This window comes from Equus przewalskii, chromosome 17, assembly GCF_037783145.1.
Source record: "Equus przewalskii isolate Varuska chromosome 17, EquPr2, whole genome shotgun sequence".
NCBI lineage: Eukaryota > Metazoa > Chordata > Mammalia > Perissodactyla > Equidae > Equus > Equus przewalskii.
The window spans coordinates 81,395,383-81,539,561 of NC_091847.1; the positions used below are offsets into that span (position 1 = coordinate 81,395,383).

Genomic DNA, 144,179 nt, shown 5'->3' on the forward strand with positions numbered 1-144,179 from the left:
GGACAAAACTTCCCCTGGTCAGAACCACTGCTGGGACGCACAGCAAATGATTCTCAAGCTTGGGGAAGGGGCACAAACAAAGAAATGAAAAGAAAAACTGGCTGGAAAAGTGTTTCTGGTTTCGTGAGGCCTAAGGAACATGGGAAACAAATTGTAATGATGCTGTTGCACAAGGAGAACAGAGGATGAGAGGTGCCACACTGATGGAGTATCTGGACCGTGGACGGATGGCTCAGTGTCTGTGTCCTCACCTACAATAGGGACGAGGAGATGCCATCTCACAGGTAATGTGAAGATGAGTTAACTCTGTGGAGAGTACCTGGAATGTGATACAGAGCTCAATAAATGCTGTCTGTCTGTATTATTACTATTGCCATTATCTTCTCGCTTGAGTAGGGTGGCACACCCCTTAATAATTTTCAATAATTTTAGCAAACTGAAGACTTTAGATAATGGAACTTTCGAGAGTTCTATTTTGAAAAGGAGCATTAAAAAATCCCTTAAATCTTCGACAGAATAAGTGGAAAGTGAACTTCACTTGGTGATTTTGCAGGTGTGTGCCTGTGTGTGTTGTGTAATTCAGATCTCGCTTCTTCCACGAGGCACTGAGACGGTTTACACACACGTACACAGTATCAACAATGCGATTACAATGGAGACGTGAGGGAACCTTTACAAATCTCAGCTCTTCACCGGCAGGAGCAGCTGAGGGAATAGTGCTCCTCCGCGGGAGCCATTCCCTCCCGGCTGCGTCAGACCCGGGAGACGGGACCTTCTTCAGCCCATGTCTGTGAGGCAAGGTCTCCGGCATCTTGTTGACTGTGCCTCCAGGAAAAATAAAGGAAGAGAGTTGTCCCAAACGAAGGTGTTTATACAAATAACCCCAAATCGTTAAAGTATATTGGTTGTCTTTTTTTTAGTGCCTGGATCCCAAACTCACAAAACGATACAAAGAAATTTTGACCCAGGGATTTCTGCTGAATCTCACACCCGCGCGCGCACACCCGCGCGCGCACACCCGCGCGCGCACACCCGCGCGCACACACCCGCGCGCACACACCCGCGCGCACACGCGCAGTGTGTTACCCTGGTCAGGAGGAAGCCGTCCGAGGACGCAGGGCTGCAGGGCCGTCCGGCACGCGGCCGCAGAAGCCTCTCCCCGCTGTCCGGCGCCCCCGCGGGGGTGGCCAGTGCGCGTCCGCCCGGGAGGGAACTTTCAGACACTCGTGCGGACCGGGCGCCCGGAGAAGGGGCTGGACCAGGACCGCGCGGGGAGGGGAAACGGGCAGCCGGGATCCGGCGGGACCGACGGACTCCGGGGCGGAGCCGGGGCGCGCGGGGCCCAGTCGCAGGCAGCGCCTGCGGGAGCCCGGACCGGGCCGCTGCCCGCGCATCCCCGCCGGCGCATCCCTGCACGGCCGCCCCAACCGCGACCCCCGCGCGGGCCAAGCTGAGCGCGGAGCGTCTCCGCTCCTGGAGGGAGGTCCGGAGGTCCCGGCATGGCCGCGCCGGGGGCGTCGCCCGGCGCCTGGGGGTGGCTGCTGCTCGGCGGGTGCGTCCTCGCCGGAGCGCAGGTAAGAGCCTCCCGCACCTGCCGCCGGGGCCGAGCCCCGCCGGACTCACTCGGTCAGGGAGCCCGGACCGGCGCGGGCGCCCACGTGAACACGCACACGCGGTAACACACTCACGAATGAACACAGGCACGCGCGGATACACACTAACACAGACATACTGACACACAGCACACACAATACTAACACATGCACACACCAGCACACTAACACGCGCTAATATGTACACACTAACAAACATATGCGAATACACTAACACAGACGCACACTAACACGCAGACACAGACACACACTAACATGCACACACACCACTGCATGCACACATACTAACAGACACAGATACACTAACACGCAGACATACACACTAACAGAAAAACACACGCTAACAGACACATACTAACATGCACACACCAACACACTAACACATGCACAGTAACACACAGACGCATACTCACACACGAACACACACAAACACAGACACACGGATGTGCACACACACTAACACATGCATGAACACATATTGACACACTAACACACCGCACTGACACTCACACAGACGCCCACCGGGCAGGGTTTCACAGGCGTTTGGAGGAGCTGCGCACAGTCGCCGGTGAGGGATGCCCGGGGGTGGCGCCGCGAAGACCGGCGTCCTGGCCTCTGCAAAGCGGGGCGTCTGCCGCCAGCGGCCCTGGGTCAGCGGGGCGAGGCCGGGGGTGGAGGAACTTTTCTTAGACTCCTTGGTCGCTGTTTAATTAATCCAAATTATTTTTGTCTGCTGGCAATTTACCGAACTTCTGAGAAACTTAAACTTCTAGGTTGGGCTGTGGCCACCGTCTGAAAGGATGACGGGGTCTCCCTGACACAGAATCACGTGTCGTTAAAGAGAGGAGGCGACAGAGAAAGTACAGCGTGTTCGGGCTCAGGTGTTAACGCTGGAACAAGTGTCATTTCGTGCTGCCAACGTCCTTTAGAGATTTTCTGGGCGATCTCTCACATGGAGCCTCTCTAATGTGCAAGTCACAATTCACGCGCACACCTTTTTGAGTCGAATAAAATGCAGGATTTACGCCCAGCTTTTCACAGGAGCTGGAAGGAGACGCGAGTGTGGTGGTTGTGAAGTCGTTAGGAGCTAGAATCGCGAATTTGAACTGAGTCAATGTCATTACCTCTTCTGGTCGGTAGGAGGCGCACCTTGACCGTCAGATAAAGCCCCAAGTTGTGTTTTTGTTTTTAAAAATTCTTTCACCGTGAGGAAATTAAGGCGTTGATTTATGTACTGATACTATCTAAACTTAATACTATATTCTTGGCCTTCAGATCACCGGTTTAAATTTCAGTTATTGTAAAAATGCAATTTTTTTTGGCCAAACCACATAAATTAAAGGAAATGGGTGCCCTGCTGAACACTGGGCTCTGCTTAGCATCACCACCACCCTTAGTACGAACTTACTCTGTTAAGAAATCAGATGAGGAGTGTGTCGTACACTGACTGACAAGATCGGCTTAGAAGTAGGGAGAGAACGTCACCAGGGTGACGGAGGGCGAACGAGTGGCTGGAAGAAAGAAGCTCCCAGGGCCTGGAGACAGTCACAGACCCTGGCGGTCTGACGGGCTTCCTGCATCTCCATCTCACGTGGCATTTGGAAGGTGTTCTTAAAAACACTGCTCCCTTGTATAAGGGCAATGAACTCTGTTTTAGTCAGTGTTCCAACTTCTTTTCTAAGGAAACGGACAGGTATTGTTGAGTACAACAAAGAAAAAATCTCTCTGGGATTATGGGCAGAATGTGTCCTTTACTTCATCTTTCAATAAAACAATCAGGACATTGACACTTTTCCCATAATTTTAAACCAAGGATTCCCAACCTCTGCACTATGACGCTTAAGGCTGGACAGTTCTTTGTTGTGGGGCCGTCTTGTACATTGTAGGATATTTTGCAGCATCCCTGTCCTCTTTCCACTGGATGCCAGCAGCACCTTGCCTCTCCCACTAGTGTGACCACCAGATGCAGCGAGATGTCCCCTAGGAGGCAAAGCTGCCCCTGGCTGAGACCCGTTGCTTTAAAACCACTTCCATTTATGTTTATAGATGAAGAAGTGTATGAAATGACGGTTTGTGATAATATATGACATTTTTGGCACTTTAAACAAAATCCGAAGTTTAAATTAATTTACATTGACATTGACACTCTCTCTGATCTTCAGTTTCTTTATCTTTATTCCCAGCAAATCATATATTTAAAATTTTTTTAATGTATCGATAGAACAAAGAAGGGAAGTCATCCAAGGAGAATTAGCTTGTGTAGAGTAAATGTTCAATATTCGGTGAACACTGATGAGGTCACAAAGCAGATAGATTAGTCCTTATCACTTGTTCTAAAAGTCTCTGGTTTTGGTGGAAGATGCCGCCTTTGCCTCCGTGCACAGCTCAGACCCTGGGATTGGCGCATAGTGTCATTGCAGAGCCTGGCGGTGCGTTTCCTAAAGTCGGGTTATCATGTGGTAATAGGACCACTGGACAAATATGTGTAGTGTTTTCTTTACTGTGTCAGTGGGTCTTCTTGGAAACAGACTCTGGGATGGAGTTAGGAGTCCAGTAGGGTTACTGGGGGGGGGGGGCCCCTGTAAAACATAGAAGGGTGAGGAAGCAGGATTCCACGAGGAGAGCCTCAGACAGGATGCAAATCTGACGAAGTCTGGCCAACCCCGTGGAGAGCTCTGGGGTAGAGGAGCACCACGTGGTGGTAGAACGTCCAGGTCCTAGCCCGCCCTCTGTGCTCAGTCATGCGATGGGGTTGTTCACAAGGTGGTGGCCTTGGCTCCAAAGCTGAGACGATGCAAGCTCTGTAGCTGGAGCTGTCCCCGGCCACACTGAGTGCAGACAAGTGGCTGGATCTGTCTGGAAGGACTGTCTCGGTGGTGCACCTCCCCGGCTGCTACCTCACAAAATGATCGAGGACCAAGATGGGCTTTCCGGGCTTGAGAACGGGCTGACCCCGCGTGATTCGGTCGCCTTCCCCAGCCTCCAGGGTGCAGGTCTGCGTGGCTCTCAGACAGTGTGTGCGCAGGGACAGCACGGAGGTCCACAGAGTGCCAGCTGTGGGCGGGTCCCCACGCGCGGGTTTGATTCCTACTTATTACTCGTTTTTGCCCGAGTGGAATCCCGGCGCTGCCTCGGGCCCTCGTGCAGAGAAGGGAGCGGAAGCTGCGCTCAGATTCCTCCTCGGACAACTCCTCCCCGGGCCTGACACCTGGTCTGGCCGCTCTTTCTCTGGGCCTTGAGGAGGATGAGCTCCACTGACCTCCCAGGGTAGGAGTCGGAGTCCGCCAGGAGGTCAGAGATCTTACTGGATGGGAAACAGTGAGAATCAGCGATGACGTTTATCTACTTACCCCGTGCCGAACAGTCCATCGTTCTCTCCTTCAGTGCTCAGGGTAACCTCCCGGCACAGGCTCTGTGCTCGTTCACACCTTATACGTGAGAAAATGGGGCTCAGGGACGTCGGACAGATCCCTCAAGTCACACAGCTAACAAGCCGGGAGCCGTGGCTCTCACCGGCTTCCCCTCGGGGACCGCCCCTCAGATGGGTGCCCTGGTTCTGGGGTCCGCGGGGCCGCTCAGCCAGGTGATGTGGACGCGCACCCTCTGCCTCGGCACTACCCCTGGCACGTGCCCAAGGCGGTTCTCACGCAGCTCCGCAGTGGTCAGTGCGGTCACTCTGTGCTGTTAGAGGGTTGGGACAATCCGGTTGTTCACGGTGGGTGTTACGATCAATGAGGAGCCGTGGATTCCGTGCACACGAAGCAGCGTGAGATCCGATCCTTAGGACGGGGTAAGACGCGGCACAGAGACAATGAGACTGCGGTATAATGCCATTTCCTTACACTGAAGCGCACACACACGTGGACACACTCAGATAGGGGACACGTGTGTGCGCTCCACGTAAACGGAAGGTAGGGACCTAGGAGCGGGCACGGAGGCAGGCGGGCGCACAGTCAGCACCCGAAGGAGGCAAACCCGCTCTCGGGCCGGTCTGTGCTGACCCGACGTGCCGGTGCAGCGGAGCAATTCCCGTTTCTGGCGGATTTGAGGAGGACCTGCCGGGGACCCATCAGCTTCTCCGGGTGGGAAGTGAGCGCACTTCCCTTCGCAGGCGGAGCTGGCCCTGCCGGCTGCCCCGCGCTGTGTCCGCCGCCCTGCGGTGCTCGCGGTCCACGCGGGCGCTCTCCCTCCGCCTGCGGCCGCCGGGCTGTCCCGTCCGTCCGTCCTTCCTCCTCGGGAGGCTCCGAGGCCCCGCGGGGAGCCGCTCGGTGGCCGCGCTAGTGGTGGGCATCTCTTCTGCTGATGGGAGGGAGCCAGACGGGGCTGCTTCCTGGCAATGCAGAGAGGAGGTCTCGTTTCCGCAGAACTTCCTCCACTCCTTGAGAAGAAAAACGGAACGTTTTCAACTCACATTCATCCGTCCCGCTGATTTTGCCGTTTTGAGCTCCAGGTGGTTTTGTCGCCTGCTGGCACCCTCTCCTTTCCCGCGCCTCTGCTCAGGCGTTGCCTTCGCTCTGCCTTATTCTCTGAATCTTTCTTAGCAGGGTGACTGGGCGGCTCGTTCCACCTCCGAGTCTCCGTTTCGTCCGCTCTAAAACGGGGCGACAACGGCATTCACCTCATAGAATGAGGGAGTATTGCGTTTAAAAGTGTGCAAACAAACAAAAGCCTTAAGTGTCTGATAAAGAAAATGTCGGCTCTTTTCTTCTATTTGCCTATTAGCAAAGGGCCTTTTAATGGAATGGTCATTATATTGAGGTTCTTTCTAAACCTGATTGGGAGGCACTGAAGGCCTTTAAGTGGAGTGAGTGTGTGTGTGTGTGTGTGTGTGTGTGTGTGTGTGAAGGTAGCGAGGCTGTTCTCTCTGCCTGCAACGCTCTTCCTTCTGCTCCTTACAGTTTCTCATTCAGAGCCCGACCCCCTATCCAATTGATAGGAATTGCACACTTTATTCACAGTACTGTAGAAGTTATAACTTTTCGTTTATTAGTATGAGTACTTGATCAAAATCTGTCTCTCCCTTTGAAGAAGTCATTCTGAGACAGAGAAACTAACCAGAAGGAGTTGCAGCCGTTCTGACAGTCCCCGATGGAAGTGGAGATGCGAGGAGGCCGATGGAATCAGGAGAAAGGTAGAAGGCACATTCAGCTGAAGGAGAAGTGGGTGGAGCAGGAAGGATGAGTTAAAAGGTCAGATTTCAGGCTGAGGGAGGAGTCTGTGGGATATTTAGGAGGTGGTTGGATATTGGATGATGGAGCTTAGAAAAAGCTCTGGATTTGGCATCGGCACCTTGTAGGAGTTCCTGAAACCACAGTGTGAGTAACATTCTCAATGTGAGTGTAATGGATTAGAAGGGCTGGATAACTTGTCTGAAAAAGAGCATGCAGATGGCTTTCTATGAATTTGTGGGGGCAGAGGCTGAGAAGCAGTCTGGAACGGTTAGTGTGCTGTGACAGCTAGTGTGGTGCCTTTGGGTGGTAGGTTCTCCGTAGATGTTTGAATAGCTAATCTCTTTTCTTTCATTCCAAGAAAATTCATCCTTTGTGATCCCACTTGGAACTCAAGTGTCTAATCATTTACCCCAGTTTTAATTTTAAAAAGGTCATTCTGTTCTAAGGGGCAGAGGTGGCTGCCCTGGGCACAAATGATGCATGGAAGCTGCATCTGATCCCGAAGATGGAGAGAACACTGCTGGCAGAGCTTGTCTCTAGGGGAGTTCCAGTTTCCAGAGCACTCTGGTCTTAGTGACTGACAAACAGCAGGCTGGGTGTTGGTCCTGGCAGGTGTTCCATTGGCTGATGGAATTTTATAGACTGTCAAAGAAAGGGAATCATAATTTTCTGGGGGGGGGGTGAGGGAACTATACAAAATGGTTAAGATTATGGACTTTGTTATCAGAACTGAATTTGGGATCTATGTTTTCTACTCTCTAGTTGTTACTTGACATCTGAAAAACTAGTCTTCTAATTTAAAAAATGGGGGTGACAAATTCATTGCGTTGGTGTGTGAATTGCATGAAAAGCTAAGGAGAAGCATTTAATGTGGCACCTGTCACAGATTAGCCATCATTGTTGTCATTGTCATCACTATCATTGTTATTACAATTTCTATTACATTTTCTAATTAGTTATTGCTGGTATAGAGAATCTCTATTATTTTTGTTTGTTGAGTCATAACTACCAAGTATATTCCTGAGCAGTAACAATTTTCTCCAATATTTACATCTGTTATTTCTTTCTATCTTTCGTCTTTTCATATTACATTAGCTAGATCTCCCAGTAAAATGTTGGATAGTGGTCATTATTGTGGGCATCTTATCTTGTTTATTAGTTCAATGGGACTGCTTCCAAAGGTTTATCATTAAGTATGACATTTGCTCTAGGTTTTTAATAGATATAACATCATTGCTAATTATGCTAAGTTGTTAAACGTGAGGCTAGTATAGAAGTCTTGAATGACAACATGCATGATTTCTATTTTAAAGTCATAAATTATATATATATATATATATTTTTTTTTTTTTTTTGGTGAGAAAGACTGTCCTTGAGCTAACATCTGTTGCCAATCTTCCTCTTTTTGCTGGAAGAAGACTGTCCCTGAGCTAACATCTGTGCGATTCTTCCCCTATTTTGTATGTGGGACGCTGCCACAGCATGGCTTGATGCGTGGTGTGTAGGTCCACGCTGGGATCCAAACCCACGAACCCCAGGCCGCAGAAGCAGAACTCAACTGCTGTGCCACCAGGCCAGCCCTGATATGTTATTTATTTATTTATTTTAATGTCATAATAGTTGTGTTGAGCTTCTGCCACAGATGTTGGGCTACTTGAGACCAAGAACCTATTCTTAGCCCTTACCTATTGGACGTCTCCCCACTAGAGTTCCAGCTACACTAGACGAATGAGTTCTATACCTCTGCTGCACAAGGTGTTGCCGATCGTCGGCAGTACGGTAGCGTGCACTCAAAGTTTAAGAGGGAGGGTAGATCTCATGTTAACTGTTCTCACCACAGAAAACAAACAGAAGGGTTCTGAGGACACTTTGGGAGATGCTGGGCACATTGATTGTCTTGACTGTGATGGTTTCATGAGTGTTTCCCTATGTCCAAAACTATAAAATCATACAAATTACATATGTGCACGCAGTTCTTTGTATATCGGTTATACCTCAATAAACCCGTTTTTAAAAATAGAGTACCTTATCTAACTTAAAAAAAAACCCAAACAAAAATACCCATAACCTTCAATTCATGGCAATTCAATTCAGCAAATACTTTGAGGGCTTCTCACGTGCCAGACACTGTGATAATCACCGGAAATATAGATACAGTGAAATACAAGTGGATCATGTTCAGCATTTTTGGAAATGTTTTAAAATTTGAATTGATGTTTAAAACAACCTTTGGGTGATGATGGTTCCGTTGGGAGAGGAAATCAATCTGAGAAGATACCTTATTATTGAGTTGCTGCCTTGTGTTTCTCTTCCTCATCTGTCTAAAAGTTTGTGTCCCAGATACACTGATCTCCCACAATCTTCTCAAATATAGCCCCACCCCAGTTTTTGCCCTCACTGGGTTATGTTCTTTTGGTTTGCACCTTGGGAGTTTCCCAGGAGAAATGTGAAACTGGCCCCGTTCATGGAGGGCAGAGAGAGACCGAAGAAAGAGGCACACCCCAGGCTGGTGGGTGGCAGGTGTGATAAGCAAGGGAACTTATGTATGAGCCTTGTCTTGGGGGCCATGGGACAAGCAGATCTCCACCCCCAGCTGCCAGAATCTTAAGATTTATATGGAGGCCTTAACGGGGGTCAGGCACGTATACCATCCAGATGGTCCCAATGCCTTGCTCTCTCAAGGCTGCGTCCTTGAAACAGCTCCCTCTGTGGACAGTGGGCAGAGCGCACATTCCAAGACAGGGAAAGGGTGGGAGCCTCCAATTGCCCAGGTCCACTCCAGGGTCAATCAGTGGTCACATCCTCTGAGTGATCCCTTCCAACAGTTTCCCTTTACCTCCAGTAAGACCATGTAGACTCTCACTTCTTACTCGTTTAGAACCCATCGATTATTCCCAGGTCTGTTGACTAAATTGCTCAGTACATCTTACCCTTCCCACTTTGTTTTTCCCTATTAGCCCCTCAGCTATCTAAGAACAGCTATGCCTTGGCCTCCTCTCTTTCATCAAAAAGCTAGCTCTTGTCTCACGGATGGCCGTACTGGTATATTAAAAACTAGAAAACCCAAAGTTGAGTTCCAGTATCCACTCCTTTTTGAGAGGCCATAGGACATTGTTTAATTTTACAAGTTCTCATAGTAATTTTCCTTTATTCTCTTAACATACGTGCATAATTGTTATAGCTAATGGGTGCACAGTTTCTACTATGTGAAACTTTACCTTAGAGTTTGTTGACCTTGTTATCAGTGGTGATTTTACCTCATTGCTTTTGCTCAAAATTAGCCCCCTCATTGCTGATGGATGTCAACCATGCTATTTTTCCAAGCCACTACCTGACAGATGTGATGCCTGGGGTGGTGACACTAGTTCCAAATGGATACAATGTTGCCCTCTGCAATTTGGCCTGATTTTCTGTAATCTCAAATTCTGGTTCCGGCTACCTGAAGGAAATGATCTTGATGATTTGTACTGTTCCCATGCAGGTCAACACTGTCTTTTTGGGATGAGGAGGAGTGGTTTATTTATTTTTTATTTTATTTTTTTAGGTTGTACAATGTGATTTTTAAAGATGTGTACAATGTGGTGATTTAATATATAAATACATCATGAAATGATTGCCATTATCTAGTTAATTCACACATCCATCACCTCACATAGTTACCTTTTTTTTCTAGTGAGAGCACTTAAGATCTACTCTTTTAGCAAATTTCAGGTACACAAAACAGTGTTGTTAAGTATAGTCACTGTGTGTACATTAGATCCCCAGAACTCATTCCTCCTACAACTGGGAGTTTGTACATTTGACTGGCTTCTCCCCATTTCCCCACCCCCAGCCCTGGCAACCACGGTTCTAGTCTCTGGTTCTATAGGTTCGACTCTTTCAGGCTCCACATCTAAGTGAGATGATACGATATTTGTCTCTCTGTAGACACGTTTTTGATAATGCTAATCCCTGTCTGCCTTCCTCTCCATGTGAGGCAAGGTCCGTCATACAGCAGCACATCAGTAGAAAATCTGAACAGACCAATTACCAGTAAGGAGGTTGAATCAGTAATCAGAAACCTTTCAAAAATGGAAGTCCAGAACCAGATGGCTTCACTGGTGAATTCCACCAAATATTTAAAGAGGAATTAATACCAATCCTTCTCAAATTCTTCCAAAAACTGGAAGAGGAGGGAACACTTTCAAACTCATTTTACGAGATTGTTCTATTGTTCTGTTTCTTTCTGATTCAGTCTTGATAGGTTCTATGTTTCTGGGAATTTATCCATTTCTTCTAGGTTGTCTAATTTGTTGGCATATAATTGTCGATCATTTAGTGTGATATCAGTCAATACACTAACAGAATTTTTTTTCCTAATTTGACTAAAATTTAATCTGTAGTAATAAACAAGGAAAAATTGCATCATTAGGTGGCCATTGGTCAACTAGCTAATAAAGCTTACGTATCGCAGAAATAAAGTACAAACGTCAGAAAACACGTGATTCTGCAGATCAAGGGGTCTAACTGTGGCCTGGGAAAAATTAATAAGTAAGCCAATACAATTTCTTGTAAAACTATTGACTAAGTGTGCAAAACTGTAAATACCCCAGAGAGAATAAAAAAGTCTCTTATAAAAGGGGAAAAACCCTTTATCCCAGTCTTAGTCTTCTGTTTTCTCATCCTAAAATGGTTGAAGGCAAAGGAGAAAGACCTTTAGAGTTTTCAGGCAAACACATTATGACTAAATAGTTCCATAAGCAATAATGTGTGAAGGCAACAGAAAGGGAGAATCATTAAATAAAAGGATTAAAAAATGGCAATGAAACTATTTAAACATAAATCTAAAAGTTTCGATAGAAACTAAAAATAGAAAGTAAAAGAACTACTCTTGAAAGATAAGTAAAAGAATGTAAAGTTGTGAGTTTATAAATAATAAACTGAAGTGCACATTTGTATAAGCTCGGAAAAGTTGTGAACAGGTATGCACAGGAAAGCTAGCTCAGAAGATCTGATAGAGATAAAACTGGAGAGGAGTGTACTAATTTCCTCATTTTCAGAAAGGTTAGGGTCAAAGGGTTAAGTAAGTATGTACCCTGGGAACTTAATCAGAAAGGAAGTAAATGTTACAATTATATAGTGGTAAGTCCAAGATTAAAGAATACCAGAGAAAGGCATAATCTACAACAAATAAACAACTGACATACAATTTTATGTGACCAGCACATAGTGCTAATATGTAAAGACAAGAAAAAGGCACATCCAATTAAAATATTGGCAAAGACTTGATCACTTTACAACAGATGATAGTAAGAGTGGCCATTAAACACACAAAATATAAATTAAGCCACAATAGGTTAGCATTCATACCCTCTGGAATGGCTATAATCAGAAAGTCCGACGACCTCAAATACTGGAGAAAATGAAGAGTCATTTGAAGTCTCATACATTCCTAGTGACAATGTAAAAAACCGTGAAAACTTAAACTGAAGACCTAAGAATTTTATTATTAATTAATTAATGTTATTTATATGTCAGTAAAAGATTTAAAAGGCAGCTACAAGTTACTGAGAATTGTTTATACATATTTCATAGTCACTATCTCATTCATTTAATCCATAAAACAAGATTTTGAACAATTATTTTCCCAATTTTGCAAATGAGATAACTCCAGAGACATGAACAAATTCTCCCAAAGTTCACAACTAACAAGAATTCATACCCAGGTCTGCTGATATCAAAGCACATGCTCTTTGTTACGATGCCATTCTGTTTCCCCAAATCTGGAGAAGCGAATCTGCCAGCCTCCCCCACGGAACCCCGGGCTGGGCTGAAGAAGACGGACGGCTTTGCTTCAGCTTCCTTCTAGATCCCCTGAGGAAAAGATAGGATGCCTCTCACCATCTTGGTCCAGTCCTCGTCAGTCATGCGGGAACCTCGTGTACAAGGCGGGAGGGAAGTTGCCACGCCAGCCTCCTCTCTGATTTCAGCAACATTTGAAAGCCTGTACTTCCCCAGAACTGCAGGGCCCTATTCAAAGCAAATTCTCGGCTATTCTGAGTTGACAGAAAATTTCTCACATTCTTAGTGCGGGTGGTTTGGAAAGCCAGTTCAGATGTACTAGCTAATTAGGTGTTTAAAGCAGTTTTTTTTTTTTTTAAAGATTTTATTTTTTCCTTTTTCTCCCCAAAGCCTCCCAGTACATAGTAGTATATTCTTCGTTGTGGGTCCTTCTAGTTGTGGCATGTGGGACGCTGCCTCAGCGTGGTTTGATGAGCAGTGCCATGTCTGCGCCCAGGATTCGAACCAACGAAACACTGGGCCGCCTGCAGCGGAGCGCACGAACTTAACCACTCGGCCACGGGGCCAGCCCCAAAGCAGTTTTTTTTTTAATAACTAAAAATCTCAGGTCAACTTTGCTGAGACACGAAAAGGGAGCTTTTGACCTGAGGACTGACAATTGGACAAATCTGTTTGATGCTGTGTGTATAATTCTTAACTTGGCTAATTTTGGATTTGTGTTTTAATGGCAACTTTGTGTAAAATAAGTAAATTACTTTTGAGGAAGATCCAGTTACCTCATTTAACTGCCAAGGGAGTTATTTTAAATTAACTGATGATTAATAGAGCTTGCTTAGGAGGTCTCATAATAGGTGGGAATTTAAAGGTTCTCAGTTCTAGTTGGTTTTCCTGCTTTTTGAGAATATAGGGGATTTTTCACATTTATAGAAGCCTATAAATTTACGGGGAGCTACCTAGTACATGATTTCTTTTGCACTCAAATTCTTTGCCAAATAGTCAATATATTTGAGCTGAATTGAGATCAGATTAATAGAGTATATTGTACTTAATTTATGCTTAATTTAAAATTTACTTGGTCTTTCTCTCTCAGGGTTATAGTCATTAAACCAGACAATTCACTAAAAACTCTTTATTATCTGAATGAAAAAAATCTTGATTTTGAGAAAATGATAGATTCACCTGCAGTGTAAGAAATAATACAGAGAAACTGTACATCTTTCACCCAGTTTCATCTTTCGTAACCACAGGACAGTATCCCAAGCAGGAAGCTGATATTCCGATAGTCTCCCCACTTTGTTCAGATCTCACTGGCTTCCCTGTGCTCATTGTGTGTGTGTGTGTGTGTGCACGCGCATTTAGTTTTTTGCAGTTTTACCGCACATGTTGATGCATGTGGCCACCACAGTCAAGACACAGAACATTTCAGCACAGGAGTCCCTCCCGCTGCCCTTTCATATCCATGACCACTTCCTCCTCCTTCTGTCTGAGCCACGTCCTAGACGGAGAGACATTTTATTCTTAAACTGTTTTCAGTTTGCTTCCTCTAAGAACAGGGTCATGGGAAGTTTTATAGTTTACAGCCAGATTTAAAATGCAAAAAGGAATGGTCTTCAGATTTAGCTCTGAGTTAGAGGTCAGTTTGTGAAAGGGTTATAAACCTTGAGAAGTATGGATGTGTGTGTGTGTGTGTGTGTGTGTGTGTACATCTGTTTGTGTATGTTTATACTGTGTGTTTTTGTTATGTGTATGTATGCCGTGTATTTTTATTGTGTGTATATGCGTGTTTGTGTGTCTATGTGTTCATGTGTGGTTATGCTGTGTATTTTGTCCGTATCACTTGTTTTACTTTCAATTAAAAAAGAAGGACAAAGGGGAAAACACTCTCATAGTTGCTGATTTAATTAAAGGTGGGTGGTTCCATAATATTTTCCCCAAAGCTATCAGATTATTATAGCAGTTTCCTTTTTTCTATTTTAACCCAATATTACAGACAGTAAATTCTAAATATGTTAAAGAAACTTCACTTTATGAAGGAGATATTTTTGCAAAATTATAAAATAAGCATATTTTGACAATTCTTATTTACCTTTGGTTTTTACAACCACTTTATGGCAAACCTTCATTTACTAGAATGAGGTAATATTTTTATATATTGTGTTCTTTTAAGTTAAGACAGAATATTTCTTTTTTTAAAAAAAATTAGGCTATTGAGTTAATTGTAGATTCACATGCAGAGAATACAGAGAGAACCTGTGTGTCCTTTACCCCGTTCCCTTCAGGGGTAATGTCTTACAAGCTGTAGACAGTGTCCCAGCCAGCACGTTACCATGGACGCAGTGGAGATGCAGCACATGCATCCCCCAAAGACCCCTCCTCTTGCCTTTGTAGCCACGCTCTCTTCCTTCCACTCCCCCTCCTCAGCCCTGCCAGCTGCTAATCTGTTCTCCATTTCCATAATTTAATTTGCATTTTCTCTCTTTTTTCCTTTGTGCGCTTGTCAGAAGTTTGTCAATTATATTGTCTTTTCAAAGAACCAGCTCTTTGTTTCATTGATATTCTCTGTTGTTTTCTGTTTAAATTTCATTGATTTCTCTTACTTTCTTTATTATGTCCTTCCTTCTTCTTGCTTTGCTTTATTTTTCTCTTCTTTTTCTAGGTTCTGAGCTGGGAGATTATGTTACTGACATGAGCCTTTCCTTCTTTTCTAGTGTAGGTATTTCATGCTATAAATCTCCCTCGGCATTGCTTTTAGCGTGTCCTACACATTTTGATATGTTGTATCTTCATTTTCATTCAGTTCAAAGTAGTTTTTTGACTTTCCCTGAGACTTCCTTTTTGACCCGTGGATTATTTAAAAGTGTGTCGTGTACTTTCTAAGTGTTTGGAGATTTTCCTCTTATCTTTCTGTTGTTGATTTCTAGTTTGATTCCATGTGGTCTGAGAACATCCTCTGTATGATTTCAGTTCTTCTAAACTTGTTGAGATCTGTTTTATAGCCAGGTATGGTCTGCCTTGGTCTATATTCTGTGAGGGCTCGCACGGAATGTCTTCTGTGTTGTTGAGGGAAGTGTTCTATAAACGTCCATTAAATCCTCTTTGTTGATGGCGTGGTTGAGTTCTTCTATTTCTTTGTTGATTTATTGCCTAGTCGTTCTATCGATTGAGAGAGGAGTATTGAAGTTTCCGACTGTAATTGTGGGTTTGTCTATTTCTTCTTTAAGTTCTATCAGTTTTTGCTTCACACATTTTGCAGCTGTTTTTGATGTGTACACATTCATGATGGCTATGCCTTCCTGGTGGCATGGCACTTTTATCATCATGTACCGTCTCTGTTGGTCTCTGGTAATTTTGTTTGCTCTGAAGTCCACTTTGTCTGGTATTAATGTGGCTGGGGAAATGGGGGTGTCACTTGTTACTGCTCAGTGGAGATACAAGGTAGTTCCTCAGGCAGCTGCTGTTGAAACCAAGGTGGGGGACTCCTTGTTGCTGATGGAGTGGGTGTGAGTTCTGCTCCCCATGTGGTCTCCACCGACCCACTGTGGGGTGGCCTGTTTGTTGCTAGGCTGACTCTCCACAAGGTCTTCTCTGACATCGCTCCAGAGGGAGATGGAGGGACACCAGGTAACTGCCCAGTCAGGGAGGAAGTCCCAGCTCCCACATGGTCTCCACTGACAGCCAGTGGGGGGAGCAAGAGGGGCCTTGTCATAGACTAGTAGGGAAGGAAGTCCCGGCTCTCTGCTGTGATGGGAAACCACCCTGGGGAGGGTGTGGGGGCGCCTCCTTACCGCCTGGCAAGGCTGCAGGTCTGGGCTCTCCACCTGGCCTTTGCTGGTGTGGACTGGGGTAGGGTGGCAGTGTTTTCTGTGGCGTTTGCCTGGGGTCGAGCTGTTATTGTCTTAAACTTTTCTGTCTTGTCAGGCTGTCCCTTTCCTTCCTTTCTGTTGAAGCAGAGTTTTCTCGAGGCTTTTATCGTCAGCATCTATTGGTGTTTCAGAATTGCCAGCTTCTCCAACTGCAAGCCAGGAATATATGAGGCAAAAAGAAAACCAGGAGAACTCACCCTGTGTTGTTCTTCCGAATCTGAGGTCCCAAACTGGTCGCTTTCTGCTCTCTGCCTTTCAGAATTGTTTCACGTTCATTTTGTAGACAGCGTCCAGAGTTTTCAGTTGTACTTGCTGGAGGTAGAGTAAGTGTGTTTGCTCCATCATGCCGGAAGCGGATGTTCTGGAGTGCTTCTTTTTAATACATCTGACTGATAGGTTCACATTTGCTGGAAAGTGGAATAAATGTGGATATTGTAATGATGGAGATTTGCATATTCTTACATCAGCAATTAATATCTATAATGGCAACTTTAGGGACTTTCAATAAAATGCGCATTATCAAATGAGGCCTTCTCTCAGCCATCACATGTGTGACAGATTGAAAGTAAATGTTTTGTTTCAAATTGTAAAGGACCGCTTGCACAGAAAAGTTACTAACGTCTGTTTTGCTGAATGTGCCACTTCATTTTGGATGTAATTGTTGCTTTTGGAGGGATAGACACCGAGGGTGGAAACCGCTCTTTGGCCTTAAGTATGTACACTACACGCGTCCATGTAAAACCATGTGGTGAGGGCCCGAGGCTTCTTCCCGTCAGCCGCTGCGGGACTGAGCCCCTGACACTAGCCACGTCTTGGAAGTGGACCCTCTAGGCCCAGTTGAGTCTTTAGGTGACAGCTTCTTTGGCCGAAGCCGTGACTGCAACCTCATAAGGAACCCTGAGCCAGAACCACACAGCTAGCCCTCTCCCAAGCTGTGAGATAATTATGTTTGTTGTTTTAAGCCACAGAGTTTTGGGTTAATCTCTTACACGGCTATACATGAACCCCTCTTGGCACCAAATGCAGCGGGCCATATTAGATGGGAGCATGACTTTGTTACTGAAGCTTTTGCAGATTAAGTGGGTTGAAAGAGGTGTGTGTGAGAGCCGAGTTGACCGAGGTGGATTCCAGGGCCTTGTGACGGGTCAGTTTGGCTTGCTCAGCTGGTTCCTCGGAGCCCCCTTCCCTTCATGCTTCTGGTTGGGGTGAGCTGCAGAGACAGTGTTTCTGGAGTGTTGGAGGCAGAGGTGGAGCAGCAGCCGTTTTGGTTTTTAGACTTGGAAGGTGGGGGCAGGCACTTTAGTGTCTCTCACTGGAGAGGGCGGCAGCCGGGCCTGCAGCTGCTCCCCTCTCTCTGGGTCCTCCTTTAACGTCTCTGATTCCTGGGCCCAGTCCATGGGTCCATGATGGAGGGTGCCAGTTTCTCCTGCTGTGTACTCACATCATCAAGGTTGGACGCACCGAGAAGTAACGTGGCTCCAGCGTGTCCTTGTGGTTTCCAGCTCGTGTCCGTGGTTGCGGCTTGTTATTTCTCTCCCTCTCTTTACACTCCTCTTCTTTATCTGACTGCCTCACCTGCAGATTTCCAGCTCCAGCACCAGACAAGAAATAATAGCCTTCCCAGGATTGTTTAACCAGCTCCCACGTTGTTTATGTTCACGTACCTGTAACACATACTTCATTCTGCCTCCATTTCCACCTCTCTCTCTTTCTTTATAATCTATCCTAGTCTCTCAGTAGTTCTGCTTCTCTGATTGGACCTTGACTAAGAGAATGATCTTCACTATTATCTCGTACCTTCAAATATGTTGGTTCTCAAACCCATTAAAGTAAGTGCAAGAATCACCAGGGGTTCCTATGAAACATGAGGATCATCAGTCTCACGTCCAGAAATAAATTCTGATTCACTGGGTGTGATGTGCAGGCTAAGAATCTGCATTTTCCATGGGCATCAGCTTCAGGTGGTCCAAGCTCCATGCTGTCAACAAACACTTATGAATATTTTATCATGTTTAAAATAGATTTTATTGAAATTAAAGTCTTCCAATAATGGAATTTCCTTTCCATTAGTGATTGTGTTAAAGCCAAATCTCATGAATTCATCCAACAAGTATTTATTATTCACTTGTTGTATGTTAGAAACATGCTCCAGGGTGGGAATGGGTATCAGGATACCTACTGAAAGATGTCCAGTAGGAAGAAACATTTGTGTGGGAGTCCTATAAGACGCTGCTGGACATCTTTATATTCCTATTAATGGTGGCTTTCTGGCAATGCTTTGAGAATCCCTGTGGTTTTTCAGAGCAGGCCCGGTAAAAGGAAGATTCAAATTAGTGAGACAGCGTGATTCCCCATTCACATTCTCCTAGGCTTCAGTTGGGGAAGTTCTGCTATTATATACATATTTTTAGTAGTTGGAATTTTCTCATGAAGTGTTTTATTTGAAGAAAATGTGCTACAGAAAAATACTAGAAAATGAAAGTCTTTGCTATAATATCAAAGATTATTTTTCATATCAAAAGTATTTAACAAATAGTGATTGAATGGATAATGGATATGTTGGTGCATATCTTACCATGAAAGTGTCACAGTATTAAAACAAAAAGGGCAGACCCACAGCTAACATTGTACTCAATGACGAAAGTTGAAAGCTTTTCCATAACATCAGGAACAAGATAAGAGTGCCCACTCTCACCACCCCTATTCAGCACTGGCATTCCTAGCCAGAGCAGTTAGGCAAGAAAAAGAGATAAGCACCATCCAAATCAGAAAGGAAGGAGTAAAATTGTCTCTATTTGCAGATGCTATGATCTTATATATAGAAAACCATAAAGATTCTACCAAAAAAACTGTTAGAATTAATAAATGAATTCAGTAAAGTTTCAGAATACAAAATCAACATATAAAAATCAGTTGTGTTTCTATGCACTGGCAAAGAACTATCTGAAATAGAAATAAGAAAACAATTCCATTTATAATAGTGTCAAAAATAATAAAACACTCAGTAATAAATTTAACCAAGGAGGTGAAAGACTTGTACACTGAAAACGACAAGACATTGATGAAAGAAATGGAAGAAGACACAAATAAATGGAAAGATGTACCATGTTAATGGAACAGAAGAATTAGTATTGTTAAAATGTCCACGCCACTCAAAGAAATCTAGCTTCAGTGCAATCCCTATCAAAATTCCAATGGCATTTTTTCACAGAAAGAGAAAAAAAAGTCCTAAAATGCGTGTGGAATCACAAAAGATCCCAAATAGCCAAAGCAATCCTGAGAAAGAACAAACTTGGAGGCATCACACTTCCTGATTTCAAACTATCTTACAAAGCTATAGTAATCCAAACAGTTGGCACTGGCATAAAAATGGACATACAGACTAATGGGACAGAATCCAGCACCCAGAAATAAACCCATACGTGCATAGTCAACTAATACTTGACAAGGGAGCCAAGAATACTCGCTGGGGAAAAGACAGTCTTTTCAATAAATGGTGTCAGGAAAACTGGATATTCACATACAAAACAATGAAATTGGACCCCTATCTTATACCACTCACAAAAGTTAGCTCAAAATGGATCGAAGACTTAAATACAAGACTCAAAGCTGTAAGACTACTAGGAGAAAACATAGAGAAAAAGCTCCTGACATTGATCTTGGCAGTGATTTTTTGGATATGACACCAAAAATGCAAGGAACAAAAGCAAAAATAAACAAGTGGGACCACATCAAGCTAAAAGACTTCTGCACAGAAAAAGAAATTATCAACAAAATGAAAAGGCAACCTATTGAATGGGAGAAAATACTTGCAAATCATATATCTGATAAGAGGTTAATATCCAAAACATATAAGGAACCCATAAAACTCAATAGCAAAAAACCCAAACATTCTGATTAAAAAATGGGAAAGGACTTGAATAGACATTTTTCCAAAGAAGACATACAAATGGCTGATAGATATGTGAAAAGATGCTCAACACCACTAATCAACAGGGAAATGCAAATCAAAGCCACGAGATATCACATCCCACCTGTTAGAATGGCCATCATCAAAAAGACAAGAGATAACAAGAGTTGACAAGGATGTGGAGAAAAGGGAAACCCTTGTGCACTGTTGGTGGGGATGCAAATTGGTGCAGCTACTATGGAAAACAGTATGGAGGTTCCTCAAAAAATTAAAAATAGAACTACCGTATGATCCAGCAATTCCACTGCTGGGCATATATCTGAAGGACATTAAATTACTAACTGGAAGAGACATCTGCACCTCCATGTTCATTGCAGCATTATTTACATAAGCCAAACATGGAAAAAAACCTAAGCATCTATTGATGGATGAATGGATAAAGAAAGATGGTATACATATACAATGGAATATTATTCAGCCATAGAAAGAAGGAAATTCTACCCTTTGCAACAACATGGATAGAACTTGAGGGAATTATGCTAAGTGAAATGTCAGACAGACAAAGACAAGTACTGTATGTTCTCACTTTATATGGAATCTAAAAAAGCTGAATTCATAGAAATAGAGAGTAGAATGGTGTTTGTCAGAGGTTAGGGTGGGTGACATGGGGAGATGTTGGTCAAAGGGCAAGGACTTCCTGCTATAAGATGAATAAGTTCCGGAGATCTAATGAACAGCCTGGCGACTGTAATTAGCAATACTATATTATATACTTGAGAGTTGTTAAGAGAGAACATCTTAAATGTTATCACCACACACAAAGAATGATAATTATGTGAGGGAATGGAGGTGTTAACTAACCTTATTGTGGTGGTCATTTCACAGCATATACATGTATCAGGGCATCACATTGTACACCCTAAACATATGTATATTACACATCAATAATATCTCAATAAAGCTGGAAAAAGGAGCAAAGATGTAAGTAGAGACCATTTGGAGTATCCCGTTTATTTCCTAGGTGAGTAAATCAAAGCCCATAGACATTGAGTGACTTGCCCAAGGTTTCACTGGTGATTTCTCAGGAGTGCTAAATTTAGTCTTCTAGGCCATTCTCTTTCTATTTGCCATAATTGACATATTGCAAGACAATTAATAAAATATTGTCTTCATAACATTCTAGGAAATTTTTAATCTTTGTCATTTTTCCAATTATCTTATATCTGATATAATTACCTAATTATTAAAAAATTCTGGTATGAGATGTTTTTCTTTAGGCAAATCAGGTAAAAGTAAGATTACTCTAAAATCTTATACAGTGATGGATTTTGAATTTTGATTCAGATAAAGGACTATTTCAGATAGCTTGATATAGAAACTTTTATTTTCAACTATGTTAGAAGGTAAAATAATGAAAATTTGTATCACGGCTTAAAAACAACATAATGGGGACGTTTGTCTCTGTCTGTGTTGTGTTCGATTCTCAGCTGAATTCTGACGGCACCGTCACCATAGAGGAGCAGATCGTCCTTGTGCTGAGAGCTAAGGTGCAGTGTGAACTCAACATCACCGCTCAGCTCCAGGAAGGAGGTAAAGACGCCGAGAAGCCTGTCTACCCGCCCCCCAGCTCCCCGCAAAGCCTGCAGCTTTCCCCCGTATGCGGCATTAGGGAGCTCTCCCCAGTCTCTGCCCCTCCATGGGGAGGGGGCGGAACAAGGCCCCTCAGCTCTCTAACCCGCCGGCCCCTCCCTCCCTGTGGAGAGGACTTGCCTGGCTGAGTTTGGGGGCAGCGGCCCGGCCTGTGCACAGGAGCCGTCCTCAGGCCTCTCCTGGGACTGCCTGCCCGCGGAGAGCACGCACACGGGTGCACGCCGGCCTTCCCGCGAGCTCTGCCCCTGTGGGCACTGCCGGCACTTTCAGGTCGTGCGTAAAGTTCAGAGGAGCAACAAGCAAGCCCACTCTTACATGCCTGAGCCATGCTCTCCAAAACTGTATTCCTGATAAAATGAGCATTTTATCTCCTCTACCTGACTCCTTATGTAGTTTATCAATTAGTTCCAGATTTAAGTGGGAAACTACACAAACAAACCCACAAAACTACAGGCGAGCTTGTGGAGGGGGTGGGGTGCTCCGGGTGCCTCCACCCTGCAGCTGCACAGGGGCCTGTGGCCATTGCGGTTCTCATGGAGACACCTTTTTTTTCTTTTAAAAAGAAAATCTGCTTTATTTTTTTAGATTTAATTTTTATTTATTTATTTGTTTTTAAAGATGTGATTTTTGGTGAGGAAGATTGGCCCTGAGCTAACATCTGTTGCCAATCTTCCTCTTTTTTTTTTTTCTCCCGGAAGCCCCAGTGCACAGCTGTCTATCCTAGTTGTGGGTCATTCTAGTTCTTCTGTGTGGGATGACGCCACAGCATGGCTTGATGAGTGGTAGGTAGGACTGTCCCCAGGATCTGAACCTGTGAACCTCGGGCCACCAAAGCCGAGCGCAGGAGCTTAAGCACTCAGCCATGGGGCTGGCCCCTCATTGAGTCTCTTGAGTAAAGCTATTTATTGGATTTCTTTGGCGTAGTGGGGAAAGTAAAATGTTTTATATAAGAAAATACTTTGCCTTGATAGTTTTGAATATATTCAAGGAAATTTTTTAAAAAATGTGCTATTTACTAAGCTCCCTAAATTCCCAACAGTCGGAATGCAGCAGATAATGTCCTTAAAACTATGCCACATAATAAAGTATGTAGTTTGTTGTCTGCGTCATTCTTGTCTCCAAATATTAAAAAAAAAATTTCAAGATTGATTTCTCACTTGGTTATGATCAGAGAATGTGGTCTGTGTGATACTAATTTTTAAAAATGTATTGAGACCAATGGCTTATATTGTGGTCAATTTTGACAAAGGTCCCCTGTGGTCTTCAAAGGAACGTGTGTTCTCCACTTTCTAGGTACCGTGTTTTATAGTGTCCACTAGATTAAGCTTATTGACTGTGTGGTTCATGTGCTCTGTATCCATGATTTCCCATCTTCTTGACCTATTCTTTCCTCAAGTATGTACCTTGAAATCTCCCATCAAGATGATGAGTAATGGCAATTATGGCGAATTTTTTGCTTCATATATTTTGAAAATACGTTACTGAGTATATACAAATTTAGAAATGTTATATTTCCTGGTGAATTAAACCTTTTATTGATATGAAGCAGCCCTCTCTATCTCTAGTATATTTTTGTTTATTAAATAATAAAGAATATATGTAATATAAAATTATATTAAAATAACAGTATTTAATAAACATTAGTTTCTTTCTCCCTTGGTTGGTGTTTGCCTTGCATATCTTTCCTATCCTTTAAAATTCTTTTCAATTGTGGTAAAATACACATAACATTAAATTTACCATCTTAAACATTTTTAAGTGTATGACTCAGTGATGTTCTTATTCACATTGTTGTGCAAACAATTGCCAGAAATTTTTCTTCTTGCAACATTGACACCCTAGGTCCATCAAACAGCTGCTTATCTTTTCCCATTCTTTCATTAAACGTTTCTGTACGCCTATGTTCTGTGAGTTATCATTTGTAAACAAGACATGTGACTTTTCCTTGTTATCCGTTCTGATAATCTTTGTCTATTAATGAGAGAGTTTAGCTCAATTACATTAATTGTGGTTATTAATGCACAATATTTGAATGTGATTCTGTTATCTTATGTGAGCTTCTCTTTCACCAGATCTTCCTATGTCCCTTCCACTCTCACCACTACCTTCTTTTGGCTTCTTTTAAATTGATTTAAACTTTTTTCCTTATTTCATCCTCGTTCCTCCTACTAGTTTGGGAGATACATATTATATTTACTTCTTTTAGTGCTAATCTAGAACATTTTTCATATATAATTTTAAAAAGCTTAAACTTAATAACTTCCCCCTCACAAATAATATATACAGTTTGAAATACTTTAATTGCCTCTAAATTATATGCTAATGTCATATGGGATTTTAGTTTTACCTTAATTTTATGTTATAATTTTTCTTCTTCCAAAAATGTCTTTTTTAAAGGATTTATTTACTGCTAAGAGGGAATGGTCTCCGTTTTTGTTTGTCTGAAATGGTCTTTAATTCAGTCTCAATCTTGAAAGATACTTTTTCTGGATGTGTGATCCTTGGTTGAGAATTATTTGCTTTCAGCCTCTGAAGATATTATTTTATTTCTCCCCCCAGCTTCCATTGTTATTGCTGACAAATCAGTTCTCGGTCTGTTGGTGATTAGTTTTTTCTCTCTGGCTCCTTTTAAGAACTTCTCTTTGACTTTGATGTTCTGCGGTTTCGCTGTGTCTAGGTTTGGGTTCATTTGATTTCTGGAGTCTGAGAATCTGTGTCTTTATTCAACGGTGGGAATGTTTTGCTATTTTGTCTTTGAAAACTTGTTCTCCCCTATCCTCCTACTCTCTCCTTTTGGAACTTTAAATCTGCCAGTGTGGGACCTTCTCACACCACCCTTTGTGTCTTCATATCTTATATATTTCCCTTTTCTTTGTTTCTCCACTGATGTTTTAGTTAACTTCTTCAAATGTGTTTTCCAAAATGCTGATTTTTTGTTCAGCTTTGTCTAATGGCTGTTTAATCCATCCATTAAGTTAATTTTGATTATTCTATTTTTCATTTCCTGAAATCTTCATATTCAATTTTGATACTCTTGTATCTTCAATATCCTTTCAATCTCTTATTTTTTTTCTTAAACATATTTTATGTTCTGCAATTTATAATTCTAATATCCATGGGCTTTGCTTGTCAATGCTGACTGCCTCACATGGTGGCTTATTTCTTGTGTGCCTCATGAGTTATGATAAAGAACTCATGAGGTTCTCAAAGTGCATTCCTCCAGAGAAAATTTGTGTTTACTTCTGCAAGGTGCCTGGAGGAACTGGTGACCTAAGTCCACTTTAGACTAAATCTGGACCACACAGGAATGTCAGCTTGTGGTTAGAAATTTGCAGAGAAGAAGTTTTTTCTTCACTGTTCCTGCTCCAACTCTAAATGGAGCCAAGAGTAGAACAAGCCAGCCTCTTTCTAAAGGATGTTTTTGTTTCTTGTTTGCTCACTAAGAGAGTCATCTTCTGGATGTCCTGACCTTATACGGAGGTTTCAGTCCAATTTCCCAACAGCATCAGGCCTCAGGCTCATCTTTTGTTACCTGCACACCGTCAAAACCCAAGCTCTAAGCCAGCAGGTCAGCAGACGCCTCCATGTGGGCCCCAAATTCAGTGCTTGCTGACCCTATGGAATAATTTCTGGCCTCAGATTTGTTCCTTTAATTTATAGCCAGCTAAGCCATGTTTTAAGAGAGATAGTTTTTATATTAATCCAGCCCTTGTAGGCCACTTGTACTAGGAAGCAGTTCTCTGAATGGCTAGATCAATAGTGTCAGAAAAGAGAATCATCCATGCTACCTCTAAAGAACACTGAAGGAGCAACAATGCCATAAAGGAATTTATAAGGATTATTGTCTATGAGGGCTGAATGAACTGTTTTCTGTGAAGTCTCGTGAAATTTTGAGCTGGAAGATATCTCAGAGATGACCTAGTCCAACATTGTCATCTTCAGTGTCCCTTTGACAGTTCAACAAATATTCTGTGCACATGGTGTGTTTCTTCTGTAATAGACACTGGAAAAAATGAATCAGATTCTGCCCTTGCCCCTTGGAGATGATGATATGGTGAGGCAGGGAGACATCTTCCAGAGGGTGTGTAAGTTTAACGACAGAGGAATCACAACTGTGGAACCACTGAACAAGCGTCTTAATTCATCAGGGAAGGACTAGAGGAGACTCCCTGGAGGAATAATGATCTCAGCCTAAAATTAAAGAGATAGGAAGTAGATGTGTAGAGGAGGAAGAAGGAAGACCTTCCAGGCAGAGGGAGCAGGAAGGGCGTAGGTGAGCCTGTGTGAACCAGTCACACGGCACATGAGCTGCGCGGAAAAGGAGTAATCGATCTGAGTGTAAACTTGTGGAACATCACAGGAGGGTGTGAATCAGGGGGACCATGTGGATGAAACATATTCAAAGAGAAAAGACACTTTCTTTGAGATCTTTCTCCATACAAATAGGATAGAATTAAATCTGGTCAAACTTTGGTCTATCTTTCAATGAAAATGTCTAATTATATGTAAATTGACTAAAAATGTCTTCATTTTATGAGTGTAAAAAACTGAAATGATGTTTTTAATTCACTAGCTAATTAAAGACCTTTTTATTTTCAAATTCTTCTAAAATTGAGAAATGCATATCAAAATATTTAGGAGTGAGCTGTTATCCTGCTCGCAATTTACTTTAAAATACTGCAGCAAAAATATATTAGTTGAAATAAATATGGTACAATATTAACAGCTGTCAGTTTTTGATAATGGATATATAATATTCTATGTTTATTTCTGAAAAAAATTTATAATAGAAAGAAAATAAAATTTTTCCTAATGACTATGAAAGAAAGAACAGGAAATGTGAATGCAAATGTCTGGCTATAGAACTATTCAAATGTTTAAAACAAAAACCAAAATATTATTGGTCCCAGCTCCACTTCACAAATGTGTGGTCACGTTGTGTTATGGGCAGCTGTAGAACTGAAAAGAGACAGAGTTTGAGTCTCCAAATTGTAGATTGTCCTATGAGCATCACATCCTGACAAGCTCACTAATGATTAGGTTGCCCTGGCTCACACAGAAGGTTACAGGGAATGCAATTAGTGGGGTTAATTTATAAAGGGAGATTGGTGAGTCATTTGGCAATTAATTAGTTTCTTGCTGTATAATGCAAGTAATTACTCACATAGGTTGAGAGATGATGATCAAAGACAAGATGTTAATTAAGATCTCTCTACTATCTGTGGAGAGCATGGCTTGCCCAGTCTTTTCAACATTTTGTGAATATTTATCATTATCTTTGTCAAAGAACCACTGGAGAGATGATTGTGATATACAGAAACATCATTTTGGGGGAGTATTGATCTTCTGAGTTTTGGGGGTATGCCTGTGTGTGTAGGTGTATGGGATGGTATCTTGCAGAGAACTAGAAAGCTGTCCCTTTTAGAGCATGAGGAAAAAATCAGCAAACTTTTTGATATAGCAGTTTAAAAACTACATAATTATAGAATAAACTGGTCGCTGGATTTCAGACTTGTATGAAGACCTTATTCCATCACATGACTAACTCTTGCCAGAAAATCTCACATGATGTTGCAGCATACGTTTCAGAGGGACAACTAGTTACAGGAACACAGGAACGTGTGCTGAGGTCCAGTTTGTGTAGCTGGTACAATTGATACCTGGCCAAGGATTGGACAGTCCAGATGAATAGGTGTGTGTGACTGTTAGAGACGAGGTGAATGGGTGGGAAGCCACGTGGAATGGTACCAAGATGCAGAGGAGTGTTGAGGGAAAACTGATGAGAGGCAGACTCCTTACACTCTGTGTGAACAAGAAGGACCACAAACAGACAGAGAGCAGGTAATGGTGGGAAGAGGCCGGTGAGGCTGTGCACCAGGAGCAGGAGCTGGTGCCATGAGTTCCTGGGTTGCTTGTGATGCATAACGTGCAGGCTTTTACGAGCAAAGTGAGGCTGTTTCCAAGAAAACGTTTTCTTCTCTGAGGACAGCGTGGGCGACGAGAGACCTTTTCCTTTCCTATTCCTTCAGCAATGCACAAAGCAAATCAAGTACTCGCTCCATGTGGTGTGCTGGACACTAGGAAGTTAATTTCAGGTTCTGGCTGAATTCTTTTCTGTAGAGAGCGGTCTTTGTGTGTGCTTCTGTTATGCTGACTATTCAAAACTGAACAGACAATTTGAAATCATGAACATTATTAGCTAGAACAGCAATCCTCTGCTACAGTTAGTGCAATTGGTACCTAAAAATTGAGAGAGCTATACTGGATGGTACTTGTGATGGCAGAGTAATGACCCCCCGAAGATGTCTGTGCCCTAATATCTGGTGTTATCCTGTGTATGTTACATTACATGGCAAAGGGCATTGCAGCTGGTATTAAGTTTATGGACTTTACAATAGGGTGAATTATCCTGGATTATCTGGATGAGCCCAATGTAATCACGTGGCCCCCTTAAAAGTGGAAGAGGAAGACAGAAGAGTGAGTCTGAGAAACGGAGAGTGAAAGAGACTCCAAACGTGAGAAGACTCGACTGCCTTGCTGACTTTGAAGGTGGAGGAAGGGGGCCATGAGCCGAGGAATGCAAGTGGCTTCTATAAGTTGGGAACAGCCCTCAGCTGACAGCCAGCAAGGAAATGGGGGCCTCAGTCCTACAACTGCAAGAAACTGAATTCTGTCAATAACTTGAATGAGTAAGGAAACCGATTCTACCTCGGATCCTCAGGAAGCAGTGCAGCCTGCCCAGCCCTTGATTTCCACTTTGTGAGTCCATGAGCAGAGATCCCGCTGAGCTCATTGGACTTCTGATCTACAGAAATAATGAGAAAATAAAGTTGGGTTATTTGAAGCCACTAAATTTGTGGTAATTTTTCTGGTAACAGTAGAAAATGAATACAGCACTCATTAAAAGTCTCTTTTTGGGAATTTGGGGCATGACATGGCCGAGACGCTCTCTTCTTGGAAGTTCAGTGCACAGCTCGTGGGGAGGAGTCCTGGAGAGCCCAGTGTGGACGTTGACTGAATGTTTGTTAAGCCCCCGTCAGGCGTCAGGTGCTGTTCCAGGAATGTGGCTAATGCATGAAACAAAACAGACAAAACTCCCCACTCTCAGGGTCCTTAAACCCTGTGATTTAGGAAAATGATAATAGAACAACACAATACTGGAAAGTGATGAGAGCTCAGGTGAAAACTACTGCAGGAAACAGATAGGGAGTGTTTGGGGTGCAGTTTTAAATGAGGACATTTTACTCAGAAGCTGATGTTTAGTAGAAATCTGTAGGAGATAAGGGAGTAAGCCTTGGGGCTCTCTAGGGGATGGCCTTGAATTCAAGGAGGAGCAGGAAGGATCTTGGCAGGAGCTGAGGTCGGGGATAAGCCGGGAGAGAGAGCAGATCCTGCAGGGCCTTCGGACACTGTGTAGATTTGGCCTTTGCTCAGAGTGCGATGGGAAGTCTTGGGAGGATTGAGGGCTATTGTGTGAAGAACAGGAGAAAAGCGAGCAAGGATGGCGTCGGGGAGCGGGGCTGGAGCCTGTGGCAGTGCGGCTGGAGATGGGGCCTGGACGGTGGTGGTCCAGCGCAGGTGTGGGAAGGGGTGGGTCTGGATGGGTCTCAGCAGAGTAGAGCTTATGAGAATTTTCTCTGAGACAAGTGTCAGACCCAAAGAAATTACTAAAATTATTGGTAAAAAGGTAAACGCCAATCTTGGAGCTTACCCGTGAAGCTCAATTTGTTTCATGCATCATATTTTTTAACAGCTATTTAAAAAAATCTGGGGTAAAAATGTAGCTACAACTATGATAGTTGGAAGAACTTTCCTACAGAAGTTGTTCACAGCGCATTTCAATTTTCTTCTGTATTAATTGCTCTAACTGCTATAACTCATATATATTAGAATCACGAAAATATTTTTAATTTGCACAAATCAAATGTACCTGTTAGTGGGCCTTTGATGATGCTAGGAAGATGAATTTGGGGATGTTTGCATCATGTTTACCCCATTCTACTTTCCCAAACTACCAATTTGCTTTACATTTTGCCACCTGCAGTGACCTGACTTTTTGTATTTTGAATGCATTTACTTTCTGGTTCCAGCTGCACTTTTGTTTATTGTGTTTTACTTTTTTTCCTTGTCAGATGGAAATTGTTTCCCAGAGTGGGATGGACTCATTTGTTGGCCCAGAGGAACAGTGGGGAAAATCTCGGCCGTCCCATGCCCTCCTTATATTTATGACTTCAATCACAACGGTATTGAATTTTTCTTGAGATGATTAATTTGGAACTTTCATTTTGTAATGGACTCTGAGGCACCTGAGCAGTCTCAGTGGTTTTCTTCATGTCTTTGCAGGAGTTGCTGTCCGACACTGTAATGTGAATGGAACATGGGATTTTATGCACAGTTTAAATAAAACATGGGCTAATTATTCAGACTGCCTTCGCTTTCTGCAGCCAGACACCAGCCTCGGAAAGGTAATGGTATTTTTGTATCTGTGAACCCCTGAGGGAAAGCAGAATAATGTTTTTATGTGATTCTTTTTTCCTTTTTCTTTTTTGAGGAAGATTAGCTCTGAGCTAACATCCACTGCCAATCCTCCTCTTTTTGCTGAGGAAGACTGGCCCTGAGCTAACATCTGTCCCATCTTCCTCTACTTTGTATGTTGGATGCTGCCTCAGAAAGGCTTGCCAATCGGTGCATAGATCCGTGTCTGTGATCCAAACCGGAGAACCCTGGGCCACCGAGGTGGAATGTGTGAACTTAACCACTGTGCCACCCGGGTGGCCCCCCGGAGCTTCCTTTCTTAACTTTCTTCTTTTCTAACACAAGGCACTCCCACTTTGATGAGCTCGTTAGTAAGTGCTGACAGTCCTTCGGTTGTGGGTTTTGTCGCTGACAAGCTTCTTGGATAAAATCGGTCCATGTGAGGAGACTGATGGGTGCTCTGCAATGGAACTAGGCCCACAATGTGCTAATTAAAGTGCTTCAAGATAATTTAGATTTCATTGACAGAAATAAACATTCACAGCATTTACTGTACTCTGCGATCAATTTTTTGTACATTAAATGATGGCAAATGCAAGTCTTTTGCAACCTTTAAATGGCCATTAAATACAATCATAGTTTTATTTACACTGAACTCCAATATCTTATAGTGGTTCTTTATGATTACTGTGTGGTCCAAGAATCAAAATAACTAAGGATGGTAATATTCCCAAGATCTGTACTATTTATTATAAAAATGGCTTAAAAGTTAACTGAAAAATTTGAAGGGTTTTGTTAGCGTAAATAATTTTATCTACCTAACTAAAAATATAGAGTGTTTTCTATTTTTTACAACTTTCAAGCAATAATTTGAGGAAACTTAAGAAAACTAAATATCCTTTAGTTAGAAAACTGGATATCTCCTGAAGTTTCGATAGACTGTAGTGCAAAATGATATTACTTATTTATGAGGTATTAATTATTAATGGTCATAATCAGAGTATTTGTATAAGGAACAAAAAGTGAAAACAAAATGTGCCTTTACAATAAATGCCACATCTTTATTGGGGAAATAGACTAACTAAGATTTTTTTAAACATATATTATTTTGTTCTTAAATAATTTTCGTATCATTGGCCTGACAAAATGAGATAATTACTTTTAATAAAAAGAAGGACAGGGACTCATATGATGGGCCACGAGGTTATTAAATTCTTCAGGTAGTGTATTTAAACAGTAGCATGGTGTAGAAATTACCATATAATATATCTCATATGTAAAAACTATATGAATTTTTGGAAAGCAATTTAGCAATACATCTTAAGAAACACTTCAGAGGGGTCATATCCTTCAATCTTATAATTTTCCTTCTAAGATTCAAGCATAAGGATTTGGAATGGGGGAAACTGAATGGAAAAAATGTTCATTGAAATGTTAATTACTATAGTGAATAGTCCAAATAATTTAAATTTCCAATGAAAAGCTCATATATATGTATATTTTGTAAAGGGTTTGTGGCCTTGTGAAATTCTCTTGGTTTACAGTTAACTGAAAAAAAATCAGGTAATAAACTTGTATATAAATTTGGAATACAGTGCTCAAAACAATAGGAAATGATGCCTGAATAGAATGAAAAGAAATATGTGATGTATTTATAGTGTTTCTTTTTGTTTAATAGGAATTCAGGAAATTTTTTTTCTCCTCCATTTTTTATTTTACACATTATCCAAAAACAGGTGGGAAAGTCTGCAGAGGAATGAAAACTTAAAGGAAAAGAACCATACTTACACACATCACAGTCAAATGGCTGTAAATCAAGGCATAAAGAGAATCTTCAAAGCAGTGAGAGGAAAGGGCAGGTTATATTCAGGGAACAATCATAAAAAAGATGCCGACTTTTACTTGGAAACAATAGAGGCCAGAATACAACGGAGTGACATCTTTAAAGTGATCATCTAGATTAAGATAAAAGCAGAATAATGATATTCTTCAGACAGAAAAAGTCTGAGAGAATTCATCTTCATCAGTACTGCAGCATAAGAAATGCTCAAGAAAATTCCCTAGACAGGAGAGAAGCGTGCCAGCTGGAAGCACAGACTGGCAGGAAGGAATGGGCAGCACCAGGATAGGTACACCTGTGGATAAAAATGACAGACTGAAGAACAAACAAAACCGTGTGTCTGTATTTATTGCTATAATTATATCTATCTTTATATCTATAATTTAATTGATTTAAAAGTTTATTGACTGCTTAAAGCAAACATAATAGCCTCTTATTAGGGTTTATAAATTGTGTAAAAGAAAATCTAAATGGGACAAAGGCTGGGGGAGCAAAATTGGGTACATGATTGTAAAGTTTGTGAAATAGTTCAATATTATTTAAATACAGGCTCTGATAAGTTCAGGATGCATAATCAAGTCTGTATAGTTAACTGCTAAGAAATAGCACAAGTGAAATATTAAGAAATACTTGATAGATCCTCTCTCCCAATAAAAGGTAACAAAGTAAGTACAGAAGAACATAGAAAAGATAGGACACATAGAATGTAAATATCAATGTGTTAGATTTAAACCTGCTGATAGCAATGATTGTGTTCGATGTAAATGGACTAAACATTTCACTTAAAAGGCAGAGATTGTCAGAATTGGTAATAAAAGTATGACTCAATTACATGCTATCTTCAAGAAATGTACTGTAAATATAAAGATACAGATAAATGTAAAAATAAAAGGTATGTTGATATAAAAGGGTGGGAAAAGATATATGATGTGCATACTTTAAGTGTAAGAAAGTTGGTGTGCCTAAGTAGACTTCAAGACAAAGAGTATTACCAAAGATGGAGAGACATTTCAAAATAAAAAAAGAATCAATTTACCAAGATGAAATAACAATCCTAGATATGCATGCATTTAAGAGATTCAAAGTACACACAGCAAAAGTTGTCAGAGGTAAAAGGAGATAAAGTCAAATCTCATCACAGTGGAACTTTTAAAATGCCATTCTTCAATAATTGAAAGAACAAGTAGACAAACCTTCCAGAGGATATCTGTCAAACAATTAGATTAAAATGATGTCTGTAGAATACTATACCCAATAACCACAAATTCACGTTCTTTTGAAGTACACTCTGAATGTTCGTCAAGATGGAACACGTGCTGGGCTGTGAAACAAGTCTCAATAAATCTTAGGATTAAAATCACGCAGAGTATATTCTCTGATCACAAAAGAATTAATTGAAAATCAATTAAAATAAAATATGTAGACAATACACAAGTAGTTGGAAATTTGTATGATCCATGGCAAAAATCTGAAGTGAATAAATATGAAAACTCAGTATGTAAAAAATTGTGGAAAACAGCTAAGGCAAAGCTTAAAGGAAGATTTGTAGCCTTCCATGCTTCCAGAAAAGAAGAAAGGTGAAAATTCAATGATGAAAGTTTCCACATTAAGTTACGTAATGAAATACCTAGAGAAACCACCAAGAGCACTATGCAGAAAGATACATCAAAATGAAATTCTACAAAAGGTTGAAGTAATTCACAGGATGGCAGGAAAAACAAAACAGAGAAATGAAAAATAGAACAACAGAAAATAAAAAATAAAATGATAGACAACATATCAATATTATATTAAAAACAAATGGTCCAAATATACAAATTAACAGAGATTGAAAGAATCTATTAAAACTCATGACCTATCTACATCTACATGTGTGCTATCTACAGGTTTGAAACTCATTTCAAATATGATGATGTATACAGATTATATCCATACCATGGAATACTATTCAGAGACGAAAAAGAAAAAATTTAATATGTACAACTCAAATGGACATTGAGGTCATTGCTCTGAGTGAAAAAAGCAGATCTCAAAAGGTCATATCCTGTATGATTCCATTTATATAACATTTATGAAGTAACGAAATTATAGAGATAGAAAACAGAGTAGTGGTTACCAGGTGTTAGAATGCTGGGGAGGAGGAGGGTGGGTGTGACGGTGAAGGGAGAGGTCAGGGGAGATCTTTGTGGTGATGGAATAGCCCCGATTCTTGACTGCAGTGATGTTTACAAAAATTTACATATGTGACAAAATGACATGGAGCTATGAACACCGAAACTGCACCAATGTCAAATGCCTGGCTTTGGTATTTTAGTATAATTGCCTAAGATGCAACCAATGGAGGGAATGGGTGAAGGGGGCATGGGATCGTTCTTACTATTTTTTCCACTTCTTGTGAATCTATAATTATGTTAAAATAAAAAAATATTAAAGAGGAATGAACTACTGATTCATGCAGCAATATCAGTGAATATCAAAAACAGTATTTTGACCAAAAGGGTGTATACTGTGTAATTCTGAGAAGTCTAAGAACAGTCAAGAATTGTGTGAAGCGTGCGAGCAGGTGCAGCTGCTCCGTGGTGACAGATGGGAGCAGCAGCTGCCTGGGGGTGGGTGTGGGGAGTTGTTTTCGACCAGCCAGCATCACAACAAACTCAGTTTGTTAAAACCCATCACACTGCTCACTTAAAACCTGTCATTTTATTTCATGTAAACTACAGCTCAATAAAAAAGCTAAAGAAAACTAGAAATATTCCAAAAATGACATATGCTTTTTACCAGTTTCCTTTTAAAATAGTCCTGTAAAGTGTTTTATTTACTCCAAATATCACGCTAGATATACAATTCCGGTTAGTTAAAATGAGCAGTACAAAAATACATGAAGTAAATGTTGCAGCATTTAATTTGGCCTCACACAGCAGGAGGTGCCACAGATTGTTGTTACAGCTTTAACCTTGACTGGAAGTCAAGGATGCGTGATAACACATCGCCTATCGCTAAACAGGTGAAAGCATGATGTTTAAGTTTATCTATAATAAGATTACTAGTTCAAACTGCCTTTTTTTTGGTGAGAACGATTGTCCCTGAGCTAACATAGGGGCAATCTTCCTCCATTTTGCATGTGGGACCCCACCACAGCACGGCTTGATGAGCAGTGTGTAGGTCTGAGCCCAGGATCTGAACCTGTGAACCTGGGCCACTGAAGAGGAGCTTGCAAACTTAACCACTACACCACCAGGCTGGCCCCTCAAACTGCTTTTCTTGACTCTGTCCCCTTCAGCGGGAGTTCTTTGAGCGCCTCTCCATCCTGTACACGGTTGGGTACTCTGTCTCCTTTGGCTCCCTGGTGGTGGCTGTGCTCGTCATTGGCTGCTTCAGGTGAGTGGGTCCACGCGCTTCCTCCAGAAGGGACAGGGCTGTTTCTGATCCACTGAAGACACAGAGGTCTCACCGTCTGTGCCCCGGAAGACTTCTCCCAAATACAAGTTTCTGAATTTGGTCCAGTGTTATTACATTATTTGACTTTGACAATTTGTTTTTCATGAGAAATTCAAGGATTTTTTGTTGCTGTTTAAAAACTTAAAGCATTGAAGCAGTATGAAACCATGAAGCCAAGGGATCTGCATGGCAGTGTGTTTTGTTTGCAGTGATGCAGAGCTGAATTGAATGAGTTGCAAAGATTTTCATTCATGAAGTAAAGATTTATTTCATTTTTCCCAATGATTTTGGTGCCATTAGACAGAAATTCTTTTTAAATAATCTCCCAAATTATCTGATATCATATATAAAGAAGTAGTATTTATTGCTTTTGTTGTGGTTTATGTTTTATCCACTTAAATGTTGTCCAGTTCAATTCAACTTACTCTAAATCAACACAAAATTTTGCACACCAGTATGGAGATAAAGCAGTGAACGACGTGTGTAGCACGTTTACTAATGCTCATGATGGCTGCAGCTGGTGTGTGGTCCAAAGAGCTGAGAAACCGGTTCAGTGTGAGAAGTGCTGTGATTCGGGCGGGGTGTCCTGATTTGGGAGGACAGCGGAGGGAGAGGCAGGAAGACCTCCCCAATGGAGCGAAATCTCAAATGGCGCATGAGTCCAAATAAGATTTAACCAAAAGAGGAGGCTGGGGGAGAGGTCAAACCTAAGTTCAGGTCAAGAGAAAGCGTGGAATACTTAGAATTCAGGATTTTGGTGTGGGTGAGACTGGAACGGTAAGCAGGGTGCGGAATGTCTTGAGGCCTGTGGATTATAAGGCATCTGAGGAGCCGTGAAGGATTTTCGGCAGAGGAGTGATGTGAATGTCACTTGCATCGTAAGGTGGAGTGAGAGCTGGTGGGAAGCAGACAGGAGCCCCTCAGCAGAGGCTGCGTAACCCTGGACGAGGGGTGTGGCCTGGCTTCAGGCAGTGGCACTGGGGCTTGGGGTAGAAATGGAAGATTTTGAGATATATTAATTAAGCTGATAATTTTAAGAGTTTAGTGCTAAATTATGTGTGGGAAAAGAGGGGTGAAGGTAGATGACATATTCAGAAAACTAAAATAGAGGATTTAGAAGCTAACAGAAACTGCAACTAAAAAAAGTTTTATATTTTGTTTCCTATTATCTTATAACCCCCTCTTCCTTGAAACTTCTCATACCTATTTCCTGGTTTTTCTCCTTCAACTGATCACTCTTTAATATACTGTCTGGTGTTCACACATTTGTGTTTTTATTTATTTATTTATTTTTTGTGAGGAAGATTGGCCCTGAGCTAACATCTGTTGCCAATCTTCCTCTTTTTGCTTGAGGAAGATTGTCGCTGAGCTAAGACCTGTGATGGTCTTCCTCTACTTTGTATGTGGGATGCTGCCACAGCACAGCATGGCTTGATGAGCAGTGTGTAGGTCTGCGCCTGGGGTCCAAACCCATGAACTCTGAGCCTCCAAAGTGGAGCGCACAAACTCAACCACTAGACCTCCGGGCCAGCACCCTGAGCATTTCAGCTTTAATGATGTTTATCCCTCTTCAAGGTGGTTCTCCATTAGCTATTACTTTAGTATCTAGCGTAATATAACGCTATAGTATAAAGTAGCATAATCTAACACTGTGAAATCTGGATAAACATGGTAGCAGATCAGGATAAATTTGAAATTATTTCTCGAAAAGTTACATTTTAGTTTTTGATCCCAGTTGTTTCTCTTGGAAATATATGATAATGGGTTTCTATCTTTGTTAAAGTTTACTATGTTTTCCTCTTTTTTTGGGAGAAGCTTGGACTCATTTTTGTATTTTCTCTCCCCATTTCTACTTTTATCCAAATCTAAGTACTGAGTATTTTCTCCCCGTAGACGATTGCATTGTACCAGGAACTACATCCATGTGCACTTGTTCGTATCTTTCATGCTGAGAGCTGCCAGCATCTTTGTCAAGGACAGCGTGGTCCATGCTCGCCTGGGAGCAGAGGAGCTGCAGGCCCTGATAATGCGGGACGGCCCACGGAGTTCCATGGAAGCACCTTCTGTGGACAAATCACAATACGTAAGTGTTTTCACCATTTTCTCTCATTATAGATTTGAATAAAATTACAAATAAGTAAAATTTTACAGTCCACTAAATGTGTTAATTTGTTTTATATTATCTTTGAACTAACTGGAGTAGGTGACCAATTTGTACGCTGATATTTAGTACCTCAGCTCTGTCCTCCACTCTCACGCATAATCACTCATCATCTTAGATTGTTAAAAGTACTTGGGCTCTTTCCTCAAGGACATTCTGGGATGGGAACTTCAAAAAGCACGTGAATGGAATGGCATTTGATGTGTGGCCTGTGACAGCTGTCACATCTCACCACTTGCAGAAGTAAAAAGTCCACTTGCAAAATCAGAAGGTTGGGATTTGAAGGCCCGTGACATTTAGTTCTTTTATTGTGGACTCAAAGACTTGTTCCATTGTGAGATCCCATGCCGCTTGATTCTCCTGTTAAATGTCCCTATGTTATTTACTAAATAGGATCACCCAACAATTCCGTCAATTAGAAGCATTATCACCTTTGAAGCAACATATCTGGAAGTTAGGTATTGTAGATGGATTGTCGTGATGGTATGAATTAATGCCCCGGCTGCATCTGTGCCCTTTGGCCTGTGACTTTGGAGTCCCTGCTGATTCTGATTCTGGACTGGCTTTGTGACTTATTTTATCCAAGAAGTAGAAGCGGAAGTGACAGTGTGCCAGTCGAGGGTAGACTTCTGTGAGTGAGCCTCGCCAAGATCAGCTGATCCGGCCCAGATCAGCCGAGTCACCCAGCCAGTCGATAGCAATCATAGATGTATTAAATCTTTATTGTTTTAAGCCATTAACTTTTGGGGCACAAAAAAGACCAGAATAAAATAAATTCATGGTAGAATGATGGATAATATTTCTTCTTCATGCTTTTCTGTACTTTCCTAATTTTCTCTGATGATCATGTATTATTTTTATAAGCAAGGAAAATTAAGGAAAAGTTATTTTTTATAACTTCTAAAGGAAAAATATTTTAAAAATACAATCAAACCCATAGTCTTAAAAATGCTATGTTAAAATAACTTTGTTCTGGTCTCTTTCAGCAGTTGAGGGCTTCCTGTGTACCAGAGATTTATTAGAGTATAGAAAATAAATGAAGAACTGCTTTTCAGTGGTCTGATGTTGGCATCTAGGCCCATCAGCAGCTCTAAAATGATGCGATTCCGGTTTATTTGTAACAGGTTGGGTGCAAGATTGCCGTTGTGATGTTTATTTACTTCTTGGCTACAAACTACTTTTGGATCTTGGTGGAAGGTCTCTACCTGCATAGTCTCATCTTCGTGGCGTTCTTTTCAGACACCAAATACCTGTGGGGCTTCGCCTTGATGGGCTGGGGTAAGGCCTCCCTGTCGCTTTCCTTAAACCACGTCAAGCGTTTGAGGGCTTTCTGTGGTGCCTGTCATCGCGTTCTTTCCGCCATTTTCCTGGTATAACTCTTCTCCATCTTTATCCCTCCTTCTCTCTCCTTCCTTGTTTATTGGGGAAATTGTTAAGGTCGAGTCTGTAATCCTCCTGTTGGTAACAAACTTTCCACGTTTAACTCACAGTTAGTGTTCTTGGGCCAGATTCTTGAGAGGTTCCTTGGCGGAAATATAAGAGAACACATTGTTAGTTACACACATTTAGAACAGCTATGCTTCTGTTTTATGATGTCAGTGTCCTGATTTAGCAATAATTTCATCCTAAAAATTTTGATTTTTGAATTTCTAAGATAAAATGACACATCTTTGATTTGTATTTCTAGGTTGTGTAATGAGAATGCCAGAAAGGAATTTATGACTATCTTGGCTACATTTAACAACACAAATTACAAACTAATTATGTAGACTTACCATTATCTTCTGGAAGGAAATAATTGAAATTACTTTGGCACAAGAAATTTAAGAAAAAGGATATTCAGCTCACATTCCAAAAATGTCTTATCAGTGCCAGAAGGATTACTGGACTAGACACTAACTCAGCAGGATGGGGAGAAAAGGACATGGTTTGCTTGTTAAAATTTAAGAGAAATTGGGGCTGGCCTCATGGCTGAGTGGTTAGAGCTCGGCGTGCTCCACTTTGGTGGTCTGGGTTCATGAGTTTCGATCCCGGGTGTGGACCTACTCCACTCACCAGCCATGCTGTGGCAGCGTCCCACATACAAAGTAGAGGAAGACTGGCACAGATGTTAGGTCAGGGCTAATCTTCCTCAAGTAAAAGGGGGAAGATTGGCAACAGATGTTCACTCAGGGCCAATATTCCTCATCAGAAAAAAAAGAAAAAAGCCTAAGAGAAGCAAAAACTCATATATGGTTAAAATGAAGTCTTGAGATTAACAACTGCAGATCTTAATTGCTATTTTAATATCCAAATTATGAGGTGCTCCGCACAGGAAAAAAAAATAACTAAGTGGCTCAAGATTAAATTTGAGAGGTTTTCCTCCAAAATAATGATGTTTCTTTGCTTGTTTTGCCTTAATATTGTTTTAACACTTGAAAATGTAAAGTAAGGAGTTTTGAATTTCCTGCTGATTAAATAATATCCTTTAAGGAGACAAAGGGTCAATTTACTGTAACATTTCATTTGTTGTGAAATAACGATTGTTATGAATGAAGTTTTGCTTCTGAAGGCAGGTTGTCTATTTTAAGGGTCTCCCTTATCTTTGACTAGCAGTTACTAAAAATAAAAAAGACATATTTTAGTTTTTAGGGTACTTTGGAAATTTTCTCAACAGTTTTTGGTAGTTTGCCTTCTAATCGAAGTTGTATCTGAGTACTCATGTAGTTCCTAGAAGTTGGTAAAGGTGTTGATAGAAAATTCAGTAATGAAAGTAGACGTATGTCTGAGTTACAGTTTAGTTTTTGGATTTCCACACCTCTAGTCACCACCAATCAAAAAGAATAAATTCTTTTTCTTTTTTTTACCTACTGGTTTGATAGCTAACTCCCCATCAACTCTTATTTGGGCTGAGTCACTCAGTCTGTCCATCTTTAAAGTCAGGAGTTTGTCCCACTGAAACCCAGGAAAAACTGGTTTTCAAATTTTTCCCTGAAAAAGACAAAAAGTAGCCAAGGTTCCAGTGAGCTTCTTTGCAAATATGAGTTTCTCACCTTCCTTTACAACTTCTATTAATTTGTCTACAAGCATTTTGGCATAGAAATGACAAGCACGGTAGACGACCATCATTACTTGAAATCTTCATTTCATCAGATGCTTTAGGAATACACATGAAAGCAAGTAAGGTTTGCATGAGGCTCACTTTGAAAAAAGCATTTTACCTGCGATGTCACACTCTCTTAATTAACTGCAATCAAAAACAGTCATAATCAACATTTATGGAGTTGTGTTTCTATAGTTGATCTATTTCAGACTCTGTCTCTCTTTGCAACTCCATTTTTGTAGGAAATAAATTATCTGGTCTAGGGCATATATAATTAAAAGAATAGTGAATATTCTTTTAAGACTACCCCTCTGCTCCTGAAACACAGCTACCATTTAAAGAAATAAATATCCAAGTCTATTTGACTAATGGACTATTTTTCTCTTATCTCAGTATTGAGCGTCTGATTTTAAAATATCATTTTTCCAAATCTCTATAAGAAAAATAATGATCAAAAACCTTATAGCTGCTTTGCAGGATGCTTTGCTAGCTGAGTTCATAGTGAATGCAGTTTCTTACTTTCTTCCAACTATGTGGCTGCCTGGCTTCCCTGGAGAAAGGAGCTCACTTAGACTCCTTTTTACCCATTTGGATCTTCAGCTGGGTGAATGCTCAGAACCTTATTACTCACATGGTGGTGATGTTGGAGTTACATTGTTTACGTTGATTTTGCTGATTCTTAACAATAAATTGGAAGGGAAGGAGATTACAATATAAAGAGGAACAGATGTCATATCTAACCTTTACTAAATTGAAGGCAAATATTTAAAATGACTCTTTTTACACATTTTTATCACAAAATGAGATGTATAGAGGAGTAAAAGCAAATACTAACGATAACTATATTTCCCTTCTTTCAGCCAACCACATTCTTAATTTTCCCCATCCTTGCCTCAATTTTCTCATAAGTAAGGCACTTTATTCTTGATTCCACTTTATTCTTTCAGCTACACATTTTCCTATATATTTAATTCTATATTTAAAAGGTGTCAGTCTTGGGCCAGCCCTGGTGGCTTTGGCTTAGTGATTGAGTTTGGTGTTCTCCACTCCAGTGGCCTGGGTTTGGTTCCTGTGTGTGGACCTACACCACTCGTCAGTGGCCAAGCTGTGGCGGCAACTCACATACAAAAAGAGGATGATTGGCAACAGATGTTAGCTCAGGGTCAATCTTCCTCAGTGAAAAAAAAAAAAGGTGTCAGTCTTGTTTCTTTATTCTTATTGAATGTGGCAATTTACCTCTGTGTTAGCAGCTGCTCTTACTTTTAAACCATCAGATGAGATGCTGGTATGTACATATTGTCATAGAAAAGACCTGTCCTGGTTATACTCCATTGCTGAGCTTTCATGTAGAATATTTTCATATTCTGTACTCTTTGAAAATACTCAAGAGAAGGCACTACACTTTCAGTTTTATTTTCTCGTGTAAAATGATCTCAATACAGCAGACATTTTTTGATGGTCCTTTGGTAGTAAATAGAACCGCAGTGCAGAGACATGCATTACTGGCCCGCCTGCGAGAAGCAGGCTGCAGGACCCTTTAGTTACTTTGTTTTCTGTTTGCTGTTCTTGTCATACTGTTACATTCAACATATTAAATTTACAAAGTCTGTCCTTCATGAAATTATTTGATAGTCAATATAACACCTTTACACAATTAAAAATCTTCATTGTTTGCTACAAGCAAAATATAAAATCTAGAAAAACCATTTCTCCCTTTTCCTATGATTTTTTTTTCTTTTTGCTGAGGAAGACTGGCCCTGAGCTAACATCCACGTCCATCTTCCTTTACTTTATACATGGGACACTTACCACAGCATGGCTTTTGCCAAGTGGTGCCATGTCCGCACCTGGGATCCGGACTGGTGAACCCCAGGTCGCTGAGAAGTAGAATGTGTGCATTTAACTGCTGCGCCACCAGGCCTCCCCTCGTATGATTTTTTAAATGCCATTATTAATTCTATTGAAGGTTGTCTTAAAGTCAAAATTATATTTAACCATTAGAGTTAATAAAAGATCTATATTTTGACCCTACTTTATGAAAGATAGGGAACTTGGTTCTCTCTGCTTGTCATTTTTCCAGACTTTCACAATGTAATTTGGAGTTTTACTTCCAGTCATTTAAAATTGTATGGATTACTACCTCTCTCAAAGAAAATAAACTATTGTCAACTTTAGATTCAAATCTGTAATGATCATGTAGATTTTCTCTGTGGGTTCACCTAGTTTCAAGATTCCGCCTTCTCTCCATCAATTTGATTTCCTATGGTTTCTGCCCACTGGTGATATTAATTCAATAAGCATATTTTCTTTTCCGCTGTGGCTCTTCTGTTCCAGACTGGTCCTTTTTCACAATGCCTTTCTCTATTCTTCTAGAGCATTTTTTTGGACTATGAATTAGATATAATTTTAAAATATTGCTTGTGTCTCCTGTAGTAATTCCATCTCAGGAGGAGGCAGTTCTTCTAGAGTTTCACAAACAGACATTCTCCTTTGTCAGATGGAAGACTTTTGAAGGCTCAGCTGTTTTCCTGACCGAGACATGTGCTAATTCAGTATTGGCTTTAGAGTCCTGTGAGAATAGAGAACAATTTTGCCAAAATTATATGGAGGGACTTCCAGGTTCCTTAAAGGATGACTCAGCAGGGATGGGTAGTGAGTTCCAGCATGCGGCAATGAGTCCAGACTGGCCTGGAGCTTCACGTTTGAGCAGTCAGCACAGATTGGATTTCCAGGGAAGTCAAGGTTTCTGGTTAGTAAGACGTCATATGTCTGTGGCAGGCCTGGGAATCCGCATGTCATGATGGGTCTCTAATTTTTAGCACTGACTCTACACTTTATGATCAAGCCATGACCACAATGCTTCAGTAGCATCGCAGGAGGAGGGTGAGGCTGTGGCTGCGTTCTGCCAAGCCTCTGAAGTGTGCAAAACAAGATAAAATTACACAGACTCTATCACCCCACTTTGGCTTCAAGGCATCTCTGCTTTATGCAGTGGGATGCTGTATAAGCTTTGGTTTGAAGAAAATTTAATTGCTAAAAGTTTTTGACTGCTATTAGTTAGTCCAAACCTTCATTTTATTTTATTTTATTTTATTTGTGAGGAAGAGTGAGCTAACATCTGTGCCAGTCTTCCTCTGTTTTGTGTGTGGGATGCCACCACAGGGTGGTCTGACGAGTGGTGTGTAGGTCTGTGCCCAGGATCTGAACCCATGAACTCAGGCCACTGAAGTGGAGCACGCAAACTTAACCACTGCGCCACGGTGCCGGCCTCCAAACTTCATTTTGAAGGAGAGCAGTAATGGAGCCACAGCAGAACCCAAGTCTACGTTTCTTAGAGCAGACTTGCCTCTGTCTCAGAGTCACTTACTGATACTGACACATTTTATGGCAATAACTCAGCTCTTAAGGTAAATGCATAAATTGAGTAGCATTCAAATTTACATGAAATTTATTTAAATTAATATTTAAATTTAAAATAACGTCTAAGCTTCATCTTTTTCTATATGTATGTGATCTCAGTTATGTAATAATGTGATACTAAGATCCTTAAAGATTCTCAAAGCGGTTTCTGTTCTTCACTCCTCCGTGATTGTCTCTATGCTGGTCTTGTGAATGAGGGTCTCCCAAGAGGACAAGAAAGCAATTTCATTAAGACAAGATGCTCGATATAAAATACTTGTTATAATTACTGTCTAAAATGTAGTTCCAGCGCAGCACCATTAATCACCGTGTAGAGAACATCATTCAGCAAGCTGCCTGATGAGCAGACTGTGAAGCAGAAGAGAAAGACCTGCAAATAAGAGAATGTGAAAACCGCATCACAGTCAGACAGATGCTTTTTAAAGATCGCCAGGGCAGCAGAACAGCAACGGGACCCATGTCAGGCCTTTTGAACCTTCCTGTCAGAAGGAGCCATGCTCTCCATTGCATAGGATCATTCTTGTTTCTTCTTCATAGCACTAATTGATAACTGAAGATGTGTTATTAATTTTGCCTCTACCACGAGAATATGTTTCAGGAAAACAGGGTTATTGTTTATCTGTTCATTGTTTTATCTTCTGAGACTAGAACACTCCTTGGCGCTTAAGTGGGCACTTCATAAATGCTTACTGGATGGGTGAACGGATAGTAGATGGATGGATAGATAGAACACGTAAGCTGAACCTAAGAAATTACTGAAACTGGGAATATCTATTTTGACAAAAACCATTTCCTGGAACATAGAATTCAAGCATATTTTTTTAAAAAAGGAGTTATATACAAACAATAAACAAAATTGGAGTAAAGAATCATAAACTTAACCACGCAGACAGCTTGAGGCTAAATTCAATCAGATGATCACTGAGGAGACCAAAGAAATTCTCTATTGAGGGCATCATCTTCTTTTCATTTTTTAATGAAATTTTCCTTCATCTGAATCTATTTCTTTGTTCACTTCTTTGCTAAGAAGATCTGAAAAATTAAAAATATATATTTAAAAGTAAAGAATTTAATATTGTGTTTAGTAAAAAATGTTTTAAGTTAGATGAGAACGTTTTCTCTCTCCTTCTAAGGTAAGCTTCCCAGCTTCCTTAGTGTTTTCATCATGGTCTCCCTTTCCTTTTTTTAACCCTCTTTCATAAAGCCTGCAGAACTAACAGTTACCCATTAAAGCCTGTGGTCCTGTGTTGCGGTGTTCCATAGTCCTGGTTTGTGATTGTTCTGTGATGTCAGAGTCTATCAGCTACAGTGTGAACTCCACAATCGACCTTTCCTGGGTCACAGGACTCGTGGAAAGTCAGTGGAACAGATCTGACGTTGCAGCTCACAAGGCGTCTATCTTTATGAAGGACAAATGTCTTCAGCTCACATCCTCAGACTGACACAGCGACTGCCCTTTGCTAAGCTATTCATGCTGCAAATGCTTCTGTCTTGAGCCAACATGGACAAAAAAAGGAAGAGGCTGAACTGACCACAAACGTTCTATTTCATGACTTGCAGCATAGCCTCTCTATGCCTTCACTTTTAGAATGAAAAAGTTCTAACGTTTCAAAACAACAGCCTCTCTGCAGCTCCTGTGAGTCCCTCGTGTTGCCTCTCTCCTCCTGGAAAGCGCGTGCTGTCAGTGTGGCAAGAGTCAACGTCGAGTGCGCCGACGCTGCCTACTGTGGCCCCAGGATATTCATCCCCCACAAAGTGGCTCGACCTTCTGTCCCTCAAGTGGAAGCTGGGCCAACCTTCATCTCAGACTTTGAGGAACAGATTACTCAGTGCGCCCCACTCATTTCTCAAAAGGACAAGAGGAATATTAAGTGGACTTTTCCTGTTCACGCATCAACATTTTTCATGTCTGTTTTTCTCTCTCAACTTTTAATAGTATACTTTTGTGTTTGGGGGAATATAAGGGAAAAAAAAATCCCTTAATCTTAAGAGAAATATGGTCTCTGAATCCTTTTCTGATTTGCAGGGTTCCCGGCGGTGTTTGTTGCAGCCTGGGCTGTGGCACGGGCGACTCTGGCTGATGCAAGGTGAGTAGAAAGAAGAGGGAGGGTGAGCCTTGGAGTTTCATAAGACTCCAACTTCCTGCTTGGAGTTCACACTTGCAGTGGTTCTTGGCAGCATCACCCTTTAGGGGTGTCATATGGGAGATTACCCTGATGTGATGGTACATTAGCAGCAAGCTGTCCATCCCTGAGGTCACAGAACAGAAAGACATACAGACCAGATTAGGATGCTCGAACTCCACGCTTATGAAATCAATTTAAAATACCTTGAGAGAAGCAAGGGAGAAGAGATGGGTAAGTTAACACTTAGGATCTGGTGTGAGCAGGTGGAAGGACCACATGACCCAAGTCCTGGTATAGGCAGTACTCACATCTCTTCTTTCTCTGCCACACCAGCCTTCCCCCTTGACGGTGTGGTCATGAGGATCAGAGATGAGGTTGCAGCACGGGGACCCTGACGGAAGATGGCCAGGGCCAGGGGCACACACCTGCTGCCTCAGAGATGCAGGTGCAGGTACGCCTGCCTGGCTACAGCTGTAGCTTGCCAGTAGCCTGGGGAGCAGCTCTGGGTTTTATTTGTGCTTCTGGGGCAAAGGATATGGGGATGGGTTTCACCAGTCAGTGGCTGAATTAAGACGTCAGGAGGAGTGAGCACTTACTGTGCATCAGGGATATTTCATGCCCAGGTGCCTCATTTATATTTAGTACCTGCATTTAACATGCATGCTCTACTGACTAACTGCTTATCTGTATTTAATGCAAACTCTGGGGTTCATCCATCCCATTTGCTTTCTTGTCTTCTAAGCGTAATTAAATGTTTTTCAACAGCAAAACAGACTCACCTTAGAAGTGGAATCCGTCCCAGTGAATCCCTAGCCCCCAGTTGTCTTCGTGCCTCTTTAGGGTTACGTGATGAATAGGTGCAGAAACATTCATTTCTTCATATTATTTCTAGTTTTAGTAATGAAGAGTCAAAGAGAAAAAGGAGCAAGTGGGAAAGCTCTCGGGTGCCTGCCCTTTGCTTTCATGGTCCAACTTACTGCTGTGGACTGAATTGCGTCCCCAAATTCAAATGCAGAAGCCCAAGCCCAGTGTGGCTGTATGTGGAGACAGGGCCCATAGGAGGTTACTAGGGTTAAATGAGGTCATGAGGGTGGGGCTATGGCAGGACAGGATTAGTGTCCTATGAGAAGAGACCCCAGAGAGCTCACAAAGTGAAGGACTTACGCACACAGCAGGGTGAGGGGAAGAGAGGCCTCACCAGAAACGGACCTCCAGACTGAGAAATTAAATGTCTCTTGTTTAAGTCGCCTGGTCTATGGCATATTGTCCTGGCAGCCCCGGCCGACTGAGACACAGCTTTGACTCATGCGTGTGGTCATGTGGAGCATCCTCTGTGTTAACAGAACAGGATTCAGGATCCACAGACTGCGCACATTGCACGACAGCAGCTCCTTTCTGTCGCTCCTGGGAATCCCTCTTTAATTTGAGCTGACACGTTTGTTTGAGGTATGAGGTGTTTTCTTCAGGAATCACTTTGTCTGTGTGAGTGCCACGCTCCGTGAGCACCTAACTCTGTAGAGAACCTGCCACGGCTCCCAAAATTCTGACCTCCACCACCCTTCTCCTCAGGTGCAGCCTCCCGGCTCCACGCCCTACAGCTCCCCACCCGTCAGCCTCCTCCTTCTGGGACTCACTGGCTTTGCACTTTCACTTGCTTTTCTCTCCTCATGCTGCTTGGATTTTTAACAATTGAGGGCTCCCGTTACGCACAGTGTTGCCGTTATTGCTGTATTTACACAGCAGTGTTGGAAGTCTCAACCAAACCCTGCAGCACCTGCTGTTTGACTTCTCAGAAGAGGGAGGGGGGTTGAGTCGGTAAAGAGGTGCTAAATAACATGAAACCATTTACCCTGAGATGTGTAACCGTCTAACTCAGATTCGGACTTTCAGAGAAGGCAGGGCCAAAGGCATATTTTGGTTGGACCCTCTCATGTGAGATGTGAATAAAATGAGACCAGAGACGTCAGGTCACCTCTCAAGGCCCGCAGCCAGCCTGGAGCAGCTCTGACTCATTCATCTATCAGCGGATGTTGCAGGCCCTGACAGCAGAAGGAGTGCAAATGTAGTCACAATGCATTTCATATTAAATTAGATAGTTAGTTTTCTTAGTTATCTTGCATTCTTTCTTAAAAATCAAACTAAATCATAAACCAGTAATAATCATGGCTTTTCGCTGAAAAAAAAAAAAAGAAATCCAGGTTTACTATTTTTGAGGCAAAAATATTTGAGGTACAAAATATTTTGAAAAATATAGCAGATACTAAATATTGCTCTAAAACAGTTGAATTAATGTAGAAAAATTAAATATAAGTTTGATTATGTGACTCTGTGGAAAATATTTATTCCCACCTTACTCGGAATAAATGAATTCTATACTTACTGCCCTTATCTGAGAGTCATAATTGGGTTACGGGGTCATTCTACATTTATTTTGTGTATAAAACCAAACTGCATTACCACATACATGGCATGATTTCAAAATTGCCTGACTTGATTTCTCATGAAATTCAGCTTGTCTATAGATAGCAAATCTGTGGGTTTTCTTGAGCGTGGTCTGACCTCTGTGTGCTGGGTCACAAGTTCGGTGGAGAGAGCAGACTCGCAGAATCCACAAAGGACTGATGGGTCCCTGTGCTGTCTCTGAGGTTGGAGATTCATCTCTTTCTGATCTGGCCTATCAAAGCCAGAACTCTGCTTTTTTGTGCATCTTGACCATTTAGAGAGAAGCAGATTAGACCTAGTTTGAGAAGGTGCCCTAAATTCTATTGAATATTCAAAGGAAGTCTCTTCCAGTTCTAAAATTCTATCAAAAGTGTGATCTGACTAAGAGATAATTGAGTGTTTAGATTGGAGAAATGAACTTAAAAAGTGAGTGATTTTGTTTCTTTTTGTTTTACTTACAAAAGCAAAAACATCTCACAAGATACCTTGTTACCTCCTCCCTCCTCACTCGGAGGAGATGAGATGCCCCCAGGAGACGTGGGGCTGAGGTGGGAAGGACCCAGGAAAGAAGCCGGTCGCTCCTGGGAGACCCGCGTGGCTCTCAGGCTTCTGCCCTCGCTCTGCTGGCGTCAGGCTGTGAGCTGTGGAGACAGTGTGGATCCGGTCAGGCCGAGTCCCTGGTCCTCTCTGGCAGAACCGTGGGCCTCCTGCTTCCAGTCCCGGCTGCAGCAGGGCCTCCTGTCCAGCGAGACCGCTGTGCCTCACGCTGCATTTTCCCTGACATCCCTTCCTGCATTTCCTGGAGTGTTAAAATTTATTTTAAAAAATCTGAACAGAGGGTAGTTCCTGGGCCATGTTAACAAATACAGTATGAGCTGAGACACTGAAGAATTAGTGAAAAAACAAGATTAATAGCATTTTCTTAAAAAAAAATCTGAAATCTTGGTTGCCTTTCATATCAAAAGGCAAAGTTGAAACTTTGAGTTGAAAATGATCAAAGTCAAGTTTTTCCTGTTTTTAGAAGTAGCTGGTTTGACCTACTTCCAAATACAATCATTTTATAGAGCTAAAATTGTGCAAATGAATTCCAGTGTGCTAGGAGACACGAAGATGAAGTGTCATTGAGGCAGAAAGAGAAGATTGTGAAGATATTACCATATGTCAAAACTGAAAAGAAATTTATGGAATCCAAGAGTTTAGTAGCTGGTGAATCAATGCTCAATTCACATTCGTACGCCGTCTGCCCCTTTCCTTACAGCCTTTTCATGGAAGAGAGATAGACTCTGCACAAGTCAGCAACACTGTCTTTTATCTTTCTTGTCTGGTTGAAGAATGTGAAAAGTAGGTGCATGCAAATAATGCTGGGAGATGCTCGATGATGTGCAAACCCGTCCTTGCTTTCCATTGTTGTTCAGACTTCGCATCTCAGGGTGGCCGGACCAGAATCACCCTGTGTTCTAGGGTCTGGTTGTTCTAATTGAAAACATCCTCTCAGGGGTGCTATGCTCCCAAGCTCTCTTGGTGCTGATATGGAAAGAAATAAAACATATACTGTCAAAAGGAAAGAGCAAGTTGCAGAATAGGGTATACATTGCAGTTCTTTTCTAAGATAGGGGAAAATAAGATTATAGTATTTACGTGTTGACGAAAATAATCCATAGTCAATCTAAAAATAAAGATGAGGAGAGTTTGTTATGAGCCAAGTTTGAGGACTACAGCCTGGGGCCTTCCTTCCCCAGAAGGGCACCAAAAACGTGGGGTGTGCAGAGTGGTTATACACCGTCTTGGAACAAAGAGCATACATCACATATGACAGGAATGTCTCTTTTACAACAGTCATGAGATGCTTAGCTGTCACAGTAGGTCAGTGGTCACCAGGTGAGCACAGCAGGTCGGCAATTAATCCTTAGTTTCCAGGAAGAGATGCTCATCCTTAAGGAAATGCCAATATGGGGGGCAGCTACATGCCTATCTTTAAGGGCATCATTCTTGTCCTTGGGACACAGTAAATGTTTAAAGCAGATGTACAATGTCTGCTCAACAGGCTACATCAGGCCCTTTTGGAAAAACAAGGTGAGGCCAAGTTAGTTTTACAGCAAATGGCTTCCTCATATGCTCCAATATCCTATTGCTTGTCATTTATCATATGTGTAAGGGAACACTGGAAGCATATACAGTAAAGAAATAAAAGATGTTACCCAAGGAGCAGGCAGAGGCAGAGGTGGACAGGAACATGGGAGGACGGAGATGTCTCAGCTGTCTGTCTTTTATATAGTTTGATTTTTGAAATGAGAATGTATTGCCCATATAAAAATTTAAATTTAAAAAATATGTAGTTATTACTTGTGTACTGAAAATGTTTTACCCTCGAGGAATGGTTGAAATAGATTTTATTATCCATGACTTGTTCATTAATTTAAAAGTAACTTTTTGATAAGTTTATCATCTAGATTTAAAAAATTACCATGTTCCTAAAATTTCTCTATAAGATTTCATTCACTGTTGCCACAGTCACTGCTAGGTTTTGTCTAAGGAGAAAGAAGCTGAAGGCTTTTGTTTATGTCTCTTTAAAGAAACTGTTTAAAGTGCTGCATGAAAGTTTCAAGTGGAACTGGTTTTCCTCAACCTGTGCTGTTGGTTCTGGTGTAAGAGCTTTACCCTGAACCAGATCCCGTGAGGTTAGTCAGACTTCTCCTGAAGTCAGTTCACGATGACACTTACTGGTACCCACTGCTGTGTCCCGTTCTGAGCGCTCATAATCCATCAGAGAGCAAGAGCAGCAGTGGTCCCTGCCCACCTAGAACGTGGATCCTGGCGGGTGGGAGGGGCAGAAAATGTGTGTCACAAATAGGTAAATTATATGGTGTGTTTATTAAGTACTGTTAAAAACTAACTTTTAAAAATTAAAGATAAAATAATGGATCTTATGCAAATATACAATGAGCACCTGCCGAAGATTTTTTACTCACTGGTTAATGAGGGAACCAGTAAGATGTTACAAACAGTTCACAGGAGAAATAAAAGAATCATGTGCTTATATTTAATGAAGTGAACACTGACATAAATTTGCAAATTAATGCAAAACCTGGTCAATATCCACAGGGCACTAACCAGTCACATTCCATGGAACACAGCTTTTGTCATTTCTATGGTCAAAAGTCATGTTCCTCGTTCTCTATTCCTTTCCCATCAATGAGAGTCATTTCATTATTGTCAGTTTTCTATTGCATTTCTGTGGATAAGAATGGTTTCATCATTGTCAGAGTCCAACAACTTATGGAGTTATAAAATAGAACTGCTGTGACTTCTGAAAGTGAGAGCCTTTATCATTCCAGTGACATAAAAATGAAGTATCGGTTGTATCACGTTTTCTTGTGACTCTGGAAATGTGGTTTTGACTCTTATTACTATAAAAATAATTCACTAATATCTGTGATACTCTAGAGCTAGGAGTATGGAAACCAGGACCCATTACACTTTTTTTTTTCACTGGTTGGGTGTTTTACGAGAAGAGTTTTTTGTCTATTTGTTTCTTAATCAAAAGTTTGGGGCTGGAGTTTTTGGTAAAACTTAAAATGCTGCTTAATTCTCACTGCCTATTTGTTCTGCCAACTTATTCATGAAAGTTCCTTTCCATGTCTCAGGTGCTGGGAACTCAGTGCTGGAGACATCAAGTGGATTTATCAGGCCCCAATCTTAGCAGCTATTGGGGTAAGTTTAAGAGCCTCTATAGTAAAAAAAAAAACAAAAAAAAAAACCAAAAAAAACCCCAAAAAGAAACACCAAGATGCATGATTAAACTGCTGCGGAAACCCAGAGAAAGTCTGCCATTTTGTCCCACAAGGTTTAGGGGACTCCCACGTGACAGCAGCAGCTGTTGGGGGAGGTGGGCTGGGATCAGACCCTTATTGCTGTGACACGGACCCACGCAGAGAGCTCATCCCCTCCCTTTAGTCAGCCAGCACACGGCACAGCTCCAGACTTCAGACGCTCATGGACGCTCCAGACAGGACCTGGTGCCCTGCGAGGGTGTCCTGTGTGCCAGGGAGCAGGGGACACTCGAGCTGGAGAGCACGTCGCCGACCTTGTCTGCTGTAACATTTCCGCTGTGTGTTACATCAGTGCCGTGAAAGAGAACAAAACTCACCAGATGCTTACTCTTGACCTTCCTCGAAGACCTTATCACATTGGCTTCCCTGTGATTTGGTGAAGAAATTATACGACCTTGTGCTTTCCTAGTTTTTGTGTATAAATACAAGATAATAAATATTTTAAAGAGGGGACTGATGTCCCAATGTTAAATCAGTTGAAAGTAGTTTAGCGACCTGATTTTTAGCTGATTTTTGGTCATCTTCATTCTTCAGTTTTGCACTTTTATCGTTTTTTCTCGTTCGGACAACCTGTCACCTGGTTTGTTAGCATGTTGGCCTGCTGCGTACGGAAGGACAGCTATCAATGTGGCCGAGGTTTTGTAGGATCTATCCAGAGAGTCAGATGGAAGCTTATTTACCTCATGGGAAAAGGACAGACAAGAGAAGTGAAGAGATCACGAAGGAATCTTCATTTCAGAAGCCTGTCGATGTGAGCGTTTAGAGGGGGAAATAAGATACAGCACACGTTCTGGGAAGCCGGTTTGCATCCTGGCTGGAATGGCCCACCATCAGGTTAGATCCGATTCTGTGTCCAGGAGAAGCTCAAAAACGGGTTGTGGATAAATGAATGGATGACTTAAATTTATGAACTTGCCCCTTAACTTTAGGGAAGTGCTGCTATGTTAGTGCAGTGACGAGCTGTCGGCTGCCACCTGCTTGAGAGAGCGCCACGATCTTAGAGATGAAAGTTACCTTCAGAAAGCAGGGCCTGGGGCTCACCCCTGCCTCCCATCACCCTGAGGCTCGTCCTGCCCACCCACCCCTGGTGTTCCTTTCTCCTTGCTGTTCCTCTCTCTCTTCCTATCATCTTTTTAAGGCGATAACCCACGTCTTAATACTTTTTGTGTCTTCAGCACCTTGTACTGGAATTGATAGATAGAAGATAATTAAATTTTATATAAAAATTTAGGCAAATTTAAGAACCTTAAGTCTGAGTTTGCATTTGATAAAAAGGAACGGCCTATTATAGTCCAGGGGATCAGTGCAGAGTTCTTAGGAACTGAGCAAAGGACAGTGGAGAAAAGTAAGCCGTAGGACGTTTTCCATTGAAACAGCTGATTTTATCCAGACCTTTGTTGTTTGCTCACAGACCTTAGTTACTCATGTCATCAACATGGCTGAGAAGTTTACTTGTTTATTTGCTGAAGTTTCCACATGGCAAAGTGAAGCAGTGGACTTAGATGATCGTCCAGATTCTGAAAACTTCACCATCGGTGAAGAACTGGAAATGATGGTACACGCAACTTTGGTACAATGAATTTCGAAGAAAACTTGGGTGGAAGGCAATTTTCATCTTCTTGAACTAAAATTATGACAGCTCCAGAGCAAGAATTCTTAAATATTTTTCCCATATTACAATGTCCATTAAATCTCAAAAGCCAGAGAAGAGATTCAAGAGCAACTCACTGCTCCCTGGGTGGCCCTCTGTCTCATTATTACAAGTCAGAGTGGTCAGTGTCCCTTCCAGTTCCCTCGTTTTACTGTAGAACCAGTCACTGAGGGAGAGAAAGCCCAGAACCCATCTCAGCGCCCCAAGTGTGGGGCTCCTGTCTTGGAGCTGCTCTGTGTCCTAAGACAGGAAGGATGATGCAAATAAGGACAACAGACTCTGCAGTGTTTACCACGCCCTGGGCACTGTTTTACACACTTTATTTACATGGATTTATCTAATCCTCCTGGTAACTTTGAAGAGGAAACTGCCCAAGGGCACACCGCTAATGGGCGGTGGAGCTGGGACTCTAACTTCAGCATCCAGGTCCGACCCAAAGAACTCCCTGCACTTATGGTAAAATCTGACCTCCCACTGGTCCAGGGGAGACCCGTCCCTCGTTCCTGCCCCGCCTCAGCCACGTGGTCGGCCCTCAGTTCCTTCAGCCAGTCCACTGTGTCCCTCGGCTGGCCCACATTCCTCACTGCACCCTGAAGGCTGCCGTCTGCTTCCTTCTGCTCCTCACTTGGACGCACGGTCTCACTGTGGCTCCTTGATGCCCCCAATCCCAACTAGTCACCGGTCCTGACCCTCAGAGCACAGTGAGGTTTTCCTTCTCGAGACCGTCACAATGGGTGATGCTCCGATTGTTGACTGTCCATCTCGCCCACTAAGTTGCAGGGTTTACGTGAACATGCACCATATTTTTTCCAAACCTTTGTACTCCTAGTGCCTAGCAAGGTTCCTGGCACATAGTGGCCACTCAATAGTAAGTACTTGTTGGAAAAATAAGACCTGCATACAAAATCGGTGTCCTGGGGAACCAGTGAGTGGGGAGAGGTGAAACAAGAGCGCGAGGCGGCTGTAACTGCAGAGCTTCTGGCCGTTTCATGCAGACTCTTCACCTTCTAGAGATGGCAACTGAAGCCCCGCAGATACAGGGCACACGGCCAGTGTGACAAAACAGAGACCATAACCTGCATTTTGGACCACGTTCTTTTCAATTGCATTCCAAAACATGTCAAGATTGTTTCTTGAATTTATGGGAGAAAGACCTTTCCATTTTTATGGCAATATTTATAGTTTTTAAAACATATTCACTTTAGGGTAAAACGGTTGTTGGTTTTTTTGTCTTGCGTTACATGTAGCACCATTTTATGTAAATAGATATGTTCCATATAGGCTAAGTTTATTTGCCAAGAATTTTAAATATAAGTTGGATTCCTCACTTAATTCTGGCTTTGGATATTATAATGGTGTAGATTTTATTAATTGGATTTTTGTGTGTCTAGGAGCAAAATCTGATAAAACATGGTCGGATTCTAGGCAATATATGAAGCAAACTGAATTTAAGAGAATAAAGGAATTTGTAAAGGATGAACATTCATGGGTTCTGATTTGAAGTCATATCAAGAGAATCAGGTTTTAGAGAGAATCACAGACTTCAGCGCAAATTGGGAAGGAACCATTTGATTTTGGAATCATAGAATCTAAAATTGTAGCCTGCTGTTTTCGTCACGTGTGTGAAAATAATGTTTAAGAGAACTAGAGTCATTAGGAAACATTAATTTTTGTTCTGAAAATAAATGTTTTCAAATATAGCAACATATTATTCACCTGCAACATCTTGATGCTGATTTGAGGATGATTTTTAAATCCTTCTGTATAACGTCAAAATGTGAGAGGGATATTTCCTAATCGGCAACAGAACACACAGCCCTTTTTGGTCTCGGGCCTTCCAGAGCCACCTAAGGAATAGGACGCTTGGCCTGAAGAGCAGGAGGGGCTGCAGGCAGGGCAGCACGGTCTAGGAGGAGCTCGCAGATGTGATGAGTCCTGACCGAGCGGGCACTGCCCTCGGGACGCAGGGCCGGCACTTGCACTGGTGTCAGCCAAGAGAGGCCAGGACAGCTGAGAAGAGACAAACCCACAGATGTAAGAACACAGGCTGGGAAACTGAGGACCTCCTCGTGAGCATGCATGAGACGGCCTCCAAGATGGCAGTAACATGGGGTGGAGAGAGGCAGAAATCTGAAATCTTGAATTGATGGGTTAGGGAGAAGAAAAAGAGGAACTCTGTGGTATGGATCTTCACTTACTTGTTTCCTCTGTCCTGTTAGTCTTCTCTGTCCACCCATCCTTCCATCCGTCATCCACTGATAATCGATCAAACTGTCTCTCCAGCCCCTGCTTGGTCTCATCTTTACCAAAAAGTCTTTTTTTTTGTCCCTTGACAGATCCATCTTTTGATGAATAAGTATTTTTGAGTGCCTTTTTGCTTCAGGAGTGTCTCAGAACGCTTTTTACATTAACCCTCAAACAACCTTGAGATGGGTGTTTTCATTACTCTCGGTTCCAGTCCAAGAAAGGTTATCTAACTTGCCTACTGTTACACATTCAGAAAGTGCTGTCCTGGAGTCAAGCCCAGGCAGTGGCTTCAGATGGCACAGTTTCCACTGTTGGTGGTGATAGGAGTTAAGCTAGGTCAGTGTTTCCCAAGGTGGGGCATGTGTGCTGGCGCATGAGAGCATTTAGGTGATGCGTGCAAGGTTGTTAAGTCACATGAGCCTTATTTGAGAACATTGATCCCTTTCTGACCCCTCTGAACACATCAAGGAGAGGGTCTCATTTTGGTTCTGGTCTTTAACACGAACCTAACGTGAGTGGTGTCTTTTTTTCTGGGGGTAGGAGAGTGTCGGCAACCCAATCTAGATAAAATTTCATATGATTTCTTTTCGTTGTGTTTATTTTTACATTTGCTTCTTGTTTATAGCAGCTTCTACTGGTTTTCCACTTATGGTAATAATACAGATTTTACATTTTAATAATTTGATAGAAGTAGATTGTTGAAGAAAGGTATTAAGAAAGTAATAGCAGGTGAATATTGCCGTGGCAAAATTGTGGAGGTTGCGTCCTGAGGCGTTCGAGAACACTGAACTAGGCACATCCCTTCAACAGTGAAGTTGGAGTCACTGCAGGAGGCCTGACCAGGGCGACCACTGAGAGTCCACGTGGCTGTGGGGGGCTAGTTATGTTTCCTGTGATCTGACTTTAAAGGTAGGAATGCTTTCTGTGGCTGGAACCATGGGTGGAAAACGCAGGAGATAAGACCGGAAAGTTGAATGGCAGTTGTGTCATGATTGGACTCGTATTCTGTGCTTAAGGACATTGGAATTTTCCTTAAAATTTTGGTGAGACACTGAAGTACTTTTATCAGTGTAGCGATCTGATTAGACTGGGTTTTGAAAAGGAAACTCTGGAGGCGCCCAGGGGATGCACTGGTTTGGATGCGTGGATATCTGTCTAAGAGAGAGTAATGATTCACTTTTAAGTACGTAGTCCTATCCAATTGACTCTGATATGGATCACGATATTCTGAAGGTCCCCAGATTTCTAACGGAGACGCCGTACTCTTGGCGCAGGCTCCCAAAGAAAGATATCGGTGTTAAAGAGCTGTGCTGAAAGTGGAACCAGCATGAGCAATGCTGGTGCTGAGCTGAGGCACAAACGGACGCCAGTGTGGCAGCATCCCGTGGCCGGGGGCAACGTGACAGCAAGCCATGGCTCTTTCCTGTTTTGATGAGAGTCACTCCCACATATTCCATTCGTATAAATCCACTCCTTGGAGACGCCGTAAAGCCTCAAAATCTCTCCCTGTGCAATGTGTTGCTTTATCTTAGCTGAACTGACGTGTGAATGTGCCATAAGGAGAATTTTCTGTAAAAAGACCCAAGGAAGGGTAAAAGGCGGCAATAAAAAAGTGAATGTATAACCAATTTAATGACATATCATTTATGTTGGAAGGATAGAAATTTCTTTCCGACTCCCTTTTCTCACAGTACCTCCATCTAAGCAGTGTTTATGCCAAGGGAGTGATGGCATAGTCCAAACTCAGTCTCAAAGCAGCCCAGACCTTCCACCGCGGCAGGGGCTGGGAGTCGGGCCGCCGCCCCCAGGCGCTGGAATTTGTGGACTTCTTGTTCTCCGACCGCGGTTCATCTTCTGGTAACTCCTCAAAAATAAGCCGCAGAATCAAAGAACTTTCAAGTTGGGAGGCATGGGGGTCTCTGGCCGACGTTAGTCTGAGGACACCATCGCAGAGTTGGGGCCGCTCACGAACCTGCAGGGACCTGATGGAACGGGAGGGGCTTGTGGTCTGCGCTACAGACGTGGAGGGATTTCAGGAAAACACGGGCAGGAGCGGTCCTCCTTCTTTTTTGGTCACTTTTACTGGGCTATTTACTTGCTTTAGATGTTTCTCGTGGCTCCAGCGCCACTGTGTATTCAAGCTAGGAACCGATGGCTGCCTCTACCCGCAGCCTGTGGTGTTTGCGGTGGGCTTGCTCCCCGAGAATCACGCTCTGATTTGCATGACTAACCGAGCGGTGGCTCCTGAGGAGCTGCCTGGGGCGTCGAGCACAGTGAATGGAGAGCTGCAGGTTTTCTGTGTTTTCCGTTGTAAGTGTTTTGTTCCACATACCTGTCAAAGGACATCCCAGGGCATTCTGGGAGAAGGAACGAGACTGCACTTCTAATAAAGGCTTCAAGAAAAATTTTAAGTGGTGCGTTTTAAAAATATCATATCTGCTGTCCTTGATAAAATGTGAAGAGAAGGGAATAAACCAGGACACGATTTCAGCTGCTGCTGAGCTGTGACTCATTTTCCCCTGGTTGGAGTTAAGGAGGCTCCATCACCAAAATCAGGGGGCCTGGAAAGGGACGAATTTTAAGTAAAATGGATGAAATTTAATCTCTAATCTTTGACAGAATTGCAAATACCACATTGATTTTTCCCCAGAAGAAAATCTGCACTCCAGAATTCTTTTCCTCTTCTAAATGAGTCAGAAATAGAACTTCAAGTAAAGTTAAAGTTCTGCCCTTTACCGGAGATGCTGTCCCTAAGTTGTAAATCGAATTCTAAGTGACAAAAAGTGACCTGCATATTTTGTCTTCATACCTATAATACAGATAATCAAATTATAATAGTTGTAGATTAACAAGTTTATTAGCTATCGTTTAAATGCTGAATATTTGGTATCAATATACATATAAGCAAAGAAAAATATTTCCTATGTTCATGATGTTGAAAAACAGCCAGTGTATGGGAGAGGTGTGTGTACTCAGAGTGTCTGGGGAATGAATACGTCCCTCTTTGACGTCCTGCTGTGCTGCTCAGATTCCAAAGAGCCGACCTGTGAAACAAAGGAAGAGAGAGCTGGGCTGGGGGCTGTGGTCTTGGGTCTACCAGCACAGGGGGTCTGCTGAGAGCCCCACAATTAGGCAGGATCTGCCCACACAGCACAGGTTGCAAGGGGCGGGCTCCCAACCCCAGAGATGCCTCAGAGAAAGTGCTCGCTGCAAGCGCCCAGGACAGGGGAGGATGGGCTGAGTCACACAAACTCAGTAAATACTTCAGTCCTCCTTCAGGGACGCACAGGGTGTGGGAGGTGGGAGGACAGAAGGGCATGTCCTTTGAGCTGCCTCCTGGACGGAAAAATCACCCCAGGACCAGGGAGAAGGCACCCCTCCCCAGCACGTATCCAAAGGCACAGATGAAAATTGTGCGGTAAATAGAGTGGACTTTCCTGTACATACGTTCTGACTTCTCTCTCTGATGGTGTCTTTGTGATAGATGCCTAGAAGTGAAGACTCTACACCGAGGCGGGTATGGTGATTTACCAGAATGTTAGTGGGGTTCAGAGTGCACGTCCCCTTCAATCACTTGTTCACAACTCTCGACTAAACACCAGGATGGCTGCAGGTGCCCAGGAGGCAGGGTGGTTGGTGAGGAGGCTGACACCAGCTTCTCCTCAAGCGTCAGCATGCTGGTGAGGCAGACGTTCAGATGTGACCACGTGGGCTGTCGGCAACAGCTTCTGGGAAAGGGTGGCCCTCAGCCTGAGTGTGAGGATGAGCTGCCCAAGCGGGGAGAGCAGAGGGCAGGGGAACCATCCCGCAGGGCGGACTCTGGGCACGTCCGGGAGCACTGAGGAGCCAGGCTTCAGGGCGGGAATTTCATCCTTTGTTCCACTTCACCTGTGGTTCATTTTGAAGAAGCTTCATCTCAGCATTGTTCTTCATTCCATTTGCCCAGGACATAGTCATTTTTTCTTCTTCTGATTCACATCTTTCTTTAGAGCAGGAATTTTTTTCTTTTTTGTCTTTCTTGATTTGTTCTTCTTTTTTGCTGAGGAAGATTTGTCCTGAGCTAACATCCATTGTCCATCTTCCTCTTTTTGCTGAGGAAGAGTCACCCTGAGCTAACACCTGTGCCAATCTTCCTCTGTTTTGTACGTGGGATGCCACCACAGCATGGCCACTGACGAGTGGTGTAGGTCTGCACCTGGAAACCAAACCGAGGCCACCGAGGCAGAGCACGCCACACCTAACCACTAGGCCACCCTTATCCTTATCTTTTCTTCAGAGAGATGATCTGCCTGATGACTCTGCATTCCATGCCCTCCACATAAGCATGTCCCCCTCATCACCAAGTCTTTGTTCTTTATCCCTGCATTTGGGAAGGTTCTTCAAGTATCTTCTAAACTGCTAAATCTATTTTCCTGCTCTGTTAGATCTACTATTTGCTGTTTCTAATATTGATTTTAAAGCTTGGTTGTATTTTAGATTTTTCACAATCTTTTCCTAATCCACCCTGCTCTTTAAAAACTTTCTGTCTCGATTTCAAGCTGCTGTTAACTCGACTCTATTTTATGGGCAGGATAGCACAGTGGTTAAGGGTCCGCATTGAGCATTCAGGCTGCGTGGGCCTCAGAGGGCTCCGCCACTCACTGACCACGGGTAATCTGTGTTTGCTGCCAGTCCGAGTCCTCATCTCTACAATGGGGACAGTAACATGCCCATCTTGTAGAGCTGCTGTGATGACCAAGAGTCAATCCATGCAGAACACTTAGAAGAGTAAGTAGTCAGTAACTTAGTTTCTAATTAACCTATATTCTATCCTTTCCTAAATTGCTCTGAATAATTATTTGGAATTTTGCCTGACTATTTTTGTGTGTATCCGTATGGGGGTGTGTGTTATTTTGTTTACTATCTTTTAAGGCAGCAAATTCTATTCTATCTTAGCTTTTCTTAATTCTTAATTCTTTCTGTAAATTCACTTCGTTGTCCTTAAATGTATCACTTCAGTTATCAAACTCATGGATTGATTGGTGTGTGTCCCCTTTGGTCAAATTTCTGGGTTTTTGCAGTATTTATTCAGTGTGGTCGACTCGAGGACAGAGTCTCTGATCATGGGATTTTAATATGGATGGAGCTTAAGGTTGGCCCATCTGAGGCCGTCTCTAATTCTTCCATTTCCAAGAATAGGGAATGACAAGTGACAAGCCCCAGCTGGCATGGCTTCCACGGCTCTGCCAGCCTCAGCTCCTGCCACTTCGTCCTTCACACAGTAGTTAGGCAGCATCGCTTCCACTATTTTACTCCCGGCTGCATCATACTGCCGGCGCTGTAGTCTTAGGGAGAGAGGAACTAACGGGGCATGAAATAATTTTGGCCGTTCTAAAAGTAGCACTCATGTGATGGATGAGCAGCTTCTCGCCTTCTTATTGAAGAATGTTCTGTGTCTCTGAGTCAGGTGTTGTAGTGGGTGAGGAGGAATGGAAACCCGCAGTCACATGTTTTGCATCTTTTAAAGATTTTATTTTTTTTTCCTTTTTCTCCCCAAAGCCCCCCGGTACATAGTTGTATATTCTTCGTTGTGGGTCCTTTCTAGTTGTGGCATGTGGGACGCTGCCTCAGCGTGGTTTGATGAGCAGTGCCATGTCTGTGCCCAGGATTTGAACCAACGAAACACTGGGCCGCCTGCAGCAGAGTGCGCGAACTTAACCACTCGGCCACCGGGCCAGCCCCATGTTTTGCATCTTTTTATCCTGAAGATAAGGTATAAGATAGTGGTTAGGAATTCATGATACAGACTCACATAGACCTGGCACAAATTCCGGCTGATAGCTTGGAAGCTTAGGTCAAATCAGTTAATCTTTTTGAGCTGGAGTTTCTTCATCCATAATAAATGGACATAATAAAAATGCCTGTCCCATATTCATGGGAACATTTAAGCTAGAGGGTGCTCAATAAATGGCAGCTCTTAGCCTGAAAACGTCTTTCTTCCACCAGCTCACAGCACACCTCCATCCTTCCTCTAGGGTGTGGGACTCTAGAAAGCTGAGAAATTGGGCTCTAGAAAGCTGAGAAATTGGTGAGAGGTGCCTACAGGGTAGTCAGTGGTAGGATGGCAAAGAAGGTGGTGGAGGTTAAGGGCTGATGCAGATGGTCACCTAGACTGGGGAGTGGGGCACATGAATCACTCAGCAAACAAAATTCTCCAAATTCCAGAAATGACTGAAGACCCTGCAAGACAAGTTACCCCCAGAACGCAGATTTGGTGGGTCCTCTCTTTTGACCGTTGCTCTGGCCTGGACACAAGCCTGCTCTTGGCAATCCACATTTCCATTACTCCTGGCACTTTCTGGACTGAGACATCTCCCTGGATGAAGGGACCCAAGGGGTTCAGGCTGCCACCTCCTTATGACCCCAGACCTGGAGACCTTTCCCTCTTCATTGTTTTGGATCTCTTTGCTGATCCTTGGGGTCCTCAGGCATGAAGGGCTTGTCCTCCAACACCTTCCCCCCTTTTTAAAGCCAGAACTTGATTGTCTCTGGTGGTGCCCACACCTGTAACATCTCAAATTTAACTTAATTGCCTACAGTGGAGGCCTCTTCTTGTACAGGATCTTACTTGCCTTTTTAAATAAGTCTTTTCACTTCCCCCAGTGCTTATCACATGTCATAAGAGAATCAACATCCCCAAAACAATTCTACTATTTCTCTCCCTAAAATAGAGACAGAAGGTGGGAATTCATGTCAAAAAGGGCAGTTGGTTATATTTATGCAGTAACTGTGTCCTTTATCTGGCCAGTCTGGCGCAGAGCTCCATCTGAACTTTGGTTGGAAATCCCCAGGGATTCTGGCAGAGCGTCCTCTGGGTTAGAGTTTCTGCTGCTGTTGAAATGTTTTATTTCTTTGTGTTTTCATGTGGACACATGGAGAATCATGAGCTTTCCAATATCTTGTCTCAGATTCCCTCATTCATATTTATGGAATGGATGCTTTTCAGTCTTTGAATATAAAGAAGGTCAATTTACGTAAATTTTTATAAACATCTTGCAGACTAATCTAATAATTCTTTGTAATGTTACTTTCTCTTTCAGCTGAATTTTATTCTGTTTCTGAATACAGTTAGAGTTCTGGCCACCAAAATCTGGGAGACCAATGCCGTCGGGCATGACACGAGAAAGCAGTACAGGTAATCCCTCACGGGCATCCGTCAGAGGAAATATTCTGGCTACCGTTTAGAGCAAACAGATATTGATTGGTCTGAAACATCTCTCAGAGATAAATTTATGCATGTGTATTTTTTTTTGGTTCAGTTGTGTGATTTGCTAGAAAAGTATATATATTTTAGGAAAATATAAATAACCCAAAGTCTTCCCAATATACTTAAATTCTATTTTTTTATCTGTTCTTAGTATATTGGGATTTTCCCGTAAACTATGTGACCTCCCAGAAAATCTCTTGTTGATGATCTTGGCAGATGATTTTATCTGTGTTCTTAAAATATGTCATAACTGAAAAAATGAAGTAAGAGGATTTGCTGTGTTTCCAATATTTCCATCAAACTGGCACTTACCAAATATACATTTTTAAGAACTTTCCAATGTGCTGCTTGAGGAAGGGCCATTGTTCAGTCTTCCCTGAAGAAAAGGGCAAATTGAGTGTTTATGATCATTGTCAGATTATCTTAAGAGTGTGTCCATTTCTCCCAATAATTATTTTAGAAATTTTGAATAACAGGGCCTCTGTCCAATGGACACATACATCCCGTGATCAGGCAGAGGTGGATTAGTCTGTAATCCCTGAAAGGTAACTATTTCTTTCTTCCCTGGCTCGCAATGAAATGCTGTCTCGGACACAGGAAGGGAGAAATCGTGGTCAGTGTTTCGGTCTCTCTCTCACGCGTTTTCTCTACATGCTTTGCTGAATCATTCCCTCCGCCGTTTAGGCAGCATTTATTGTTGGGCAGGAAAGACTGCAGGTGTGGACTGGAGTCTAGAGCGGGCTGCACGGTGTGAACACCAGCAGCTGCCGGTTCCGGTTACTTTCAGTGTCTTTAGGAGGTGTTATTCTCATATGAACCATGCACAGGAGCTTACAGCAAAGGGCCCGTGCTGCCCCGTACAGCTTGTCTCGTGTCCTGTCCCTGGTGAAGACAAAGGCCAAAGGATGGAAGAACAGTGGAAAAGGTCAATAGCCTTTCATCTTCATAAGGAGAAAAAGTGCAGTGGTGTTCGAAAGCTGCTTCTCTCTCTAGTTCTGACTAAAAGCGAATTATTTCTACAGTTCTGAGTGACGTCCACTTGCACTTTCAGTAAAAAGTTGCCCAAGAGATTTGAGAAACTCTGGAGAGAACAAAGGGTGGATTATCTTAAAAAATAGAATAGACAGTATTTTGAGTTCATTCATGGGGGATTATTTCTCAGAATAATTGAAGAGAACCATTTATCCAGGATTGAAATCGTTGCTATTCAGAATTCAGAATAAATTTTAAATAATCTGGTACCCAAGAGTTTTTTAAGTTTAAAGTGATTAATTGGAACAGGGTCTAGACTAATCATACTCAGGGGAAGTATTTTCAGCCAAATACATTTTTTGTGTAGCTGGAACATATTTAATATTTTTAATAACACCCACAGTGAAGCTACAGATAAAAATGTGGTAGAAAATGACTCAGTATTTCTTTTTAGAGAGAAAAATGGGGAACCCACTTGGTGGTGATTTTGGGAATTCAGTTCAGTGTTCAGTTTCTGAGGCCTTAGATTATTAAGCTTAAATAGCCTCTCACTTTTTAAATAAAGAGACTTAGAAGAATGTAATCTGTGTCTCTGACCCAGTGATGTTTCTCTCTTAGGCTTAATTGAGTATTTAAATTTACACCCACTTATTTTTGTACCTAAACTTGTATTTCATTTGGTTGTTACCTTTGTCAAACAAATGTCCAAATATTCTTGCTAAAATAAAACAATGAAAAAATAGATATATTTCCAAATGGTGGCATCTCAAACAGGGTTTGAACACCTTTCTGTGCATCCCGCTCTCTGAGAGACTGAACACGCATCTCAGGGCTGAGGTAACCTCCCCGGGAGAGCGTGTGCACACACAGAAAGACTTCTAAATGTGCACAATAGCCTCAGTTGATAAAGTGGTTTAAAATTGAAATAAACTAACACAATCAGTGAATGAAACACACTTAAGATAGAACTTTCAAATCGAGCAGATGGTGGTAACTCAAGGTCTCATGTTGAAGACTGCGAACAGCGTGGAGAAAGTGCAGAGGCTCCCAGGTAAACCGCGGGCATGAGGCGGTGCAGATGGCCCTGAGCAGGAGGAGCAGCGGCCTGGGCACTAGCGGAAGCTGAAAGAGGCAGAGGGATGAGGGGGGCGGACGAGCAGCTCCCGATCCTGCGTTTCAACATGATTCCGTGGGGCGCCCCGCTCCTGGAGGAGCTGAAAGGGGGTTATGACAGGGCAGTGGGCGTATGTGGAAAAAATCCCGGCAAAGCCTCAGATCGTCACAGCTCCCATGGACCTCTGAGCTCCATGCCCTCACTTCAGAGATAAGAAAAGGAATCAAGATCGCACAGGTAGAACCTGAATCCTGTTCTCTTTAGTCTGAGTCCAGTCTGACCTCTACTCACCTACACAGCCTATTTCTAAGAAGAAAAGTAAGTCTGTAAATAAATAAAAATAGCTGGAGGAAAGAGGGTTACAATTGTTTGAGGTTACCAGGACATAAATGATTTGTAGAGCAAGAGGAATATTTGAGAAATAAGAAAGAAGAAGCCATATTTGGCCTTTCTTGGATAAGAAGTACAAAAAACAAAACAGAAAGTGATGTGCTTGGGTGTACCAGCTGTCTATTGCTGCAAAATGAATTACTACAAACTTAGTGGCTGAAAACAGCACACTTGCTATTTCACAATTTCTGCAGGTCAGGAACCTGGGCCCAGCCTTGTGGGTCCTCAGCTTCAGGGTCTCTCATCAGGCTGCAGCTGAGATTCTGTCAGGGCTGCTGTCTCATCCTAAGGTTGGACTGGGGAAGAATCCAGGTCTGAGCTCACGAGATCATTGACAGGATTCAGCTTCTTGCTGGCTGTTGGCCAGACATCCCTCTCCTTGACACCTGGGCCTCTTGGTAGGGCAGCTCACAAAATGGCACCTTGCCTCATTGAGCCAAACAAGGGAGAAACTGCTGGTAAGAGGAAAGTTACAGTCTTATGAAACAGTCAGAGTGACATCCCATCATCTTGGCTGTAATTTGTTGGCTTGAAGCAAGTCCCAGGTCTTGCCTCACTCAGGGGACAGAATTAACAAGAACATAAGTACCAAGAGGTGGGGTCACTGGGGGCTTGGTTGAGTCAACCTATCTATTGGAAAACCTGCGATTCCTCCAAATACACAAGAAAATGCATGTGAAGAGGCAGTTAAGGGAAATAAAGCCAAATTGCTTAGCTTGCAAAAAAGCCCACACAAAACCTAAAGCTACAGACAATTTGAGATAGAATGTTTGACAGAGACGATTTAGAGAAGGCCAGGGGCACTGGCCACATGTAGCTCTTAAAGTATAAAATGATAGATGGAGACCCAGATATAAGGGACAGGGAGGGAGTAGTTGACAGGCCAGAAACCTGCGTGTGCGGGTCAAGGCAGTTGACGTGGGTGGAGGTGATGCTCTTCAAGCCCCAAATGTGGGTGCCAAGGAAGACTTAAGACAGAAAAAAAAGGCATTTCCCAACTTTATGAAATGGTATCCTTTAAGCAAAAAGAGTAGAAATCAGATTAGAGAGTCTTAGGGGTGGGAAGTGAGAAGAAACAACTGGATTTAGTGTTAAAGTGACGGGAAGCCGAGGGAGGAAGAACAGCAGGTGATGGCGGGATCCAGGGGGACGGGGTACGCCGGCCCTGGGGGTCTGCTGAGCTCGCTTCCTTCCAGCCGCCTCTTCTGAAAGGCCCTCTGAGTTGACTGACAGCACTCGCCATCCTCTTCCAGGAAACTCGCCAAGTCGACGCTGGTCCTGGTGCTGGTCTTCGGGGTACACTACATCGTGTTTGTGTGCCTGCCCCACTCCTTCGCAGGGCGCGGCTGGGAGGTGCGGATGCACTGTGAGCTCTTCTTCAACTCCTTTCAGGTAGAGGGCACCTTTTCCCATGTGGCTGTTTGTTTGTGTTTTATCCATCTGTCTTTCTTCTGAAGGTCAGCCCCAGGGGTGCGGGAACCTCGTCTGCCTCGTCTTTTCTTGTGTCGTTTATCCCTGTCATGCTGAGCAGCTAGCACTGTGATCGCTCAATAAATATTTTTGAATGAATGGAAAAAGTTTCTCTGTATTTTTACCATATAATACTCTATGTCTATAGTTTCTGGCATTTCACAGTGGATAAATGTCTGTTACCAACTAGGAAATATTCCATGATTCTTCAGTGGCAACATAAATGAGACCAATAGAATAGAAATCTGTGAATCTTGCAGCGTTTTATTCAGTTACTTGTTTGGTCCAGCTGACACCAAGAAAAGACCTCAAATCTTTCAACTTAAGAATTTGAGAACATTAGAAGAGAATAATTTGCATAATTTTCTCAAGGGATTTTTTTTTTTAAAGATTTTATTTTTTCCTTTTTCTCCCCAAAGCTCCCCAGTACATAGTTGTATATTCTTCGTTGTGGGTCCCTCTAGTTGTGGCCTTTGGGACGCTGCCTCAGCGTGGTTTGATGAGCAGTGCCGACCGCACCCAGGATTCGAACAACGAAACACTGGGCCTCCTGCAGCGGAATGCTCGAACTTAACCACTTGGCCATGGGGCCAGCCCCTCAAGGAATTTTTTTAAAAACCCAGTTTTTCAATTTGTGCATCACTGACCCCAGACATGTTTGTGGGGGCATCTTCATGAACTGTCAGCGTGCTAACACCTCTTTTGTTCTCCAGGGCTTCTTTGTGTCCATCATCTACTGCTACTGCAATGGAGAGGTAGGTTTGAAGGCACCTGGACAGCCCCCAAGTCCAGCTCCGAGGAAGCTTCTAAATGGTCATCACCATGTGACCTGAATCTCTTCAGGATCCCCAGCAGTCAGAGGGCAGGATGGGCAGGGAGAAGGGAGGTATTTCAATCATAAGTTATTTTGAGAAGCAATAATTAATGTGCATAAGCTCAGGTCTTCCTCTTCCAGCACTTTTAAATGTCAATTCAGTTGCAAACCTTAATACCAGAAAACAACTTGTTGGGACGCAAATTGATGCTTGGAAGGACAGTGAATTTCATATTCCAGTTGGTGCTTAAACTTATATTGGATTTCAAGTTCTATAAGAGACTCAAATACAGGCTTCCCTGGGACAAATCCTTTAGAACGTTTTGACATTTTTTAAACTACAGGATGGTGACGGGACAATTTCAGTTAATTTAGGAGTTGGCTCGGGAGAAGTAACCTACTGTTCTGTTAAGTGACATCAGCTTACCAGGGACCTGTCCTGGAACTTCCAGATAAGCTGTCTTCTGGAAGGTGCAATAGCAGTAGAATCGAATGGTCCCAAGAATGGAGATGAGCCCCACACTCTCAAGGACACAGCTGCAGTGCCTGCTTTTCAGTGTGCAATCTTCCCATCGTCTCCTTCGGTACACTCTGCAGAGTGACGGTGCCAGTACCTTTCCAGTGAACACCGTCCACTCCATTCCTCAGCCATGGCTGGCACATTTATCTCTCTTTCTCCTCTAACCCAGAGTCAAGCCAGACATTTCTATTGGCTGCATTTCACCTTCCATCAAAATTCTAATCTCAGACAAGTCCTTTTCCCTCTCTCTAAGCCTCAGGTTGCTCATCTCCAGTGATAACACCTATCTCAATGACTTTTTGAGGTTGAGGGAGAATACATATGTCAAATCCCCAGCACACAGAGGAACCTCAGTTATTATTACCGTCACTGGAGGGCAGACACCCGCCACACAAGGCTGCAGGGTCTCCCTAGTGGTTTCTGATGCACAATGTGGTTCTTGCGGTTTAGGTTCAGTCCGAGGTGAAGAAGTTGTGGAGTCGGTGGAATCTCTCTCTGGCCTGGAAAAGGACGCCTGCCTGCAGCGGCCACAGGTGCGGCTCCCTGCTAACCACCGTGACTCCCAGCACCAGCAGCCAGTCGCAGATGGGGGCCAGCGCCCGCATGGTGCTCCTCTCGGGCAGAGTGACCAAGGCGGTCTGTACACAGCCTGACAGCCACGTGACTTTGCCCGGGTATGTCTGGAGTGGCTCGGAGCAGGACTGCCTGCCACACTCGATCCAAGAGGAGACCGTGGAAGGCAATGGGAGGTGGACGGGTGAGACCACGAGGGAGGAGCCTTCCAGGCCACTGGAGTTTAGCCCAGACACTGGAGGCAGCAAAGGAGAAACAGAGGAAGTTCTGTAATCAGCACCTGCGGCTTTAAAACGCTGGTCCACCTGGCTGTGAGAGGAGCTTGGTGGCATTCCTCTGCTCCGTCCCCGGAGCTGGACATTCAGGGGTGAAGAGTTCCTTCACAGCGGCGTCAGGCCCCATGAACTGGCTCCTATAAATACTAAAGGCACAGAAGGAGAAGTGTCAGTGGAGTAGTTTATTACCTTATTTTGGCATCACATTCTCTTCTAAATTGATGTGTGGGACCTGCTCTGTGAGTGTTCATTTTTCTGCTACTTTTGGGTAGAAAACATTTCAATTGCTTGCCTCTAGTTTTCTCTCATAAATATCTAAGTATGATGGATTTCACTTAGTATGTGTTTATTTTACTTCTAAGAAATTAGGATTCTCTTTTTCTCTTTCTCACCTGAATGCCCCATTTTGCCTGTTCATAGGAGCAGTTGGGTCTGAAAATGTACTTTGAAAGATTAAAGATCTAAGAGCAAGTACTCACTGGAAAATAAGTTGGCTGGACTTTGATAAAATAGCAAACTTGTGACAAACTCGTTTCTTTCTAGGAACAAGGAAAAGTACTCAAACAAGAATATTGCACATATTCCTCGTCTTGAATGTCCCTCTGTGACCAGCAAATCTCAGGTCTTCACTCCTTTGTAAACCTTGACTCGTCACAAAGTTTGCTCGGTCAGTGAGCTCGTGTCTGTGAACTGATTCTGTTTGCAATCATTTGTATCGACTGTAAATCACACTGCACTTACGCCTTTTTTTCTTTGAGTTATTACTGTATTCCAAATGGCATGTGGGGTAAATTAAAAAGCTTGTTTTAAAAATACATTTTGGGTCACTTTTAAAGTTTTCTCTCAGCATCTCACTCTGTTTTTGAGACCCACCCAAATGTCGCTTATCCAGATCTACGAGATCAGCATGCCACTCCAGTGCTCACTGAACTTGAAGCTTCAGCACGTGGCAGCACTGAAACATTTGTTGAGCGCACGTGAGGTTCCTGGCATCCCGCTCAGTTTTTACGAGCATTAACTCCTTTAATCCTCACTACAGACTTATGCAGTGAGTCTTATTACCGTTGTCCTTTTCACAGATGACAGTGTGACTCACAGAGGTGGAGTAACTTGCAAGGTCGCACTGGTCACTGACAGTGTGGCTCCAGACACAGACTGACTGCCTTCCAGCCCCGTGCTCTCACCATGCTGCCATACTGTCACCCGTGTATGTGTCACCCATCGAGCAGTCACAGTGTTTGGTGAATTCCTTCTGGGTGGAGAGTGCTTCAGGAGCTCTTACTGTCACGTGGTTTAGCCTCTGCCCCCATGAAGTTTCCTCTCTTGTGGGAAGGAAGACAGATACACACATGGTGTGAACATGTCACAGGGCAGCGTGCTTCAGGTGACACGGCACAGGTCCGGCTGATCTGTCCCATTTTGCGAGTGACTTAACCAACGTGCCAATAGTGTGATGAGTAAGGTACTCTGAGGTCTACACACCAGCTTTCCTCCCATGCTCACGCTTTCCTTCCTCCTCTGTGCCAGACAACACAGTGTCCTTTCCTTCCCGTCCTGTTTGTGAAGGTGCCGTTTTGTGTGTTTAATTCATCCGACTCAGTGCTATGTTGCCACGTCCCCCTGTTACGAGAGAGAGAACCATCACAGGCTGAGCCAGAGATTGAGTTCTGTTCCGATGCTAATTTTCTGTAAGTCTTTATAAAACCACTTAGTTTCTTTGTAGTTCAAGTTCCCCATCTTTAATATGAAGGTAGTATCTGTCTCCTTAGAGAACGTTCTGATGATAAGGAGAAATCACCTGCTGGAAGCCTCTTGTAACACAAAAATTCCACACAAGCACTTGGTTTAGGTTGTTGCTACGCTACGGTTTTAAGCTAAACCTCGTTTTGCCCCGTTATATTATAAAAGGCCCCACTGGTCATTGCAACATAATTGTTAGAATATGTATATTTTGAGAATATAGACAATATTAAGGGTTCTTACTTTCTAGGCCAACCCCAAATCCTGAGGCCAGGCCACTAGTCCTTCCCATTGACAAGGATAGAGGAAGCCCCCAGGGGCACCGAGGCTTTCCTTAAAGTCTGGTCCTTCCTTAGCTGAACAGGCAGGGACTTAGAGACCGCTGTGACAGATGCCTGCTGTGTGCGGGGCCAGAACACAGAAGGGCTATCTATTGCCCCAGAACAAAGAGCGCTCGGCTGCCAGGGCTCTTTATCTCACCTGTGAACACACATTTTTTTCTCCCAGGTTTTGATATTGTTTGCATCCAGTCAGACGGCTGGGGCTGTAAATTACACCCATCTATTGATTTTATCAAGTAAAATATTGAGCAGTTATCAAAGCTCAGCTGATCTGGATCCCAAGGAGCAAACCCTGGCTGACGAGCTAAGCCTGTCCCATAGCTGTGCTTTATGCTCTGTCAAGGGGTTGTGGTGTATTACTTGGTTACCATCACTGAAAATTTGAGGGATTTCACTTAAAAATTATACTTTAAAAATTATCAAAATATCAGAGGACCTTAGAACCAACAGTCAGCTGCTGAAACTCAGTGGTGGCTGGTCCTTCAGATGCCAGCGGGGGCCTGGTCCGCCCAGTGCCCTCCTCCTGTTATTTCTGTTAGTGGCCTGGGCTCCGGGCACACTTGACCTACATCAGGGGGTCAGGAAAGGCACTCACATAGACCTTTAACAAGAGTGTTCTAAAATATTCTTGGGGCGTGACATTCTATATAATTTTAATTTTTCGGATGAAGTAAGCACCCAACTATTTATATAGGTAGTGGTATTTAATTTAAGGTTGGAATAATGGCTATTTTTCTGTTTAGGTGAGCCTATTAAGAGAAAAATTCATCCCACAATTTCTGAGCTTTTGGATCCCAACCACACTATTCAAAGCTTCACTAAGACATTGCTCCAAGGCCCTCATTGCTAATGCAACAGATACTGTTCCCCTTGGAAATACAGGAGGTTCTACATGCAAGAGGATGAAGTGGTATGATAGGTTACAGGAGTGTGTGAAGACAGCCTTACATGGCTTGTTGACATGAACATTAGTTTTGATGCCCTACTCTTCCTGTAGCCAAAGGAAAGCCTGACCTCAGAGATAATCAATGTTCGCTGCCCAGTGCAAACAGGAATGATTTCGCTTGCATAAGTCTCACTGTCATAGCATCGCCTCTTTCTGCTCTTGTTAAGTAAGGTGGGAACGTCTTCGCTTTGCAGGTTCTAAAGCTGTCAGAGTAACTGCTGTTTTTTGAATCTTTGGGAGAAAATGAATAAGGTCTGTGCCAGTTGCAGTATATTATTTACACCAGGGATTAATGTTATGTCATTCAGAAGTGATCTCCCTTGGAGATTATGGCAGGCAGAATGATGCCCCCCAAAAAGATATCTGCATGCTACATCTGAGAACCTGTAACTAAATTAGGTTACTTGGCAAAGAGGAATCAAGGTTGTAGATGGAATTAAGTATGCTAATCAGGTGACTTTAAAATGGGGAGATTTTCCTGGATTATTTGGGTGGGCCCCGTGTAGTGACAAAGGTCCTTAAAAGTGGAGGAGGGGGCTGGCCCTGTGGCCGAGTGGTTAAAGTTCCACGTGCTCTACTTTGGTGGTCCAGGTTCGTGGGTTCGGATCCCAGGCGTGGACCACAGACAAAGTGGAGGAAGACTGGCACAGATGTTAGCTCAGGGCTAATCTTCCTCAAGCAAAAAAAAAGTGCAGGAGGGAGGCAGGAGAAGGAGTCAGAGAGATGTGATGTAGGAAGGACATGACATTGCCCCTTGTTGTGGGCTTGGAAGGTGGAGGAAGGGGCCATAGATTAGGCTGTGTGGGCTGCTTCTAGGATCTGGAAAAGAAATGAATTCTCCCCCGGAGCCTCTACGAAGGAACTCAGCCCTTTGACACCTTGATCTCAGCCCAGCAAGACCCTTGCTGGACCTCCGACCTTCAGCACTGTGAGATGATGCATTTGTGCTGTTTAAGCTGCACCTGTGGCAGTCTGTTACCGCGTTCACAGAAACCTCTTACAGACTTATCCAGATGCCCCCGGGCAAGGAATTGCTGTGGCCGTCAGAGCTGGGTTGCTGCTTGTCTGCTTGCTTTGTGGAGGTCAGTTACTTTGCCAGTGTTTGTGGTATTCTATGCGCTGCGTTTACAAGGAGCAAAGTTGTCTAGTTTGCCATTTAACTATAACTGATTTTCTTACCAGTAATTGTTTCATTTTAGAAACGTAAATATTCATATGTTTGAGTTTATTCAAAATCTGTGGAGGGCATTCTCATCGATTCTAAGGAGTTGTTAAATGTCTTGTTTTATGAGTTGGATTCAATCTTCTTCTCTCCTTGGCCTGCTCTGCTTAGTCCTCCACTCTCGGACCCTCTCCCTGAGACAAGGGAGTCAATGGCTCAGCTAAGCGGTCTCCTGCTTGTCCTGGAAGTTCTAGGCTGAGAAGATGGCCTCCCTGTGGGTGGTTTAGGAGGAACAGAGACACCCGCTCTGTTTCAGGAGCTGAGCTCAGTGTTCTCAGTATATTTTCTAATATGATCTTCGTAACGCACGATGAGGTAGTCATCACTGCTTCAAAATGTAGAGATAACCAGAAGTTAGATGATTTGCTCCAGATCGAAGTGGCTAAGTCAGGATTTGAACCCAGTTCAGCTTGACTCTAAAGCCCCGATGGTTCTCTCCCCTGTCGCCCTGACCCCTTTCTTTATCAAGAGCCTAATAGTTTGCCAAGTCAACAAGGGAATAAATAAGAATAGTTTCAACTATTTTGATGGTAGAATTATAAATAATTATAGGAATGTAAAAAACAATAACACGATTAGAGTTTTAAATAAAAGCATTTTTATCTTCCAGTATTTCATGACTATCAGAATAAACAATAACTTTTGAATCTAAATCCTTCTTTTACTTCCACCCAGAATATCTAACTAGAGATATAAAGACCTAAATCCTGTTCTTAAGCTGCCTCATGAGACCATGGAAAATTTGCCCACGTATTGTTGCAGAAATGACTTTGAATAACTTTATCTTTATATTATTCATCTCTATGGCCTTTAAAGAAGATTTTATGTAGCTTTCCACTTATTCACTATAGCAAAAACACTCAGATCAGTGGAAGTAGCTATAAATGGTGCAGAGCCAGGAAAAATGGCAAACATTGTTCTTTCTCCCTGGCTCTTAATTTAACGCTGTGAGTATTTAAATTCAGCTGCTACTCAGACCCCCTAATCTCTTCCAAATCTACATTTCACTTTGGGAGCTTATGAGCTCACTTGATTAATGACTTAAATGGCTAAATAGGAAAACAACTTTAGTACATGAAGCTGTGAGTCTGTGTGACATTTTTCACATCTCTAGGACATAGTTCAGATTCGTGCTGACCAAAGACATTTCAATTTCAAGTCTGCCAACTTTGACCTCCACAGAGTGTGGCAACGAGTGCCTGAGAAAAGTGCCGACCTTGCAGGCAACAAGGTGGGCAGGGCACCCCCAGTCCATCTTCACTGAGGGCGCGGGAGGCTCCCGGCTTCACTCCACTTGGCAATCAGAGCATTTAGGGTGTTTAAAGCTACTGTGACTTGGAGAGAAAGCCTCACGAAATCATAAGAACTCTTTATAATATGCACACGCACTAAAAACGACAGTGTGAATTAATCTTGCCAGCTCTTGTTTTGGGGTCCAACCATGGGCAGGATAAACCAAGAAGGTTTCTGCAGCCTTTTTTTAAACACAAAGAAAATGACTCCTTAAAAATGGGACTGCTTAAGCAAGCGCTATTTCCCGTAAAAATCTTGTTTCACACCAGTTCAATCTTGAGAAAAACAGCAGACAAACCTCGACTGGGGACATTTTACAGGATACTTAGCCAGGACTCCTAAAGACCATCAGGGTCATGAAAAAGGAGGATAGACTGAGAAACTGTCACCGTCGGCGGAGACTGGAGAGACATGCAACTAAATGTGTCACCCTGAATAGGATCATGGAACAGAAAGAGGAGATAAACGCAAAAACTGGTGAAACCCAACTAAGGTCTGGAGTGCAGTTAACAGTGCTGAGCCAGTGCTAGTTTCTGAGTTTTGACAAACGTCCAATGATAACACAAAATGTGGGATGTAAGGAACTCTGTACTATCTTCGCAACCGTTCTGTAAATATAAAAGTCTTCCAAAATAAAAAGTTAACAAATATCTCAGTTTAGGAATTTAGGAATAAATTAGGAAATCAGTATGGCTATTATAGTCTAACCCTGCTTGAATTTTTCCGTGTCAATTACTTATGATCGGGCTGACATATAACAAAAATCACGCACCACGATCCTTTAGCTTATAAATATATCTAATATTAATCCCGCTTTTGCAAATAATTAGTAATTACTGAATACCTTTAACTGAAATTGTTAAATATTTGTTTTTAGCTGTTCCTATGGCAAACCTTCTACCTCTTTCACATTCAGTAATTACAAAGCAAATTTTCTAGTTGTAACTTCACTTTAAGTTTTTGGAAACTCTTGGGAAAAAACAGTAAACACTGCAAGTGCGCTCTGGAGGCCTCAGCCTTTGGGTTGTGATTTTGGCGCCGTCCCCTCCATCCCCTCCATCCCCTCTCTGGTAAAGCCTCCTCCCCCGTCCACACCCATCTTTTGAATTCTTATTGCTGTTGAATTCTGTTACACTGAAGAGAGCCGGCAGCAGCTCTGACCTGGAGCTCCGCTCCTGGAGGTTTGCTGTATCAGCTCGTATAACATCAAGCATGTAGCATGCGATCCTCTGCATATTTCCGATTTGACAGGTTCCCTTCTGTGAAGGTGTCCATTCCTATAATGTCATCTGCGTTATGTTATTCGCCTTTGTAAATGGAATCGTCACAATAATTCCATCGTTTTCCTTTCACCATAATGTTCACACATGTACACACTGGCTGATTAGAGCTGGAGTTGAGTAATGTGTGGAGTTTCTTCTTTGTAGGGCTTCAGGCTGTGGCCTTACAATCTTGGAGATTTCCAACTGAGCAACAGTGACGTGTCGGCTCTTGTTTAACCAACATCTACTGAACTCTGATAAAAACCGTAAGTTTAAGACACAGAAATAACAGACTCTCCCTCCTCTCAAGAAGCTCACGGCTGAATGTAAAGACTATTACGAGAGAAGACAGTTACAGGGGCACAGAGGGGAGGCACTTGGCTCAGACATGAAGGAAAAGGAGGCTTCCTGGGGGAGGGGAAGCAGAATCTCTAAAGGGGAGAAGTGAGGAGGCAGGTGCACCAGGCGGTGAAACTGCAGGTGGGAAGCCACACAGCGGGGAGGATGTGGCTCGTTTGGGACCTCCAGGGTTTCTTGATGAAGTATGAGCTGCCAAGGAAGAGACGTAAGAGGCGAGGCTGGAGAGGGAGGCAGGGGCAATATCGGGAAGGGCTTTATCCCTCGTTATAACCTAAAGGGAGCAAGGACTCCTTAACAGATGGAAGCAGGAGCAGGCAGGTGCGTATTTTTGAAATAACTCCAAAGTGTATGAGAAAGAGCAAGAAAAGGTTAAACAGGAGCAAAGAAAGCCGTTAGGAGGTGGCAGCAACAACATAGGTGAGACGGAACGCAAGTCTCAGTTTCGACCTCGGCAGCGGAGCAGAGAGACGCTGTGAGAGGAGGAAGGCAGGCCCGGCCGCCGGCAGCGAGGCTGGGAATCCCAGCGCCAGGCATGCGGAGCTGGAGAGCTCTCTAAGTCAAGGCAGCCTGAGGGCGGAGCCGAGGGCAAGACAGAGGAAACTACCTCCGAGGCAGGGATGTCGCTCTCTGCCAGGGCTCCGCCCCGACCTCAACAGTCTGCGCCCCGGCCAATGGGCAGCCTCCTCCAGATCTCGGCGGCTGTGCCACTGTCTCTCCTCAGCACCGTCTGTCTGGTTTCGGCTCAGAGAAGAGTCCAAGTCTGGTCGTTTAAGGCTGCTGAAGGCTGGAACAGGCCTCGATGGGGTGGTGGTCCCCTCCCTGTGGAGGCCTTCAGGGAGCAGCAGCCAGCTGTGAGGAGCCATAGCAGCATTCACGAACGACTAAAGGAATCTTAACAGTGCAGCCTCTGCACGCCTCTCTGTTCCCTCACTGTGAATGGAAGTAGAACTGTGTGATGCTAAATAACATTCAGATAAAAGGACAGGTTTAATCAAGCTATGATTGCTGGCAGTTAAGGGGTGGGAGGGAGATGCCGTCCATGGCGTCCTGTGTTTGCTGCCTGCACCTGTTCTCTTTCCTGCTGGTAAGATACTCCAGGTGTCCTTTGGGAAACCACCCCTCCTCCATCCTCAGGCATATGGTTTGGGTGAATTGACTCCCCTTGAAATTCCCATGGCGCCTGTCAAGCTTCAATCAAGCAACATTTCTTCCCTCCTGCAGATTATTGGGGTGGGGATGAGGGCACAGCCCAGGAGAAGCAGGTCCCTCTTACTGGACCAATGGTTCAGAGGTGTGCCTGAAGCTGCCATCACACAGAGAGTGACAGTGGAGCCAGCCCCGAAGGCACGAAACTGATGCGTGCATCCTGGGACAGCATTGGAGGCAGGAATCCCTTCACATCATGTTATAAACTCTCTAATGATGAAACCAATACGGTCTTTATTTTTTTTGCTAGTTGAGGTTTTTCTGACATTTTCAACCCAAAGTATATTGATATAAAAAGTCACAGTTTATTTAGAAGTTATTTTTATTCACTCCACAAATATTTAACATGTACCAGGCCGTGTTCAGGAGCTGGGATTAAAGCAGTGAACAAGGTAGACAGGGTCTTTATTCTCAAGGTGGTTGTATTCTTTCGGAAAAGATAGCACAGACAGTAAACAAATGAAGTCTTGCATAGATAAGATGATTTCAGATTGTGTTAGCTGCTACGAAAATTGATAAGGTGATGTGATGGAGGGAAATATCAGGGGAAATGCTTAAGATAGAGTAGGTTAGAGAAGGCCATTTTCTGAGGATGTAGCTTCTGAGTTGAGACGGAAAAGCCAGCCTTGGAAATATATTTGAGGCAGATGACAAATCCAGGGCAAAATTCCTCAGCAGGGAAGAGCTTTGAGTATTCTAAAAACATAATGAAAATCAGTATTATTTATTTAAATTTTAATTTTTTTGGTGAGGAAGATTGGCCCTGAGCTAACATCTGTTGCCAATCTTCCTCTTTTTGCTTGAGGAAGATTGTCACTGAACTACCATCTGTGCCAATCTTCCTCAATTTTCTATGTGGGACACCACCCCAGCATGGCTTGATGAGCAGTGTGTAGGTCCGTGCCCAGGATCTGAACCTGAGAACGCTGGGCCGCTGAAGTGGAGTGCATGAGCTTAACCACTACACCAGCAGGCTGCTCCTCATTTATTTTTTTATTGCAATAACATTGGCTTATACCATTATATAAATTTCAGGTGTGCATCATTGTGTTTCGACTTCTCTATAGACTATGTCATGTTCGCCACCAAAAGTCTAGTTGCCATCTGTCACCATACACACGTGCCCCGTTACCCCTTTCACCCTCCCCCCACCTCCTCTCTTCCCTGGTAGGTGCCAGTCTGTTCTCGGTGTCTATATGTTTGTTCGTTGCTGTTGTTTTGATCTTCCATATATGAATGAAATCATACGATATTTGTCTTTCTCCACCTGACTTACTTTGCTTAGCAAGTACCGTCAAGGTCCATCCATATTGCTCTCTCTCTCTCCTTCTCTCTGTATATACACACACACTCCACATCTTTATCCATTCATCTATTGATGGGCACTTAGGTTATATCCAAGTCTTGGCTATTGTGACTAATGCTGCAATGAACATTGGGGTGCATATATCTTTTTGAATTAGTGTTTTTGTGTTCTTTGGATAAATACCCAGAAGTGGATTAGCTGGATCATATTGTAGTTTTATTTTTAACTTTTTGAGGAATCTCCATACTGTTTTCCACAGTGGCTGCACCAGTTTACATTCCCAGCAGTGTATGAGGGTTTCCTTTTCTCCACATTCTTCCCAATACTCGTTATTTCTTGTCTTTTTAATAATAGCCATTCTAATGGGCATGAGTTGATATCTCCTTGTGATTTTGATTTACATTTCCCTAATAAGTAGTGATGTTGAACATCTTTTTATGTGCCGTTGGTCACCTGTGTATCTTCTTTGGAAAAATGTCTGTTCAGATCTTCTGCCCATTTAATCGATTCTCCTTTTGTTGTTGTATGAGTTCTTTATATATTTTGTATATTAACCCCTTATTGGATATATGATTTGCAAATATCTTCCAATTTGTGGGTTGTCTTTTCATTTTGCTCATGATATCCTTTGCTGTGCAGAAACTTTTTAGTTTGATGTAGTCCCATCTGTTTATTATTCTTTTGTTTCCCTTGCCTCTGGAGATATATCAAAAAAGATACTGCTAAGACCGATGTCAAAGAGCATACTGCTTCTGTTTTCATCTAAGAGTTTTATGGTTTCAGGTCTTACGTTCAAGTCTTTAGTCCATTTTTGAGTTAATTTTTGTGTATGGTGTAAGATAGTGGTCTGGTTTCATTCTTCTGCATGTGGCTGTCCAATTTTCCCAACACCATTTGCTAAAGAGATTGTCCTTCCTCCATTGGATGTTCTTGGCTCTTTTGTTAAAACTTAGCTGTCCATAGATGTGTGGGTTTATTTCTGGGATCTCAGTTCTGTTCCATTGATCTGTGTGTCTGTTTTTGTGCAGTACTATGCTGTTTTGATTACTATAGCTTTGTAGTATAGTTTGAAATCAGGAAGTGTCATACCTCCAGCTTTGTTCCTTTTTCTCAGAATTGCTTTGGCTATTTGCTGTTCCATATAAATTTTAGGATTCTTTGTTCTATTTCTGTGAAAAACGTCATTGGGACTTTGATAGGGACTACATTGAGTTTGTAGATTCCTTTAAGTAATATGGAGGCTTTTAACTATGTTAATTCTTTCAATCTGTGAGTGTGGAATATCTTTCCATTTCTTTGTGTCCTCTATTTTTTTTCAACAATGTCTTAAGTTTTTGGTGTTAAGGTCTTTCACCTCTTTGGTTAAATTTATTACCAGGTATTTTATTCTTTTTGATGGGATTGTGTTCTTGAGTTCTCTTTCTGCTATTTTGTTCTTAGTATACAGAAACACAAATGATTTTTATATGTTGATTTTGTACCCTGTAACTTTACTGTATTTGCTTATTATTTCTAATAGTTTTTTGGTGGATTCTTTAGGGTTTTCTATATAAAATCATGTCATCTGCAAATACTGGCAGTTTTACTTCTTCCTTTCCAATTTGCATCCCTTTTATTTATTTTCTTGCCTAATTCCTCTGGCCAGGACTTCCAATACTATGTTGAATAAGAGTGGCAAGAGTGGGCATCCTTGTCTTATTCCTGTTCTCAAAGAGAGAACTTTCAGTTTTTCACCATTGAGTATGATGTTAGCTATGGGTTTGTCATATATGGTCTTTATTATGTTGAGGTACTTTCCTTCCATCCCCATTTTGTTGAGAGTTTTTTATCAAAAATGGATGCTGAATCATGTCAAAAGCTTTCTCTGTGTCTATTGAGATGCTCATGTGATTTTTATTCTTCATTTTGTTAATGTAGTGTATCACCTTGATTGATTTTTGTGGCTGTCAAACCATCCTTGCATCCCTGGAATAAATTCCACTTGATCATGGTGTATGATCCTTTTCGTGTATTGCTGTATTCAAGAAAATCAATGTTATTTAAAGATAACAAGGAAGAAAGAGAGAAGATGTAACTGGAGAGGTGAACAAATTCTACCCCTGTTTTAACCCAGATGGACTTTGGCTTCATTCACATATTATTCATTCAACAAATACTTATACCTTTTATGTTCCAGGCTCTATGATGGATACACCAAATAAAGGAAGGAATAACTCAGAAATTCTATTCCAGAGAATCTCACAGTTTTTGAAAGTTCTTTTCACTCCCAACTTCTAGAATTTCTTGCTCTTCTCCAGTTCTGTATTGACATCTCAGGGCTCTGAGCTTGGAGCCTGTCTCCTCACCTTCATCACCAGTTCAGCCAAGCACTGTCTTTACTGCTCCACATCCTATCACATCTTTCTTACGACCTTCTCAGACCTAAATCTCTTTCCCTACAATTAGAACCCCAACCTTCTGGGTTGGAAGTTTTCTAATGCAAGCCTTTATTTGCTATCAAATAGCACAAATATCATCAAATTAGGTTATAATTTGTTGTCGTAGTTGTTGTTGGTCTCAGCACATTCATTCTTGTCAATATATCTTTATAGATATGTCTTTTCAAGATTGCCTCAATAGGTTCATAACAATAAATTCAGGAATTTTGCACAGAATCTGAAGACCATTCTAATGATGTTAATGAGCATTATATATTTATGAGATTTTCTATAAATTTTCTTAAGAAATTTAAAGCTGCACTGGTATATCGATGATGAAAAATAACTTAAGAAATTTGTGGACACACATACACACACACAAATCTGCTATATAAATTATATGACCCAGAAGAAGTAGCCTTAAATTTTTATGTCTGCTAGAAGATGCTTCATATATTAATTTCAGAGAATATTATAAAAATCAAAGCTAAAGGCAAACAAGATAATTTTCATTCTGTTGTTGGCAAAATATTTATCAATAGTTATTTTAGGCAAGGCACTGAAGCAAGATTAATTGACACTGGACTATACAACAGATATAATTTTGTAATTATGAAGATAATATTTGAAGGCAAAATGATGAGAAATCATGAGACAGTTCCAAATGTTGAAAAAGTTTGAAAGCTTAGAGATACCAAATTTCATTTCATTCAGTCATTCAGAATGCTGAGGCAAGTATTTCACACCAACCCTAGCTATTATGCAAGTGGAAAATGAATATAAATTTAATTAACTTCACTTTGCATTCCCTCATTTATTATTTAATTTTCTTTAGGTTTCCAAGAAAATGTCATCAAGTAACAATATACATATACGTAAAACTATGAATTCTAGATGTATGTAGATAAGGGTATTTAATGAATAGTTCTTTTATTTAAATGTCACTTTGTCTTTATTCTAGTAGAATGAGAAAATGAGGGGCACATCATGAACAGGCACGTCACCATGAGAAATTGTGATGTTCAAAGGAAGTAAATAACATGTAACTCTCCAAAAGGCGATTGAGCGTGAAATATAGCATATAAGTTGAATCATGTAAGTTGTGAAGCATAAGCTAAAGTTCAATATGTCCTGAATTTGTGTAAACATCACCACTGTGTGTTAAGACAGAAAGGAAAGACAAAGATGCACAAAGATATGCCACCTCATAGCATGGTCTGTCAGTACTGTGAACCGTGCCTCTGCGATCACGTGCTCCTACTTGGGACTCGACTCGGTAGGGATGGGAGAGATGCTAAAGGATGAGGGAGGAACCTAGTGATCTGAACCCCGTCCTGAACTACTCAGGAGCTACTACAATCTATTTTCTTTGTGATCGAATTGTTGTTTTTACCAAATGATGCCTTTGTGATTGTAACATCATTTTATTTAAAAGCATCTGTCTCCATATTACTCTATACAAGAGCAGACACTATTACAGAAGAAACCTGAAAATTCACACTTTTCATGCTATTTCCCAGTGAGTCCATTTCCTTAGAAGAGACTTTATTGTGTTAACATAAAATAAAATGCCCCTATTTTAAGTGTATCATGCAGTGAGTTATATATGACAAAAGCGTATATCTGCGTACTGCAACCACAGTCACAAATGTTTTCATCACCTCAGAAAGTTTATTTGTGGCCCTTACCATTCAAAACTCATTCCCCTCCAGAGCCAGACAAGCAGTAGGGTCCTTTCAGTCCCTGTCGATGGGATTTGCCGTTCTGGTTTTTCAGGTAAACGTAGTCGTGCCCCATGATGACTTGGCTTGTTCATCATTGTGCCTTTGAGATTCATCCATGTTGCTCAGGTGGCAATAGGTTGTCTCATTTATTGCTGAGTAGTAATCCATTGCATGGATTTAAAATACATATATATATTTTTAGTTCACCTGTTGATGGACATGGGTTGTTTCCAGTTTTAGGCCATTATGAATAAAGCTGCCATTAACACATGTAAACAAGTCCTTGTGTGAACGTGTGTTATTTCTGTTAGGTAAATACCTAGGAGTGGAATTGCTAAGTAGTATGTTAAGTGTATGTTTAGTTTTACAAGAAACTACTAAACTGTGTTCCAAATTTGGTTGTATTATTTTACACTCACGTTAGACATTCATGAAAGATTTTAATTTTGGCCATTCTAGTGGATATTTAGTGATAGGTGGTTTTAGTTAGAATTTCCATGAAGACTAGTGATATTGAATACTTTTTCTTATGTTTATTGGCCATTCATATATCTTTTTTTATGAAGTATCTGTTCATATATTATTTCCCATTTTTGTTAGGTTGTCTTTTAATTGTTGAGTTGTAAGAGTTCTTTTGTTTTTAATGAGGAAGATTTGCCCTGAGCTAACATCCATTGCCAATCTTCCTCTTTTTGTATATGAGCTGCCACCACAGCGTGGCCACTGACAGATGGGTGGTGTAGGTCTGTGCCTGGGAGCTGAACCTGGGCTGCCGAAGCAGAGTGCACCGCATTTAACCACTAGGCAACCGGGGCTGGCCCAGGAGTTCTCAATATATTCTGGATACAACTGATTTTCAGATGTAAGATTTGTGGTTTTGTGAATATTTTCTCTCAGGCTGTGCTTGCTTTTTTATTTTCTAAATGATGTCTTTTGAAGAGCAGAAGTTTTCAATTTTGATGAAGTGCTATTTGTCAGTTTTTTTAATGATTCACAGTTTTTGGGGCCCAAGAAATCTTTGTCTACTCCAAGGTCATAATGATTTTCTCCTATGCTTTCTTCTAGAAGTGTTGGGGTTTCTGGTGAGAATTATGATCCATTTTGCATTCATATTTGTGTATAGGGTGAGGAAAAGTCCAGGGTTTATTTTTCCCATGTGGATGTCCAATTGTCATAGTACCACCATTGAACGCCCTCCTTTTCCCCATTGAATTACCTTGGCACAATTGACTAAAATCAATTGACCATGTAGGTGTGGGTGTATTTCTGACTCTCTCTTCTGTTCCATGAATCTGTGTATTTACTCTTATGTCAATAAATTTTATTATGAGCTTTACAATAATCTTACAGCCAGAGAATATTAATCTTCACTTTTGTCCTTTTTCAGAATTGTTTTGGCTGTTCTAGATCCTTTGCATTTCCATATACATTTTAGGATCAGCTTTCAATTTCTACAAAAAAACCTGTTGAGATTTTGTTTGGGAAAATGCTAAATGTATATATTAATTGGATAGAACTGACATCTTAACAATGTTAAGTCTTCTGATCCACGGATGTATCTCTCCGTTTATTTATATCATTAAAAAAATTTACATCATCTTTGATTCCGCTCAGCAACACTTTGTAGTTTTCTGTGTATGAATCTTACATATATTTTTTGAATTAATCCCTAAGTATTTCACGTTTTTTGATGCTTTGTAAATGGCATTTTAAAAAGTTGAACAAATTCTTGAGCCTTGTCTCTAAAGCCGTGAATAGTGACATTTGCTCTTCATTCTCTCTCATATGTATGCCTTTTGTTTCCTTCTCTTGCCGTAGCTAGAGCTTCAAGAACAGTGCCGAGTAGAGCGGTGACTGCCGACGCCAGTGCCTTGCTCTGGTCTGAGAGGGAAAGCGATCGTTCCTTCACCACTGAGCATGGTGTGAGCTCTGGGTTTCTCGTAGATGCCCTTTGTCAGAATTAGAAAGTTTCTTTCTATTCTAGTTTGCTGAGAGTTAAAATTTTTTTTCTCATGGGAGGGTATTAAATTTTGTCAGGTATTTTTTCTGCTTATAATGAGACGCAGATCATACATGTACATACACATTTCTTCATCTTCCAATATGATTAATTACGTTAATCGATTCCCTAATGTTAAACCAATCTTACGTTGCTGGGAAAAACTCTTTGTGGTCACGGTCTATTACTGTTTTTAGATCTTGCTCTTAAGGGTATTTGCAACTAAATTCATGAGGACTCTTGTCCTTTGTTTTATTTTCTGGTAATATCTTTGTCCAGTTTTCGTATCCAGATAATATTGATCTCATAAAATGAGTAATGAGTCCGTCTTTCTCTGATTTTTGAAATAATTTGTGTGGGCTTGGTGTTAATTCTTCCTTAAATGTCTGATAGAATTTACTAGTGAATTTACTCCACTGCACGTAGAGTTTTCTTTGTGGAAATGTTTTAAATTACGAATTCAATTATTTTAAAACTTGATCTGGGTTTTGATTCTTCTTGATTCTGTTTGATCTTTTGTGTCTGTCAATGTACTGGTTTATTTTGTCTCAGATGTCAAATTTATTGGCATAATTTCATTGATAATATTTCCTTAATTATTCTTTTAGTGTTTTTAGTTATGTCCCTTCTTTCATTCCTTATACTGCTAATTTGTATCTTCTCCCTTTATTTCTTGATCAGTCCAGCTGGAAGTTTACCAAAAATTTCAGCCTTTTCGGACAACCAGTTTTTAATTTCCTTGATTTTTCTCTATTCTTTGACCATATTTTGTTTCACTGATTTCTGCTCTTATTTTCATTATTTTCTTCTTTCTACCTATTTTGGGATTAATTTGTTCCCATCTTTGTAGCTTTATAAAGTGGAAACTCAATTATTTGTTTTAGAATTTTCTCCTTAAAATAAGCATTTAAAGTCACAAATTTCTTTTTAAGCACTGCTTATTAGTGCTGTACATATTTTGATATGTTGTGTTTCATATTTATTATTTTTTAAGAAAAGAATCTATTTTTTAGAGCAGTTTTATAGTCATGGCAAAATTGAGAGGGAAGTACAGAGATATCCCAGTATTGGCTGTCCCCTCCACCCCGCCCAGGCCTCCCCCATTATCAACATCCCTCACCAAGTAGTACATTTGTTACAAATGATGAACCTACACTGACACATCATTGTCACTCACAGTCCGTAGTTTCCATGAGGGTTCATTGGTGTCATACATTCTCTAAATTTCGACAAATGTGGACTGTCATGCATCCACTGGTCTAGTATCATACAGAGTAGTTTCACTGTCCTAAAATCCTCTGTGCTCCACCTATTCATGCCCTGTCCCCCACCCCCCCCAAACTCTGGCAGCCACTGATCTTTTTACTGTCTCCATAGTTTTGCCTTTTCCAGAATGTCATATGGTTGGAATCATACAGTATGTAGTTCTTTCATATGGGCTTTTCCCACTTATTAATATGCATTTAAATTTCCTCTATGTCTTTTCATGGCTTGATAGCTCATTTTTTTTAGTGCTGAATAATACTCCATTGTCTGGATGGACTAAAATTTATTTATCCAATTACATTCTCAAGTGCATCTTGGTTGCTTCCAAGATTTGGCAATTATGAATAGAGCTGCTGTAAACATCTATGTGCATGTCTTTGCTTGGACTTAAGTTTTCAACTGCTTTGGGTAAATACCAAGGAGCACAATTGCTGGATTGTATGGCAAGAATATGTTTAGTTTTAATACGAAAAGCCAAATTGTCTTCCAAAATGGCTATACCATTTTGTATTCTCACCAGCAATGAATGAGAGTTTCTGTTATTCTACATCCTCACCAGCATTTGGTTTTTATCAGTGTTCTGGATTTTGGCCATTCCAGTAGGAGTATAGTGGTATCTCGTTGTTTTAATTTGCATTACCCCTGTGATGTATGACATGGAGCATCTTTTCATATGATTATTTGTGATCTGTGAAGTATACCATTTGCCATTTGGTAAAGTGTCTGTTAAGGTCTTTGATGAAGTTTTTAAATATTTTATTTTATTGTTGAGTTTTAAGAGTTCTTTGTATATTTTGGATAACAGTCCTTTATCAGATATGTCTTCTGCAAATATTGTCTCCCAGTCTGTGTCTCGTCTTCTAATTCTCTGGACAGTGTTTTTCACAGACAGAAACTTTTGGTTTTCGTTAAGTTCAGCTTATGAATTATTTATTTTATGGATCGTGCCTTTGGTGTCGTATCTAAAAAGTTGTTGCCAAACTCAAGGTCATCTAGATTTTCTCCCGGGAGTTTTAGAGTTTTGCATTTTACTTTTAGGTCTGTGATCAATTTTGAGTTTATTTTTGAGAAGGGTGTAAAGTCTGTGCCTAGATTTATTTTTTTGTATGTGGATGTCCAGTTGTTCCACCACCATTTGTTGAAAAGACTATCTCTTTGCTCCATTGTATTGCCTCTGCTCCTTTGTCAAAGATCGGTTGACTATTCAACTGGACCTATTCCTGGGTTCTCTATTCTGATCTACTGATCTATTTGTCTGTTTGTTCACCAGTACCACACTGTCTTGATTACTGTAGATTTTTAGTAAGTCTCAAGTAAGCATCCTTAAGTAAGTATCCTCCAACCTTGCTACAGTTGCTTATTTGTTCAAGGAGTGTTTTTTTTTTTCTGTTCTTCAGATTTTCTACATAGATGGTCATGTGTTCTGTGAACAAAGACAGTTTTATTTCTTCCTGCCCAATCAGTATACTTCTTATTTCCCTTTCCTGTCTTCTGGCATTAGTTAGAACTTCCAGTATAAGGTCGAAGAGGAGTGATGAGAGGGTACATCTTTGCCTTGTTCCTCATCTTAGTGGGAAATCTTCTAGTTTCTTACCATTAAGTATACTGTTAGTTGTAGGTTTTCTGTAGATAGTTTTTATCAAGTTGAGGAAATTTCCTTCTATTCCAAGTTTATCAGGAGTATTTATCGTGATTGAGTGTTGGATTTTGTCAAAAGCCTTTTTTTACATTTATTGATATGATCATGTGATTTTTCTTTATTAGCCTATTGATGTGATGGATTACATAAATCAATTTTCAAATGTTGAACCAGCCTTGAATATCTGAGATAAATCCCACTTGGTCTGTCACTATTTTCATACGTTGTTGGATTCCATTTGCTAATACAGTCATGTGTTGCTTAACAATGGGGTTACTTTCTGAGAAATGCATCCTTAGGCAATTCCATCATTGTGCGAACATCATAGAGTGACTTACACAAACCTAGAAGGTATAGCCTACTACACACCTAGGTTACGAGGAATAGCCTATTGCTCCCAGGCTACAAACCTGTACAGCATCTTACTCCACTGAATACTGTAGGCAATTATAACACAATGATAAGTATTTGTGTATCTAACCATAGAAAAGGTACAGTAAAAATATGGTATAAAAGATAAAAAATGGTACTCCTGCATAGGGTGCTTACCATGAAGGGAACTTGCAGGCCTGGAAGTTGCTCTGGGTGAGTCAGTGAGTGAGCAGTGAGTGAGCAGTGAAGGTCAAGGATGTTAGTGGACACTACTGTAGACTTTATCAACACTGTACACTTAGGCTACAGTAAATTTATAAGAAAATATTTTTCTTTCTTCAATAATAAATAAACGTTACCTTATTGTAATGTTTTTACTTTACAAATTTTTGTCTTTTTAACTTTTTAAAAACTTTTTGACTTTTTTGTAATAACATTTAGCTTAAAACACAAACACATTGCACAGCTGTACAAAAATATTTTCTTTCTTTATATCCTGATTATATAAGCTTTTTCTATTTTTAAAATTTGAATTTTTTTTGCTTTTTAAAATTTTTCTTAAAAAATAAGACACAGACACACACATGAGCCTAGGCCTACGCAGGGTCAGGATCATCAATATCACCGTCTTACACCTGCACATGTCCCACTAGAAGGTTTTCAGGGGCCATAGCACACATGGAGCTGTCACCAGTATCACCACAAACCCGTGAGTAATGCGTTGCGCTATGACATTTTGATGCCCACTACATCATGGGCAATAGGAATTTTTCAGCTCCATTACAATCTTAAGGGTCCATCACTGTATATGTGGCCTGTTGTTGACCAAAACATCGTTATGCAGCACATAGGACTGTATCTTCTTGAGGATTTCTGCGTCTACATCCATGAAAGATATTGGATTGTAGGGTTTTTTCTTATAATATCTTTGTCTGATTTTGGTGTTAGTGTGTTGCTGGCCTGATAGAATGAGTTTATTCTTTTCAAAATATTTTCTAATTTCTCTTGTGATTTCTTCTTTCACAATGAATTCCTTAAAAGTGTGCTGTTTAATTTCCAAATATTTGGGGGACTTTTCAGATATATTTCTATTGTTTATTTCTAATTCTATTGTGATCAGTGACCAGATACTGAACTACTTCCATTTCTTAAAATTTCAGGGTGCATTTTATGGAACAATGTATGGCCTATCTTTGTTAACCTTCTACATCCTCTTGAAAAGCATGCATAATCTGCTGTTGTTAGAGGGCTAATCAATGTTTGTATGGCAGTCGTAGAATGCTGTGGTATTAGTCACTGAGACACACGTTGTTAACATTCTCAATAGAACTTCTGGGGATCTCATGGAAATGCTTTTCAACCTTAAGACAACTCCATCCCTTAATTAACAATTCATGTAGTTTTTACCTGGAAATGATTAAGGAAGCAGATGTGGTAGCATTTTTGAAGAGCAGGGCAGTCACATTCAATTTGCACCCAAATCCACCACTAAAAATGGTTTAGTTCTTAATTCAATTTTTATTTTTAATGGAAACAGTTTTTCCAATCAGCCAGGGAAAAGCTGGGGCCCTATGCTTGGGAACAGTGGGAGGGCCTTTATCTTATGCATCAGTAGGAGAAACAATCTCTGGTGGCATACGTATTAATATAAACCACGTAAACTTTTTCTTCAAAAACCCAGAACCAGAGCAATGGTCTGGAGACAGGAAGATCAGTAGGAAATGGATACGAGGGGATTTTCTGGGGACATGGAAATGTTTTAGCTCATGATAAGGGTAAAGGTTCACAGGTGTATGTATTTGTTAAAATTGTACATGTAAGATTTCTTTAAAATATATCTGGGTGTGTAAAGCAGAAAATAATATATTGTGAGATTTATTACATGTGTAGAATTTTACTTCAGAATATAACTATAAAAATGTGTTTTTTTAAACCTTAGTGTACAGATTAATTTTCTGGATGCTTGTTAAATATTTAAATTACCATATTTTACAGTAGAGGTTCTGATTAATTAGGCATAGGGTGAAACCTAGGAATTGGCATGATTAGCAACCATTCCAGGTGCTTCTTATGAAGATAGTTCAGTGGCTCACACTTTGAGAAACAATGGACAGAAAAAATTCCAAAGAGCGGTCTAGGGAGAGACATGCTGGGTTTCTGGTAGTTGGGAAGAACTTTCTGGAAGAAGTAGGACTCAGATAGGCAGTGTAGAATGAAAGTTAGATGAACAGTGAACTGTCACATCTGTTTTGTAGATGAACATTCATCCCCTGAAAATCCTAAGATGTGAGGGTCCACCCACTTTGTAAATTTCAGTTCTGTTGTTACTTGGTTTATAGCATGTTAAAAAACAACTAGCCACTGACCCATGTGTAACCATGGTAACCTTTTTAAAAGCACACTTTTCCTGAAAAGAAAATAGCAAAAATGGCTATGTAACCGATAAAACGTCTCTTAACATCCAGATGAAAACTAGTTGAAGAGAGGAATTGCACGCAGTGAGGCATGGAATTGCAACTCAAGAAACTGTATTACAACTCAGTTTGTCTGACTGAGTCTCTCACACAACTTTCACTCAGGGATAATAGACGAGATAAGGCGGGGCCAGCCCCGTGGCCAAGTGGTTAAGTTCTCGCGCTCTGCCTCGGTGGACCAGGGTTGGAGGGTGGATCCCAGGCACAGATCCTGGGCACAGATCCACACGCTGCTCATCAAGCCATGCTGTGGTGGCATCTCACACAAAACAGAGGGAGATTGGTGCAGATGTTAGCTCAGGGACAACCGTCCTCACAACAACAACAACAACAACAACAAAGGCATGATTTCAGTCTTTATTCAAAGACACTGTCACGGTGATGGGTTACTACTAAGTCAGGTGTCCTGAGCTTCCTTGAAGTAAAGACTTGAACTTTGTACCAGTGCATTAGAATTTGAGGATGAACATGGATGTATAACTCACATACAAATGGTGTAGGATTCATAGTCGATCATCTATTAAACCTGACTCATGGTTTCAATATCAGTAGGAACCTGGTGGTTGAGAGGTTTTGAGAAATGCTTAGGAACAGCACTTACTTTCCCTATCTGGTGATGTCTCATGTTCAAAGGCCATGTACTTATTTATGAGCAATATAAAAAGAACAAATAATCATTATAGTTGTGGAAAGAAGCCGTGACCCTAAATTAGTAAGAACTGAAGTCAGATACAAAGAAAACAGGCATAGACCACGTCCTTCTTTCTCATTTTTACTGTGTGTAGGTGTGTGTGTGCATATGGGGTGTGTGTGTATGGGGGTGTGTGTGAATATGGGGGGTGTACATTTGGGTGTGTCTATGTATAGGTGTGTGTGTATTTGTATGCTTTTGAATGAAGTTGGTGGGAGAGTTATGGGTATAGATAATGAAGTTGTGTGTAATTTATCAAATTCAGTGTCAATTAGATAAATAGGAGAAATATGTAGTGATATTATTAAAAATTGAAATTGAAAACTAAACCAAAGAAAGCTTAATATATTCATTGTATGCACACACAGAAATATATTTGAATTAATTAAGAGCTGTCACATCCAGTGAGGATACTTCCACAGTAACTGTGATTACCTTTAAGATTTCTGCATAGATTTGAAACTCTGAAGCACCTGGAGCGTGTTACCATGACACTATTCTGGGAAATGCTCTGTCCTCATCAGATCATGTGCATAATCTTAAATTAGTGACTTGTTGAAAGGTGTTCTTAAAATATAGAAAGGGTATTAGAGCAGATGCTGGAATATATGTGCACATTCACACAGAGTGACATTAAGAATCTGTAAAATATGGGGTCATTATCCTTGAATAAGAGCAATGGGATTTAGCTAAGACATTTCAGAATGATGAGGATATAACATAATGAGCACTGATCAGTTACTGCTTCTCATCAGTTACTGTCCTTTCCTTTAAGAAAATGGTGAAACCTTGGTGAAATGAAGGGCCTGAGCACAAGTGGGGAATAAAATAAGAAATATATTTAAATATAAGAGAGATGAGCAATGAGTGCCAGTGCAGAGAGTCCCTAAATCGAACAGCTCGTCCGTATGGTGGGGGAAAACAATATTTTTATCATCTTGATTTAATCAGTGCTGACTGGATTCTCACTGGGTTCAAAGTTCTACATGAGATGTAAAAACTCAAGACTTAAAGTGGTTGCTGCTGAGACACCAAACGTGGCCGCCTTTCCCACCACCGTGTAAGTGAGTGTATGCACATATGTGTATATGGGCACCACTGGATCTTGTCTACAGCACCAATAAAGTGTTTCTTTTGTAAACAATAAATAACACCACTTGTTGAGAAACTACCTTCACTCTTTACATGTGTCAATCCCCCTACACTCTACTCTACCACAATGAAAGTGGTGCCCACAATGTGACAGGCAGGGCTTAAAGTTCATCACCCTCAGGTTATTAAAAAAAAATGTCCACATTGATAATTGATTTGCTGGAATTGCTAATTCCTTGTTCAATAGGAATTGAACCAGAAAATGAGTGAATTACCCTCATTTGGGTGGAAGCTCTACAGGCCTGGGAGATACAGCACTTGTTCTAATCCACCACTGCAGTGAGCGGGCCACGCGCCCCTGTAAGGTGGCAAGGCAATCTGTCTCAAAAACAGGCAGGCCGACGTTCAAACTTCCCATCTGCAATCTTCTTGACTAAAAATACTGTAACTGGATAACACTTAATCTTTCCATTTGGAAAACAGTTTGAGAAAATGGAAACTTGGCAGTGCGCTTTTTGTCACGCTCTGTCATCAAGTCCTGTCGTCACTCATGGGAGACTCTCCCCACTCCTTGCCCTGGTTTTCACCACCCGTTACCATGGTGGAAACTGCTGGGTGGGACAAAGGGTCCTGAGGGAGCTCAGAGCGGGAGTCCCCATCAGCACAGCCTGGCGCCCTGGGCACCACCAAGAGCACCTTGGCCTGCCAGGTAGCGGGCGGCCGCACGGGAGCCCTGGAGGTTGTACATGTCTGGTTTGCTCCCATGTAGTCGTTTGTCTAGTTTTAGGTTACCCTGTACTCTATAGATGAGTGATAAACACTTCTTCAGAGAGTTGGTTGCCTTAACTCAAGAATTAGTAAAATACAAATTTAATTAGAACATTTCTTGATAAAAAGATCAAGAATAATTTTTAAGGTATGAATATGATATTATTAGTACATACAGTTGATATATTTTCTATTAAAGCAATGAATCTATTCTTTTGATACCAATACATAGAAAAAATGATTGCCTTTTGCAAATTCACAGACCAAACCTCTGACAGCACTTCCTAGAATGGGGGGGCCATCAAGATTCCATTTTGATGAAAAGTGGTCAGGTTTAACATTAGGTTCCAGGGGGTGAAGATCAGCTTAATTTTCCTTATCTTTGTTGTTGATTTGAATAATACTCCAATCAGCACTTTCTCTGGTCCTTGGTAAATAAAAGCTTCATATTTTGTAGATGATTAATAAGACCAAGTCGTATGTGTGTAACTATGTGTGTTCTCTACGGTAAATAGAGCCGTTTGTATTTTGGTGTTGCTCTCCTCAGAAATATTTTATTGTAAAAGTGAAGGAAGACTAAATGTATTCTACATCTTTTGAAAGTCTCACATTTTAAAATGAAGTGATATTTAAAATGTCTGTTAAATCACAGAAGAAAGTGACTTTAAAGTGTGAGGGAAAATGAAAAGTCTCCCATGAAATTAGGGCTCACTGACATAGGCTTTTGATGCTCATTTTTCTCAGCATATGTCAATATATTTATTTTTTTCTTACTATGCATTCACTACAGAGCTCTTAGGGATGGCACCGTTTGTTGTGTCACTCAGCAGAGATTGCCTCCCAGAGAGCACACGGTGATGCTGCGAGGGCTGGAGACATCGTGTGTTTTAGCACACACCTTCTACAGTATGTCCTCATGGTCTAAGCACCTTCCCTAAGAAGTGAAATCGTCCAGTAACTCACTGTGTAGATTGTATTTTCCTTTTCCGTGGGTTGTTTAGTTTCTGTGCACTTTTCTCCTCATGGATTTCTCTTCTTACAGGAGCAACCACATCGCTTCCCACTCCTGTGGAAGTTAGTGACGGCAGGAAGCGTGTGTTAGTCCACTACTCCACTCTTTCAGCTGGCCTTTTACTAAAAGGGCTGCAATTATGCAAAAATTGCTCCCAACTAACACTACAACGTGGACAAATACAGGGCCTCCAGTTTTGCGGTCAGTAGCACAATTGTCCAGCAAGCAAGGATTTTAAATGGTTGGCCAGAACCACAGGCCCAGAAAACACTCTTTTCTTGGCATAACTAGGACCGCTGCTCCTGGTCGGCTTTCGCGTGGCTTCTGAGCTGTGTTCCCAGGGCCTTTCCTCAGCGTCCTGAGGTTCTTTTTCCAACTACGCATCTGGGTGAGGCCAGATTTTCTTCATGTACTTCAACTAAAAACAACACATCACAACAAATTGGAAGCAAGGTAGATATGAAAATCCAGCTATCTTCTGTTAAACCAGACAAGTAGATTTTACAAAAGCATAAAACAATGCTTGCACTTTTTTTGTTTGGAAAACATAGTAATTTTTCATAAAAATGTTTATTTACTATTATATATAACATTTATACTATTGTTACTTTACAATGACTTTTTAAATACATTTGAATACCACAGTATTAATTTCTAGTACGTTAAATATTGATGGACATAACTGACACAGACAGAAACTGTTTTGGGTTCTCAAATTTTGAGTGTGAAGGGGTCCTGGGACCAAAAAGTTTGAGAACTGATGCTTTAGAGCATGCCTTCTCCCAATTAAAGCAGAAGGAAAATATATTTTTCTCCCTAAAATAAAAGTCTGAGTAAACATAAATTCTGGGTTTATTGTCCCAAGCATGTATTTTAAGTACTCTTCATGGCACTAAATGGAATAAAAGACTGACAATATCATTGCTAAAAATCAACAAATGAAAATATTTAGAACTCAAGATGTGTACTTTTTATCCTAGTTGTCTAACTTAAACTTCTTTTTTTATTTTAATAATACATTTTATTTAATCCAGCTTATCCAAAATCTGATTTCCACACGTGTCAATAGCCAAGTTTCACGTGATCAATAGCTATCAGTGGCTCTTGGAAAGACTGAATAGCACAGGCCTCGGGCACGACCTAAATATTGTATTTTTATAAAAACTTACTTATGCTTCTAATCTATACTTATAGGTGAGAACAACTCTTGCTTTGAAATAATAAAAAATTCAGGTGTCAGAATTCAGCTAATGCCCTTACTTAATGGAGAGCTTTAGAAATGTGGCTTTTCCCAGGGCCCTTTGTGGGTTGGGGCAGGTTGTACAAATGCCTAACTTGGAGCTTCCATACCCTAGGCTTCATCTGGAGATGAGCTCTCAGCTGGAGCTCCTACTCCTTTAAATTTGAAACGAGTGCCCACAGCTGGCTACCAGGCCTGATGTCCTCCTTATGAGAGACCACAGAGCAGAAGGGGCACAATAACCCCTCCCCATTGGGCTCCTTCTGCAGTGAATTGATGCACTGGAGACAGCAGATATACTCATATTTCAGTTACATGGGTTTTTAAGATAAATCATGCAGCCAAGACATCTACACGCTTTTTTAAAGTGTTCAGCCATGGCCACTGTCTGGAGAAAAATGTGCGTGATGTTCGAATTTCCATGAGTTGAATGGATATTAGTCCTTGGGACACTGTCATCTTTACATGCATAGTGATTTGCAAACACAACAACTAGTGAAGAAACAACATAAGTACAGATATAACTGACTCATGGCCCTGCATTTCCGATCTTTAACATGCTAGTTGGAGGGAGGGTCCTGCTGCTCCTGGGCTATAAGTCAGGTGGCGAGTGGATCTATGTGATGCCAGAGCTGCCCAATATGGTGGCCACCAGCCCCACGTGGCTGTGGAACACCTTATCCACGATGAAATGTTTGTGAGTGGAAGATGTACACTGAATATTGAAGACATAATGAGATAAAGAGAATAAACCACTTCATTGAGAACTTTCAAAAACTGATTATATGTTGAAATGATTACCTTTTGCCCACGTAACTTAAACTTCTACATAAGTCAAGTTAACAGTAACATTTCCAGACAATTCCCTTGGTGTTATGTGAATTACAGCCCTAAACTTCCTGTGACATACTCTCCTTCCACACCACCTCCATTCCTCATCTGCAGTCGCTATTTGTTGTTTCCTTACTGTACTCAGGCATCAAATTCTTCTGTGAATCAAGTTATCTTCCTTTTGTTTATTGCATGCTAGTCTGGATTTGTTCCTTCCAAGGGTTGTTAATACCCTCTAGAAAGAGTTATGTTCAAATTTGTTTTCCCTACAATGCAAAATGTGGTAATTCACAGTGGGTGCAAAGCCTATGCTTATTAAATAAATTAGCAGGTGTTATAAAAATTGTTTGGTACAATTAGCATTGAATATAATAAACTACTAATTATTTTCTTTTGGGGAAGTTGCATAAACAATGGTAAGACACGTGACTAGATTGTTTCCACAGTCCTCTTGCTTTCTACACTTAATGGAAATTTATCTTTTCAGAATTGGGTTTTTTATTGTTTCCCCAAAATCAAGGGTTGCAATTTCAAATTATATGTGTGTGTAAGTGTGTATCATGTGTGTGCACATGTGCAGATGTGGGTATATTTTGATTACTGTATTCCTCTTTTCTCAAGACATAGTAAAAATGCAAAATATCTGTGAAATATTTATTTCATGAATTTTAAATATGGTTATTATGCTACCAAAGAGACTGATGACTCAGTTAAATTAAGGAGTTAACGAAACTGTTGTTTGTTTTAAAATGTCAGTAAAATTGGCCAAGTCTAGACCATTAAACTGTCACCCTCATTTTAAAGTCATTTCAAGGGGAAAAATAACTCTGGTTTAAGAAAAACTTAGTTTTTTCTTTCAGAAGTATCTTCCAAAAAAATAACTATTCATTAAAAGTTTTAAACTTAAAAGTTTAAAATTTAAAACCAATTTAACTGCGGCTGTCACCTACACAGATGTAGGAACAAAGAGGCTAAGAGCGCAGCCTCAGGCAGCAGTAGCGGGGGCACGCTGAAAATTGCATGGGCTGGAGACTCTGCAGGCCCCAGAGCCCTGTGGCTCGAGAAGACACAGCTAGTCACTGAGAAGGCTGAGGGGGCGGGGAGAGAATAAGCCACGGGGAAGCACAAAGGAAAAAGCCATTCCTATTTATTTAAGTTTTTGTAAGTCAGAACTTAAAGCAGTTTCAGGAGCAGAAATGGAGACTTTTTCTGCCATTAATAAGTTCTCTGATAAAAAGTAGCGATGATTTTAGCACAGGTGATCAAGGAACATGAGGGATTAAACGAAGACCAGCAAAATTGTCTGATAGTAAAAGGGAGAATCAGGGCAAATTCTTCAGCCAGGTAGACCTCAGTGCTGCAGGATTTGAGGCCAATATCATTGTAAGTGTTGTCGATGAAAATAATCCATAACCAATCTATAAATGAAAATTTGGGGTGAGTTTATTCTGAGCTAAAATGTGAGGACCATGGCCCGGGGTCTTTCTTCCCGAAGGAAGAAAGGGCACCAAAGAAGTGGGGTGTAGAGAGTGGTTATATACCCCCAAAGAGGATGTTTCACATATGATTGAAATGTCCCTTTTACAATAGTCGTGACACTGCTCTGTTGCACAGCGACTGATGGACACAGCAGGTAGGTCTGCTGTCTCGGTGGACACAGCTGGGTGGCAGGTCTGTTGTCTCGAGCTGGGTGGTCACAGGTGAGCTGGGTGGTCAAAGGTGATCACAGCAATTAGTTCCTAGCCTAAGGAAAGATGCTTATCCTTAAGGAAATGCCAATATGGGGGCAAGTTGCACCTGTATCTTAAGGGCATTTGTTCTTGCCATAGGAAATGTTTAAAGCAGATATACAATGCCTGCTCCATGGCCACGGTCAGGCCCTTTTGGAAAAACAAGATCAGGCCGAATTAGGTTTACACCAAATGGCTTCCTCATATACTCCAATATATCCTATTGCTTGCCATTTCCATTTGTCAGTGTTGATCTATAGTGAACTGATATTGTATACAAATTAATTATATTGTATTTAGTGAACTATGATTCTGTACCAGTGTGTCTCAATCTGTTTTTCAATATCAGCCGCATGAAGAGAAAAATTAAATTTAAATTTCTCCCTAGGGAGAAAAATTAAATACTAAGAAATAAGATTTTGTTGGATAAAGTTGAGCTTTGGAGGGTTACAAACCATTGTTATATATAAGATAACCCATCCCCCCTGCCCCTAAGAACCAGTTTTCACTCCCTTACGAGCAATATTGCTCCAGTTGAGAGGGCACATTCTCTATGGATTCAGTTTCTCAAAGAAATGAGAAAATCAGTAGGAAAATGACTTCCCTCTACAAATCTATTTTGTCATTTGTTAAATGGGGTTAATTGCCTGAACTTACTTTTCTCTAGACAGGAGCTGAGCAAAGGGTACCATGTCTGGAAGGCAACCCAGGAAACGGGATGGTCCTCTTCCTGTGGTTGTTGTCTAGGGGGAAGCAAACCAGCAGATCCCAAGAGAAAAGTATTGATGGGTGCGAGGTCTGGACTGGGAAACAGTATAAAAATTAGGCTATCAAATCTAAGGGGTCCATGGGATGTGGAGGAAGGTGCAGCAAATTCTCATTCTAGAGATGTTTAACTATGTGAGAGGTTGGAAGTCTTCAACAGATCACATGTTTTGACACACAATTATGGTTAGCCTCTCTTTCAGGTCTTGAGGCTTCTTGACACTTGAGAAAAAGTCATATTTTGGGTCCCACTCCCTTTTGGAAACAGATATTAGGAATCCTCTCCTCATTTCCCTTCTTCTTTGTTTTCCTCAAGTCTTTTCCATGAAGTCTGATGTTGAGCGTTTGGAAGCTCTGCTGGTCTACAGTAAAATTTGCACTGGGAGCCTGCTCTGGAAAATGCGATCCTTGAATTGTCAAAGGCTACGCTTGGGAAGCATTGTGTGTGTTTCCAAATGTTCTCTGCCTTCTGAGAGTCAGTTCCTGTCTCCTTAGCAACAGAGAAATGTCATTCTTCCCCGTAAGAGTCATTTCTTGTCATTAACATCTTATGTCAAAGAAACTGTAAACATTTGAAATAAAGCTGTTATCACCAAAGAATGAACTCCTGTTCCTACACTAATTCTAAATACAGAATTATAAATACTGAATTTCTACTATCAATGAAAAACACATTGGATTACTTATTTCTCCAGAGTAAACGTCTAAATTATATTACTAATTTCTGAATTACCAAAGATCAGATTTTAAACAATTTATCATGTTCTTAGAAATTTGATTGAATTTCTATGACTGTTCTATGAATAATTTCTCACAAAACGATTATAATACATCTCCATGGATAGTTTCTTTAACTCAGACATGTAATGGTAGCCTAATTCTTTATGTTTACTTATTTTTCTCTTTATTTTTTCTGTTTATTAGCACAGAAAAACATTTTTAAAGAGAAAGACATATTTAATTCAAAGTTGCTGACTAAGTTCTACGGGAGGTTGTTGCCCAGAAAAAGAATGTGGAAAAAGATGAATTTTCTAGACAAAGTGGAACCAACACTAGCATCTCAGTGGGGAGACCCTGACTCCGTCTCAGTGGGGAGACCCTGACTCCGTCTCTGCTGGAAGATGAGACTGAGGACTAGACCCTGCCCCGTCTCCCCCTCCTTCCCGCCCCCTCCCTCTTCTCCCCCTCTTTTCACTCCCTTTCCCTTGTCCCTCACTCTTCTCTCTCTGGTCTGGCAAAGCTATTTAGGGATTTGATCTGCATTATCACCTGGGCTAAAGTGGTTTAATTTTCTCAGGAAGTTGTCTTCTATAGGACGAGAGTTGAAATGGTGAAGTCAATCTCAAGGTGGAATTGAAGACACATGGATCATCCCAGAATTTCAAACCCTGCACTTAACATGGAGACTAAGTGCCCCAGAAGCAACGCTCAGGGGAATCGATAGAGTTAACAGCTGGATATAAGAACTGGGGGACCGTCACACTGGGGGAAGGAGTAGCGAAGGGTTCTTCTTAGTAGGAGGCAGGTGATACCCCAGGATGCAGACACTTTGGATTGTGTAACAGTTGCTTTCACTCAACCTTTAGCTATGCTTTAGATATTCCAACCTCAGAGAAACACGTGAGACTCAGTTCCATCTGATGTGGAGGAATCGATTACATTTGACAGAATTCCAGGAGATAATGGGTTTTGTTTTATTGCACCTATAGTCAGTTTTAAATATTTTCTAGTGTACTTTTAAACTATTACAAAAAGGTATTAATCATGTTATAAATCATATGTATTAGCTTATATAGATATCAATTTGCTCTTGACAATTTTTGCGTGACCTAAGTTTCAAACATTATACAATAATACCCCTAAATTATCTTTGTTTGCTCAAGCGACGCTTTGTCATACATGAATAAAAATTTTGAACTCTAGCGCTGGTGGTGCCTCTGCCAGGGAGCAATCAGCCGTGGAGCATTGCAGTGCTAGTGTCACCGGCTGATACCAGCCCTGATGTCAGTTCCTCTGCATTGAACCCAGCACCCAGTATATATGGGCCTAAGACCAAAAGCACACATTCCCTGCTTCTTTAGCTACACTTATATGTGAGTATTTGTTTCTTTAACCTCTGACTCCCTGAGCTTTACAACCAAATAGAAGTTACAAATTGTTAAAGCCCAGATGGCCTCCCGCTGCTCCCACTAAAGTTGTAGCTAATCCAGGACCTTGAAGTTCTTTTACAGGGAAACTAACGTCCAGAGAATGTCAAGAAACTGAAGCTTCCCAGAGCTTCCTGGCACTGGAATCCACCATCTGCCACAAACAGCCAAGGACACCCATCTGTGGATTTTCTTATCTCGTCCTGCAAATAGCCTCACAAGGCCAAATGCAGGCTGGTGGGAAAACGCCGTCCAACAAGTCTGCATGCCCCCCTCCCCTTCCTAAAACCCCTCCCTGTTTCTCGATGGGGAGCTAGCAATTCTTAAGGCACTAGCCATTGCTTTGCTCCTGCTGCCTGGCAAAGAAAGTAAAGCCTTTCCTTTCCACTCCAGACTCTGTTCTCGTTATTGCCATCGGGTTCAGAGACCGAATTTCAGCAACACTAGAATCACAGTATTCAAGCAATCTTTTTGAATATTTTACTTCATTTTCCTCTCACTGTGTAGTGAAAATGAATGATTGGAAAATGGAAAAAAATGACTGATACTAATAATTAGTTGCATAGGTCTCATAATCAACACTATTGAGACAAAGATGGAGTCATTAATGGATTGAAAATAGTCTTTCATCCTATTAATTTTAGGAGGAGTACTTATATATTCAATTGTGAAATAAAGAATCTAAATTTAAAACTATGAGTTTGAAAAACAATAAGAACAAGGATTCCTACCTCATATGGGTTCCTACCTCATGTGTTACACCAAAATTCAACACTGATAAAATACTTTTTAAAGAGCATAAAAATAGAATAAATCATAAGAAAATACTTTTATTACTCCAGATTGGGAAAGGTCTTTCTAACTGGCACAAAAGCCAGAACACCTAAAAAAATATTGATCACTACAAAAAAATCTGCCTCAAAATCTTCCATAAATGAACTAAAAAATAAATGAATATTTGTAATTCATATCAAAGAAAAAGAACTAATTTCTCTAGTTAGTTTTATACATTCCCTAATATGCGAGAAAAACTCCAACCAATTGACAAGATACAAGAAGCAATAGGAAAATGGGCAGAGATTAGGGGAGCCATGTCCTCCTGAGAGTGAGGAATGTTCTGGAAGCCTCTGCAGGCTCTCCTTCACCTCTGCCCGGACTGGGTCACACGATCATGTTATCAACAGCAAGGGAAGGGGTTTGCCTGGTGAGTGACTTTGATCACCTCACAGATGTTGGACAGCCAACCATAGTGACTACTGCAAAAGTTCATGCTTAGGGTTAGAGATGACAAAAATCCAAACCAATAGTGGTGTCTATTTTGTCTCTTTATTTAAGCAAAGAAAAAGAATCTATTTTGTTGGAAAAGGAGCTAAGATTGCCATGGTTAAATGCTTGTTCTCAGTGTGGCTTGCCATGAGGCTCAGAATCTTAAAACTCCATCGTCACATACGGGCACCATAGGTTTATTGCAAAGTAGATTATTCAGTGGAAACTAAGTCTAAGATGCTGAGATTGCAAAGACCTATAGCAGAGACTGAAGTTTTCTGATTAGAAATAACATTCTTCCAAACAGAGACTCAGTGTGCGAGCCACAAAAGCAGTAGAACTACAATGTGAGATACTAATCCTTTTGATACAGATTTTATCTTAATTTTGAGTAACATTATACAGAGTGGGTCGTGTGTTTGGATAGCCTCCGTCTGACCAGCACGTAGTAATTAAACACTCGCAGCTGCCACATGTAAAGGATGGATTACTAATTTACAAGTTTAAAAACTTATCAGTAAGAATTGCGGACCCCACCTTTCAATTTAGTCTTTATTATCCCGAAGGCTAGTTACACCAGTCCTAGCTGTCTGGAGCTTATGGGGAAGAAATGTCACGCGAACATGAAAGAAATCTGGGAATTATCTAGTCTACTTTTCTATATTGCAGATAATATTTTATGTTTATTTCCAGTAAAAAGTTAGAAAGTTCTTTCACCTGCATCTTGCTTTAATCTTCTCATTAACCGAAAGGCAGGCACACCAGCAATAGCACCACTACTTTACAGATGATGAAACAGACCATATTGGTGAACAACCTGGGGCAGAGGCTGCTAGTTCCCGGGGCAGCTCCTCTGGAGTCAGATGCCTCCACACGCGGATCTGGGCTTCCACTTGGAAGCAGCTCTGATGGTGAGCATTCAAACTTCCTCTGGCTGCCAAATGCTGGGGAGTAGCTCACCCAGGGAGCAGCACTTAACCAAAGATGGACAGAGGCTGGTGGGTAGGTGTCAGGCCCTTCTCCGCTAGGGTAGAATGTATTCAGGGTGGACTGTGGTCTCTCCAAGTTGAGTTCTTCAGCAGGACTGAGCCCCACTGACCACAACAGCACCCTCTCAATAGCACGGCTCTGTCGGCTTCCTTCCCTTCCCTGCCACACTCCCCACGCCCACAGACATGCTTCCTGGGGTCGCCAATAATAAACTCTTCACTCTCAAATTCTTTTCTCAGGGTTTGCTTCTGGGGATCCCAACTCAAAACAGTTCATCCAAGAACACAGCTCTTGTGTGCAGCCGAGACTGGAGTGAAGTCCCGAGGTCTCTTGACTACCAGTCCAGGGATTCTTTGTGGTATCCTCAGTCTGAAGCAAAATATATTTGAAGGACTAACACACTATTGTTTCTTACAAAAGTAAATTCTTATCACTAATTAAAATGCCAAAAATCTAGATCTTCTTGGCATTTCATCATTAGAAGATTTTCTGCATTTTCATTTCTCTCAAAGACTTTTAAGTCAAAATCTCTCTACCTTTGCTGCCATTGACCTCTTTTGCTAATAAAGCACCTCACTATTACAGATGTTTGCATTAGATAAAATTGCAATTATACACTGACATTAATTACATGCTCTCCAACTACAATAATTAAAAACTCCTGTTATTTACTTTCTTATTTTGCGTTGGTCAAACACAATTTATGTCAGCCCACTAGCAAATGTGACATTGTAGAATGTTTCCCCTTGATTTTTGTTACTAATTATTTTCGTGATTTGTGAAATCAAAATTATATAAAATTGGAAAGATCAAGTTTTAATTGGCTGCATCCCTAGAAGAGACAGGGAAAATAGAGCCCCTTCCTGGGGAACTTTGAGAGAATATGAGTAATTATAATTATATCACGTTTACATGATACCCTGAGTAGGGATGGAAGTTGTATTTAATTATTTTATAGTTCTTAAACTGCATTTTGTGTTAGCAGAAAATGTTGAGTTGTCAAAGCAGATCTATACGAAGCTTGAACTCACGCAAAGCCAAACCTTAGAATGATTAACTGGCTACAGGCAGCTTAGGGCATTGATGAAATGCGTTCTTCCTAGAGGAGTCTGGAACCATCAGACTCAGTTCCTCAAAATGTCCCTTTTCTCTACATTGATGTCTGTTTTGGTTTCAGAATTTTTGAGCAATGTGTATAGAAATGTTGTTCTCCCAAAGGAGCCATTATGATTTTGGAGCATCTCCATTTTATACTTCCTTAACCACACAACTTACCTGACTACCACTTTCTCAAACCAGAAATGCTCTGAGAATCCACAAATGGCAGGTTTATTTACATGAAGAAATCCATGAATACCATGTTTAAAAGACATTTTATCAGTAGGATCAGTAGGGACTTTCCACTAGCAAGTATCTTAGCTGTTTATAAGGGGAGTTGGTCATGGTCATTCATTATCATGGAGTGCAAGTAGGTCAGTCAATAATGGCTACTTATGGGTTAATTCTGAAATAAAAGTAAGGCTGTCATCTCCATCAGTGAGTTTTTAGAAGTGACTTTTCTGGTGCATTTGCTTTCCCTTTATTTTTTATATTTTCTAATGAGGCAGAGGTGCAGCTTTTACGTATTATTCTTTAAGAAAGTAAGCCTGCTGTGCATCTCATGACATCAACAACCACATCACCTGCTGAGCATTCAGTGCTTGCAAGACCAGTGAGCTTCATGCCAAAGGGATGATTTCTCATCAATTGATCCACTGTTTCACTTGAAATTTGATTTAAAGTCCTCTATGCTTTTTTTCCTTCGGAGAAGAAAGAAACGAAAAGAAAATGGATCATTCCAAGAGCCTGGAGAAAGTTTCACACTGTGTAATATGATGGATTCTTGAAGTCTAGGGTTTTGGAATCTTTGCATTTTTGATTAATGTAAATAGTCCAAATCTGGAATAACAATTTATTGACTCAGTATTTGGAGTTATGAGTATGGTCAAACATGAGTAGATGGAGTCACTCAAATTATATCATCAACATCGTTACCATTATCTAGAGGATAAAGTCCTTTCTGTTGTGTTCTATTGGTCATGGAAAGTCATGAAGCCAGACCAGATGGAAGGAGTGGGGAATACATCCTGTTTAGTAAGAGGAACCACAAACTCATTTGGCAAAGGGAGTGGCTCTGAAGAATCGGGCTACTTTTGCGGTGTCCTAGAGTCCCTGTGAGGCTTTTGCCCATTCAGTAGTTATTCTTTATAACTCTTTATAATTATAATTTATAATTCTATATGATTCCTTATAATATATAATTTACATGTTCTTTGTAATTAAAAATTCCTTCTCATCAGATCTAGCTTACTTTTTCAGTCTACCTCCTGTTATTTTCTGTCTCCTACCTATCAACTAACTTGGATCCTCATTTATGTGAAAGAGTGCTTTCACATAAGTTATCTCAAGACAGTGGTCATCTTGCAGTTGAGGAAACAAGGCCCTTCGAGGTTAAGCCCGCTCTCCAGGGCATGCAGTGAGTAAGTAGCAGACCCGGGAATGGGCTCTGGGTCCAGGCCAGGGCTCATTTGTCGTCTCACCAAGCTGTCCCTTCAAAGGAGCAGTAACATTTTAAATCATGTATTTGTATCTAAACTCCAGGAAGGAAGAGGTGGGGACATTTTAGGGTCATGGTGGGCAAGTCTGACTACTCATTTTGGAAAAATGGTGATCTTAGACACCAGTTAAATTTTCTCTCCATTAGCTGGCTTTGCCTAGATCAAGTATTTTCTCTGTTTTTGTATGAATAGGAAATAGGAGTCCAGCCTAACAGAGAGCTATTAGCACTTTTCCTTTTTTCTTGTCATTATCATCCAGTATGCTATAGTCTGTAGTATATATATATATACTGTTTATATAGTATATAGTATAGTAACAGCCTATTGCTGTTTCAAATATCCTAAAACAAGATTAATCAGAGTGGATGTGAAGCTGATGGCTTATTTCATTTATAAACAGTACTGAACCAAATTCTATGTCATGCGGCAAGGTTACCATGTCAGAGGGAAAGTCTGTGAACAAATTCAAAAAGATCCCTTCTCTACTGCACATAATTATAAAGTCATGCACCATACAACAAGGTTTCAGTCAATGACAGACCGCATATATGACAGCAGTCCCATAAGATTGGCACCCTCTATCCCAGGTGTGTAGTGGGCTGTACCATCTAGTTTGTGTAAGTCACTCTATGATGTTCATACAAGGACGACATTGCCTAGTGACGCATTTCTTGGAACGTGTTGTTAAGCGAGGCATGACTGTAATGCCATTCCCAGTTTCCTTGGAGATACACTGCAACTACCTGTTTTTTCTTTACTATAATAAATTGTCTTCACAGTGAGTAAAGTAGGTCACACTATGATTTTTCCATTTTTCCTTTTCCAATGGAAAATAATGGAATTTTTGTCCATCATAATTGCATAATCTCATGTTCTTGAACTATTCTTATTCTATTTCAGCATCTCTGAGGTTAGTGTTTCATGGCATTTTATCCTTCTCTCGTGGTGGGTGGTTCTGAGTTTGATGAGACTCTCATTAGTGTGTTGTGAAAAAACAGTCCCACACTTCTGGCTGGTGCCAAGTTCTCCATGCTGATGTCCTCAGACTTCAAAATAAAACCCATCCTCAATCTCTTCTCAAAAGTTATCCAGCGATTTCCATCTCAAGTGATTAACCATAAACCAGTCACTGAACCAGTGGTAACTGGCAATGTCACCAGAACCTCAATCGTCTGACTCACGTCCCGCCACTTACCACTGCTCCAACATTTGGCATCCTTGGAGCTGTCTCTTGTGCTGTTGAATCGCACCTGCCTCCTGACCTCCTTGGAAGCATCCTTTCCTTCCCAATGATCACTGACTGGCTAGGGTGTGCTTCCTGACACTGCCTCTACCTTTCTCCTGGTGCTGTGCTCCTGGCACTCTGCGCCGACCGTTGCTGCAATGGGGGCAGCTGGGAACAACTCCCCACCCCATCTGGATAAAACTCACTGCTTCACAGCCCAGAACTGAGGGGCTTGTGGGCTCTGTTTCTCAGATCTTTCTCATGATGCTGTTCTCTTGAAACACTGATTGACCTAGCTCGTTATCACTTCCCCTCTCCCTTTGTCTCCACTCTACTCTCCTCCAGAACCCTGACAAAAGTTTCCTAGGGGCTGAATCAGATGACAATTTGAATAACTCAAAATTATTACTCTATCCTGAAACCCAACCAGAATTCCAAGACCAAACTGTATCTATGCACCTGACTCTGTCCTCACTCACAGTCACCTCCCTCCTCTCTCATCCCCTCTTAGACCCCCAGGGAGGGTGAGGGAAGTCACTGTCCTCTTCCTGGGCTACCCTCAGCTCAGATGCTCTAAGTGACCACATCCCGTCTCAGAATTCCTACGTCCAGTGCGCCCCACCTGCTCCTGTTCAACTGAGGCACCCTAGACCACATGAGGGAAGACTCCATGGTGGGAGCTCAGACTCGCTAGGCTGCTCCTGAACGACCTGTGTGCAGCCTCTTCCCTCTCCTGGCCATGCTGTCTCTTGCTCTGTGAAACTGTCATCTCTAATTTCCCATCTATTGACATAGGGACTGTAACTGAGTTCCCAGGTGTGCAGTGATCCAATCGTCGCAGTTTCTGACAGCTCCATCAGGAAACAGCACATTTTCATCCAGCAGACCCACCGCAGATAACTGACTGACAGGCAAACTGAGCTGAGAGCTGTTTCAATCCAGTTGCGCTTCAGACACAGATTAAGAAGGGAATATCCTTACGCCCCTAAACTGATGACGAAGGGAACTGAGAACAATGCCCTCAGCTTTTCTATTTCCAAATACTGACTCTGGACAGAGCTCCTTTGGATAAATAAAATCATCTGGAGAAACTCTATCTCTGAGAGTGTTTTGTTACGATAAACAAAAGAAAATTTTAGAAAGCATTTTTGAGTCCTTACGAAGATGCAAATAGACGGCTTACATCGGATAGGAGCAAGAACCTCGCCATGGAAGATATGGAAAGTGACTGTGGCAATCAGGTAGATCAGATAAACTATCCAGCATCCAGCAGTGCATGAAAACACAGCTAGCTGAGCTTGTGAGAGAGAAAGGGAGATCCCAGAGACAAAATGATCAAGGAATTCATACCACGTAATCTGCTTTATTTTGTTCTTACCACTTATTCGTTGGCACTATCACTCATTTTTAAAGAATAAGTAATTTAGAAAATAATTTGGGGAATTGAAGACACGACTGAAGGACAAAAGAAATTGGAGAGAGTTTGTGGTTAATTCCACTAATGTTTACAATTTTAATTGGGTGTGTTGAGTCTACATTCAATAAAAATATCTTTTAGTATTTTTCAAATTATTACATGCTATCCTAAAATGATGTCTATTGTAGGAACGATTAGAGTTTCTTCAAAAAAAATTTTGTTCCTGCTAGAAAGTAGTGTGTTCTTTATCTCCTTGAGGCGTGTTTCTTTAAAGTTCTTCAAGGAAATGCTTATTTTCGAGCTCATACAACAGTCAGCTTTACTGTAGGATACATAATCCGTGTGGTGGACTTTTGTCAACTTCATGGCCACTGACCATTTTGTGGACACCTTTCACAAAACATTTGAAATATTTCCCACACAGTGAGTGCCGCTGTGTGAAGTGAGGGCCAGCCCTCAGTCTCCCCATCCCTTGAGCAGGGGCACCGTGTGAGCCCTGAGGCCCACCCATCAGAAGACGACGGCTTCCCCCAGGCGGGGAATACTCTGGAGAAGCAGGTTCTGCACAGAATGGAGCTTCTGGGTTCCTGTCAAGACGGTGCTTCTGGATCCTCTGCCCAAAACCAACCCTGAAGAAACTACAGAAGTCAAAGGGAAGTACGAATTCTGGGAACTGCCAATCACAGGATCCCTGGTGACCAGGAACCCCGGAGCTGGAGGTGCAGGGGAGGCAGCTGGCTGCAGCCAGGGAGAGGCTTCCCCGAGGGCGTTGCATAGGCTGGGGACAGGCTGCGGACAGGCTGTTGAGTCTGCTCCTGCCTCTCCCGGATGTTGCTTTGGTGTGGGCATTGCTGCTTTTCACTGTAGAGACCTGCTCTGTGCTGCCGGCAGGGAAAAGTCAGGGCAGTGCAAAGCCTTGCTGGGGAAGAAGATGAAAGCATGAGGTGGCCAGGGGCCCACGAACTCTCATTCCCACCCTCCCACACTGTCCAGCCCCCGGGCTGGTACACGCAAGGTAAGGAGACTGTATCCTCAAAATGAATCATCTTCCAAAGAGTTCAAAACCTGACTGGGAGATGCTTGGTGGAGGAACAGCAAAGAGGATGGGGTGCTGAGCAGTGGCTCTGCGGTTCCTTGGGCTCCCTTCACACTAAGGCTCGTCCCCTCTCTCTCCTTAAATTTGCCAAGGCTGACATGGGCTGGGGCTGGACCTTAAGCCCTCCCACATCACAGAACACCAGGCAGAACCATCAGAAAAAACAGTCTCGCCACTCAAAATGATGAGACACCTGAGCGTTGTGGCTGTTATAAAAGAGAAACAACGGCTGAACAACATTCGGCACCTTAAGCAGGACTGCTGGCAGAAATGGAGCAAAAGTAAAAGAATAAAGCATGTTAAATATCTTTAAGGAGATAAGGAAGATATTAGCAAGTTAAAACAAGAAATACAAGGAAAACAAGAAATTATAGGGAAGCAGAGACGTAAGTTATGAAAAATCTACTAGTAAAAATAACTTGCGGTTTAGGATAAAGAGAGGGATGGACACAGGTAAAGACTAAGTGACTTGGAAGTTTAGTTTGAAGCAGTCTCCCAGAAGGGTGAAGTGGATGAAAGGAAGGAAAATATAAAAGAAAATATAAACTAGATAGAAGATATCAAGTGCCAGCATACAGATAAGAAGGATTCTAGGAGGGTAGGTAAAGATTAAAGAGATGAAAATATTTGAAGGCGTGATTAAGATAAAATTCTCAGAATTAAAAAAGAGGTGAAAGACCTCAGATTGAAAGAGCTCATAGACGGTCAGGTAGGAGAGAGGAAGAAAAACTGATACCTCTACATACATTACAGGAAAATTTATGAGAATTTCCAAGTGTAATTTTCTAAAGTTAAATATGTGGTTATCATACAAAGACAGTATGGGCGAGAGTCAAAGATTTTTTCCAACAAGGGCTAGTACGAAGGTAAACTTGTTCAAAGAACATTTGAGGGACAAGAACTTATGTAGTTGATTAGAAAAAGAATCTTTGACAAAGGAATGTTAGAATAAAATGGCTAAATTTGTACAAAATTAGTTAACGTTCTACAGAGCACTAGAACCATAACCTGTGTGGTTAGCTTTTTCTAATGGACAGAAATCTACAGGTTTACATGTAACTTGGCTGTGTCTGAAAGCCAAATATTGGTACATTCCCCAAGTAGTTAAATAGTCTCTAAGGGAGTCTGTTAAACGATGTCCCAAGATGCCATGGGGACAGGCCTCCCACCTCTAGCCATATTTCCCAGCTGACATTTTTCTTCCTATTAGGTCTTGCATACAGAGGTAACAGCAGATAGCCTTCAAGAGCTTCTTCAAGCTGTCATTATTCTGCTGATCTCTTGGGTCATGCCCACGTACGTCTGTCTTCTGTTGTTACTTCTGTTTTTATCATGTCACTTTGGACGAGATGTGCTTCTGCACTGGCCTGATTTTAAACTGTGATTCTTTACAAAGGACAGTAGCAGGAGTTGGCAATTCCCCTTTGATCTCATTACAAGGAACTCAGCCTACCAGAACATCCCTCTCTTCACTGAGCCTGTAACACGGGAGTTCAAGGTCTTCACTACCTCAGAGTCCACTGTGGAACTTGCTTCTAAATTTTTGTTTAGTAGATAAGGCGTGGTGTCTGGTGCCTTGTATTTTTACCAAGATAAACAGGAAGCTTTAAAGATTGTCTGCTGACATTGGGGAAATACTGGTTTTAGGGTTTCAGCAACTTTTGAAGCAGATTTTCATTTTCTGTTGTCCTGGATCCGGGAGAGGATTGATTTCGGTTTTTGGAGGAAAGCAAAGTCCTGCCATGTAAGACTAATCCCTCATCAGCACGTTTGACTTCAGTAAACAAATCCATCTCTATCTTGCCTGAGAAAAGGAATAGAATGCATTTCAATTGCAAAACATCTTTAAAAAATAAATTTTGTTCCTGGAGACAGGCTGAGCCTCTATGCCAGAAACTAGCCTATGTTCGCAGGCTTCATCGAGTGTAGCTCCCTCTGCAGGAAGTCACGATTTCCATCGGGGTATAGCCAATCAATGTAGCGATAACATATTATTTTAGGGTTGAACTGGCTTATGATTATATCAGACTTTATCTCAGCAGATTCTGAAAACTAATCTCGAGTCCTACGGTGAGTCATGACAGGCTCTTATGAAATCTGTCTCGACTGCAAGCAGATACATGGTTCCTGCCCACAGATGTAGATTAATCCCTTTGGGCACCTGCCTGCAATTCCAGTGTGGACTCTCTGGAGACAGATGGTGTGATCACTGGGGCAGGGTCCATCCTATGAGGACTGATTCTTTCCCTTTAGGGAGAACACAGCAACAAAGCATAATTTTTTCTGGAAAAAGTCTTGATTAACGGAGAGGCTTAAATTGCTTCTTCAGTAGGACAAGTAAACAAGAAAGAAAAGAAAGAGAATAGAACAAAGACCTCTGACACACTGTTTATCAATCCACTGCAGTTGTCACTCACTGCGTCCCCAATCCTTGGCTTCCTTTCTCTCCACCTTTCCCCCTAAAGTGCTCAGAGGAGCCCACTGCTCCATTCACTGTTCTGTGGATTTTCATGAGAAACTCAGGTATTGGCTTTAGCCACTCCCTGCATTGCAGTCTGTAGAAATCTGTACTGGTCTCCTTAGTGAGTCTGAGCCTTTACTCACCTGCTGATCTGTCTACTTAGCAATTGCCTATGAAGAAAAGCTGAGAGTTACTCTCTTTGGGAGGACATTTAGATCCCATTAAGAAACAGACAAAAACCTGAATTCTCAGATCATATCCATAGTTCATGTATCAGTCATTTTCATCACAATGATGCTACATAACAAATAGCTACAAAATGTCAGTGGTCTACAACAATAAGCATTTATTGCTTATGTGTCTGGGTGGTCACCCGGGTGGTCTTAGCTGGGCTGGCTCACATGTCTGGGGCTAGGCTGGCTGTAGACTGATCTAGGCTGGTTGTTATGAGTTTAACTGTCCCCCCATATTTCAGATATTGAAATCCTAACTCCCAGTACTTCATAATGTGACTTTATTTGGAAATACAGTTGCTTATAATTGCTTTATGCAGTTGTCTTTTAAGTCAAATAAAAGAAAATAGTTTCAAAACCCATTTCTGATAAAGGACTTGTATATAAAATATACAAAAACTCTTAACTTGAACACAAGAAAACAAAGAACCCAATTTAAAACATAGGCAAAAGATCTGAACAGACACCTCACTACAGAGATAATATAGAAGGAAAATAAGCATATGAACAGATGTTAAACATCGTAGAGAAATGCATATTAACACAACAATGAGATCCCACCACACACCTATTAGAATGGCCAAAATCTAACACACCTGACAACACAAATTGCATGTGAGGATGCAGAGCAACAGGAAGTCTCATTTATTGCTGGTGGGAATGCAAACTATTACAGCAACTTTGCAGGAGAGTTTGGCAATTTCTTACAAAGCTAAACATTGTGGTACCATATGATCCATCAATTGTGCTCCAACTCATTTGAGAATTTACAGCCACACAATGCATGTGTGCATTTAAAGCATTTGAACCTTTATATATATAGCATGTGAACCTTTATAGCAGCTTTGTCATAAATCCCAAAATTGGAAGCAATCAAGATGTCATTCAATAGATGCGTGATATATCCATACAATGGAATACTATTTATTCCAAAGAGGACTGAGCTATCAAGCCATGTAAAAGTATAGAAACATCTTAAATGCATATTTCTAAGTGAAAAAGCCAGTTTGACAAAGATTCCATTTTTGACATTCTGGAAAAGGCAAAACAATAAAGATAATAAACAGACCAGTGATTGCCAGGGATGTTGGGAGTGGGGAAGGTAGAAGAGGTAAAGCACATGGGATTTGTTAGAATGGTAAATTTGTTAGAATGGCAAATTTGCTAGAATGGTAAACTAATCTGCATGGTATTCTAATGGTGGATACATGACATTATGCATTTGTCAGAATCTACGGAACCTTACAACACAAAAAATGACCTTAATGTTTGCAAATTAAAAGTAGTTTCAGGACAAGAAGCTCTGACAAGGAGCAGAATCAGAAATCTACAGAGCTGAAAATACAGATCATTTCTTATGGAAAAGGAAGCATAACTCGGAGTTCAGAGCCAAGAGCCCAAAGGGCAAGCAGAGAGAGATGATAAATTAGTCTTAGGAAGCAGAACTGGACTCCATTTGAGACTGGTGATATGCCCACTTGGATATCAAAATTTCTGTGGAACGGTGATTATTATATGCCTCCTGTTCCATTTTTTGGAAAATAACTATCCCTAGGCTACTGTTAAGTGGGCTCTTGTGTAATCCCATCCTTTCAAATCTGGGTTGGCTCCATGATTCTATTTTGAGCAATAGAATGCAGCAGCTAAGCAGTGAAGACCAATAGAGCACAGCAACAAGCAGTGAAGAACAATAGAACACAGCGACAGGCAGTAAGGACCAGGAGAACAGAGCAACTTGCTGTGGAGACCAGTAGGACACAGCGACAAGCAGTGAGGACAAGTAGAACACAGCGACAGGCAGTGAGGACCAGGAGAACAGAGCAACTAGCAGTGAGGACCAGGAGAAGAGAGCAACTAGCTGTGGAGACCAGTAGGACACAGCGACAAGCAGTGAGGACCAGCAGAACACAGCAGCAAGCGGTGAAGTCTTGCAGCTTCTGCCTGTCCCACAGCACCAGCTGCCCTTCAGTTGATGGTGAATAGAGATCTGATTAGCATCATTCAATGGCTGTCAGGAATTTTGATGAAAGACTAGATGTCACTGCTTTTGTGGATAATAATTTTTAGGTGAATCACTCATATTTAAATCGTTCCATTTATTTTTGTTTTTAAAAGCATCACAAAATTTGTTTAAAATGTTTGTATTTTAATGAGTCTTAAGTGAGATATTGTCTATGTAGAAGTACAGCTCAAGATAAGCTTTGATTGGATGACATTTGGTAAGAAAAAAATTGCCTTCAGAAATTGTTGGACTCTGGGTCTGAATTGAAGAAATAAGAACTTGAGGGAAGTGAGTGTGTTGCTTGGCAACATGAGTTTGCTTCAGAGAATCTCTTCTAAGGGATGTGCTTATGTTTTCCTCTTGTTTGTTTCACCATCTTGCTGAAACAGAAGCACCTGTTTCTTCAGTGAACGAGGAAATGACCTTCTAGCAGGCTAGGCCTGCGACTCCCGGACTTCAGCGTGAGGATCTTCCATGGAAATCCCACTATGAATGGCAGTAAGACTTGATCCTCACCTGTGGTTCTCCTGAGTTCAGTAGAGAGAAGCAAGTAGCCCCAACAGATGCAGCAGAACATGTTAGAGGTCAGATAATAAAGAGGACGTCCACCCCTCTCCACCCAAGAAAACTAATCAGAACAACAAAATACCGTGAGTTCTCTAAAGCTTAAGAAGTGACAAGAAATAGGAATTCCAAGCAGCCCAACCTCTTCACCAGGAAGTTAAGGGTTGTGTTGAAATCATTGATCACTATTGACCAGGATTCTGTCATGAATCCTGTGTCCAAAATGCTGTTGCCACATTTAAAAAGCTGGCTAAATTATGCCTCTTCCTTCTGAGTATTCCTAAAGGTGGGGGGATCCTATCCAAAATATAATGACTTTAAAAACATCATCCTGAGGTTCCACAAAGTAGAACCACCTAGTGTGCTGGCCCCAACTCCAGCTTTCTGCTGCAGAACTCTTCCATTTGGCTGCTCAGCTCTCTTTCCTCCTTTGAGTAACAGCACCGAGATTTTCCCACACTCTCAGTCTATGTGACTGTCTTGAATAATGCCACTCCAGCTTACGAAATAATCATGAGACACTGGCCTAGCCAATCAGAATGCTAGCAATTGGTTAGGAATTGGCAGGTGATGCAATCAGAACCAATGAAAAGTATAACATTTGGACTTCTCTTGACACTGTTTTGAAAGAGATGTTTTCTTTCCCCAGCAAGGTGCAGCTGGCAGAGTGCAAACCTGGAGCTGCTGGTGGCCTTCCTGCCACTTGAAGAGACCCTGGGAATGGAGCCAACACAGGGACATGCAGAGAGACAAACTTCTGACAATAACACTTAAATACTTGGATGCTGTCATTTCTGAAGCTTCTGACAATAACACTTAAATACTTGGATTCTGTCATTTCTGAAGCTGTGTTGATTCCTGTGCTATTCATTTTGTAAGTCAGAAAAGTCTCTTTTATTTTTAAATGAGTTTGGGTTAGCTTTTAATTAGTTGTAAACATAAGGATTCTGACTAAAGTAGTCACCAAATGAGAATTGTTTGTGTAGATTACATCAGTTGTCTGCTGCTATGTAACAAACCACCACAAAATGACCATTTTGCTCCCATGTCTGTAGGTTGGCAGGTAGGGGTCAGGGTTGGCTGATCTAGAGTGGGGTTGACTGGCAACTCTGCTGGTCTTGGCTGGGCTTCCACGCTCATCTGGCAGTCAGCTGGTCTGGGCTGGGGGATTAGTTTGGCCCTGCTCCATATGTCTCTCCTCCTCCTCCTGAGGCCAGCTGGCTGGGGGAAGCATATTTTTCTCATGGCCATAGCAGAAGCGCCAGTGCACAGGCTGGACCACACAGGGCTGTTCAAGGCTCTGCCTGATCATCTGGCACCATCCCGCTGGCCAAAGCAAGTCACACGGCTCAGCAGAAAAGGTGGCTGGGAGGTGTCCCCCCCACAGTGGGAAGGTGCTAGTGCTTAGCGTGGAGGGAGGAGAATCTGGAAACAGTTGTCTAGTCTATTGCGTTTACACTGAGGGGGAGAACTTCGCAACAGCCACCCCAGCTGATCCTAGGCACACTCAAATTTGGGAACTACAGGCTTAGTGCTATGGTTCTCAGAGCTAACTGACTCATCAGGGGCTCGAAAAATTCTGAGGCTTAATCCCAGCCCAGAGGTTTTCATTTCATGGGATCTGGACGTTGGTATTTTAAAGAAAATTATTCCTGGTTGAGAACCACGCTCCTAGAAGAACTTGGGTTCCAGAGGGAATCACTGTTATGTTTCTCCTGTCTGCTGACGTCTTTTATAGAGATGAAATCAGAGGAGAGTGTGAATGGAAACCAAACCACAGAGAAGCAGGTCTTCCAGACCCGTCCGTAGACAAGTGTTCATTGAGTATCTCCTCCATGCTGGTGTTTTCCTGGCACGGAAGGAAGTTGTGGCAGATACTGGAGGTGCAGACTTGCCTGCAGGAACTGAGTCCTCAGGAAGACGATGATATGTACATATTTACAAAGTATTAATAAAATGACGACAAGTATGCGAAGTGCTACAAAACATGGGTATAGCCTGCTGTGAGGACGAGTGACAGAGACCTGTGTCCATGTGCAAATCCACCCACCACAGCAGGAAGCGAGTGCAGAGGAAAGGAGGGACGTCGTAAATGAGAAAGGCACAGGCACGGCTGGTTTTGTAACTAGTCTCTCCTCGCGAATCCTTTTGTGTCATTACTGCTTAGTCACTCGTCTTAAATTGAAGGGATGCAGCAGGAGTCATTTCTTAGAACTGTTCTAAGAAATGTGAGAGAGCTGTGCCATTAATGACATCTTCGGAAGGGTCATGAGCTGGAATCCCGGCAGCCTGCTCAGGTTAACCTCTGTCGATCCCAATTGACTCCAGCCCTCGAGGGAGTAAAAGCATTTCTCTGGTGTCACATGAACCACATCGTGCATAACTCCATGTGATGCTAAAGCTGACTCTGTTCAACAGTGAGACTCGTTAAAAGTCACAGTCTTTAAATCAGAGGCAGGGTTATAATTCGTTCCACCTGGCAAGACTGCCATTTGGGTTGATGTTCTACCAGGTGAGAATTTTAGGATAAATTCTGCCCAAACAGAATCACTATCAGCAGAAACAGCTGGCTTTTTAGTCCTGGAATTATATATCTTCCTTGCCACCTAGTTTCACAAAGTTATTATAAGACTTACTTAGTTACTCACTATTAAATCTATAATGTTTCTGAATTCATCAGAAATGAGTTCGTTGCCAGACTGACTTACTAGAGGCATTAAGTGATTTCTAACTGACTTTTTGATATTTTACCTACTGGGGACATTTAAAATTTATTTAAACATTTTAAATCAAAAGATTCCAATGTTTTCAATTTTGCCTATTCAATGATCTTTCCATGATCTCTGCAGAAATAAGTAAATCAGTTCATTTTAATTTAATCATTTGACGAGTTCAAAGACTGTTTTGGGAGGATTCTTAAGGGCGTCCTTGTGAGTGACCTTGAAAGCTCTCTTAGGATTCTCTGCATCACAAAATAGAAACCAATAGGATTTAACAGTTCCCTCGTTTGTTACCCATGAAATATGAGTTACATCCTCACTGATATTCCAAAAATTTAATGAATAAAATTGAGGGATAAATTAATATAATAAAATTACAAAATAAAAGGTTAATTGGAAAGTCATGACGAAGGCAAATAAAAAGGAGAAGCAGCTGGGACTGAGGTGGGAGGAAGGTCTCAAATTTGGGATTAAAGATTGTAGAAGCCAGTGAAAAGGGGAAACATCCTAATAGGAACGCAGAGAAAAATTTCCCCCTTGGACCCTTACAAAGAGACTCGGTGAGTCATTCCTTCCAGAAATATTTCTACGTGGCTACGTCGGCGCTGTTTTAGATGTTGGGATACGACAGACAGCAAAAGCAGGAGGTCCTGCTTCATGAGATTTACATTCTATTGCAGCAGATAAAAGAAAGCAAAACAAAGCATGTGTATCAAATGCTGATAAATGCTGTGAGGGGAAAAATGAAGACAGATAAACGGGAGCGATGAGGGTGGGGGGTGGCGGTCAGTGAAGCTTCTCCGATGATATGACGGGGTTTGACCCTATGCTCAAAAACATAAGGGATTGAGCCACCTGGCTATTTGGACGAAAAGCTTTCCAGGCCAAGGTGAGAACAAGTACAAAGCCCACAAGGTACCAGCACGCATGATGTGCTCTGTGACTCGCAAAAACGCCGGTGAGGCTGGAAGGAAGGAGAGTGCGAGGTTTTGTTCTGAGATGGGGAGCCGTTTGGAAGGTCTGGATAGGTCAATGGCATGATCTAACTTATATTTTAAAGGATTGCCTGGGCTGCTGTGTGGCGATTAGACTGTGGAAAGGAGAAGGAAGTGGGGAGATCTGTCAGGGTTCTTTCAAGATAGCTCTGACAAGAGGTGATGGTGGCTGAGGTGAGGAGGTAGCAGTGAGGGTGGAGAGAAGTGGTGGATTCTGAATATGCTTTGAATATAGAGGCGGCTGACTCGTGGAGTATCAGAGAAAGAGAAGACTCTGAGATGGCCCAAGGATTCTGGCCTGAGCCTCTGGAAGAATGGAGAGGCCATTGATGGGGAGAGGATAGTTGGGAAGGAGTTGACTTGCAGTTTATCTTTCAAGGCAACTTGCAATGTAAATAAATAAATAAGTTGTCATATACCTTGAGCAAAGAGGCTAGAGATGGGATAAGGATAAATGAGGTCCCCGGAGGACCGGGAAATCAAAACCAAGAGAGCAGAGGATCTGAATGTGCAAACTGCAAACCACAGAAGAAACATCAGTAGCCGATTAAGGTAGGAAAGAGTGTACCTCAGGGATAGTGAAAGTATACAAATTAAAACAGTGGGGTTTTCATAGACTGATAATACTCAGCGTTGACTGCTGTGTGATGAAAATGGCATTCTCCTCTGCTAGGGGGTGCTGTCGGGGGGTGGGTAGGGCCGTAACTTTGTTGAACGGCAGTTGGAATTACTCGTTAACTTTGTGTCTGAGGCCACTGCTAACTCATAAGAGGACTTTATGTAGACAAGAAAAAGTGGCCCTTCTTCAAAACATTTTGTGGTCTTAACTAGAAATTTATAATGCTCACGCTGTGAACAATGCCCCTGGAATTGTGCAGTGTACAACTACACTCAGAGTCCCTGTGCTCTTAACTGGCTGTCCACCAACACTCACATCCTGTGCCTGCCTCTCAAGAGCTTTCTCATCCTCTCTCACAGGTGGGGTTGGCCGTGAGACCCACTTCTGCCCAATGAGACATAAAGTCTCTGCTGGGGGCGTTTGGGAAATAACTTTCTTTACTGATAAAGGATGTATTGTAGCAAAAAGAGTTTCCCTCTTCACCTCATCTCCTGCTTGCTTCCTGCTTGGGAGGCTGCTGCGTATGGATGAGATATTTGGATCTGCTGCAGCCAGCTTGACACTATGAGGAGAAGGACAAGAGAACTGCAGAGGCACGCATCTAGGATCCCGATATTGTTAAGCTGCTTAATCCAGAACCACCACCAAATTTCTTATAAAGAGAGGTTAATAATGAATATCTTTTTGTACATGACACTGCTGTTTGTGGCTGAAGGCATCCTAGCCAATCTCGGTATTGCAACAACAAAAACTTACTCTGTAGGAACCTATGCAGAGGACACAGGAACAGAGAGACAGACTGAAGCATTATTTGCAGTAACGAGAAAATTCAAAGAAGCAAATGCCAAACAATAGGGGATTGCTTAGCTAAATCTGGATCATTCAACAGTGAAATTCTATTTAGTCACTAACCAAAATGAGAAAATTCTGTGTACTAACATGGGCCAGGTTTAGGACACATTGCTAAATTTAAAAAGGAAAATTACTTTAAACAGTCTAGTTCTACTTAATTCTGGGGAAATTTGGCGCATGCCTATCTAAGTTGCTGTAAATGAAGAGAGCAAGGAGCTGACGTTTGCTCCTGGGGAGCAGAAGCAGCAGCCAGCTTGGGCCCTGGGAGTTTTCCAGGCAAAGTTGTAATTGTCTAGTGAACACCAGAAGAGCAAAAATATGAGAAACTGTGATGTTGACCTGTAGAAAACATACAGCATTCACGTATTTCATATATATATGTGTACACACACATGTATAATGAAGATGCTAGAGAATAACAGCACGTTTCTGCAATATGTGTTGTTATCCAAGAAGACAGTCTATTAATTTTAATAAAACACGTACATAAATGTGCCTAATGGCTGTAACGAATTCTTAAATAATATCAACGTTTATACCAACTTCTAAACTTTGAAAATTACCTCTTGCCCATTGCAATTGTAACTACTATTTGTATAGCACTTTATAGGTTACTTCCTCTACCATCCTGAGTCCAAACATCCATGCAAATGAGTCACAAAGAATTTCAAAACCCCTCACTTGAACTTCAAAGCCAATAAGTAAAATAAGTAAATAGGGTAGACATTATCCTAATTTAAAGATGAGAAAACTGAGTATCAGCAACACTTTGTTCTTGTTCCCACTAGTCAGGGGCAGAGGCTGACGTGACCCAGGATTTCTGGGTGGGACTCAGGTCTCTCCAGGTTCAGGGCTGTCAAGTTCATCTCCAAGTGTTTCCTCCTCCCCCCCCCCCCCCCGCCTTCCTCCTGTAAACTGAGCTGCTTTCCTTCCACCTGTGCCTGGAATGACTGCCTGCTCCCCCAGGGCACGGTCTCATGAAGTGTTGGGTGGAAGGGCAGATCGTCACCTTGTCTTCCTCACAAGGGGAAACTAAACCACCCGAGGAGAAGTATGCCCTGGCTTCCTGTGGCCCAGCTCAGGGCAGCGCTGCACTGAAGGAGCTGCATCATGAGGGCGTCTCTCAAAGCACATTAACAGGGGTCTCATTCACACCCCCAGCAATACCTCCAGAACCCCCTCCCCTCCCTTCCCATGTCTCTCACTTCCTCAGGCTGCTGTTCAGGCTGCCTCCCTCCCAAAATCCTTCTCTAAGCTCTCCTCCTTCGTCTTGGGAGCCCCGGCAGGACCCCGTCCTCCCTCTGCCTGTTCGTGCACACACAGTCCTGTCTCTTTCTCCATCTTCCCCACACTCTGCGTTACAGGAGCCTCAGGAGAGAGTGGAGGACTCTCCTTACAGGGTCAGGCTTGGAAGAAACTGAGCACAGACCAGGTTCTCACCGTGGTTGCCTTCTGCACAGATAATTGTCAGCCTCTCCATCAAGCCTCATGCGGAGTCTTACCCTAGAATAAGCAGAAATCAGTGCTGGGGTGAAACAGCAACTCCAGAAAGTGTCCCTGTGAGAGCAGAATTTGAGGAGCCCCATTTCCTGGCAGCTCACAGAGACTCTAGGCCTCGAGGTGATTAGTCTGGAGGAAGAGCCCTGCACAGCTCCTAAAACATGAATGGCAAACAGCACCTTGGTCTTAGGGAAGGAGCACCAGTGTCTGCAGGGCTTGCTTACTGGGTTCAGAACCTTTGCTACCTCCTCTCTTGGCAGTTCCGGAAGGCCTGTGAATGTCAGGGCACAAAGAGCTCTGGGTCCTCAGACAGCTGCCCCAGGGGAGTGATGAGTCACAGACCAGGGCAGGAGAGCTGCAGGCCCTCAGACAGCTGTGCCAGGGGAATGACGAGTCACACCTAATGGATCCCATTTGCTAGCTGAATGCTACAATCAAAGGTTAAATGGAATAAATTAGCCATAAACGGCCAGTGTCTTCTCATTCCCGGGTTACCCCCTATTGTTTCACCATCACAGTGAGTTTTGTATTATTCCAAAGTACTCATTTTCCTCACACATGATTTCAGGTTGTACATATCAGACTTGATTGGGCCAGTATTTCTCCCCAGTTCCTTCCTTTTGTTGACAAAAATAATCCGTAACAAATCTATGAAATAGATTTTCTTAAGGAAATGAAAATTGGGTGAGTTTATTTGGAGTCAAATGTGAGGACCATATAGCCCAGGGCCTTCCTTCCGCAAAGGAGAATGAGCACCAAAGAAGTGGGATGTGCAGAGTGGTTATCTATGCTCACAAAGCATGTGTCACATATGATTGAAATGTCCCTTTTGCAATAGTCATGAGACTGCTGTTGGCACAGCAATTGAAAGACACAGCAGGTAGCAGGTCTGCTGTCTCAGTGGGCACAGCAGGGTGGCAGGTCTGTTGTCTCCGGCTCGGTGGTCACAGGTGAGCACAGCAATCAGTTCCTAGCCTAGGGAGAGATGCTTATCCTTAAGGAAATGCCATGTTGGGGGAAGTTGCGTCTTTATCTTAAGGCCATTTGTTCTTGCCTTTGGGACACAGCAAATGCTTAAAGCAGATATACAATACATGCACAATGGCCACATCAGGCCCTTTTGGAAAAGTGAGGTCAGGCGAAATGGCTTCCTCATATACTCCAATATATCCTATTGCTTGCCATTTATTTGTCATTTTCCCCTTTTGATCTATAATCTTTAGTGGAAAGAATTGATAATCAAAATATTGTCCCTTGGTGCCAGAGTGGTTGCTGCCTGCCCTGGGTCCATCATGTCCCTTGGTGCTAGGCTTTTAACTCATTTATTTGCCTAGTTGTCCATGTTGGGGGGAAATAGTCACATATAGTGGACAGGCATAGAGGTATATATATTAACAGAGGAAGTATTTCAAAGGTTATATAATTTTCAATTAATTTTAGATTGTTTCACGAACATTGTATATGTGCTTTTCTATGACTCCTTATGTTTACTTTGTTCATAATTATAGAAAAAGTATAGCAACAATAACAATGCAACATAGATTTGAAAAGATTAGTCTGAAATGAGTTCTTAGGTGTAGTCCTTATGAGGAAAGGAAATTTGTCCAGGGTTATAAGATCAATCAACCATCTCGAGCCACCAAGCAGCCATTACTCTAGTTTATATGCCAGTCTTAGAACACTGAGTAAAGAAAACAGCAATCAGTTTGAATATTATGACTAGTACAAGAATTCCAAGAAGCAATAGAAGTAGGAACTGCAATCCGGATTGAAAAGGGAACCAATACTGGAAGGGAGCCAACCAAACAGTAAGAATGGGTGTAGGATTGCTTCAGGCATTCACCTGTTTTTTCATGTACTTTAGCAGAGATGACACATTGGAAGATTCATCACATGTAAAAGCACAGCATTCAGTCTGAATGATTGTCTATGTGACACCTTGGGATGCAGTAAGAATATCTAAAGGCATTCTGTTTTAAAGGACAGCCCTTCTCGTTGAAGACATTTCAGTATTTAATAAGGCTATCCCTGCTTGACTACCATTAACGGCTTGTTGAGTAAATTTAGTCAGGGCTTCCATGAGCTAATGACATCTTTTAGCCCCAAAGAAGGAGAACTACAGCCACTTGGTGGCCATACCAGTGGAACACTGAACAAGCCCATCTGGTCTTAAAGAGAGGGAGATTGGCAACAGGTTTTAACTCAGCCTGACTCCTTCCCTGCTTTTAGAAGAAACTCAGGGTGCAGTGTTTTAGCCATCCAGGCAGTAGCCAAGGCCAAAGATTTGTTCCACATAACCATTGAGTTCCGTTAGGAGTCACTCGATAAATGCCTGGCCTTCAAGACCAGTCTATTCTAAACAAATCACTTTCTTTAAGTATGATAGTATTCCAAAGCCTTAAATGGAACAATTATAAAATGGGTATACAGTTTAAACATAACAAAGGTTTAAATGAGGGAATATAAGATTGAGAATACAGGTCTGGTCCAGAGACTTATTGCAGACAGCTATCTACAACAGATGCCGTCTTCTTCTCATCCTGGTGCGGTCACAGGGCTGTAAAGAGTCTTATTTGATGCCTCTTCTGATAAGTGAATTCTCCGGGTTATAGTCCATGATCCTTAAGGTGTGGGACTTCTCTGTGAAAGAATCAACTACCAATCTTTCATTTCTTTTAAGCACCTCAATAAGACCCTGACAACAATGTAATATGTCTCTTAAGTAAAGTTGGTTCATGTATTTATTTGTCTAACTGCATAGGCTGTTTTATTATTATTTCAAAAGGAGACAGCCAGTGTTTACCATAAGGGTGTAGATCTAAGATGAAGGAGCACTTGCAGAAAAGCTTTTGGCCAAAAGAGAGTAAATGCTTCTGAAAGCTTTACCAATTAAGTTTTGGTTGTGCTATTAGTTCTTTCCATCAATCTTGAGGATCGGGGATAGTAAACACAGTGGAAATGCTGCATTATTGGCCAAATATTACAAACAGATTTACTTATTTGTCTGGTGAAATGAGTTCCCCAGTCACTGTGTAACTCGGTAGGAATTTCTCAAACAGGAACTATCGTTTTTAATAACAATTTACCTAAAGCTGTTGCTCTTCTGCAAGGAAAGACCTCAACCCACTGTGAGAACATGTAGATCATTACAAGATATATTTATCCTTGAGATGGTGGTGTTTGGACAAAGTCCAATTGCCATAACTCAAAGGGTCCCTTAGGAAAGAGAAGGTGGCCTTGTGACTCATGAAATAGTTTCTCTAGATTATATTTTGGGCATATAGCATAATGAATATAGGCTATATTAGTCACTGTGGGAGAAAATTTCCAAAAGTATTGCTTTTCCCTTTTGTTGCCATCTTTCTATATATATATACATATATTTTTTTCTTTTTTTTTCCTCTGTGGCAATTTCTTGATCCTATAGAAAGAAACCTTTTACTGGGTTAGCAGAGTTAATAGAAAGTAGCAGGCATTCTTGAGGCTGGACAGCATATCCAGCTTGATAACATCTTTGCTTATCATTTAAATAAGACCCATCTGTAAACCAAGTTAAACAATAGAGTGCAGTTGTGGTCTTCTCCTCTTGTGATGTTGGAAGCGAGGTAGCAGGGTTAAAATAGTGAATAATATTTACCTACACGATATAACCTAAGAAGGTTTATCATCCTTGATGATGCTTCCCATGCAATTTAGCATCAAACAAGCCTAATTAGTATCTTACCTTTAGAGGAAGAGAGGACAAATTTTCTTTGAGAGCTCCCAGGGGCCCTCTGAAAACCCTGAAAGAAAATTCTCAAAATAAAGACTTCATTTAGGATGTGAATTATTGGGGAGCTTGTACCTTCATATCAAAAGATTTTAAAATACCTGTTGAAACTAGATCAAGGGGTTGCTGATCTTGTCACCGTGAAACAAGGGTCACTAAAACAGTGCTTTGTAATAGTATTTAACCAAAGTGACAACAGTAACAGTCAAAAATCATAGAGAGACCTCAGTCTTCTTGAACATAGGAAATTATTTTAACAAAACATAGATCTTCTGTCTTTTAGGTAAACTTTACTCAAAAGTAAAGAAAAACCTTTTATAACCTCTTTATCAAAAGCAGACTAAGAGTTTAAGAAAATTATCCTTTTAAGAGAGAAAGCCAAATCCTAATTTTTGTACCAGCTTACTTTTTATATTTGACAAATAGAAATGGCAAGCAATAGCATATATTGGAGTATATGAGGAAGCCATTTGGTGTAAACCTAATTCGGCCTGACCTTGTTTTTCCAAAAGGGCCTGACCGTGGCTGTTGAGCAGGCATTGTATATCTGCTTTAGATATTCCCTATGGCAAGAACAAAGGCCCTTGAGATAAACGTGCAACTTCCCTTCCCATCCCAATGCTGGCATTTCCTTAAAGATTAAGCATCTTTCCTTAGGCTAGGAACTGATTGCTGGGTCCACCTGTGACCACCCAGCTTGAGACAATAGACTTGCCTCCTGCTGCACCCGCTGAGAGAGCAGACCCACTACCTGCTGTGTCCATCAAGCGCTGTGCCGACAGGGCAATCTCGTGACTATTGTGGGAGGGACATTTCAATCATATGAAACACCCTCTTTGAGGGTATATAACCACCCTGTACACCCCACCTTCTTTGGAGTGCTCTGTTCCTTTGTGGAAGGACTCTCCCAGGCCATGGTCCTCACATGCCAGCTCAGAATAAACTCTCCCAAATTTTCACTTATAGATTGGTTATGGATTATTTTTGTCGACATATTAAAACCCATTTACTTAATTTCTTTTAATCTTAGCCAACTTGACAGGCTCAAAACTCCTCAGGGTTTTACTTTCACCAACCTTCTGTCACATTCTTTTACACTCAGAATTTGTCCCATGCCCTTCTTTTTTTTTCCCAGTACTTTAGGACAAATTTATCTTTCTTAACCAACCAAACAAAATATTTCCATTCTTTATAACTTCTTTACTGAAAACTTATGTCTTACTTTCCTTGAATACAAGTATGTTTTCCTTACTAATTTCTAGTAGATTTAATGGTACATTAGAATTTTTAACCATTAGAAACCTTAATTTTTAGTGAAAACTAAGAAGTAAAGAATTACAAACCCTTTTTTTACATTAGTATTTTGTGGCTTGGCAAATTTGTGAACACTTTTCATATTCTTAGAAACGTTACTTCATAATATAATCTTTTAATAAAATACAAGATGTTTACTAACACACTTAAACACCTTTTAGTTTTTTCTAATAAAAAGCCAAAAATAGGTGGAGCTACATTTAATTAATGTCCAATACTCTATCTTATTTAGAGATGATCTAGATGTTTAATGAATCTTTATCATTTAAATTAACCCAGTGAAACTTCAATGTTTCGAGTTACCAAAGAGACTTTGGAAGTTATTTTAAGTACAAACACTATAACACATAACAATTGTTAAAAGTTCACTCAACACTTTTAAAAGTATATTTAGATACTTGTTCCCAATAATCATTTAGATTGCCTACAAGACTTCATGAGACATTAGACAAAATTAGCCATCATTTCAGGTCATTATTTTTGTTAACCAGTTTTGTAACAGAGGTAACATCAGCTTATCTGACCAATAAACATAGAATAAAGGCTGCATGTCTGCGTCATATCCAACACTGACAGCTCTGAGGACATACCTGTTTTAATCAGACCAACAAACTTAAACAAACTTTCATTTACCAAAGATCATTTCGTATCATGTTAACTTGGACGACGTTTGGGTTAGTTGCATTTAGAAAAAATTTTGTAAGTGCTTCCTTTGAGTCAATGGAATAGAGCTCTTTAGAAAGGTAAAGAAAGATAAAGTGGAGGTAAAATGCCATACATTTACAGCATACATATAGACACACACATAAACAACAGACAGATACAACAAAGATTTTCCTTAGATTTCTGTGCTAGGGTGTTCTCATAGCAGACTGTGGCTATAAAAACTTGTTTTCCCAGTTTTTTTCCTCTTTCTTTTGGCCTTAGCAATCTGGTTTGGGAATATCCTCCTTTGTTAAGCAATTGAAGTCACAGCATGAAGCCAATGGGAGTCCTGAGGAGAGGCTGCCCGTTCAGGAACTGATCAGGCTGTCTTAGAAACTTGATTTCCCACTTCTCTTTTAATTTTGTTTTGTTATAAAGTCTGAGCAACTTCTAAGGACAGTGTAATGGGTCAGAAAATGTATTGCTTCTGAGTATTACTCCCTATAGAAAGGTCATAAACAATTATCTTATGTGCCTCGGTTTCTCCCTCCAGCAGTCTAACACTGCCGTGGGGGCTCAGAGCGTGGGTGACTAGCCCTAATGTGCACATCCCAGAACGAGTTGTAATTAATTACCGTGAATGAGAGTGGACCTATGGGACTGCTATACGTCTGGAGGATTGATCCTCTGACACTCCCGCTGAGGTCCTCAGTCATCTAAGGACGTCTTTTGGGTGGAAAAAGCCAGGAGGAGCTAGTGTCCCTTTTCTTTGGAGCTGAACACGTTCAGTCTCTCATTTCTCTATCAAGCAGTTTGTTCAGACTTTATAGACACAATTCTTTCCAATTTAAAGCCAAATTAAAAAGGTCAGCCGTCCTCATTCACTCCAAGGTTCCTTTAGGCTCCTCTGGCCTAGGAAATTCCCTCTTGTCTCCTCTGCCCTGGGAAGTTCCTCCTAGGTTCCTCTTACCTAGGGTATGTACCAGTACTCCTTAAGACACCTAGTCTTAAGACCTTAACCAGCTCATATAAACTCTTGGACAGTCAACTTAAAATAAGGAGGTCTGGGTTTTAGGAGAACTCACCAGGGTCACCTGAAGAATGCAGTGATCTGGGGGGCTCACTGGGCCCCTATTGGTACTGAATGCTGGTTCAGAGTGGATTTCAGGTGGTCTCCAGTGGGTTTCTCTGAAATCCTGCTGTGACTACACCAAGAAATGTCAACGCAAATAATCCGTAACCGATCTATAAACGAGAATTGGGGTAAGTTTATTCTGAGCCAAAATGTGAGGACCATATAGCCTAGGGCCTTCCTTCCCCAAGGAAGGAAGGGCACCAAAGAAGTGGGGTGTACAGAGTGGTTATATGCTCTAAAAGAGCATGTTTCACATAAGATTGAAATGTCCCTTTTATAATAGTTACAAGACTGCTCTGTCAGCACAGCAATTGACACAGCAGGTATTAGGTCTGCTGTCTCAGTGGACACAGCAGGAAGCAGGGTCTGCTGTCTCAAGTTGGGTGATCACAGGTGCGCACAGCAATCCAGTTCCTAGCCTAAGGAGAGATGCTTATCCTTAAGGAAATGCCCATGTTGGAGGAAGTTGCACCTTCATGTTAAGGGAATTTGTTCTTGTCTGGAAATGCTTAAAGCAGATGTACAATGCATGTTCAATAGCCATGTCAGGCCCTTTTGGAAAAACAAGGTCAGGCCGAATTAGGTTTACAAAAAATGGCTTCCTCATACTCCAACATATCCTATTGCTTGCCATTTGTTTGTCACTTTTTAACAATGCAACTCTTTTCAAAAGAAAGGTTATTAGTAACCCTGAAATATGAACAGGTAAGAGCGAGTGAGCATAACTCCACAATTGAATTAACCCTAATTGGATGAGGATGTGTTGCTGTTGAAAGAACTTGGAAGATGCACACCCTGAAACCTCTGTTCTCTTCCTGTGCATCTACGTCTGTAATATTTTTATGATTTGAATTCCATTATCTACACTTTTTTGCACAATTGTCTGTATAATGAATTATAAGGAAGACACGAGAGGCTTTTCACATTTGGTCACAATATATCTTTTTTTTTTAAAGATTGGCACCTGGGCTAACAACTGTTGCCAATCTTTTTCTTTTTTTTTCCTACTTTTTCTCCCCAAACCCCCCCTGTACACAGTTGTATATCTTAGTAGCAGGTCCTTCTAGTTGTGGGATGTGGGATGCTGCCTCAATGTGGCCTGACGAGCGGTGCCAAGTCCACACCCAGGATCCGAACCCTGGGCCGCCGCAGTGGAGCGCACGAACTTAACCACTCGGCCACGGAGCCGGCCCCACAATATATCCTTTTATCTGGGCCCTCAGACGGCTGTCCCAGGGGCATTATGAGTCACATGTCAGGGGTCACCCCATCCTTTCCAGCGTGTCCAGCCCAGCCCCGCCCAAGGCTGCTCTCCTCCCCACGCAGTCTCTGCAGATGCCCCTGAAGTCTTGGTGGTGTAGGAGTCGATCCTCAAAGCTGTAGGGCCAACACCAAGGTAAGATATTCTACGAGGAGAGATGACTGTAGTAGGATACAGAAAATCCACTCCCGTATCTGCCTTGGGTGATGATGCTCGCTATTCCTAACACCAGAAACAAGAACAAAGCTGAATAGCCCTTGAACATCTTCAGGTTTGAACCTTTGAAGAAATCACCCTCTGAGTGGTGTTCTTATCTTAAGTGATATAGAGTCTCTCAGGAAAAAAGTGTAGTATTTCAATGTGCACGAGAGTCACCTGGGGATCTAGGGACAATGCAGAGTCTGATTCAGGGCGTCTGGGCTGGGACCCAAACTGATGCCAATCACGCAGTCCCCGGACCACACTGTGAGCAGCAAAGATAAAGAGAATGAGAACTACAGCAAATTCCTCTCCCTGAAGAAAAGAACAGAACGTCAGCCTACAACTAGCAAGAACCTATTATTTCTGCTCCTCACAGTTTCTCTGGCAAAACAACTTCTCAGTGAGTGTCACAGCCTCACTGAGGCCACGTGAGCAGGATGCGTGCCTGATTTGTACACAGTTCTGCGGGGCACCCGAGGAATAAAGGGACATATCAGGCCTGCTTTAGATTGAAAATCAGAAGTCACATGTGATTAACGCTGGAATAATTAAGCACCTGTCATAAACTGTGGAAGGTTGAGTCCTCCCGCTGGCTTTTATCCTGCCTGGATCCTGCAGGGCTCCGCTGAAGCAATCTGCTGTCAAAGCAGTGGGACAGCAGTTAGAGGGGCTGTCACAGCCCATACACTCGAGAGCAGCGAGACAGTTCTTCTCTCTGAACCTCCGGGAAATTAGGTCAGAGCTTTCAAATCTAATTCGAGAGGGCCTCGCAGACCGGAAGTCCGGATGGCAATGAAGATCTGATGCGGATGCTCTGTAGCTCTCGAGAATTAGCTGGGAATGAAGCTGAAGGTGAGCGCAGGGTGATGAAGCAGATGAAGAACTCCTAAACGGCTGCTAACGTGCTCTTCCTGCTGGTGGAATAGCGTCGTCTGCCTTATGGGGCTCCGAAAATCAAATCAGGTTTTCTCCATTTGAATAGTACTTAAGACTTCATTTGTGATGCAAAACAGATGATTCTAGAGTTACACAAACAGGGCAAAGTTCAATTCAAGTAATTCCCTTTTCATACTTTATTAATGATTACAATATCCATATCCACCAAACAGACAAGTAAATATTGACCTTAAAGACAGACATTGTTATGATGTCTCATATTTTTATGACAGTTACTAGGTCAGGATTTAGCGTGGGAGGATTCCAGTGTTGCACAGAGAATGACCTGCGGCTCCTCTGGGAAGAACGGCCAGCTCGGGAGAGGACCAACCAGTCATGAAAGCTACAGAGGCATTGATCTAGCAAGCATTATTTCACCAGAGCTCAGCTTCAGCAGAGTTTTTTGTGGCCTGAAAATGTTTGCATTTACCCTTACTGAGTTCTCAGTTGTACGTAGATCTGTTTGTGGAAGCTGTGAGTGGATGAGGCCAGAGTACTGTTGTAGGCAGAATTTTAAGATGGCTCCAAGATTTCTGCTCCCTGTTGTAAATGCCCCATATAATCCCTTCCCCTTGAGTGTGGGCAGGACCCGTGAATCGAATGGGCTCTCACTCCTACGATTAGGTTACACTATATGGCAAAAATGAAGGGATTTTGCATGTGTAATCAAGGTCCCAAATAGTTGATTGAGTTAATCAGAAGGGAGATTATCCTGGGTAGGCCTGACTTAATCAGGTAAAAGCCCTCAAAAGAAGAGACTTGGCTCTTAATGGAGGGAGAGATGCTCTCCTACTGGCAGTGAAGAAACAACTGTGGTGTGACCTCCCTATGGAGAGTGACACCTCGAGGAGATGAAGGTCTCAGTCCTACAGCTGCAAGGAACTGACTTCTACCAGCAAGCTGGTAACAAAATGCAGCTCCGTCGCACTAAGGATTTCTACCTGAAACAGAGTGATACAGACTGGTTGAAAACAAAGAAATTGGACATAAGTTCCACTTCTAGTATTATGGATGACTGCCTGCTATAGAATAAATAAATTCTGCACAAGGAAAACTGCATTCATTGCTGGACATCCAACAGAGGTCTCTGGAGACAAAACGAAATAGAGCTGGTAGCCTCCTCCGGGGGCTGTAGGCTTGTCCTGAGGGTGAGCCCGGGGCTGTGGCCTTGTCCTGGGGGTGAACATGTAAAGTTGCTGTTTAGATTATGAGTCTTGAGCTAGGAAATTGTTGGAGAAACTGGCCTGGTATTAAAAGGAGACACCATGTAGGGGATATAGGGGGTTTGATGTGTGTGAAAAGTGGTCCCCAATCACAGGTGACCCCTGTCTACCAGCAGGATCAAATCCTCTTTGGGGGAACTTTTCCCTAACCTAGAAACCCATGTAAGGCAATTAAATCAAAATCAAAGATCGCTAAGCAACGAAGAAGGTGACCCATTGTGTGTGGGAGTCACTAGAAACAGAATTCAAGACTCACAAACGTTGGCACTTTAAGATCTGCACCATGTATTAGCTAGTCATGAAATGTTTAAGGAAATGCATGATAAAATAACACAGATAGTTAACACTATGAATATTTTTGTGCTAATAAATTTGAATTTAAAAGTAGATTCATAACTGTAAAAATATACTTAACTGACTCAAAAATAAAGATAAAGATAATAATCTTATAACTTTTCAATACTCCAAGTAGTAGTGAAAATTCTTGCTATAAAGGAACTTCCGGATGCAGTTGCTTCCACAGGCAAAATCTAACACACTCTCCAGGGACAGATTTGTCCATTCTTAAACAAACCCTTTCAGAGACTTGACAAACAACTCACCAGTTCATTCTGTGTTGCTAGTATAAACTGGATTCCAAAGTAGAAAAGGAAAGTACAAAATAAAAAATCTGTTAGAATTAGTCAATCTTAATCCAGTGAGGTGTGAGGAAAGTAATTCACCAAAATCAATTTGTACTTATCCCAGAAATGCTTTAATATTAGAAAATCTGTACATATTATTCACCACATTGATTAAAGGAGAAAAATCATCATGATCATCACCTTAGAGCAGAAAGAAGTATGATAAATTTCAAACCCAATTTTAATAAAATAGTAATAATGATCTTAATAAACTATGGACAGCAAAGAATATCCTCAACCTGATAAATTGTATCCACCACCAGTGAATGAAGGAAAACATGGAGAGAGCTTCCTATGAAGCCCAGAACACAAGGATGCCTGCACGGCCTGTTTACTGATAGTGCAGTAAAATGCTAAAGGAACTTAAAACATAGGGATTGGAAAAGAAGAAACTTTTATTTTGAAGATGATAAAATTATCTACAGAGAAACCCTAAAATAATCTGAGACAGATTGTTAGAAGTAAGAGAGTATAGGAGAGTAAAGCAAGAGGGCAAGGCTTTAGACCAATGCAAACCTAATAAGGAGAGCTTTCTAATAACAATTGCAGGCATGTGGATGGTCCATAGCAAAGACATTTTTCCAGGGAGATCAATCTCCCCAAGCCAGCTAGCAAGATAATCCTTAAAATCCTAGATTTCTGTAATGTTTTTTCTTTTAGCCTCTCATCTTCAGACCAGAGGTGAGGTTCTAGTCTTCTCGTCTCTTCTCATGAAAGGGGGGTTCCATCCTCCATGCACCAAATCTGGACCCCCTTCTTCCCTTCCTGGGAACACAGGGCTATCTTTTCTAACAAGAGTTGACTCTCCTGATGCCATTTTCGTTTTTTATTTTTATTTTTTGTGAGGGACATTGTTGCTGAGCTAACATCTGTGCCCATCTTCCTCTGTTTTATGTGGGATGCCGCCATAGCATGGCGTGATGAGCGGTGCTAGGTCCACGCCTGGGAACTGAAACTGTGAACCCTGGGCCACCAAAGTGGCACGTGCAAACTTAACCACTATGCCACTGGGCTGGCCCCTCATGATGTTATTGTCACAGGAGGCATGATCTCCCCACTCCCCTCTCAAGTGTCCCTTTCTTGTGACAGGGAGATAGTCTTTCCCAACTTCGTGAATTTGTCTTCACCAATCAGCATCTCCTCAGCAGAACATGACGGCAGACATGCTGGGCTGAGTCAGGACCAGGATGCAGTGTGTCACTGCTCCTCATCCAGTGCTCTGGGGCTCAAAAGACCTGAGTTCTAGGTTTGTGGAAAGTCAATTAGTACCGTTGAACTTCTGTTTCCTCAACTGTAAAATAGATGGAGAAGGTTTGCTTGTCTCATGGAGCTTTGACACAAAGAAGTGATTTATAAATGTGACTGAATTTTATGTACTAAAATTTTGAATTAATAGAAAGTTGTATGGTTTTATGCATGTGCTGTTTATTTAGTTATTCATTTAAACTCTTTTCCATGTAGTGCCTTCTACTAGTAAGAGAGACATAATGATCGCAAAGAATAGAGGCAGCTTGCCTTTAGCATCATGTGGTGGAATTAAGAGACGTTGTCCATAATCCTGACACACCAATGTGTATCACTAAACCCACTTATAGTCTTGATCTCAATTTTGCATCTCAAGAAAAAACTGTTAAGGCTGCCAACAAAATGCTTCTCCCTATTTTACAGAAGTGGAAAAGGGTAAAATAATTTGCCCAGAGTTTTGGATATTGAGTTTGTAGGAGATGTATAATTCTGCTTTGGCAAAATTCCTCTTGAGTATATTTTCTTCAGAAATAAATTGCCTCACCCCCAAATTGTTCTCAAAGCACGACCACTCCCAGTAACTACATCTTGCTGCCCTAAAGGCGATGAAACCAAATTATTTAGGTTTCTGTCTCACCAACAAAAAACCAACTAACTGAATAAACAATAAAAATACTTGATTCTCTCTGTAGAAATATGAATTTCTACCAGTTCCCTTGGAAGGCTTGAAAATACTTTTACATGGCCATAGTTGTTGGTCATTTGACTCTGTTCTTCTGGCGAAGGCAGAAAATTTCAATTGCTGAAGAGAAATCTATCCTCTAGAGTGGAGTCCGTTGGACAAGTGCTGTTCTCGGGGTTGTGTCTGGATGTCTCATGGCGTTCAGAGTGATCGCTCAGTTGGATGTGAGCCCCGTGTGCCTCTGTTATCAGCTTATGTTCTTACACTTTGCTTCAGCGTATAAGTTAGATCCCATTTAAACGTTTAAATTGAAGAAAGACTGTCTTTAAGAATAGCAACATGAACAACTGATTCAAGTTTGTTAAAACTGATCTTTCTTGTTTATTTGCTGAACTGTTTCTGGGTTCATTGAGGTAGGTGAACTGATTGAACTTATGAACAGAGTCTGCTTCTCATAAAACCAGGGAGTTTGGAAAGAAGAGTGTCAGTTTTAGGCAAGATAGAATGAAATAAAACGTTTCTAAAATAAAATTATACTTTTATCTTTTATGATTATTTTACAAAAGTGTACTTAATTACAAAATTGCATTTAAAATTTTAAAATTATATCATTGTAATTTAAAATTATATAATTATAAAATTACACCTTAACTTTTATAATTATTACTTTATAAAATTAGAATTTTGAGTTAGTGGCAAAACCATACAGAGTAATTATTTCAAGGTACTTAAAACATGCAGTTCAATTTTCATACCAATAATATATATCCCAGGGGCAAAAAGAACTATCAGAACACCATAAACTGTTTTCTATAATCATGACGTTTAGGATACTTTTGTTTTTGTTATTCTGAGGCCATTGCACACAGATTGTACAATAAACCAAAGGAATAATTATGAAGACCAGAATTTTCAGTGTGGATGAAAGGTGATATAGGTGGAATATCGGAATTCAAGCAAATCTGTAATCCTGAATTTGAAGTGGAATTATGTCCTGAATTTGAATTGGAATTAGCAGTATGAACTTAAGATGCAGTTTATCTTAAAAACCAAACCAAGCCAAACAAAAGCTAAGAAACGACTTACTTCTGTCCAATGAAAAGACCTAGAAACAATGGCCAGCACAGTAGCAATGATCACCTCACTGCACGAGTTGTGGCATCTAAACGCCATCGCCCATAAAGACATCAGGTGTCCCTGGAGGAGTGGCTAGACCCAGGCTTGGAGGAAAAACATAAAAGATGAGACTTGAATATCTTGTCAAGCCAGGAGGTGGCTCTTTCTCTTTTGGAATTCTCCCACTGTCTTCAGCCACCAACTGTAAATCAGGCTCTAGATATATGCTGTAGAGTTTATGCTAAACTTAAATAAAATAAAAGTGTTTCTGATAGGTTAAACCTAAAACAAAAATGGATTTAAAAAAATACTTTGGTACTAGATCACATGGCTTGAACGGCTTAACAAAAGAAAACTTGATTTAAAACATCCACCAGAGGCAATATTTTATAGTATGCACTAAATTAGCTTCATAAAATATAAACCCAAATTTTAATTGAGAAGATGCCAAAAAATGCTATTCATAGTTCATATTACTTTTAACAGCAATCAAAAACTGGATTTGAAAACTTCTTTTGACAATCTATCTTAACTTTCCAATCTGGATACATTTATTTGTAACTCCTGATGTTCCAGTTGAGACTGATTTTTTAATGCGTGTGTGTGTGTGAGAGAGAGAGATAGAGAGGCTAGGTGGCAATATACCTCTATATAAAAGGGCTCAAAAATTTCGAAGACAATTCCCTAACATACCCAATTCTTGTATTCCCTTTAACTCCTTGAAAGCAGACCTATCTGTGTGTTCTGCTTCCTTTAATTGAGCAGAATCCCTTTGACTTTTACTCATATCTTCAAAATGTACTGCTTGCCCTTTTGTACCTTATTCCGAGTTTGTTGTCACTGTGAAAATGTCTTAGTTAGTTTGGGATGCTGTAACAGAATACCGTAGATGGGGTGGCTTAAACAACAAACATTTAATTTTCATGGCTCTGGGGGCTGAGAAGTCCAAGATCAAGGTGTCAGCAGATCTGGTGTCTCATGAGGTCCCCTTTCTGGTTTGTAGGTGGCTGTTTTCTTGCATCCTCACAAGGCTGAGAGAGAAAGAGATTATCTCTCCACGAGCACTAATCCCCTTCATGAGGCTCCTCATGACCTAGTGACCTCTCAAAGACCCCACCTCCTAACACCATCACCTTGGGGTTTAGGATTTCAACTTACAAATTTTGGGGGGACAGACATTCAGTCCATAACACTCAGAATGCCATCATCCAAGCCTTTAAAAACCTGTCATTATGACATCAAAGAAGTGTGTCGTGTCACCTGTCTGCTGAATTCAAGTACATTCAGTTCCATTTCAAATGGTGTTATCATTTAGACAATATCAGGTCATTGAGCATGTGATTCCTGAAATAAGCTAAAAAACTTACTCATGTCTAGAATTAAATTCAAGAAGAAAGTCAGTATTATCTTCAAAATATTATTGACATATGCTTGTTCATTGGGAAAAAATTCTTTAACCAGGAATGTCAGATAGAGTTAAAGGGTTAAGTTGGACTCCACTTAAAAGATAGCATTTTGGGGGACATGTCATTGAAGAAAACTTAGGTTGATTTTTTTAGGGAGCTGTCTTACTGTGATTGTAGTTATGATAATTTCAGATAGAAAGAATAGGGTTATTGTTTTATTTGTTGTAGTTCAAAACTTTAAGATATATATTAGTCCTTTAACTAAATCTAAATAGAATGCCTCTTGGGGCTGGCCCCGTGGCCGAGTGGTTAAGTTCGCGCGCTCCGCTGCAGGGGGCCCAGTGTTTCATCGGTTCGAATCCTGGGCGCGGACATGGCACTGCTCGTCAGACCACGCTGAGGCAGCGTCCCACATGCCACAACTAGAGGAACCCACAACAAAGAATACACAACTACGTACCGGGGGGCTTTGGGGAGAAAAAGGAAAAAAAAAATAAATAAATAAATAGAATGCCTCTTTCCAGAATGTGAATTCTTTATTCCACAGAAAGGGACATGGTGCTATTTTTATCCTTTATGATACAATCTGTATGTGCATTTAAATTCATCCTGAGCTATCAATGCCTAAGCTAGTGTGGCAAAGCTTTCTGAGGGGAATCATATTTTGACAACTTACCAAGTCAGAGAAATTCCAAGGAACACTGTCTTATTTTCAGAAGTCAGTGTTGCGAAAAGACAAATATTTGTGTCTTTAATCTCAGTTTTAGTTTGTTTGTCCCTCAGCTGAAATGCAGGCACGAAGGAAGAAATGGTTATTTCAGAGATGCAGGAGAGCCCTGTAGGGACAGAGCTATAAAGATCATAAATATGGGGTGGAAACTAACATCGAGTTTTGACATCACACAAAGACACATGTCACTCCTAAGAGAGCCTGATGTATAATTTTGCTGAGTCTATGTGGTCACTGACAATAATCACTGAGAAAATGTTTCACTTCCTGTATCTGAGCTGGATCTTCTAGAAAAGTCTGTAGACGTTCAGTTACAGAAAGTTTTAGAACTCATCTAGTTCAACTACCTCATTTAACAGATAGAACTATTGAATTCAAAGATTAAGCAACTTACCTATGGTTACACAACTGGTGGAGATGGCTGGTCTTGGGCTTCTGACTTCTGATTTCATGAAGCTTCATCATGTCTCAACTCTCTGTCTCCAGCGCATTTAATTTTGTTCTTCCTAAGTATTTGGAGCTTTGGACTTCTCTCATTTAAGAAACAAATTGTGCTTTTACAAGGATCAAACTCTGCTTCTCTATGGATGTAGTGTCCAGCATTGTTAAGAGTATGGACTTTGCAGTAAAACAGACCTGAGCTAGGATCAAGGTCCCATCGCTTGCTATCTTTGTGATTTAGGGAATTATTTGAACTTTGTAAGCTTTACAGAGGCTAATGAGGCCAAACTATTGCTTTCATTTTTATGGCAAAATATAAAATAATGTGAGCCATTATTATATCAATCAGTATGCGTAGTACAAAACCTTATAAATATGAAGATGGTTTTCAGACATTTTGGTGAAAAAGCCAGGAAATCAAATAACTTACTTTCAGATAAAGCCACTCAATACCATTTTTTTTGCAAGTATATATAGTTGCTATAGTAAAATTAAAAACCAAAGTAATAAATTTGCACCTTCCTTGGAGAGCTTATTATTTATTGAGGAAGACAGCTAGATAAAGATAGAAGGTAGTACTATGGTGTTGGGATTCAAGAAAAGAAAAACAAAATATGCGTTAAGTATTAATTTGGAAAAGGTTCACAGAGGCTGTAAGTTGAAAGAAGAGATGTACGCAGTTTGTCAACACAAAGGGAGAAGGACATTCTGAACAGTGATAACAGGTGAACCAGCTCAAAGCTTCAGGTAGGGAAGCCAGATGTATGGTTTTTGACTGTAGAGTATCTCACACAAAATCAGTTTTTAAATTCATTTATTCTTTCTTTCCAAAAATTGTTTAAAACAGTGAATGCTAAAAAATCACAGACATTATAACGCAATATAAAAACATAAGAATAAAGTAATATAAGAGCGTGTCAGGAGGAGAGGCACCTGGCCATGCTTTCTTCCAAGAGAACTTCTAACACAGAAGTCTGCAGCGAGGAGCTTTGTGTGGCCCTGCAAGGCTCCAGTACTTTCTCCAGCCCAAGCATTGCATCCTCGTTGTTAATCCACTGCCAAATAAATGTTGTCAAGTCAGTAACAGTCTGTCATTCACACATTAACACGGTGCTTGACACAGAGAGAGAACTACACATAGAAAACGTGGTTACTATCTTCAAGGTGACCAAAATCAGACTGGGGTTTAAGACTATTACACCGTTTATGTGGTAATTTACCTCAAAATACTTCATTTGAATTGTATGATGTAAGTGGTTAAGAATTTTAACTTTAACATGTAACTTTGTATATGTTGCATTATATACTACAGTATGATAGTAGCATTTGCAGGACCTTAATCAGAAATTCTCACTCCAATTGTGTTTTCATTTGTTCTTTAAGTATTAGATTATTTAAATAATCTACTCCAAAGAATTCCTTACTTACCATAAGGAAAGTTAGAAATAATTTTTCATTGTTGAAATGAGTAAGGTTCAAGATATGTGATAGGCTAGAATAGTGATATAGACACCATCACCTTCGTGATCCAGGTACAACCATGACCCAGGTCCAACAGTCCGTTAAGTCCAGCTGCCTAGCACTTAGGGACGGTTTTGTAGATCATAGAGATGCATTTGGTGGTGTGTATCCTGCATTTCCCTGTTGTCTGTCCCAGGAGAAGTTGATGACCCATCAGGATGTGTTTGTCAGATGCTTTGGAATGAGGGTCTCCCTGGTGGGCTTGCTCGACTGCATGTGGGTGGAGAGTTCTGAGTGACTGAGCATAAAATAATAGACTGTGTGTCTGTTTTGTGTCTCCCTGCTAATAAATGCTCATGAGTTTGTCAGACTTTGCTCTCACGTATGCTTTCACTATAATAAGGGAGAGAGATTACTGAGGAAGGAGATGCATAGATCCCTCTTTCTTCTAATCACAGGAGGCCACTGATATTCACTCGAAAGAACTTGGTACCACTAACTGCCACATTGGCTGAGATAAATGTACAGCATGCAGCCAAACAAAGCAATCTTTAAAAAATTATAAGAATACGTTCAGCATTTTTTCCTAAAATCTGAGTGTCTAGCCTCTCTGTTGATGACCTGATTTTTTATGCCTCTTCCGGGATCACTCACAACATGTGATGTCAACTACAAAAAACTATATAAGTCTTCTTAGCATATTTTAATAAAAAGAAAACTATATCCTGAAATAGAGTTGAACCTTCTTTCCTACAGATGTATGGAGATTGGTTAATAGAAATGAGGAGATCAAGATGTCAGACTTGGACAATTTTGAGATTTTATTGGCCAATAGGATGAGAGTAGGAAAAGACGGAGAGAAGTCGTGATACAATACGACAAAGACCACAGTCTTGAACAACAGAATTTTTTGAGTCCCTGCTGTTTAAGGAGCAGTGGCAGAGATGCAAAAGATCTAAAATAGAACTCAACGCCTTTAAGGAGTCGTAATAACAGAAATACAAGTGGAAGACAAGGAGGCTGTCTAAGATGGGAACTCTTAGATGAAGACTAAACAGAGCATTCTCCTTTCCTTTTCTTTGTTTAACCAAAGAAAGTTTCATCTCCTCTGCAGAAAAGAGATGACATTAAGAAACTTATTTTGAATTGAGGTATTCAGAAGTATAGGATGGATTGAAATGACTATAAATGGGACAAGGGTCTCTCCAGAAAGATCCGTTCTGCCTGAGCTCCTATTGTCCATTTTGAGAGCACTCTGGCTTTTTGTCCTTTTATTTCTGACCAGGATTTCTTGAACTCAAAAGTGCTCTCAACTCCCAAATATAATTTTAATATCAATGAGTGGAAGCCGGAGAAAAACTGGCTGTCATCTGCTTTATCTACTTCCAAGAAATCATTCTTTCAAGAAAGAGCAAGCAAGACATTTTAAAATTAAAAACTGAGGCACAGAGTTATTCTTTTCACTTTGGGCTGAATGAGCTGTGACCTTTATAGTGTATAATCTAAAGGTCTGTGGTCATAACGCACATATTGTTATACTAAATAGCATATCCCTCTGGCTATATTTCCTAGCTTTTTAATAAAACCTAAAAATGCCCTTCTTTCTTCCCCTTGTTTTCTATACAAAAACACATTTTTTTAGTTGATGAAGACTTGAAATCTTATAAGATCTACCTTTCCTAGTTTAAGCCTTGTCTAAGGCAATTAGAATTCTTTAAAAAAAAAGTATCAAATGAGCTAAGATTAAAGCAATAGTCTAAAGAGAGGAGATCTGTAATGTAGCTCCGAGATTGTCCAGGGAACCTCATGGGACAAATTTAAAATATCTTCTGATATGTCTTGTACTTTTCATGCCTAAATCATCAGTAAGACAAATATTGCTTGAATAGTAATCATGCGCTCCTTTTTCTTCTGTATAATTTAATAATGGGAAATGAAGGATAGGAAATAGTCTCTGTATCCTTGGGCACTCTCCTGCTATGACCCGTTCTCTTTTATTACTCATAAACCCGGTAGCTGCTTATGGAGTCTGATGGTCCCCAAGTCTTCCGGTTTTCTTGGGTCTCCCTCTCCTTTAATGTCTAAATGAAATAACCCAGACTCCATGCCATGTAAAAACGGAAAGTGCAAACCCCTGTCTGTATTTTCAGGATTCTGAGGATGGCACTTACCTTCTCCTGGTGCTCCCCATAACTTCTTGCCTTGAATGTCCCTTCCTATCTCAGTTCTCATTCCTGTCTGTCCAGATACCACCCTGGTCTGATTTGTTCTTCAAGAGGTCTCCTCGCCATCATTCCTTACAGTACCGCTAATGCAAGGCTATTGTGTAACAGTCTTTAGCTGAATGTTTGTAGATAATGAAAGACTTAAGCAAAGAAAAGAAACAAATGAAATCAGTATCAAATATCCTGAATATTGCCATTCAGCTCCTTCCCAGAAAGTTAGTTTCCTCTTTCCAGCCCCGGCGGCTATCCCTCTCCTGGGACCCCTTTACTCAGCCTCAGTCTCTCTCTTCTCATCTCCTGACTCTTCTCACACATTTTCTTCTTCAAATCCCACAGCAGCAAGACTTCTTTCTTGAGCCTTCATGAACCAAATTACAAGTCTGTTTTATTTTATCCAAATCAGGCCATTTAACTCTCTCTTTTTAATTCAGTCTCTTATGTCCATATTTGTCCAGAGTTTTCACTCTCAAACAAAATTCCCATAAGCAGGTATTTCCAAACTAAAAGCAATATTTACTGAAATGAGGAAGTCAGTTTGAAGATGGGTTCCATTTGTAATGGCGCCATTTTGTTTTTTCGTCCTACCATATTTACATAATTGTAAATTACAAAGAGTTTATACATACTGTTTACTAAACCTTACAAGAACACTGTAGACAAGATAATTATAACACTTCTGCTGGAAAAATGTACACAGGCTCTCCACATTTATTCCCAGCCCTTCTAGAGTGTAGAGGCTGCTGTGCAGGGGCCAAAGGTCCAACTACTAACTACCTTTTCCCAACTCCTTTGTCAGAAGGGTTGTGCCAATTAAATGCAGTTACACAAAATTTGGAAGGTGGAAGGGAGGTAGCAGTGACTTTTCCTCCAACAATGGTGGGCTTTAGCAGACAAGGATTTTATGTAGCAACAAACTGCCCCATTTCTCTATCAGTTGTTGAGTTGGGGGCTGCAGAGAAGTGGGTTCCTGAATCTTTCTGATATCTAGATATCCACACCAGCTTCCTAATCTTTGGATTATGTCTTCTCTGAGATTTTTAAGTTTAGTGATTTCCAAGGCTTCCAGAAAGTTTGTAAGCATTTAATTTCTACATTTAGAGCTGCGCTATTTAACTACCACCCCTGGTGGTCTAGTGGTTACGATTTGGCAGCGGCTCAGGTTCATTTCCAGGTCACGGAAGCACACCATCCGTCTGCTGGTTGTCATACTGTGGTGTCTGCATTTTGCTGTGATGCTGAAAGCTATGCCACT

At 41.5% G+C, this 144,179-nt stretch overlaps 1 protein-coding gene and 1 long non-coding RNA gene across 7 annotated transcripts; both read left to right on the forward strand.

The window, feature by feature from the left end:
• The first annotated feature begins 1,069 nt into the window (after positions 1-1,069).
• PTH2R (parathyroid hormone 2 receptor) lies at positions 1,070-70,889 on the forward strand. Of its 5 annotated transcripts, none has more exons than XM_008535427.2 (13): positions 1,276-1,574; positions 21,826-21,928; positions 30,121-30,231; positions 30,332-30,453; positions 35,584-35,681; positions 37,635-37,824; positions 39,027-39,180; positions 46,431-46,491; positions 52,617-52,683; positions 63,780-63,874; positions 67,676-67,814; positions 68,606-68,647; positions 69,677-70,889. In XM_008535427.2, the coding sequence occupies exons 1-13, from the start codon at positions 1,500-1,502 to the stop codon at positions 70,070-70,072; spliced, it is 1,653 nt and encodes a 550-aa protein (XP_008533649.2). In that variant the 5' UTR covers positions 1,276-1,499; the 3' UTR covers positions 70,073-70,889. The 5 variants fall into 5 exon arrangements, with proteins under 5 accessions (XP_070437978.1, XP_008533649.2, XP_070437980.1 ...); XM_070581878.1 differs by lacking the exon at positions 1,276-1,574 and adding an exon at positions 6,456-6,744; XM_070581877.1 differs by lacking the exon at positions 21,826-21,928 and having other exon boundaries at positions 1,070-1,574.
• Positions 70,890-114,891: 44,002 nt separating this feature from the next.
• LOC139076717 (uncharacterized) lies at positions 114,892-116,613 on the forward strand. Of its 2 annotated transcripts, none has more exons than XR_011528606.1 (3): positions 114,892-115,177; positions 115,594-115,854; positions 116,418-116,613. It is a non-coding gene; the product is annotated as an uncharacterized lncRNA (long non-coding RNA). The 2 variants fall into 2 exon arrangements; XR_011528607.1 differs by having other exon boundaries at positions 115,041-115,177; positions 115,594-115,702.
• The last annotated feature ends 27,566 nt before the right edge of the window (positions 116,614-144,179 follow it).

Bases quoted from the DNA above. Each gene is read 5' to 3' on its own strand.
- PTH2R (XM_008535427.2), top strand. From the start codon at position 1,500: ATGGCCGCGCCGGGGGCGTCGCCCGGCGCCTGGGGGTGGCTGCTGCTC. The intron at 1,575-21,825 runs GTAAGAGCCTCC...TTCGATTCTCAG, and splicing joins GCGTCCTCGCCGGAGCGCAG to CTGAATTCTGACGGCACCGT. The intron at 67,815-68,605 runs GTAGAGGGCACC...TTTGTTCTCCAG, and splicing joins TCTTCTTCAACTCCTTTCAG to GGCTTCTTTGTGTCCATCAT.